General features: G+C 41.6%; 5 protein-coding genes and 1 long non-coding RNA gene across 10 annotated transcripts in view; 4 read left to right on the forward strand and 2 right to left on the reverse strand.

Moving 5' to 3' along the window:
- Nucleotides 1–21,078: 21,078 nt before the first annotated feature.
- Nucleotides 21,079–25,650, reverse strand: pcare1 (photoreceptor cilium actin regulator 1). Its single transcript, XM_054614352.1, has 2 exons — nt 22,283–25,650; nt 21,079–21,202 (listed from the first exon to the last, which is right to left on the reverse strand). The coding sequence occupies exons 1-2, from the start codon at nt 25,648–25,650 to the stop codon at nt 21,079–21,081; spliced, it is 3,492 nt and encodes a 1,163-aa protein (XP_054470327.1).
- Nucleotides 25,651–26,836: 1,186 nt separating this feature from the next.
- Nucleotides 26,837–33,294, forward strand: spdya (speedy/RINGO cell cycle regulator family member A). Of its 2 annotated transcripts, none has more exons than XM_054613755.1 (7): nt 26,837–27,056; nt 30,425–30,706; nt 30,796–30,854; nt 30,961–31,046; nt 31,176–31,347; nt 31,551–31,908; nt 32,851–33,294. In XM_054613755.1, the coding sequence occupies exons 2-7, from the start codon at nt 30,469–30,471 to the stop codon at nt 32,910–32,912; spliced, it is 975 nt and encodes a 324-aa protein (XP_054469730.1). In that variant the 5' UTR covers nt 26,837–27,056; nt 30,425–30,468; the 3' UTR covers nt 32,913–33,294. The 2 variants fall into 2 exon arrangements, with proteins under 2 accessions (XP_054469730.1, XP_054469731.1); XM_054613756.1 differs by having other exon boundaries at nt 26,837–26,974.
- A 78-nt stretch (nt 33,295–33,372) lies between these two features.
- On the reverse strand, nt 33,373–36,306 carry trmt61b (tRNA methyltransferase 61B). Of its 4 annotated transcripts, none has more exons than XM_054613754.1 (8): nt 36,206–36,306; nt 35,355–35,981; nt 35,118–35,220; nt 34,840–35,030; nt 34,661–34,752; nt 33,760–33,944; nt 33,584–33,667; nt 33,373–33,501 (listed from the first exon to the last, which is right to left on the reverse strand). In XM_054613754.1, the coding sequence occupies exons 2-8, from the start codon at nt 35,955–35,957 to the stop codon at nt 33,467–33,469; spliced, it is 1,293 nt and encodes a 430-aa protein (XP_054469729.1). In that variant the 5' UTR covers nt 35,958–35,981; nt 36,206–36,306; the 3' UTR covers nt 33,373–33,466. The 4 variants fall into 4 exon arrangements, with proteins under 4 accessions (XP_054469729.1, XP_054469728.1, XP_054469726.1 ...); XM_054613753.1 differs by having other exon boundaries at nt 35,355–35,995; XM_054613751.1 differs by having other exon boundaries at nt 35,355–36,041.
- A 2,108-nt stretch (nt 36,307–38,414) lies between these two features.
- wdr43 (WD repeat domain 43) lies at nt 38,415–53,990 on the forward strand. Its single transcript, XM_054614065.1, has 18 exons — nt 38,415–38,701; nt 39,579–39,713; nt 39,877–39,998; nt 43,555–43,675; nt 43,875–43,993; nt 44,094–44,196; nt 44,405–44,469; nt 44,817–44,976; nt 45,951–46,037; nt 46,209–46,334; nt 47,857–48,006; nt 48,153–48,239; nt 48,352–48,383; nt 48,518–48,581; nt 49,246–49,359; nt 50,719–50,788; nt 52,871–52,929; nt 53,049–53,990. The coding sequence occupies exons 1-18, from the start codon at nt 38,495–38,497 to the stop codon at nt 53,196–53,198; spliced, it is 1,971 nt and encodes a 656-aa protein (XP_054470040.1). The 5' UTR covers nt 38,415–38,494; the 3' UTR covers nt 53,199–53,990.
- An 8,596-nt stretch (nt 53,991–62,586) lies between these two features.
- On the forward strand, nt 62,587–77,632 carry LOC129103949 (uncharacterized). Its single transcript, XR_008531752.1, has 4 exons — nt 62,587–62,700; nt 63,496–63,665; nt 63,876–63,988; nt 77,537–77,632. It is a non-coding gene; the product is annotated as an uncharacterized LOC129103949 (long non-coding RNA).
- A 55,876-nt stretch (nt 77,633–133,508) lies between these two features.
- Nucleotides 133,509–144,179, forward strand: part of alk (ALK receptor tyrosine kinase) — a 367,814-nt gene continuing 357,143 nt past the window's right edge. The window contains 1 exon segment of the mRNA XM_054614353.1: nt 133,509–134,247. Within this exon segment, the coding sequence (XP_054470328.1) occupies nt 133,509–134,247 (739 nt within the window).

A 144,179-nucleotide genomic window follows, 5' to 3' on the forward strand; every position in this document is an offset into this window, starting at 1 on the left:
TATTTTAAAGATTAGCATTATTAACTTAAATACATTTCACTAAGTAGCTCTGTGCATATCAACTTATTTTTTTCTTCTCAAGAGAGCATCTATCTGTCTGCTTGATATAAAAATCTGACATCGTCACACCAAAATCTGAGGATAAGGGGGCACAGTTAGGGTAGAGGCCAAAATAGATCCATTAACGCAGCTTTAAAACTGTGATTATGCAAACTTCTTCCTCAAATTTCAATTGAACATGTACTGTTGAATTAAAGCAATACCTGCATGTTGCATTGAAGACATACTGTGTATCCGGGAAGGAAAAGCGGGACGTCTGCGCTGCAGCCACACAAACCTACAACCATCAAGCTAGCCTCCAGCTGCTAGCCTCCACCTGCTAGGCTACAACCATCAAGCTAGCCTCCAGCTGCTAGCCTCCACCTGCTAGGCTACAACCATCAAGCTAGCCTCCAGCTGCTAACCTCCAGCTGCGAGCCTCCAGCTGCTAGCCTCCAGCTGCTAGCCTCCAGCTGCTAACCTCCAGCTGCTAGCCCCAGCTGCTAACCTCCAGCTGCTAGCCTCCAGCTGCTAACCTCCAGCTGCTAGCCTCCAGCTGCTAGCATCTGACCTCCAACTGCTAGCCTACAACCACCTTGACTGCAGCTCTCCTGGGTAACCAGGGTTACTAGAGGTGCGCTGGATTTAGCTAAAACAGATAGGTAAGCTTGGCAACTTCATAGTTATCACTACAATATCATGAGTAAATCACAGAAGGCTGCAAGGCCTCATAGGCAGAAGCTGAAACAAGATACCCAGTCGCAGAAGATTACTGACTTTGTTAAACAGTCTCCAAATAAAAAGACATGCTCTGATGCTGAGAGTGGTGATGAATATCCATCAGATGATGCATTGGCAATTAGTGAGGGGGACAGTAAGGTGATAACATTACAGTCCATCAACAAGAAACTTGACAAACTGGATATGTTGAATGCTATGATGGAGGAGATAAAGGGCCTAAAAGAAAGCTTAGAGTTCAGTCAAGAACTCATTTCAGATTTGGTCAAGGACAATGTAGAACTGAAGGGTAAGATGGAACTTATGGAAGCCAGAGTTGATACCATTGAAACAGTAAACAAGAAGTTGAGGGAATCGCTTCTGGATGTACAGTGTCGCTCTATGAGAGACAACATTGTGTTTACTGGGATACCAGAGGCTGAGGGTAAGAACTGTGAAATAGTCATTAGGGAGTTTATGTCAGACCAGCTTAACATGCCTAGTGAAACTGTTCAGGGTGTCACATTCTCCCGTGTGCACAGAGTGGGAAGACCCTCAAAGGACAGACCCCGTGCAATTGTGGCTCGTTTCGAACACTATCAGCAGAAGGAGCTTGTCAAGGGGAGGGGCAGAGAGCTGAGGAACACCTCCTTCGGCATGAATGACCAATTCCCTCCGGAGATACATGACAGGCGTAAAGCACTTTTCCCTATCATGAGAGAACATCGGAGCCATAACAGCCGCGTTGCCCTGGTAGTCGACAAATTGTACATCAATAATCAACTGTTCAGAGACTCCAGCATCACTCCCTGGTTATTTTAATGTCACAATCCCAGTAGGCCTGTGTATTGGCATGCTGGACTTGTTTTATGGCTAGTTCAAGCATTGATGGGACTTTTTCCAAACCGGGTCTTCTTAAGGGCCTGGCACTAGCTCATTTAAACATCTGCAGCTTGAGGAATAAAACACATGAACTCTCAGCGAAATTGATGGACAATGGAATTCATGTAATGGCTATAACTGAAACACACTTGGATAGTACATTTGATGACTCATTGATATCAATTGAGGGTTTTTCCATGTTCAGAAAAGATAGAAATAGATTTGGCGGGGGCGTGGCAATCTACGTGAAACATCATATACCAGTAAAACTAAGACCTGATTTGATGAATGACAACATTGAGGCATTGTGGTTACAGGTTCATTTACCCCATACTAGCCCAATACTGATTGGTTGTTGCTATAGACCACCCAACTCTAGAATAGAATATCTCAATGGAATCTGTGATATGTTTGACAGAGTTGCAGATGAAAATAGAGAAATGTACTGTCTTGGTGATTTTAATGTGAACTGGTTTGAAGATGGCTGCTCTATGAAGAAAAGGTTGCTTGATATGACCAATACTTGTCATTTGAGTCAAATTGTTTCCATACCAACTAGGAATGCTCTGAACCGAGATGGAGCTCAATCATCCTCCTGTATAGATCATATTTATACAAATGTGCCTGACAGGTGTTCCAAGGTAATGTCATTGTTAGTTGGCTTCAGTGACCATGACCTGGTTGCTGTGTCCAGAAAGTCAAAGATTCCAAAAGCAAAGTCAAAGATAATCTGTGCTAGGTCATATAAGAATTTCAGCGACAATGCTTTCTTAGAAGATGTCAAGTATGCTCAATGGTCTAAAGTCTGTGTTGAACCTGATGCTGAAAAATCGTTAAATATTTTTATGGATTTGTTCGTACCCATTGTAAACAAACATGCACCACTTAGGAAATTCACTGTCAAGCCTAATGGAGCTCCCTGGATTGATGAGGAGTTAAAGAACTTAATGAAACAAAGAAATGAGCTAAAAAGATGCTTTATTGCCTCTGGTTCAGTCAATGATAAAAGTGCATATTGTAAAATACGGAATCTAGTTACGAAGGTGAACAGAGAAAAAAAAGAGAGAATTGTATCGGCAAAGGATTGATAGAGCCCTACATGACAGTAAGAAATTATGGAAAGTGATGAATGATATTATGGGTCGGAGTACTAATGCTTCTGCATCCTTCATTGAAACTGATAATGGTGTATTTATTTCTAAGCCTAAGGATATGTCAAATTACCTAAATAAGTATTTTGTGGAAAAAGTTGAAAATTTGAGGGGGGGCTTTTGTACAAATGTAAAGAACAAATCGTGTCTGCTCATTGATGATCTCATAATGAAAGGCAAACAGTGTACTTTTGAGTTCAATTCGGTTGAAATCAAGGAGGTTGAAAAATTGTTACGATCCATTTCTAAAGACAACTCTGCTGGTATAGATTGTATTGATGGTAAATTACTCAGAATAGCTGTTGATTATATAGCTCTTCCTGTATGTCACATATTTAATTCCTGTCTATCTAATGGAACCTGTCCTAAAATCTGGAAAGAAGGAAAAATTATTCCCATACCAAAAGATACCAAATTAACATTCAGTGGTCCTAACTGTAGACCTATAACAATCCTACCTGTTTTGAGTAAAATTTTAGAAAGGATTGTATATAACCAAATCCATGATTATATGTCTAAGAATGATTTGATAAGTAATGCACAACATGCCTACAGAGAGGGTCATTCCACCTGCACAGCCTTGGTAAAAATGACTGACGATTGGTTAAGGGGGATTGACAATTCATTGTTATCTGGTGCTGTCATGTTGGACTTCAGCGCTGCATTTGACCTAATTGACCATAAGTTGTTGATTGAAAAACTCACGCATTATGGTTTAGGACCTATGGCAATCTCTTGGTTTGAAAATTATTTATCTTTCAGAACTCAACAGGTTTTCTTGAATGGTACTCTGTCCAACAGCATTAACATAGACTGTGGTGTGCCGCAAGGAAGTTGTTTGGGTCCGCTCTTATTTTCAATTTTTACGAATGATCTCCCGCTTGTTATTCAAGAATCCACTTTGGTTTTATACGCTGACGATTCTACACTGTACTATTCTGCATCTTCATGCTGTAAACTTAAGTCCGTTCTGTCACAAGATCTGAAAGCAGTGGTCAATTGGGTTACTGCAAATAGACTTGTTTTAAATCTATCAAAAACTGTCAGCATTGTCTTTGGATCTCGGCATAATGTAGCCAGTCAGCCTATGCTTGATCTGCAGATTTCTAGTCAGCCAGTCAAGCAGGAGAGCAAGTTAAAGCTTCTGGGACTTTCTATTTGTAACACTCTGTCCTGGACTGATCATGTTAGGCAGATAGTTGCCAAGATGAGTAGGAGCATTGCTACGGTCCGGAAATGTGCCACCTACTTACCAGCTACTTTACGGAGACAGGTTGTTCAAACATTAGTATTATGCCATCTCGACTATTGTTCTGTTATTTGGGCCTCTGCCTCTAAGACTGACCTAAGCAAACTACAAACTGTACAAAACCGGGCTGCTAGACTTGCCCTTGCTAGATCTTACAGATCAAATGTAGATCAGATGCATTCTGATCTCAAGTGGCCTAAAGCTCTTGATAGGTTATCCATTAGGTCCTTGATATTTATTAAGAATGTAATTTCCACTCATGTTCCTAGAGCTCTTTTTAATGAAATTGTTTTTTGCTCTGATGCTCATTCATACGGTACTAGATCTGCAACAGCAGGGCTAGTTGTGCTCCCACACTGTAGGAGTAATGCAATGAGGAGGACATCCTTCTATAGGTCCATTTCTTTGTGGAATATACTCCCATCGCACATTCGTGTTATACCTGTGAAGAGGGAATTCAAGAGGCAAATTAAATCCTATTTTTATTTATGTTAAATATGAACTCGGGACTCTGACTTGGCTTGGCGTCAATGAATTATGTTTGTTTGTTTGACTGTTGCTATGTATTTGTAGTTTTGTCACTACTTTTACTGTATTTGAGTGATGATTAATTGTTTGTATGTTCTGATTTTAATTGGACCCCAGGAAGACTAGTCTGCCGCTTCTGCGACAACTAATGGGGATCCACAATAAACAATAAACAATAAACAATAAACTGACAAACAGCATGTCTTGTGTCCAGAATGACAGGATGGAGCCAAGGACACTGAAAGCCCCGTGGGCCTTGCAGGTATCCTCCTTCATATCACACAGAGGGAGACACATGACAATAAAATGCCGAGCCTCTCCCATACAGCTCTATATTAATTAGATGATAGCGGTGAGCCACATGGATGAAGCTGCCTCAGACTGAGGACAGGTCCATCGAAGATGACAATCTGAAGATGATTGCTTTCACAGCACCAGATAATTATTTCTGTCTAATTTCCTGTTCCTCTCTTTTTTTTATATTTTGAATATATTTCTCTTTTACCTATTCATCAGGGATTCGGTTTTGATTTCAGACATGATTCAAATGCAAACTGTGCTGAGCGAGTGCACAGAGAGCAGAGAGGAGAAGGGAAGCACCGGAACATTGTTTAAATAGTGACACTACAGGTGAGAGGAAACGGAGGAAGCACACAGGGTCGACAGCTACTGCAAGGCTGAGGAGGCAAGCTGAAGGAGGGATGGGGGGAGGGGGGAGGAAACGCTCTGCATGAATCACTGTTCCTTAATCCTTCACGTGTTAGCGGGTTCAGTCAAGGACTTTGGATGCTAGTGATGTTCTCTGTTTATCTTGGATCGAAAGCTGCCAATAGTCCTCATGTTTCAGGACACATACACTTTTTCAAGGATGCAGAGTCCCACCAGAACCGTATACAGTACTCTTTCTAGGAACGGAAAATGTTTATATCATAGTCCATTAAAGACCCTCCATTCAAACCCGAGATAATTAAATCCTCACGGCGGCAGCTCCTCAAGGACTCACTCTTTGGATTACATTACACTGAATAAAAAGTTAATGTCTAGGCCGAATTAAATTTTATTGCAGATTTTTAGAGCTTTCTGTCTGCCTAGCTGGGGAATTTCATGTTAATGGTGCATAACTATGACTGTCCAATATGCAATAAATTTTAGAAGGATTTTTTTTTTTTTTCAATGGAACCACTTCATCCTTGAGTTGGTTTTAAAAGTGTGTACTTATTGGTCGGTTTGTCAGTCCACCTCTTTGGCTGAGAAATATCCATCAGGTCAAAATGAATTCAATAGTACAATACTTCCCAAACTTTTATGTTAATGACTAAATACGTTAATGGTATCCCCATCAGCCTCATCTGTACTTTGGGTTTATTGCTGAAACACCTCAGGCAGAAACATTGTTTTTTCAAGCACTGGTCAATTTTGAGATTTTGGGCTATTTTCCTTTCATAACATGTGTTATTTCAGACTAGATGAAAGAAAACATCCAAATATATGTGCGTCTTTAGATTTCCCCCAAATTGACCAAAACTTAGCATTAGATAATGCCTAAAATGCATATTTAAACATAACATTTCAAAACATGTGCAATGCAAAACATAATAGCCTTGTAAGTAATCAACTGGGGAAGTTCCATGCTGATATTTATACATTCATTTTTGACCATATTCAGCTGAAGTGTCATAAATGTATGTCATTTCACAATACATATCTTTAGTTATGTTTCATTCTGAGCCAGAAATCTCAACTTCAGTAGAACTTACATAAACCAAACTTTCCTGCTTCATTCAATCTATATTCTCAAAGTTTTTTTTCAGAGGGGTTTGGTCATATATCATTAATAGCCTGATTTATACAACATTTTATTCCCAAACCATGGAGAAAATAGATTTTCTCTTTATGGCTTTTGACAGTATTTGCTTTTTATGGAGCAATGAAAAGAGATATCGAAAAAGTTCCCTCTGTAAAAAATCTTTGATCTGGAAATGTCTGCATATTGGCACATATCTAATAAGATAACAACTAATTAGCATGTTTAAACATAACATTTCGGAAAACTTGCAATTCAAAGAAATAATTGCCTTAATGCTTGTAATCCACTGGGGAAGTTTCATTATGATTTCTATTAGTTAAAGTGAGTTGAAGGGTGAACATGCTAAACATAATCACATCGACTCATTGTACTAGCAAACTAAAGTGCTGGTCCGCTGACAGTGCCCTATAAAAACCGGTCTGAACCACTCTAGCACTTCAGCGACCCCCTTTTACACGGCCCTCCACCAGCATTTGTGTTATCCCACCAGATAAGGTCTCCTGTCAGTCACGTCGATCCCTTGGACATTGTGACATTTGGCGAGTGGAACAATGTCACAGCTGCTTACCTGACCTTTCACAGAGGCTCTTTTGCAACATAGTGTCAGGAGAGACCCCCGAGTCGCTCTCTCTCCACCCCGGCCGCATTTGCCGCCGACGCAATCTACAACAAAAACTCTTTTATGTGCTGTTGAGTTAAGGTGGAATGATGTTGCACATGCCCGTTTCTCCCACCATTGTCCGCCCCGCGCTTTGTTTGCTTTTCGAGCCTCTCCTTGCAGCAGTAATGACTGAGCTTATTAGACTTTCCCTGGAAAACAAATCGGCAACATTGAAGATGTGTGTGACGCCATGACCAAGAATCCCTTTGCTAACACTGCCACCCGGTGCACGGGGAAATTGCTGCACTAGCTGTCCTACGAGGCGGCAGCACTTTTCAGTAACACAGTGGTACAATATAAAGACAATGCAGCTCCTGCTCAGTACCAAAGCCGAGTCACTTTATTCCTTCCAGTACAACAGGAGCAACTGCAGACATTATTCCAAAGAAAGAAGCGTTCAAGTAAACTGCATTAATCCAATCAAGCCCCTGCTCTTAGTTTTGCCTGTATTTGTAGTCTGAGCAAGAGTTGACAGACCCTGAATGCTAATGGCGTCATTGAGATGCAGAGCATGGCAGCACTGAGTCGGGACCCCCAGCCTTCACCCAGCGAGTGTGTACAAAGCCCACAGATGTATGCACATGCTCCCAACTAACAGCCCATACAACGTACACTCACAATTTGTCTTTGAGGATGTTAGGGCGTCTTAAAGCTTAGAGAGCTATCCCTTTATATGCTGATTCACCCTGCTCGGAATACCAATAAAGCTTTGCCCTTCCCCTCTCTCTCCCTCCCCTGCTATTTATTTTCATTATTGCTTGTTATCACCCAGGCGACTGATTGAACCTGTTCCCTGTTAATCACCGGGTTTTTCATCCAATCATCGTTTTTGACACTTAAGCAATCTAAAAAAAAAAATCTCAACTCTTGTGTCGTTGCAGATCTTTGATTGTTCTATCTATATGCAAATGACCTGTAAAATCCAACGATGACTGTCTATTTATATATAGGAGACTTTTGTTTGGGAGGACTGTACCAACAAACATGTTTAACTCAATATCTATAAAAAAAAATATTTTAAAAAAGGTCACAAATGATGTACGTTATAAAGAAGATTCCCGGTGGTTATATTTTTATTTATTTGCAGCAGACTCGAAGAACTGAAATGATAATATTCAGCCACAATCTTGTCAACGTGTGTGTGTGTGTGTGTGTGTGTGTGTGTGTGTGTGTGTGTGTGTGTGTGTGTGTGTGTGTGTGTGTGTGTGTGTGTGTGTGTGTGTGTGTGTGTGTGTGTGTGTGTGTGTGTGTGTGTGTGTGTGTGTGTGTGTGTGTGTGTGTGTGTTTACAGTTGCCTTGCTGCTGAATGTGCACTGCCTTGCTTTCTCCACCAGAAGCTTTATGATTCCAAATGCTATCTGAGTGCATATACAGTACGTATCACACAAGCAGCTGATAACAGTAACATATATATATAGAAATCAAATTGAAAGGCAATTTAATATTTCAGCTTTGAGTGTTCAACAGTTATAGGGTGTTGTATTATTATAACTGGAAATATGTTTTAGAATCACCCTCATATAATGGTCTCGATATTAAAATCTGCTTTAAACATTCTAACGTGTCTTCTGGCTTAAAGAAAACTTTCTTACATTGAATGTGAGAATGATTAAGGGACTGTACAGAAATAACTGGGGCGGGGTCAGGGGACAATATTAACTGTTACACTCCTGAACAGCATGCTGGGTACAGCTAGCCGTCCATCGCTTGCTACAATATTAACTCACCAATTTATTCTAATTTGTACTTTGAGACATGAACAAAATATTACATTACACAGTAGCTAAGGATACCGACACAGGGGGAACACCGGTTGAGTTTACCTTTGAGAGACAAAGGAGAGCCCAAAAGGGCCCTCAGACCTTTAAGCAAAAGAGAAAAAATACATTACAATATTCACTTCCCCTCCAACATGAATCATTTGTGTACGGTCCCTAACAACTCATAACCCCTCATCCTCTCTGCCTGTCTCTGATACCTGATGCTTGCAGGAAAATGATCTAATAACCAAGTCATTTACATAAATATCAACACATGGGGCAAAGAGGTTTGAATGTTCCAAAGCGAGCAATCAGCAAAAATGAGCATCCAGAGAATCAGTGTGAGCTCCCTTGTTAAGAGATGAAAGAGTGTCAGGGCCTGAGGGCAGGCAGATAACAAAACAAGAGCAGCTGATCTGCAGTAGATGAAAGACAGCAGTACATGAAAGTAGCATGAAGATTCCTCTCATGGATACTTCACATTTGGCATATTAATATAACCAAAGCACAGGGCAGACATGCACAGATTATTTAAGTTTTAGCACTTTAGTTGTTTGTGTTCAGTAATATTTTTTTATGAATCTTAAAAATGTGGGCGTAGTTCCCCTTTAAAAGCCTGTCATATGTATCTATCTTTATACAGCGAATATAATAAGATACATATTAGTTCACAATAAACAAAGACTCACTGTCTCCCCTTTCACTCATATTTGTGAATGGATCCCTGTTATGTTAACATATATTCCTGCCTACATCCAAGTCATTATTGCTCAGATAGAGGAAATAAACATTACTAGTGCCATTTATTTTGTCAGAATCCGAGTTTTAAATATTCTTATTCATAAAGGTCCTCCTCTGTTGTCCGCCCGGTCCACTCTCACGAACGCAATAACTAATGAACGCCTGGAAGGGAATTTCATCAAATTTGGCACAAACGTCCATCTGGGCTTAAGGACAAAGTGTGACCTCACATCCGTCCCATTCTCGTGACATTTCAGGAACGCATGGAGCAGATTTCTTTAAATTTGGCACAAACGTCAAGAATCGCTCAAGAATTCATATGCTAATTATCACAATTATACACAAACATATATACAACCGTGGTGCGATAATTCTAGTTCACAATTTTAAAAATACAAATATATTACAACAATTCTATACAAAAAGCAAATCAAAAAGAATATGGAATATAATGTACTATATTCATAAAGACAGATCCATAAGTATGGATATTAACAAACTTCAAGGTGCGCTCCAAACAGCTAGAGCCTGAGACACACAAACTCTTTTCCACCTGGAGAGAGGACAAGCTACAGAAACACATAAGTGGAGGAACAAGAGCACACAGAGAGAGAGACAAGCAGAGAGGCTGGATCTCCTGGAGGACGGAGATCCAGATTCAGCATGTGTCAACATATGATAGAGAGAGAGAGAGAGAGAGAGAGAGCAGAGCTTGTAAAACACAAACAACAGAGGGTTATTGGGAAGCAGTGGCTTTATGAAACTTAATATCATTCTCGTCAGCAGGACTGCTGGGCTTATATCATAAATTGACACTGGGGCCAACCCTCCTGCGGCATCATGAAAGAATCAGAAACTTATTCAAAGCTATATGACAAAAAAAAAAGATGAGTTTGGAGTTTGGATTTAAAGGCCTCAAGGTCAAATTTTTGTCAGGTTCTCAGGTCAGTTCTCATTGAATGAAAATACATTGTGATATTTCTTCAGTGAAACTGCAGAGGATGACCGTTGACGTTGATCCTTGAACTTTCTCATTCTTTCTCAACGTTACGTCACATACCGACACTTGGTAAGTGGCCCTTAGTACCAAATCATGTTGCTCTACGTACCCCTCTAGTGTCAGTTTTGAATTTCCCAGGGTCAGCTTACACTCTTCACATGCATGGTGTCTTTTCAAAATAAACTTCTGTCTTCACAGGAAGTTAGGTTTAGGCAACAAAACCACCTAGCAGGGTTTAGAAACAGAGCGCGGTTGATGTTAACTTGGCTGACTAATCACTCGCTTCACTACCGAGTGACAAACAAGTCACGTGACTGTAATGACAGAGATATACAAATGTCTCAACTTTAAGCCTACTTTTAGATTTGCACAGGACACGAACAGCGGCCTCCTAGATGAAAGTCCTGTATTTGTCTGTTTGTTTGTTTAGTGTTCGGTTGTACTTAGCTCCACCCACTAGTGTCACGTCTGGTAGCAACAAAACAGGATAAGGATGGTCAAAAAAACAAGATGGCGAAGGCTCTTTACAAGAGATATGTTGAGTGAAAGATCCTGTTTTGCTAATCAGGAGCTAAAGGCCACAATGTGGGATTTTGCAGATGCATGCAAGTCACTGACTGACTGTCATATTACTTTTCATTTCATTGGTTTAGTGTAGTTTCTGGTGAGAAAAAAAGCTTTTTTTTTTTGTTTACAAGATTAGCACAGTTTCTATAGAGCAAAAATAGATCTTTTACAGTTTGGGAGATCTCGATATGTTGACAGATAACCAGCTGAATCTATAAACTGCCAAACTCTTAATCACTGGTGACATGACGGCTTGTGCAGACATTCATCATGCTGTCTTGATACAATCTCTGCTTCCTGTAGACACTGCAGGTACTCCACTTGATATAAGAGACTTCCTCCCAATACGTGACCGTGTGTTAACATAAAGCTGTAACAGCATTTTTGCAGCATACGTAATAGCATCAATTTGTCTAAAAATGGAAAAAAGAATGCATTCATCACGCATAGAGTAGGACAAGAATGCTTTAATCTGATGTGAATCAGCGACGCAGGCCGGCAGATGAGTTGTCAGAGCGGGGCCCCTTTTTGCCAAAGAAAATCTCTGAATGCTCGCCATGCTCACCCCTCCCATCAGACCGTGTTTTCCTGCATCTGCATCAGTGCGGCCCATCTGGAGCTCACCTTCAGGTCAGGGCCATTTTGACACAGACGGTTATCAGATGGTATTATCAGGGAGCTGCCATGTTCGGGACCAGCACTGGGCACACACACTGGGGCCCGATAAGAGGCATCCATGGCAGCTGGCGGGTCATGTTTTGTCCTCAGCCCCGCTGGACCAGAGAGCTCAGTGTGTCTGTAAGCCAGCCGGAGGAATGGGGCTGTGTAAATGGGATAAAGAGAGACACTGTGGACTAAAGTGTTGGCTTTGGTCTCGGACTGTTGTGCGATACATGGAATCCGGGGCCAGCACAGCAAGATGCGGGGAGTTTTTAGATAGCGATACTTTGGGTATTGTGTCAGAGATCTCCTGCAGTGAGAACTCATTGGAGCATCAGCGCAGATTGTCTTTCAACTGCTAAATGCTACATTACAACCACATGGAAATTTAAGAACAAAAGACTGAAACAGCCAAAGTTGTTGGGGAATATCCAGGTAAATGGAAATGAAATTTGTAAGATGTAAAGCAAATGATGGAGGTCGGTGGAACCAATTTAAACCTAATGTTTACATTTCTTGGGGGGCAGAGATCAATCACCTTTTTATGGCGAATAACAATCGCTACTTTCTTTTGAACTAGCCAAATTACTGTTGCAAATGGTTCAATGTCCATTTTATTCTTATTCTATATCTATGGATACCCCACAAAACATCTGAGGGAGGAGGTTGGGGTGGATGGATTCAGTATACAAACTATGTTGCCAGATTGGGCAGTTTTTCACTACTTTTGCATTAATTTGAAGGGTTAAAATGACTTGGACGATTGGGCAGGTTCTGGGCTCTGATTGCGCTATTTTGTGTATGTCAAATCTGGCAACACCAGACGCCAATGTTTGCATCCTCTGTTTGCATCCTCTGTTTGCATCCTCTGTTTGTCTCCTACCAACAGTATGGGTTGTTTTTGGAAGGCACTGACAGAAATTGCTCTTATGGAAGTATTTCTACAAGGATTAGTAGTTATATTCTCGTTATTAATGTGGTTTCTGTGTGTTTAGTGACTTAGTGTCTACTGTGTTTGTTTTGCCAGCGTGGGTGCCGCCGTGCCAGTCAGATCCGGGCAACCACTGCAAATGTTTGGAACCGTGACATCCATTGAAGAGCTGGAGAGCGAGGCAAATGTTGATTTCACCTTCTGACAGGCTGCGCAAACATGCAATAACAACGTGGAGTAGGCAATTATGAGAGGAGCTCATTCAGTAAATATCCTTTTAGTGCCATCTCATTAACAGCGAAATAAACCAGAATAATGAACATCATTGTTTAACTCATTGTTTACCATCCACAAAAGCGCCTCATTCCATTCCACATTTTACATTGGAGGCCGTACAAAAGGTACAATGCTCTCGTTCTCATGATGTTAGAGCTCGGGGAGTCATGCTGAGGTTGAAAATGTCCTTTGATTGCTGTGATTAGAATGAGGGCTGTTTCCAATGAGCTAAATGCAGAGGGCGTGGACAATATTCCGTCCATCAGGAGGTGACAAAGTTTTTACTTCCCATACTGAATGGCTCTCACAGCAGGTTTGGTACTTTCCCTTCAGAATAGCAATCAAATTTCACGCCGGCCTCCAGCCTTCTAAGGGGACCACACATTGGACCAATCAGTGATAACTAGAACTTCCATCCACCTGTTCCAGTATGTTTAAATAAAGAGTTAATACTACCACAAATGCACCTCAATTGAATGCTACTCGTTGGGCATTGTACAATGGATTGGTTTGATTGCTCCAAGCTAATAAAATAACATTTTGAGGAAAATTGCTGTAATTCTTCTTAGCTCATGAGACTATTTCAGTCCAATAAAGAGGTGACGCTTTCAACTCAGATGTCAACCAACACGCATCATTAACCTAGTGGTTTTGTTGCCTAAACTTAACTTCTCTTGAAGACGGAAGTCTATTTGAAAAGATACAATGCGTGTAACGAGTGGAGTGCCTCAGTGTGAGAGGCTGCTTGAAAACGTCATAACATGTGTTAAACTGTGGACGTTTATTTTATTATTTTTACTCCCTGATATAAATGTATTTCACACTCTTACGTTACGAGATGAGAGGTAATTATCAATTAATCTATTTACTAGTTATTCTCAAAAACAGCTGAAATAACAAAAATGATATGTTCGATGATTAAGGCTGTGTGATATGTGATCTCTGCTTGCATTCCTCTGATTACATGGGTTTTTATGTTCCATCTTTAATCCTTAATTTTTCTCTGTAAATTAAGGGGATCAAAAAATGTCTGCAAGAAAGCCCTCAAAACCTCCACGATGTGACAGTGGGACAGCCCTGAAAAATTGCCACTTAAATCAATTTGAGTTCAGTTTCTTTGTGTACAATCAGGGGGAAAAATTCAACCCACCAGGGATGTTTGGATAGTGCCACAGGATTTTCTCCTTGTAAAAATTGTGCTGCATGTTGTAATTGTAAAAAGGTCACCAAGATCAAAATGAAAGAAAATAATTGCATGGGGCTCTTGTTATGTGGTCTTCTCCTTGTATGTAGGAAAAACAAGGAGACAAATTTAAAACAGATCAATGACCATTAAAGTGCTATCTGCCGTGCTGATCCTAAATCAGCTGTTGCAAGAACACAATGTAATCAATTTCACCAAGCTTTTCTTACTGTGACAAGTTAAAATGTCGGCCATGACAAAAGGCCTATCGACTTCTTGTATGTTGGATCAAGCCCCAGATGGTTGGCCAGGTGCCCCTGTAGAGTAAACCAGAAATAGGGCGGCTCATCATGCATGTCTCTTCTTGCACCCACGAAAGTCCAACGTGGACTGAAACATTTGCACTCTGGGACATTTTTTTCATCATCTTCAGAGCCCTGTATTGTGTCAAATAGAAATGTTTAAAATCCAGACCCCTGTCTGAATCTCTTTTTTTTTTTTCAGCATGCGAGTCATCCATTGCTGCACCAGAGAAGAAGACAAACCAAGGACAGGTTATTTAAAGTAATTAAGTTAATATAATTAAAACCGGTGGCCGTGACATTAGCTTGTGGTGGCTAATGTTAGCTTATGTTATCCAACTTAAGATAAACATAGCTGTATTGAATTGTTTAATTCCAGAGCCATTTTACTGAGTTTGACATTTCCCTACTCGTGCTATTGTTACACTACGTTTTAACATTTAAAATGTTTCCATAATTGGCACTCGTGGCCGTTATTTGGCAAAGGTAACGTGGTTGTTAGGTTTCGGTTTGTTCCTTTAATGTATTTTGTTGGCGTTTCTCCTTCCCCTCTTTCTTTCTGTTTCCCAGTTTCGGTGTGTCTGATCAGCAGCCAGCCACGCCCTCGCCACACACACACATGCCCCTGCAGGGCATGTGTGTGTGTGGCAGGAGGGCGTGGCTGGCTGCTGATCAGACACACCGGTTCTCAATCAAGTCATCAGCCTCAGACTACTTAAGCTTGGCTTCAACTCCACCTCAGTGCCAGATAAATCTGTTTCCGTTCGGTAGAGCCGACATCTAGATCGCATAGTGTTGCCGATTCTCATTTGTGCTTTTAGTGTTGGCAGGTTTTGATGAGCCTCTCTATATGCCCTTTTGTTTGCTCTGGTGCCTCCATGTGCTCGCTCCTCTGGACAGGTGTGTTTGTTCCGAGCCAGCCAGCCTCTTGCTTCCACTGCCCCCTTCGTGTTATTTTTTTGGTGACTTTGTTAATTAACTCTTTGTTGTATATATATACTCCGGTGTCCTGTCTCTGCTCTGGGGTCCAAACCGTACCAGGCCCTCAACACTTAACAGTTAGGTAAGAGTCCTTGTATGGTGAATGGCAAAAAATCTAGTTCTGAGACTAAATTAATGTGTTTTTTTTTTTAGTAACATTATCACACAACAAATCTGGGACCAGGTAATATTCTAGCGTGGATAAGCTGCACATGTTGCAAACGCAGTGGGAGGAATTTATTTTTGCCCTGAGGGGCAGAGCCAAGAGTGATCCTTTACTGCTGACTATGAAGCTGCAGGCGTGGGGGAAAAAATAATTCTGTTTGGTCAGTCAGTCAATCCAACACTTTAGTCCAGACTCCAATATCTTAGCACATATTACATGGATTGCCATGAAATACATGTTACAGAGCGTAATGATGAAAGAGACTATGAAACTAGACGTCCGTCCCACTCATGGGCTTTTCTGGTCTAGAAACACAGATTTTCTTGCAATCTTAGTGGTAGAAAACTATTCATTTAATATTGTTTGGCCCGTGAATATATATATTCTTTGTATATGGCCCACAATCAAAACGTGGCCACCCCTGGCATCTCATAATTATGACTTAACATCTCATAATCATGATAATTATGAGATAGTAAGTCATAATTATAAGAAAGTTTCTCATTATAATGACTTACAGGATCTTTATTTTTTTTTTCATCACAGTGGCGGAAATTGGCTTCCATAGCTTTGTAAATGCACAATCAAAACTTCCCACATTTCTTTTTTTTGTAGGCGATAAATGAAGGCCAGTGAGGAGCCTTCCATCAAATACCATTAAAAGCTTAGAAACTATAAATGCATGGACCGGACAACGTATTTACCCAAAGTCCAAAGATGATGCATGAAAATAATAAGTGTGCACTTTTCATGAATCCCTAATGTTGTATGGGAAAGTAATGTTCTTTGTCTGCACATCCATAATTTATATACAAGGCTTGTGGATGGATTGTTTTATTTCTACAAAAATAAAATCACACTCGACCAATTTAATGATTTCTATGATTGGAAACGTGGTTATATTGGCTCAAGAGGCAAGATTTTTGATGAAATTTGTTCGACCAGAATTTAATTTAAACTACCTCAGCTGTCACACATAAATAAAGTTATAAATAATAAATAACTGTCCGTCAAAATGCCACGCAACGTGAATCTAAAAGCCATATCTCTGACTCTCCGAGGGAATGCTGAAAAGGATCATTAACACATCTTTAAGTCAACATCCACTCATCAACATGATTATTTTATTAAGCGGTAACTCCTTCCACATTTGTGTTCCTGTCCCTCAGGAGAGGATTCAGATCCAGCGGCTGTGTTCAACCGTGTCATCCTTACATTATTCAGGATTTCAGAATTATGCTTCACAGGCAGCACAACATCTAATTCAGTGTCTAACACATTAGAGATGTATGGTATGTGTTTGCCTCCTCATCGAAGGATAACACAACAAAGTGAGACTACGCTGCATCACATTTGCGTTCCATCTGTGTCCGTGCATTCTGAACCAGGATTCATGAGACTGCAGAGGGGTGACGGGAGCAGGATTGTGGGGTGAGATAGTCCTCTGGTGGAGGACCGGTCTCACTGCAGGCATTGTTAATGAGTTAACCTGAGGACAGAGGGTCACTCATCCACCAATCCGACTACTGCAGCTCCTTCACTACAGGGTTGATGTTAAGAAAGCAAAATAAGTTTCCATGCCAGAGATCATTTCATATTAAGTGGATGGAAATTACATTGACAATACAGAGCTGACACTGGACTGATGTGTTACCCATTTTAACAGGTTTTTTTTTTTATAGTCTCCTTACTGCTGCAGTTACCAATCATTTCTTCTGTGTATTTTCATACAATTTAAATGTTTTAATAATGTATAACATATTTACTCTTACTGTACATTGAGAGGTTTCTTTAACCCTTGGTTAATGGGTAGGTTAGAAATGGCTGGGACAGCTTTGTTCCTGTTTTTATTTAACAACATGTATTCTTTAGAAGTGCTTTAATAAAGGTCCAGTGTGTGCGATTTGGCGGCATCTAGTGGTGAGGTTGCAGATTGCATCCAGCTGAAACTTCTCCCATATGCCAGGCATATATGAGAACTACGGTTGCCAACTCAAAACTATCTATCTAGAGCCAGTGTTTGAATTGTCCATTCTGGGCTACTGTAGAAACATGGCGGGGCAACATAGTGGACTCCAAAAAGAGGATCTGCTGCTCATTCTATGCATTAAAGAAAAGATTCATATTCCATTTCTGCCAATAGATCCCCATATATGATACACAATGGCCCTCTAATCCCTAATTGGGGAAATTGTTTTTGTGTGTGTGGTCAAAAAGGTCCCTAAAAATGTAATGTAGTAAAGTCAGCAGCACCACCCACATCACATAATTCAACACAAAATACATGCTGTCAATATATATATAAGTGTTATCAATATATTATAACTGTAAATCGATAGCTATTTAATAAAAAAAATACTTTAAAAAAAAAATATATATATATGCCTCCTGCTATGTTTTCTAATTAATTGCAAAGGATTACATTTTTCTGTGGAATTCAAATTATTATTTGATTCATTTATTAACATAAAACATTGATTCTAATGTAGGTCACCTGTGAAAGAATGTGTGCTCCAATGACACATGTATCTGTTGATAAATAAAGGTTCACTTTTTGTATGGATCCCACTGCATTTGTCTTTTAGTGCAATAAAACATGAGAGCAAAAGAAAAGGTATCGCTCCAGAGAGACGAGTGAAATGCATCTCCCCCGCTGCATAAGGACAGTGAGTGTCTTTGAAAAGGGAAACCCACCTTGGAACAGCTCGGCTGGCTGACGTGTGGAGGCACAGAAAGCATTGTGACGCCAGCGCCAGCCAGGGTCGAGTCAGTGCACACGGGCTGTGAGTTTGTATTCCTCTCCAGTACTCTTCAGCTGGCGGCTTTAGTTCCCACGATGAGAACTAAATCAGCAGGATTGTTTTGAGCTGATCATCTTTTGCAGCTTTCTTTGGAAATCTGCCAAGCACACAGAACAGTGCTTCAAATAGGAAATGAACGGGAAGTGTCTCGAAAGGACAAAATGAAAGGGAGGATATTATTGGCCCTTGAAAATATAAGTTATTAAAAGTTACGATGAAAAGAACTACAATATCCAATTCTACACAGTCATACACTTAAAAGTCTGACGATATAAATTACACCTTCTGTCAAGTGAATAGGAGAAGCATAGCAGTATAGTGGGCTAAAAGATCAAATATAATGCTATATAAATATCCTGAAAGAAAACATTTTTTTGCCATAAACTTGTTTTTTTCCTTTAATCCTCACGTCAAAGTGTTCCCGTTCCCCCAATCCCGTTCAGCTCAGTTTGTGGTTGCCAAAGGTATTCTTCTATATTATTTAATTATTGATTTAAATTGTTAGAAGGAAAACAGATGATTTATTCAATCCAGGTATCTTCAGTGCTAGCCTCATTACAATGCATGATTCTATCAAAGCGCCAAATACAGGAAATCTGCCCAGAACTGGGTCACAGGTGCTGGACAGGAAATAATTCCACTTTCAGCCTCTTGAACAGCCCGAAACAAGGCGCACAGGTTATTGTAATTCCACTTTCAATTATTTTATAAGACCCGCTTTGCGGGGCTCCGGTGCTTCTGGTTTAAAGGAGTTGATGACATTGTTGTCGTGGCTTGAGACGTAATCATGAAGTGCTCTCGAGTTAATGTAGAAAGTGGATCTGTTGGATGGAAATGTTGGATGCTAAACCACAAAAGCGCTCAGAAATCCTACGATATTATTATCATTATTTATAACAAATCTCGCATGCTTCAACCGCACAGCGTCTGCTTATACAGTTGGTGGTTTTTGCTCAGTGGGCTAAAGGTCTGTATCACAATAAACCGCTGCCCAGTGGACTCCTGGATGACAATAAGGCCTCTCCCTACACAGCAGTAATTTAACTGACTGTTAAATTAAAAAGGGAGCCGTGTCTCCTTGTGGATTTGTTCAGCTTGAAGGCCTCAGAAACTATAAGCTTTAGCTGACCACAATTGGGGATTTTGCAAATGCGGCTGACGAAAAACATAAACAAACTGAATGGACACGAGGCCAGCATTTACTACGGCATGAGTAAATAACAGACGAGCAAATCTCTTAATTAGAATTTATAAAAGGACAACTTTTTGTTTTTTTATAATTTCTTAATGCCATCTGCCTCTTGATAGTATATGTTAGAAAATAAATAATAATCATAGGAGTTTCCCAAGCTCTGGTCTTGTGTGGATAATATTATTATTGTAAACTGTAAATTAGTGCAAACTGTTTTGGAGTGGAATTAAAGGGTTACTAGGAAGGTTTCAGTGACAGATGCTGCTGGGTTGCATTGTGGGTATTGTAGGATTGAGAGTGTTTGGAGCTGGACCTACATGCATGGACTAAATATCACCCTCTACTGCCTCAATGTCGACTGTTATTTTACAAGAATCATTAATAGAATTGCAATGAAGCGATGCATTAAGCGATACACACCAGATATTAGTTAGATAATTGATGAATGATTAACTAAATCATCAATTAGTTAATAACTAATCAATTAAAATATATCAAATTATTCCCTTTAAAGTTACTTCTTAGTTACAAGGATGCACATAAAAAGAAAAGTTTTTCAAAAGAAACTCAAAACTCAGAATACTGCGCATAATTTATTAATAAAGGACAAAACTAATGTTAATAAAATATAAAATGCATGATGCAAAAGTATGAAGGATTGTATGAGTTTCTTTTATTATTAAACACATTGTAAAAATAAAACAGAAAAAACAACAAATGGTTAAAAAAAAAACTTCTTGAAAATACTGATTAAGGTTGGAATTTTTTTTTTTTTAGCTTGCAGCATATGACAACAGAGAGAAATAGTATCTCACTGAAAGAGCAAACCATAGTCAATAATAAATATTTCATTAATGATAATGAAATTATTGCTTGGATTAAAATTTACCAAAACCAAAGACATATCTCCGATAAGATTCAAATCCTGGAATTGTTAATGGCACTGGTGCACAGTTACTTTCAGCTCATTTAGTGATGGCTAATTTGTCAGTAATAGAGCAATTCTGCTTCATTATTTATTAACACACTTTTATATTTGTTGCGTTATTTATTTCTTTTTTACAGTTTTTTAAACTGACACTTCGGACCATTGAGCCAGCAAGACCAGCATTGTATTAGAATTGTAAAGATGAAAACTCCAAACTGAGTGAACTGAAAGTAAACTTACAGTCTGTAACCTTGTGAGAAGCATGATTAAACACCTGAATCTGCAGCCTTGTTACAAAACTAGGTAATGAGTTCCATATGTTGTAAAACGAAATTGTGTACACGATGAATGCAGATAGTGTGCAAGCTCAAGTATGCATGCTAATATGCACACCTTTTCCAGCACATTTTTATCATTAACATTGTGGAGGCGTGTTACCACAGCAAAGTGGATACAACTTGCTTTTCCTTTCTTTGCGCTGGCATAAACACCGTCTTCTCAAATCCTTGTTAAAGCCTGCTAATCCATAATCCTACTGGCCCGTCATTGGTCCCCTTTAGTCTCTGTGCAAGGACTGTCCTACAACACACAGGTCCGGGTGTGATGCAGAGCGTAGAGGAGCTCGGAGGTTTGATTGGCTCCCCCATAATTCTTCTTCCCTGGTCGGTTCATCATCCAGCCTATGAGAATGAATTGGAAATGTTGTCAATGGCAATTAGGGAAAGTGGGCCAGGTGGGTTTGTGTCATAAACAGGGAGGGTGCATGACTGAGATTAGCTTGTAAGGTGACTGTGTTCACTCAGTCACTCTGAAAGGAATCACATAAGGCCACTTCAGATTTAGAAAATTTGACTGTCACTTTCAACATTACATTTGTTTTTTGGGTGTAATTGGAGAATATTGTGACACGTAAACCTTAATATGCTTAACATTTCAAATGAATGCAGTATTCAACCCAGAAGCGGCAGGTTAAATTCATAATGAAAAGAGTTAAATGCAGAAAGATTAAAAAGACTGGCTTTATATATTTTATACTTCATGTGTTACTCTCTAGTTTATGCCATCTAGCTAGAGACATTTTTAAATCTTAATCATAAATTGTCATTGAAAGATAATCTAATAATGTGTATAACAGCATTGTCAAATCATCTAGATACTTAAACAATATACTGTATTTGAGGCATCTGCATTTGCTTATCGTTTACACAGTCATGTCTCAGTAGACATTGTCATGTTAGTAATTTAGTATATTGTGTACATTCAGAAGATGGGTAATGTTTGTAGTATGTTATTATATTATATTATATTAGTTGCTGTCACCCTAAAAGCTAACTGCACTAGAGTTTGATACTGATGTTTAGTAAGATTTAAATTTGTCTACCTTGGTAGTTCTTACATAAATACATATATGACAAGAAAACTAAAAAACATTTTTGAAGAAAGGAGCTGGATATTTCTTTGAAAGGGTTGCATATTTTGGTAATATATGGGGAATAGAGAAAATAGTCAGGTGGTACAGTTGTTAGCTAAAAGATCATAGTGTATATATATAATATAACTATATAACTTTTAATAAACTCAATCAATGAAGTTTGCGACATTCTCTATTTTCCTTATAATCAATACCAAGTGACATTGCCCTTTTAAATTGATAGGAACTTAAAGGTACCTGTAAAAAAAAAACACATTACAAAAGACTGAATGAGAAGCCATATTCAATGACTTAGAATTTGTAATATAGAAACATGGTTAACACTCACCCCTGTGAGCATAATGCTGGCTCACTCCCACAAGTCTCAGCCACTGATGCGCCGGGTGATCTTGGTGGCAGATTTAGACTTGGCCTTCGATCTGAATGGCTACGTCGGATGAAGGGTCGAGGTCCTTGAACAGACACAGGAAACCTCCCACGACTCCCCCAAGAACGTAAGAGAAAGGAGACCCCAGTAGAGGTCCATGCTTGAGGGGGTCGGGGAACTGGACAAGGCTGTGACTCAAACATGGATGGCGATGCAGGGCAGAAGACTGAACGTGCATTATTGATCATCCGAGCACTGGATGAGTCTTCAGTGATGTTCTCCCTTGACCATCTTTGTACTTTTGGCGAGGCTGGTGGAGACGGTGCTTTGAAAGGGTAGGAGAAGGATGAGTTCGAGTTTGAAATATTCTGCTTTGTGACAGGTGGGCTGGGGAGCCTCCCTTGAACTGCTGGTTGTGTGGGGAGTTTCCTGTTAACAGAGGGGCTAGCTGAAGAGGGTGGAGTGGGTTGCCTTTTGAAGTTATGGGGACTGGGAAGTCTTCGATGTAGACTGCTTGGTGTAGAAGGTGTAGAGGGTAACATTCGCCCCCTATTCCCAGGTGGGGTGGCAGGTGCTTGGCTCCTGACCATAGAAGCAGGAGGCACTGTAGACACTGTAGTGTTACATCCAGGCACTGAAAAGTTGCCACCATCTTGAATGTCTGTTGATTCTTCTTGACTTGCAGATGGATTTGTTGATACATAACTTTTTGCCGATCTCTGTAAGTCTGAAGAGTGTCTTAGGTGTATGATCTTTCTGTCTTGCTGGTACAAGGAATCCTTTTCCTTCCCCGAGTCTGCCTCAAGTTGGACGTCTGGTCGATTAACCTTCGACGGAGAAGATGTGTGTTGTTGATCCGCTCTCGGAAGGGAAATAACCTTGGAAGCCTGTGGCAGGCCTCCTTTACTTGGCAACACTGTCACTGACTGAACTGAGGCTCTCAGTCGTTGCGATACTGCGGCCCTTTTTAATGAAGGCGATTTTCCGGGTTTTGTTGCACCTTCATCTGCTACACCAGCTAAAAGATTCTGGGCACTTTCAAAGGAATTGTCCATTAATACTTCCAGCGGAGGCGGAGGAAGACTATCCAGATCTAAATAGTTTGTTTTCTCAGTGGTTTCAGGTCTACAGCTGGTTATCCCACTACTAAGCACGGCTTCCATATTCCCTAAACCAGGTAAGACAGGAACGCCATACTTCCGTACTCCTATGAGGGGCCCCAGAACTTTAGGACCTTCTGGATCCTCTATTCCTTGACTGAAGGTATCAATCAGTCTTCTGACTGAGTTCCTGCCTCTGTAAAGGCCCGAAGATGGCCGTGGGGATGAAGGAGGGCTAGGGGGTGGGGTGGCTTTTACCGGACCCTTGAATGTTTTCTTCTCCTTAGGTTTATCATCTTCCACATCACTGGCTACCTCCTGTTTTTTACTGTTGCTCCTTGTAAGGCCTGCTTTGTTATCAAGTGGTTGGGGATTGCAGTTCTTCTGTGGCGAGGGATGTTTGCGATGAATTGCTGGAGACTGTGCTGGTGAGGTTCCTTGATTTTGTTTCGATGGAGCAGGCTTTGTGTTCCCACCTGCCTTGCTTTTACTCATCCTTTGCAACCTCTGGTTTAAATCATTTTGGGTCCTTTCTAGTTCAAGCAGAGTAGGATCTTCACCTTTGCTCCGCAAGGATTCCGCTGACTGGGAACGTCGCTCTCTAGCCACTGCTGTCTTTTTTACCACTGCCTTTCGAATAGGTGCCGTTGTTTGAGGCCTCCTTGGAGGACGTTCCAACTCCTCCGTCCACTGGCGTCTACTGGTTTTTGGGCTGCCCCCTCCCTTTGTTTTGGCACTAGCATTCTGTGATGGAACGAACTGTATCCTACCACTTATAGCATTTTTCATTTTGAGAGTCATTTCGACATTTTGGGGGTTCTCTATACGCTTTGGGGGCAGGCGGCAAGGATGTTGTTGTTCCCGGTATACAGTTGAAGAATTTGATCCCTTTCTTATCCCTACATCTCCCATGTCTCTATTCATCTCCTCCTCATCATCGTCGTCTTCTTCCCCGTAATCTAAGGAGACTGAGCCTAGCAATGAGTCTCTTTGGTAATTGGCCATTATGGTACATGTGGAGCCTAATGAGTTAAGTGAGGTGAGGGAGACACTTGGACTTATTTGACTTGCAAGCTTTTTCCTTGATACTCCTTGCCTAATGTTCATGGAAGTGTAACCCATAGGACTGACAGGTGTTGTTCTATTTGTCCCAGTGGACGCACAGCTCTCTCGTCTATGGCGTCTTTCAGATCCAGCAAGGGATTCGCTCTCAGCCCCAATGCCACTATCCTCACTAAAGAGAGCAGAATCCTCTGGCCCGGGCTTGCGCAGAGAGGCCATTTCAATGCGAGATAAGAGTTGCATTAGCCTAGTCTCTACTGCACGTTTGACTTTCAGTTTCTCCTCTAAAAGCTCTGAGACAGAGGCAAAGTATTCCACTGCCTCCTCCAAAGCACACTCCCCAATTCCGGCAACAGTCTGGCTCACATTTCGCATTCTCTGTGTGGTGTACTGAAGCAGCTGCTGCAACAAATCCGGTGGGGGCTCAATATTAGCAGAGCCAGACTTCAAAGGTGGAGAAGATGACAGGTTTTTCATTTGACTTGGCCAAGCAAGATGTTCTCCATTTTCTTTTAAAACTTTTTCTCCCTCGTCTGCCATCTCTTCCAGTCCCTGAATCATTTCCTCATAGCGTAGAGCCATAAAAGCAACCATGGTCTGAGCAGAACCCTGTGTCTGTGTTGCTTCTTCCAAAAGTCCCAGTAAAACGTCATATTTGTTTATGCTAGGATTCAAAAAGGCATAAGCAGCTTGGTGAGCTTTAACCAAAGGTTCAGGGAAGTCCACTTTTTGTTCTGGTGGTTTGCCTTTGTCCTTGTCTTTCTTTTTAAGCCCCTTAATACCTCTGGTCATTTTCTTTTGTTTTCTGCCAGGCTTCTTTTCTGTCGCCTCCTGCATGTCAATGTTTTTTTCTTTTCTCTGTGAAGCTGTGTTGTTGTCCATTTCTTGACTCCCCAGTTTATCCATGCTTACTGCTTCAGGGGCTAGATCGGTCACATATCTCTTTTTCTGTGGTGTCAAATGAGCCTCTTTCTGAATTACCTGGGTTTGTCCGGCTGCCGTCCTCTCCTTTGCGTCCCCATCCGTTGAACCTGTTGAATTACGATTCCCTCCATCTTCAAAATGGGAATCTCTGGGGCTTCCTTGAGGTGCAGGGGGAAGCATCCTACCCTGCCTCATGGGACCCAGAGTCCCAAAATGGTTACCTTTTGATGGTGAACAACCCATTTTGGATGTTTTCAAGTACAAGCTGATTTCTTTTGTGTCTTCTTTGGCACGCAGCAGCGCAGTGAACGATGAAAAGAAGAGCCAAGGTCCTTAGCCACCTGCTGTATCTGTCATTTTCAGATGGCTGAGGTTGTCAAGTCTGAAGAGATCCCTCTCCACAAGGATGCTACCAAAACAAAACCTCGATACATCCATTATACAAATTGTTCTCACCTGTCATAGATAGGCAAAATAAATCCACCGATCAATACTCATGTTTATAAAAAGTGTCCTTGTAGCGTGCTCTGAAACACATCCCTCTCTACCTCACACAAGACAAGCAGCTGAAAGGATTAGTGGGGCTTTCAGTGGACTCCTCAGCATGCACATATGTCACGTTAAAGCATATAAAACTACCTGCTTGTAAGACTTTAAGCTCATTTACGTAAGGAGAGCTGGCTTCAGGTGGCTTTTTATAGCTGGCAAAACAATGTCTCCCTATTTAGCACTAGGGGCATTTCTTTTGCAAAAACAGAAAAAAATCTAAGAAATTCAAAAAGGTGAAAGTGTTTATTTTTTCAATTGCGTTATATGTAGTTGCAGTTGTATGCAGATAATAGTAACAGCTCTATACTATATGATAGTTGAAGTGATATATGATACAGAAAAATAATACAACTGCTGTTTTAATAAACATTAAAAATGTTTCAACATTAAAAATGTTTCCACTTATTATTTTAACTTCATATACATGTGTCTCTATCTAATTCTGTATTTATACGTGTTAAATATTGAGAAATACATGTTGCAGAGAGAGACGGGCTTAGCAATTAGTAGAAGAAGAAGAAGAAGAAGAAGAAGAAGAAGAAGAAGAAGGAGAAGAAGGAGAAAGAAGAAGGAGAAAGAAGGAGGAGAAGGAGAAGAAGGAGAAGGAGGAGAAGAAGAAGGAGAAGAAGAAGAAGGAGAAGAAGGAGAAGGAGAAGAAGAAGGAGAAGGAGAAGAAGAAGGAGAAGAAGGAGAAGGAGAAGAAGAAGAAGGAGGAGAAGAAGAAGGAGAGGAAGAAGGAGAAGAAGAAGGAGAAGGAGAAGAAGAGAGAAGGAGAAGAAGAAGAAGAAGAGAAGGAGAAGAAGAAGAAGAAGAAGAAGAAGAAGAAGAAGAAGAAGAAGGAGAAGGAGGAGAAGAAGAAGAAGAAGAAGAAGAAGAAGAAGAAGAAGAAGAAGGAGAAGAAGAAGAAGGAGAAGGAGAAGGAGAGCGCAGCGATTGGTCGTTGCGTCCCCGCGTGCAGGTGTGCTGCTGAGCGATTGGCGCGCATGCTGGAGCGCGCTCCCAAAGCTCCCCTTCTGTGGTCAGTGTTGTGTGCCGACTGAAGCCTGTTTAAATGTTTTAACTCACTCCTTCCACCGAGGCCCGCAGGAGGAACCACAGAGGTGAGGCCTCAGGTGACGCTGTTAGCGTTAAGGATATCTTTTTTTTTTTTTTAGCTGGAACTAGTTCAGAAATAACGTCAAAGTTAGCTTCATGCTAGCTGACAGCTAGCTCAGTGACGTCATCGTGATGACGTTGAGACGCATTTGGTGGAATGGATCCACACATACAGTACCAGTCAAAATATATATATATATATATACAGTACCAGTCAAAAGTCTGGACACACCTTCTCATTCAATGGGTTTTCTTTATTTATTTTTTCTACATTGCAGATTAATACTGAAGACATCCAAACTATGAAGGAACACATGTGGAATTATGTGGTAAACAAACAAATGCTCAACAAACCAGAATATGTTTTATATTTTAGATTCTTCAAGGTAGTTGAATGAGAAGGTGTGTCCAAACTTTTGACTGGTACTGTATGTATAATATGAATTACAAATATTGAGAGATAATACAATTAACAAAGTCAATAAACCAATATAAATAATTAACAATCAGAGACCTATTTGCTGTCCGATGACTGACGAGCTCTTCATTTTTCAGTCGGACATATTATGAGTTAAATCATTAGCTTTAGAAGAAGCATTATTGTTGAACAATCTTTCTATTATATTTGGGAATGAATGGCAAATAATAGCTTTCTAGAAATATCTGTATTCCATTATAATAAAAATAAATAGATTACACAAGAAATCCTTGAAATATGTTCAATAAATAAAACATGAATGTGTATATATAATATTTATTATATATATACAGTACCAGTCAAAAGTTTGGACACACCTTCTCATTCAATTTTTCTTTATTTTTATTTTTATATTTTTTTCTACGTTGTAGATTAATATTGAAGACATCCAAACTATGAAGGAACACATATGGAATTATGTGGTAAACAAACAAATGCTCAACAAACCAGAATATGTTTTATATTTTACATTCTTCAAAGTAGTTGAATGAAAAGATAGGTACTATATACAGTGGGTACGGAAAGTATTCAGACCCCTTTAAATTTTTCACTCTTTGTTTCATTGCAGCCATTTGCTAAAATCGAAAAAGTTCATTTTTTTTTCGCATTAATGTACACTCAGCAACCCATCTTGACAGAAAAAAACAGAAATGTAGAAATTTTTGCAAATTTATTAAAAAAGAAAAACTGAAATATCACATGGTCATAAGTATTCAGACCCTTTGCTGTGACACTCATATTTAACTCACATGCTGTCCATTTCTTCTGATCCTCCTTGAGATGGTTCTACTCCTTCATTGGAGTCCAGCTGTGTTTAATTAAACTGATTGGACTTGATTAGGAAAGGCACACACCTGTCTATATAAGACCTTACAGCTCACAGTGCATGTCAGAACAAATGAGAATCATGAGGTCGAAGGAACTGCCCAAGGAGCTCAGAGACAGAATTGTGGCAAGGCACAGATCTGGCCAAGGTTACAAAAGAATTTCTGCAGCACTCAAGGTTCCTAAGAGCACAGTGGCCTCCATAATCCTTAAATGGAAGAAGTATGGGATGACCAGAACTCTTCCTAGACCTGGCCGTCCAGCCAAACTGAGCAATCGTGGGAGAAGAGCCTTGGTGAGAGAGGTAAAGAAGAACCCAAAGATCACTGTGGCTGAGCTCCAGAGATGCAGTAGGGAGATGGGAGAAAGTTCCACAAAGTCAACTATCACTGCAGCCCTCCACCAGTCGGGGCTTTATGGCAGAGTGGCCCGACGGAAGCCTCTCCTCAGTGCAAGACATATGAAAGCCCGCATAGAGTTTGCCAAAAAACACATGGAGGACTCCCAAACTATGAGAAATAAGATTCTCTGGTCTGATGAGACCAAGATTGAACTTTTTGGCGTTAATTCTAAGCGGTATGTGTGGAGAAAACCAGGCACTGCTCATCACCTGCCCAATACAATCCCAACAGTGAAACATGGTGGTGGCAGCATCATGCTATGGGGGTGTTTTTCAGCTGCAGGGACAGGACGACTGGTTGCAATTGAAGGAAAGATGAATGCGGCCAAGTACAGAGATATCCTGGAAGAAAACCTCCTCCAGAGTGCTCAGGACCTCAGACTGGGCCGAAGGTTCACCTTCCAACAAGACAATGACCCGAAGCACACAGCTAAAATAACAAAGGAGTGGCTTCGGAACAAGTCTGTGACCATTCTTGACTGGCCCAGCCAGAGCCCTGACCTAAACCCAATTGAGCATCTCTGGAGAGACCTGAAAATGGCTGTCCACCAACGTTCACCATCCAACCTGACAGAACTGGAGAGGATCTGCAAGGAAGAATGGCAGAGGATCCCCAAATCCAGGTGTGAGAAACTTGTTGCATCATTCCCAAGAAGACTCATGGCTGTACTAGCTCAAAAGGGTGCTTCTACTCAATACTGAGCAAAGGGTCTGAATACTTATGACCATGTGATATTTCAGTTTTTCTTTTTTAATAAATTTGCAAAAATTTCTACATTTCTGTTTTTTTCTGTCAAGATGGGTTGCTGAGTGTACATTAATGCGAAAAAAAATGAACTTTTTCGATTTTAGCAAATGGCTGCAATGAAACAAAGGGTGAAAAATTTAAAGGGGTCTGAATACTTTCCGTACCCACTGTATATATATATATATATATATATATATATATATATATATATATATATATATATATATATGTGTATATATATATATATGTATATATATATATATATATATATCACAATATATTTTACATTCTTCAAAGTAGTTGTGTGAGAAGGTGTGTCCAAACTTTTGACTGGTACTGTATGTATAATATGAATTACAAATATTGAGAGATAATACAATTAACAAAGTCAATAAACCAATATAAATAATTAACAATCAGAGACTTATTTGCTGTCCGATGACTGACGAGCTCTTCATTTTTCAGTCGGACATATTATGAGTTAAATCATTAGCTTTAGAAGAAGCATTATTGTTGAACAATCTTTCTATTATATTTGGGAATGAATGGCAAATAATAGCTTTCTAGAAATATCTGTATTCCATTATGATAAAATAAATAGATTACACAAGAAATCCTTGAAATATGTTCAATAAATAAAACATGAATGTGTGTATATAATATTTATTATATATATACAGTACCAGTCAAAAGTTTGGACACCTTCTCATTCAATGTTTTTTATTTAATTTTTTTCTACATTGTAGATTAATATTGAAGACATCCAAACTATGAAGGAACACATATGGAATTATGTGGTAAACAAACAAATGCTCAACAAACCAGAATATGTTTTATATTTTAGATTCTTCAAAGTAGTTGAATGAGAAGGTGTGGAAAAAAAAAAATTCAACTTCATAACTCTCCGTCCATTTCCCCTCAGCACGGCCCCACAACTCTCCCCTACAGATGACCCGAGTCTGAAGCATGATGAAGCACACACGCAGCTGGTGCCAGGCTACTGGAGTGAGACCCAGCAGCTCACACTCCCTCCAAGTCAGGAGAGGTCTCCGGCTCAAACGAGCCAACGGACAGGACGCCCAGGGCCCGCCGGGGAAGAGCCAGCCGGGCCAGTGTTGGGACGAGATGTACCGTCCCAGCATGACCATGCCCCCAACCATCGTCATCCAGCGGCAGGAAATGGCATCGTTCTTCAGACTTTTCGGTATGTATGCCCGGGAGAATGCTTTCATACGGTGGCAATCAAAGTGATCGTTTGGCCATTTAATATTAATTGTCCGTGTTTGGTTACAGATGATGACCTGATCCACGACTTCCTGTGGATGGACTGTTGCTGTAAAATGACTGACAAGGTAAATAGTTAATAAGACGGTGATTTTGTGAAAGTGACAAAAAGATCTCTAAAGCTTTAAGCTGCTTACAGTCAACTGACTCCACCTTTTCTCCCTCACTCACCAGTACCTCCTGGCCATGACCTTTGTGTACTTCAAAAGGGCCCGCTTCACCATCGCTGAATACACCAGGAAGAATTTTTTCATTGCACTGTAAGTTTGAAAGAAAAAGAAAATCTCTTTTATTTGTATCTTGTTATTCTCGTTAAAAGAGACCCACTATATGCCAGCCCGGACAAGCCGTAACCCTTCTTTTTTTTAATCTATGCGCTCCATCTATAGGTATCTTGCCAACACCATGGAGGAGGACGAGGAGGAGAGCAAGTATGAGATTTTTCCATGGGCGCTCGGCAAGAGCTGGAGGAGGCAGTTTCCTCGCTTCCTCAAGCAGCGAGACAAGCTGTGGGCTCGTGTTGAGTACAGAGCTGCTGTCAGCAGGCGCTGCTGTGAAGAGGTACGCGCCAGCGTAATTGCCCAGGGGAATGATGAATGGCGCTTCTCTGGGACTCTTTTTAAGGGTCTTGTTTTTGCTGCACAGTGCAGTATTTTATGGCTCTGGGTTAACGTCAGAAGTTCCATCTCTCTTGTTTTTTCTCTGATGGAGCTGTAATTTTCTGTATTTTTTGGGTCTGTGTCTCCTTATCTTTGTCCCTCCAGGTGATGGCCATTGTGTCCTCCCACTTTGTGTGGCAGCGAGATCGGTCGGAGCACCACAGCGGCGCCCAGCGGCAGTACGGGGAGCGGGCGCGCACTCGCGTCCCTCGAGGGCCCTTGGCCTCCCCAGTCCCCTGTCCCCTCTGTAAACGTGGCTCTGCTTCCGATCGGGGCCCGGGCTCATCTTCTCCCTCAGGAGGCTCTCCAGTGCGGACCCCTAGACCCGCCTTTTCCCACCCGTTCACCTCAGCGCTGAGCTTGGAGGTCACACCACCCAGGGCCGTGGCCACTCGCAGGAAAGCGGTGGAGACTAAAATCCATACGCAGCACTCCTTCTGCTGCTGTGCTGAGGAGGTTCCCAGTAGGTATCAGGTCCCCAAAAGGCTGAGATTATCATAAAAACCCATCTCATCAGCTGATTTGAATATAGAAACGATCGCAGATAAACTAGTACCTCCCAGCCACTTGTACTGTAAATACCCCGCAGCAGGAGGAGCCACAAATGACATGTTTTTAATCTCTGAACTTCTCTTTTATTATCATTAGTGTTGTATATGCTGTTTGGCACACACTTGTATACAGTATAAGTGTTTAATAACATAAACGGTCTAATAGCTAAAAATATGACAGAAAGACATACACATCATTATGCATATTCATCAAATCCTCTATGCTGGATTTTTGGTTAAACACGAGTTTAAGAGTCTTAACGTCTGCCTCGAGCAGAAGCAGCTATATTAATATCAAAGCTCTCTTTGCTAAACGTACTTACTGAGTAAGTACGTTTAGCGTAACGTGATGTGATTCATCTGGATTATAACTGGGAGCCGTTGACAAAGCAGGATTAGAAAGTAAAAGATGGCGCTTTATGTCCTGTGATACCGACTTAAAAAGCTTGAATATTTAATTTAGGAGCTCATCCTCATTGCCCCTTTGCAATTTTTTATTTATTTATAAGCTGTTGTCAAATAACAACAAAGCTCATTATCATGCTAAATCTATTTCTTATTTAAGTGAATGAATCTGGAGTTTTTCCCCTTAACACAGTGTTTCCCAACATGGGGTCTTTCCTCCTCAGGGGGGCGCCGGGATAGGTCTTTAACTGAGGATGTCAAAGGCAGATTTGCACATGCATAACTAAATTCATAACAAGACACTTTTGGATAATTTATACAAAAGTCTGTATTTAAAACAAAATACGATTTATTTGATGTGTCCACAGTCAAACACAGTAGTCCACAATCTGTTTGAACCTGCTAGTTGTTTACAGTTTCAGACTAAACTCCCATTTGTCTATCCCCAGGGGATGAGTCCTCCTGTGGGTCCCCATACGACCCCTCCCTCGACTGGATCAGTGAGGAGTAAGAGCGCCATGACACCATCCGACAGAGCGAGCTGTTCTGCGTCTCTCCTCTTTCGTGCCACTCTTACTCTGAAGTAAAGGTCCGAAACTTTGCTCGTTTGTTGTTTACCTCTTTTATAAATCCCGACGTGGATCGGACTCAACAGAACTGCACCAAACAAAGTTAAGTAAAAGTCAGCGTCTGTGAGAAGCAGCTTGTGTCTTTCCGTACACATCATACTCGAGGATTGTTGTTTAACCTGCACTGAGTTCTTGGTATTTATTTATTTATATATTTATTTATGTACTAAAGCACTACTGGGAATTTTTTTTTCACTACTTATTTATTAAAAAGTGACAATTTGTGTTATTGCCGATGTGCCTGTTCAATGATTCAACACTGCCTCTGGAGTTTTGAATAAAGGCTTGAGCTTAAATGTGTCTGTCTGGTAGCCTATTCATTTTTGCGCATCACACACCACATTGAACATTTTCAGCATTTATTTGTCAAATAATTTACAATAGTAATAATAATAATAGTAATTTTTCCTCCCATGGTCCCTTATAGGCAGTATGGCTACCGCACACACTTCCTCAGTTTCACCAGGAACGCTGAAAAATGGAAAAGCAGACAATGAGTGTTCAGTTACAAACACACCGCCGTTGAATGGGACTAAAAATGACATATCCTGACCTGAGTGGCCCATCTGTTCGGGATGAGGTCTGGCGATGTAGGGAACACTCCCGAAGGCTTGGTGTTCCTCCGCGGTCGTCTCCTCTAAAATGTGACAGCAAAACCTCATAAAAAATATGCTCTAAAACATCACATCTGACCAAACGCGAGCGCTGGTCGTGTCGCTTTTAAATCACCTCTGTCGGCCTCCTCCCTCTGGTCTTGGTCCAGGACGGGCGCTATCCTGGAGCAGTACCTCCCGTCTTTCCGGAGGGCCGGAGCCACCACCCAGTCTCTGATGGAAACCTCTGCGATGCGTTCACACAGCAGAGGCAGCGCCATACATCGAACCCCTTCCAGCAGGTCGATGACCTGTGTGATGCTGTGTTAAGTAAAGGTCACAGTGACAGTCAGAATGTATCGGGTTGTGTTCAAGGTCCTTATAACCATGTTTGTGTTTCGTATTCTGATATTTAAATCAAGACACGTCCTACTTTAAAAGGAATATCTTGACATTTTTGGGACATACGCTTATTTGCCCTCTTGCTGAGAGATAGATGAGAAGATCAACACAGTGGCTGGCTAGCTTAGCTTAGCACAAAGACTGGAAACGGGTGGAAACAACTAGCCTGGCTCTATCTAAAGTTACAAAAGAATCACTAATTAACATGCATCTTGTTTCATTTGTACAAAGAAACCCAAACAGTTCTGTAGGGGTGCTTGTACTGGACTATTTCTAGACCGGGAGCAGCAACTTCCTGGAATCTTGTTTGCAACTTGTCACTTTTAGACTGAATGGTATAAACTACATGTCCCATGTTCATTAGTGAAGTTTAGAGGTGCACGGTTGGTGGATTTCTTCACCTAAGCTAACCGTCTGCCGGCCTTGGCCTCACATTAAGCGGACAGATACGTGAGTGGTATTGTCCTTCTCGGCCAACTCTCATGAAGACTGCGGTAAAGAATATTTCCAACATACGACGAACTACTTCACAGTGCCAGAAGCCACTGAACTTTTTTTTCAGGGGCTCAATGTGTGCCGCCTGGTTTGGCCCCTCCTATCGTGGGTCCGGGCTTCTGAACAGTGGAGGTACACACTTGGCGAGGTAGACGGCGCACACGGCCCCGGGGTGCAGATGCGGAATCACGGCGGGCAGAACCAGCTGAGGGTTGATCAGGTCTAGAGCCACCTACAAACAGACAGAGTCCATGTTTGAGAAAACCCATAATCAAGGTACGAAACTCGGCCTCTGCCCCCTTTCACACCGGACACTGACCGCGTGGAATCCCCGAGCGGCGAGGAGAGGCGAGGCCTTGCCGAGGTCTCCCATGTGGAACTGGACGTTGTCGGGCCACTCCTGGCCCCGCCGCAGGCTCCACGACGCCCTCCAGCGCTTGTAGTTGAGCACCGCCCTTTTGTGGTGGTCCTCCCTGACCTCCACACTCAGCACGCGGCCCCTACAGCCGACTGGGGGTCGGGGAGAGAGACGACAACAAATAGTGAGGATCAGTGAGGATCAGTGAGGATCAGCGGGACATCTGACGGGGTCCACACCTGCTCTGGACAGGAACAGAGACATGGCCCCGGACCCGGATCCGGACTCCAAAACGCAGTCCCCCTCTGTGACGTCCATCATCATGAGCATGGCACTTACATCCTGGGGGATCAAGAGAGACACACAACCAGACACACAACCATGACACACACACACACACACACACACACACACACACACACACACACACACACACACACACACACACACACACACACACACACACACACACACACCTTAGGGTAGGCGATGGCGGGGCCCCTCTTCATGTACAGCGCGTAATCGTCCAGGCTGGCCCGGCGCACGAGGATGCGCACGCCCCTGCTGGTCTTCAGGAAGCGGCCCGCGGGATGTCCGGCGACGTCGTCGTGCGGGATCACCCCCCAGCTGCTCTGCAGGCGCGCCCCCGGCTGAAGCTCGAACATCTTGCGGAACTCCACGCGCTCCTTCCTGCGGTACTCGGCCACCAGCAGCTCCCCGAACGCGACCGCGCTCTCCCCGGGGAGGGCGGGCGGCGCGCTCGGGGTCACGGGGTCAACCTCTCCATGCTCCTCCTCTGGGGTGACCGATACCTCAGGGTCCTGCTCCATCAACCGCGTCACCTCGGGGCTCAGGGCGTCCCGGGGCAGCAGGCTGCTGATCCTCTCCAGGGGGGACAGGGGTCGCCTCCTCCTGGGCAGCAGCAGCAGCCCGGCGGCGGCGCTGCTGTCCCCCTTGTCCTCGGTACACTTCACGGGGAAGGTGGACACGGTCCTCGTCCCCCCGCCGCCTCTGTGGAGCAGGTCCAGGCCGCGGAGACGTCTGTGGCCCGGTGTGCTCATCCTCAGCAGCCGGTGCATGAACAGGAGTCCGGAGAAGGGCGTCTGCACAGCCATGACTACAGATTAAACCACTGTTAACTCAGATAAAACTACAAGTCCACCCTGAGAGTGCAAAGCAGAAGAGAAAATGACAGCTGTAGTTGTTAAATATAACATGAATAGCTGTTAAATAATGATAATAATAATAATGATAATGAAGTGAATATGACAGTAAAACCTGACAAAGTGCACCCACTCCATGCACAGTGTCACAATTAACAACTCACCGGCTGTATTTACAGCCCACGGAGGTCACCATGCTGGAAAAACACACGTGAGCTACGTCATAAGTGAGCGACTGTTGTAGTGAGTTAAGTCCACCAGCAGAGGGCAACGTTACAGCTAGATTTGTTTTATTGTATTGAGGCATTGCACAGTGACATTCAACAGTCTTAACACTTTTTTTATTTAAAAAAAATAAAAAAAAATTATAAGGTGTAAATCAAACAGCACCGAATATTTAAATAGTAATTGTGTGTTTTCTTTTGAAGAAATACATTTTTTTCGACTTGATGAAATATGCAAATGTAACCTACTTAAATGATTAGATTGTTAATTGTTAGCCTAGATTACGTATAATGCATATTTTCCAGGTAAATGTGGCGTCAGAACCAGGTCTATGAAAGTACTTGTTCTAGGCAGGAGTTTACAGTAGAGAAGTTCATTTGTTGTTGATGCGTTCAAGTGCTTTTAAAAAGAATTGTCATAATCATGGCCAACAGGATATCCTACAAAGTAGAGTAATACAGAGATAAACACTTGTAAAGTGTATGATTTATCGTTACCACTTGAGTTACGGTGTCATTTGTTATGTTATTTTCCATTGAAAGCACTTAAATACATCGACTGGTTGTAAAGTGAGATATTTACAGCTGCTGTTGTGGCAGCCTCAGACAGCCACACTATTATAAATAGGAAAATAAAAGTACGTAGAAAATCGTTTGGGAACTCTCTCACTGAACTGGCACATAGCCTGTTTCTTTTAGAGTCTGAGAATTGCATACTGCTCAAGACAACATATGCAAATGATATTGACTCACTTATGTTGAATGTGATAACAGTTTAAATATACTATTATTAACACTTTATATCTTATCAGGGACATTTCCTTTTCTTTAAAGATTGATTTCTTAATTCCATCGAATCTTTTTAAACTTTTTTTAATAGAAATTGAATATTATTCTGAGTCTCTTAAATTTGTACAAAATAAATACTGAGAAATAAGAAATGGATGTCATTGAGTTAGTTTTTGACTTACTTTTCTGATTGAAGGACAGTTGTAGGATTGTGCAACACCAGGTTAAGATGTTTTCCAGTAAGGTTAGGAACAATATTCTAAATCCTACAAATCACAGCACAAAAAGTATCAAGATTAGGTGTATGTGTGTACAGAGAAGAAGAGGTGGGTGACCTTTTGGGTAGATCATTTTCATTGTTGATGGGAATGTGGGAACCCTGATTGCAAATGGGTAGAGATGACATATAGGCCTATAGGTGAGGAGTGTGATTAAAAAAGACCCAGGAGGGAATGAAGGCACCTTGAGTGCTGGAGATGAATTAGCTGCCATCCAATAAGGAAAAGTCTGCAGTTATTGGTGAATACTTTTGTTTCACTACACGGTTCCAATACTTTTTCAGAGGAGGCCGAATGAGGGAGAATCAAAAATAAACAAACTGGAAAGACTGAACCAATGAACGATTAAAAATGTCAAATCACGCTGTAACATTTTAAGTTAGGCGATAATGTTTCCGCTGCATGTCATACCCTCTCTCTTCCCCTTTCTAGTCTATCTGTATTATCTATCTCAGTGGTTCTCAAATGGGGGTACGTGTACCCCTGGGGGTACGTGATATTTTTAAAAAATATATTTAAAATTAGCATCCATTCAAAAATCCTTTAAAAATAGTTATTTAATAAATATTCAATAAAATATAAGTGTAAGTTCATAAACTGAATTCAATGCAACAATGCAATCTTCAGTGTTGACAGTTTAATAAATCAGACACTGATGGCACAGCGCTGCGTATTACATCTTTTTTTCATCCAAAAATGCTTTTCGCTGGTTAGGGGGTACTTGGCTGAAAAAATATTTCACAGGGGGTACATCACTGAAAAAAAGGTTGAGAACCACTGCTCTATCTGATAAAGGCAAAAATGCCCCAAAAATATCTCCAAGAAAGGTAGGTAGGTTGATCTGACTGTAAGAAATAATAACAATAAATATCCTAAAACATACGGGTATTATGTGCCCTTGTGTCATTTTTGTTGGTCGAAAAGGTAGTTTTAAAATCATACATGTATTTATTTATGTATTTGTTTGTTTATGTTCATTCACATTTTCGAATTGAAGAGTCTCCTCTGTTACGAGGGGACGTGAACGCAGCATTGAGTCAGCCCTGCTTGTTGTCTGTCGGGGGGCGGGGCTCCCCCCCGCTCCAGTGCGCATGTCCTCGGAAACCCACACGTGGTTGGTCCGGTGTAAACCACGCACGCAGACTCAAGCAGCGGCTCAGAAATGGCGGCCGACACGGGCAGCTCTTCGCTGCAGCTACCCTGCGTCTTTTCACCCAAACCCCGACAGTACCTGGCGCTGTGTGCCCAGGACGGCAGGCTGCGCGTCTGGAACACGGACAGTAAGACGCTCCACCGAGAGTACGTGCCTTCAGCCCACCTGAGCGCCACCTGCATCTGCATAGCCTGGGGACCATGCCGGACCGTCAAGGTACGTGAGGCTGCGAGAGCGAGGCCCGAGCCCGGCCGCCCCCCGGTGCTCGTGTCCCCTCCAGAAGCAGCGCCGCACAACACAACCGGACGAAGTGTGGCCGGTGTCGGAGGAGAAGCCCACGAGAAGCTTCCCCCGCACACGGGCCGCGCGGAGCTGCGGACGCGTTCACGTGTCGGAGCTGGTTAGCCGCGTTAGCAGCTAGCTAGCTAGCTTCCAACAGCTGCGCAGGACGCACATGTTGGTCCCACATGGTGGTTAAGAGAGAAGAACGCGGTCTTCACGGCGCGTATGAGTGTGACTCAACTCTAAGTAACACTTGTTTGAGCCGCGTTGATCTGAAACGTGAGCCCCCGCTGTGTGTAGCCCGGCAGCACTGTGATTAAAGTCTTTATTCAAGTTAGCATTAGCACAGCACAGCTTCAGGAGCGCGTGCCACCATGACACCTCTGAGAGGGGAGGCTGGGGGAAAGTTTTCACCCTCTAATGGAGACTTACAGACCGTGTCACACACATCTGTGGTGTTTGGTTTAAGATGGAGATGTGCAGATTGAGTAGTCATGATGCCTATTTAACACCGTGTAGAATGGGTTTATTGGGTCCTGGGTGTTTTTTTACAGAGTAAAGAGTGGGTGGTTGAGCAAGCTCACTTTTCAAAATGTCAATTAGTAAAGATTCAAAGACAGCATTTGTCGTTTTAAGCAGCTGTCAATGTGCTGGTGTAGGAATGTCAATGGTGTAATGAAGTGAGATTTGAATACAAGCAGAGGTAACATCCTCCAGGTGAACAAAGCACGGCCTCATCATTGTGTCATTTAGTGGGGATGTTTAGGCAGGTTGTACATTGAAATGTGGCTGTGTTTTTGTTTTTTTCCAGGAGGGCCCTCAGAGGAAGAAGAGGAAATCGGAGGCCGGGCAGGTGGAGGAGAAGGCAGACCTGTTGGCGATGGGCACAGCCGCGGGCAGTGTGCTCATTTACAGTACAGCCAAGGGAGCACTGCACTGTACCCTGGTGGGTCCAAACTCAACGCACTTACATCATAACTTGTAGCTGAAGAATTTCCCCCCCCTCTTATTTTTTTCGGACTGGAAAAGTTTATTGCATGAACTAGCTGTTGTCGAGGTCTTTTCTTTCAGTTTACCAACGCTAACGGTACGTTTTCTCTCTCTGCCAGGATGGAGGCCACAGTGGAGGAGTGAATTGTGTCCAGTGGCATCCTCAAGACAGTTTATTATACAGCGGCTCAGATGATACGAACATCATAGAGTGGGACCTGCAGACGGGCAAGGCGAGAAGGTCCGTATCTAGTTTATAATGTTGCGTTCAAACACAAAAGTCAAAAGAGGCCCAAATCTGTTTTTTAGTTGTGACTCAGTTCTGTTGACGGTTTGAACAGCATAGATCACATTGAACCTGATCTTTCTTCAATTCAGATTTGGGCCCCTTTCATATGTGACCCTAAATTAGATACAGGTCTGTATTGCAATGCTACCCCAATCTTCACAGTCACAGCGGGATTCATGCAACTTTTACGTAACTCTAGATCAAAATTTGTCACAATTCTGCTCTGGCGGGAGTCGCTCCATTCACGTCACGATCCCACCTCCTGTGGTTCTGACTTTGCATTACCCGCACACCTACTTACATTTCTCTTCTAGTAGTTTTCCAATTTTTTCTATTCCATATTTATGTTCCTAACTTTCTTATACTTTTGAACCAAAAGATATTTCCTATGTTGATAATAGTAATAATAATAATAATTAAGCCTTTATTAGTCCCACAATGGGGAAATTATTTCTCTGCATTTAACCCATCCCAGAGGAGCAGTGGGCTGCAATGAAGCGCCCAGGGAGCAACTTGGGGTTAGGTGTCTTGCTCAAGGACACCTCGGCATGTTGCCGGTAGAGGGGTTTGCACCACTAACCTTGTGGTTACAGGACAAGCGCTCTACCTCATGTGCCAAGCGTATTGTGAAGTTTTAAATCTAAACGGGATGCTGTAATAGTGTTTTAATGTTTTAAACCGCTCGGCCTGTCTAGAGTCGTGTTTCCTGATGTTATTGAGAAGAACATCTAAACCCTCTTAAATGTTCTCATGTAATTTCCTCTGGGGCAAAGTCTCTAAACTACCAAACACAGTCTGATCAGATTTGTGCGATGGCGTTAGTGAGCGTGTGTTTTCAATCTCACATGATCTTTAACAAGCACAGACAGGGACTTGCAGAGAACACACGTTTTCCTTTTGGCTGTTTATAGAATTAACGTCAATTAGCGACAGATGACATGACCTGCTGCTGGTGACATTTGTCATTGTAATCCTTGGATGGCCAAACTACAGCCCGCTGCTCGTTTTGACATGGCCAGCTGTGATTTATTTTTAATATTTTTTAAATAAAATAGAATATGACATGAGCACATTTTTTATAAATTGTACTGTGTGTGTATAATGCCCATTCTAGTTAACACTCCAGATGTCGACTAGATTTAGTGAAATTCTTTGCACAGAAACAATATTTTACCATTTCCTCCTGTTCTGTTTGTTGCAGCTCAACATTAGGCTTACAGATTTAAATCTCAAGCTTAACTTATTTCCATATTCGCACATATCATCATTATGTTTTTAGTGGGCGCTTAAGCCATGCACTGTAATGCATAAGTTTGAGCCGGCGAAAGAAAAAGTCTGGGCCATTACTCCGTTGCCAACATAAAACCATTTATTTTCCTACTCGATTGTGATTGACTGAGATTTGTGTTTGCATGAACTTCTCCGTCATGCAATAACTTACCTAACATTGTGACATGCTGCTCTAAAGCCCGAAACACAGGATGTGGGAGATCTATCAGACCAGATTCCAATGGATCTGGTCTGGTGATCCCTGTAGGTACTGGTCTGCTCACTAGCTAAAACTTATGGCCCTTTTTTTTTTTTTTTTTTTTTTTTTACCCTACTTGTTTTCCTCAAAACTAATACATTTTATAATCTTTATAATCTTTTGAGGACATAAATGGAGGCGCTCTTAATATAAGGCAAGCTCCCCCAACTCAATTTTAAGTTGCAGTTTTCAATCAATAGCAGGGCTTCTGAGGAAACAGAAACTTAAAAGGCTTTTTTTCATCCAAAGCATCTCTGCTGACTTCCCTTCTTGTCAGTGTGAACATTAATTGAAACTACCGGCTGTGTTTCATTCAGTCCTTCTTCTCTGCTGTTGACTCTTTGGTAACATTCAGGTTCCAGTTTTTTATTGTGAAGGTTTTGGGGAAAAAAGCAGTTGTCTTTTAAAGTCATATAATAAAACAAAGAACTTTCTGTATTCTATTGATCCCCAGGGAAATTAAAGCATCCAAACTACAAAAACAAATACACTGAACACACAGGAACAATCAATAAAAACCTAATGAAATAAAAAATAAATAAAAAACGAACACAGCAGTGAAGTGATTGTCTAGTCCACAGAAGTACTACCGAGTAGAGCTGATAGAATCTGATTCCATAATTACTTTGTCAAATAGAAATGGCCTTTGTTCAAGCACAGCCAGGTAAAAACCCTTTCTGCCTTTAAAGATCAACCTGGAACAGTCTCATCAAGTTTATTTATTCATAAATAAACAACCTGTAGAGCATTCAACACCTCCTGTCCTTTGACCCTCATTTACAGACACGCCTATTTATCACTGTATGGGGAAAAAACATCTTTTTCTATTAAAACCATCCAATTTCATCTGCTCAAATATTCCCTTTCACTGGCGATACAGTACAGAAGTTGATGGTTTCTCACTTCTGTTTCACTGGGACTTTAAAGGCTGCAACACATAATTGATTTCTGAAAACAGTGGGGAGCCAATTTGATTCCTAAGCTCTGTATATGTGATGCGTGTCATGCGCTGTGGCAACGTCTACAAACAGACGGAATATTCTAATCGATTATCAAAGTATTTGTCGGTTACAGCCCTACATTTAAGCAAAGCCTGTTGTGTAGAGGTTCAGTGTGCGGGAGAAATACATCCCAGGATTTAAGTTCTGTAAGGGACAAAGAGGGAAAATAAGAGACAGAATAGAGTGCCATAAGTTATTGATTAGGTAACTTATTCTTTCTCACGGGGATATGTGGTTTGATAAAAGTGTAAAAACATAAGAATGTCTTTTATGGATATGAATAACTACCAACTGTTCCACTGGTACTCTCATCTGTTTTAGCTTTTTTCACTCTGTCAACCCGTCACCATTGCTCCTAGATGGCTCGAAAAGTGACGGATGTTTTAAGAGCACCGCTCTCAATAATGCTAGTGTTTAAATGGCAGATTATTTCTTTATTGTCCCAGCCTCTACTCAAGTAGAAACGTCACTGGTAGTTTGAAAGACGTCACAACCCGACACTTCACTTGCAAACGATGAAACGCACCAACAAACCGTTATATCGTAAGCTCTACCATCATGCATTTAGCGTCGGCGTATTTCTACATAAACACCATTTACTCCGGTGATTCAGCGGCAGCACCATCGGCGGCGACAATCAAGTGCCGTAACGTCACAATGAACCCTTGAAGCCCGTTTTGTGGTCCACAGAAATGGTTCGCAGAGTGGCAAGTGTTTTTCACATCTCTTACTGCTATCAGTTGGAGTGTCGTAGTAAACTGCATGCTGTTGAATGTAGCTGCAAAGTCTCTGGCACTTAAATCTAAAAGGGGGAAAAAGCTGTTATGGAAATGTCCAATAGACAAAGTGCTACTTGGATCCAACAAAGGAGAACCAAGCAGCTGCTCTTGATCCTGGTGATCCGATGTTAACTAAAGAAGAAATGGAATCCCATAAAAAGCAGTTAGAAAATCCATTGTGTCTTTATTTGCTTCTGCAGTAAGTGGAAGGCGGACCGTGCAGCGGTGACCAGTTTGTGTGTGAGCCCTGACGGCAAACTGCTGCTCTCAGCCGGTCAGATAATCAAGATGTGGGACCTGGACACCAAGGAGGTTTACAGGGTGAGTGTCAGCTGATTTCCAATCGTATTTGTGGGTTTATTAGACCCGGGGTAAACTATTCTGGGTCTTCATATAAGTACGGCGGTATCAAGCGCCACTGCTAGTGAAAGTCTCCGCTCTCAGTTTTGTTGAAGAGCAACACTGGGTCTGATGATTTCAGCCGTATTGATTGCTGTTTTGTCCTGGTCCCCTTCCGCAGAAGTTCACAGGCCACTCCACCGCCGTGACGACCCTGCGCTTTGCCACCACACGACCCCCCGACAGCAACGGCCTTTACTTCCTGTCCGGCGCCGCACACGACCGGCTGCTCAGCGTCTGGTGAGTGCTCGCTTCTTACCCGCAGCCCGTCTCCTGTTCGCTTTGAAACGTACCGCCGCTCATTTTTCACGGAACTGACACCACGTCGTCTAACCCACAGGCAAGTACGAGAAGACGGAAAGGACAAGAATTCTGTGGTGTCCTTCACGCTGACGGACGAGCCGCAGCACATCGACCTGGTTGCGGCCAACAGCAAGGAAGAGGTCAGTGAGGACAAAATGTCCTCGCATTATTCCTTAGACTGAAGTCTTGATGTATACTGGGAGTCTTAAGGATGGGGATTTAAGCACTTGCTCAAAGTTCTGCTGAAGTGTTTATCCCTGTGGTGTCGTTGTGTCAGAGCTATACAGAGACATTGGTTGTTTTATGAAACCTATTTACCTCATGCAAATGTTTATTTGTTTCACACAGGCGGTGAGGCTGGCGGTGGTGTGTAAGGATGGACAGCTGCATCTCTTTGAGCACTTTTTAAATGGGTAAGCCCTTAAAACACTGCACACTGTACGGGGCAACATATGGCAGTGTAAGGTGCCTTTATAAGACCTTTGGAAAAAGAAATGGCTTTCTCTTTTTTTTTTTTTTTTCTTTTTTTTTTGGTTCGTTTTGTATTCCACTCATATGGTAATAAAGGTCACAAAACCAAAGATGGCAGAACGCCTCCGTGGAGGCTGAAAGTCATTTTCATATTGTTCAGTGTCTACTCCCAAATGGCTGATAGGGGGCATTGCACTGCCAACAGATGACACTGATCACCTCTTCTCTGCAGTGATTCTTAACCTTTGATCCAACACATCTGATTCCATGTCCTCATCTGTCCCCACAGGCCCTGTAAGAAGCCGTTGTCTCCCTCGTGTACGGTCCAGATGTCGGACACGAAGGACTCCCCGGTGCCGATCCCACTGCTGGCCGCCGCCCTCTGCGCCGGTACGCGGACTGTGCTGCTGGGCTACGGCAACCACCTGCAGCCTGTGATGGAGAAAGTGGTGAGTGCGCAGGAGGCTGCAGAGATGCATATATGTTTAATCTGTAAGAGCAGACCACTGTGAAGGTTTGCATGGACAGCCATGTCAGGGTTGGTTAACCATGGCCACCAAATCCCCCCTCTAGGTAAACAAAGGAGCTAACAGTATTGGGAGAAGATAAATTATAAAGATATTTTGATGTTTTCAAATGTAAATTTGTAAAATGTAGTTTTTGGCAAGAAACTTGGCAACTTTACAGACTTCATGTCAACACAAAATGGATATTAGAGTGCAAATTATAACCTGTTAAACTTATTAACATCAGCTCTTAGCCACTTATAATACACCAGTGAACTGAAGCCAAGATTATTATTTTTTTATTCAAAGCAAATATTGAAATGAAAATGTAATGATTCATTCCACATCACTTGAGTTGTGTTTCTATTTGAAAACTAAAGACGGTATATTTTATATTATGTGCACAGAGACCGTGAGAGATGAAGGAACTTGGACGTTTTCAATTTAGATAATAAAATACATATTTTCATAGTTAATCTCGCTGTTAATGAAGCCGGAGTAAAGTTGCCTTTTCTGTATAGTGGGGCCACTGCTTTAAACTATTAGCGTCCATCCTTGAGTGTTCTCTACAGCTTATAAAATGGTGCTTCTGCTCCATGTCTCCTTTATACGAGAGTTGAGTATTCTGGTGGGTGTTCTTGAACCGTACAAGCAACAGGACAAATAAAGATCACCCTACACTATCCAGGAAGTCAGACGTATACGGTTGTGACTTGTATTCCACAGTAATACTCAATGCTTGATGGAATACATTATGATAAGTCTCGGCTGACAGAACACTCCTTATTCTTGCTCAGTGAATTATGAATATGAAGATGTTCATCACGTTTGGTAGCTTCACAGCAATAATGAGATTATCAGCCTTGTTCTCCAAACTGTTGATTTACCCACAATGCTCCTCCCTCCTATCTGTGTAGGAGATCAACACAGCAGAGAGACATGTGTGTTTGACCCGGGATGTTCAGACCAGCTTGTCTCTTTCCATGGAGACCGCCGTCTCCAAGGTAACAATCACATCTTACTCTCCTTGACATGGATCAAGAAGACCGCTGTAACCGGAGCACATTCTCCAGCCTTTACATGGTGTCATGTACCATTCCACGGAGCTGTAGATACATTTATACTGTAACTGTGACTGGATATGAAATCCTGAGATTTTGTTTTTTTTGTTCCAGGTGAAAACCCCTGTTGTGAACACCAAGAGCAAAGTATTGGTCCCAGGGCTTCCCGGTCACCAAGCCCCCATCAAGGGAAGCTCACAGGGATCAGAGAAGAGGAAAAAAGACACAGACACCAAAGAGGTGGGTTTCATTGTCGATGACGACCCAGCACACAGCAGCTCACTGCGTCTGAGACGGCCGCTTGGCTCAGACTCCAAACAGACCTAATGGAGACTAAATGTCTTGCACCACAGTGTTGGTGCTCCGATTAGTCACAATCACAATAGGCCAGCACACGTTTTTTCTTTGTGATCAAATTTTTATAAATATTCAGGAGGTGCATTGAAAATAATAACAAAAGGACATTAATAATAAACAGAACATTAACCCTCTGAACAACGAGCAGCTTCTGGGCGTTTTTTTTTTGCCGATGTTTCACATTTTCTTTCTGTGACCTTGTTTTTCGCTGCAAGTCCTGTACTTCTATGGAAACGACACAATCACGAGTAGAAGTAGAGAGTTGTCTTTTGTGCAGTAAAACAGATACAATGCAATAAGACTCCAAAGTAAAATTTCTTCTTACAAAAATTTAGCAATGGAATCTAGATATCCAACATTTATCCAGGTGTCCACAAGTGTTACCAATGCTTGTGTTTGGGAGTAAAATGTGAGGCTCAACATGCTATTTACATTGAAATATTTACATTTTTTACAACATCTCCTGGCCTTTCCTCAATGCACTCTGTTCAGCAGTTCAAAGTGTCACCAAATGTTGGTCTTTTTACAGGAAGCAAAATGTTTATTTGGGGGAAAAGTTAAAAAAGAAATGTAGAATAAAATGTCTTTGATGGAATATCACAAGTTTAAGCTGTACTTTAGTTTCCCTTTCTGAAGGAAGCGTTGGTCACAGATGTGTTGAAGGACGGTCGGATTATTGGTGCAATTATGGCAAAAGAAAACATGCTTTTCAATTCCCCTGGTAGGTTTTGGGGTGCAGAGGGTTAAGAGCGAAATTAAGAATAAAAAAATTATTATAATTTATTATCATTCATTAGAGAAGAAAAAGACTATCAATTACTACTTATCCCTCCTACTCGGGTCTTTGTCGGGTCAGAATGGAGGGCGGTCGTGCAGGCATTACCTTTTCCCTATTGACACTGTTGTAATAACCTTATTGATCTTCTACAACAGTTATTCTATATAACACTACCCAGTGTACTATATGGAGATTTATTTGTGGGTGGTTGTTGCAATTTAACCTTTTCGGGGGGTTTTTGCGTTGTTTTTGTGTTCATTTATTTTATTTCTTATTTATTCATATGGGCCAGTAGATGTTCTTAATAGATGAGTAATCCGAAGCACACTGCAACATGTCGGCATCAGTTCACTCTTTTCCTTTTGCAGTAGTTTTAGACCTTGACTTTTCAAATCAATCAGGTTTACATTGACCACATGCACCAGTTGATATCTGTCATCTTTTGTTATTGTTGATGAGAGACTGTGATATACTGGAGAGAACCTCAAATCATCTCCTATGGCTTTACATGCCTTTATATTGTCTGTGGTGTGGTAGTGGTGTTAAACCTGGGTAAAATGGATTAATTTAGTGTGAACGCATATCAGCCAATCCCTGGTGACTTTATAGATCTGTATTCTCCTGTAGATGTCCATAGCGGAGCGGCTAGGTGAAATCGATCTGTCCACAGTCTCCACCGACAAGGGGGCTCTTAAAGGGGCGGCCTCTTTACAGACGGACAACTTTGCTGTGCTGCTGGTGCAGGGCCTGGAGAGCAGCGACGCCAACATCCTCAATGTGAGTGTTCTCCCCGACAGTCTGCGCTGTGAAACGGAAGCTTTCACAAAAAGTGAATTTCCTTTGTTTAGCCTCGCTTGTCATTCATCTTTAACAATTAAGGAAGTTAAATAACTTCTATTGTCCCCCTCCTTTCTCTCCCACAGAAAGTTTTCCAGACTCGTAAAGATATGGTGATAAAGAAAACGGTTGCTAGGTTACCCCTCCCTGCTGTTTTACCTTTGGTGGAAGAGGTGAGTAAACTTTCTTTGCAATGTACAAACCGCTGCATATCCCTCTGTGTATTCCTCAATGAAATTGTTTTAACTGCATTTTTTTTTTTCTTTTGTCTAATCAACCCTTTAGATCACAAAGAGGCTCCAAGGGCATCCTTTCACGTAAGTCTAAGCTTGCCAGATCAACTGTACGCATTGGATTGGTTTCAGTTGACTGTTTTTATGTTTAACTTTGAATCATAAAAGCATTCGTGTGATGAATACGGTCAGTCATATGTATTTGTTCCTTCCTCCAGGGCCGTTTTAATGGTGCGGTGGCTCAAGGCTGTGCTCATGCACCACACATCATACCTGGCATCGGTGAGTCTGCAACACCAACATAACATTCTGTCCGCACCACTGATGATGAAGCCTGCAGCTTGTCCACGCTCGTTTTGCATTGCCTTCTGTTGGGATGCTCTCCACGGGGCATAACTGGATCGCCCCGGGCACTGCACATGGCAGTTTTAAATAACACTAAAACAAACGCACGGCATCCTTCTGTGGGCATCGACGTTCACGTTTAATCTCCTTTAGATCTGCAGCCATTGGCGCCGCCACACAGCAGAGATTGAGCGGTTGCCTCTAATGTTTGTGTGACTGTCCATTGAAATATCTTCATAACCAGCGGCTGGATATCCCTTTAGTGTGAACATTGGTGCTAGAAAGATGAGGAAACCTTGTAACCTTTACCACAGCACCATCAGGCTGACACTTCCCCTGACCTGTACCGTCACACAGAGGGAACACATGCTGTTCAGGTTGATGTTAACGACAGAACGCCTTTACTGTTTGCTTTGCCCTTAACCTTCTGTAAACTTCTTTCTTTCTATTATAATAAAGCATTAGTTAATAGGGAGGCAATACCTCGGCAGACGTCTGCTCATCATCCAGTTCAGTTTTTTGGGGGGTTTTTCTGCTGCTGAAATGTTTTTTGGTTTTTGGTTTTTTTAACTCCAACTGATCCATCTGTCTGTCCCAACAGCTGCCAGACCTGGTTACCCAGCTGGGAGTGCTTTATCACATGATTGAGAGCCGAGTGAAGATGTTCCACAAGCTAACGAAGCTGCATGGGAAACTGTATCTGCTAATGACACAGGTAGGTGGAAATAAGCTCTGAAGTGTTTTTAAATGTTAAAGGTAGCCTATAGCACCCTCAAAAGTGTAAAAAAAGTTCCAATAAGTCACCTGTTTGCTAAGAGGATCTATGCATTTGAGTTAAGGCTGCACGATTATGGGGGAAAATCCTTGTGATTGAGTGGTAACTGACTTTAATGATCATCATACATTTAAAAAGAAAATGTCATACTTTTCATTTTCAAGTGAAAGCTAGGGTTGGTAATCTTGAGGAACTAGCAAGAGTACGCTGGCTTTTAAAAATGATGTAACCTAAAAAACAGCCCAGTGTTGACGAATCCCTTCCAATGAAAGCAGCTAGCAGTACTCGCTCAAAAAGTTGCTAATCCGAGCAAGAGAGGTGCCAAGCTTTCCAAAGCCACGCCCCCAAAATCATCATGATGGGCAAACGCAACAAACATGGCTGTTAGTTCCCACAGCTGTCAATCAGGCAGAATGTAATGATTGGAGCATTTGATTGGTTGATGGCTGTCCGAACGCAATGAGGAAATACTGAAGATCAGCAACCCTGCCTTAAAATGCAAGTTAATCAAGAACTCGTTGGTTGTATGGATATGAACAGTACAAAGGTCACGCCCACAGAGCGTGGTAGATGAGACGGTGTCACAAACTGGTCGGCTTTAGTTACAGTTTACACAACGTCTCTGAACTAGCTGCTCAGGGTTCATTTTAACCCAACCCTGTTTTAAATTCATTCAGTTTTTAGGTGCTATTTTATTTTTTGACCTTGAGTTTAGACCATCCAACCCGGTCCTGATGCACATCTGTCCCACAGCCACATTTGTCCGTTCCAAAATAAAGCCAGTTTTAGCCCTGTCCCTGACATCGGCATCACAAATTCAGACAGATGTGTCTGCAGATCGGACAAGGAGCCACGGAGGCCATTATCAGTTCCCCAAATGCAAAATTGACAGCGCATGACCTTGTTGAGTAGGTAGTGAGCAGGCCCCCTGCTTGGGAACAGATGTGCTTCTTGTAGAATAGGACAGACTGTGCGCTCCACATTCTCCACACAATGATTTCAGGCACAGATGAATATTGTCCATACGCAATATCAGAAATCCAGTGACGGTGTCGCGAAAACGCAGAGCGCCTAATTTGGTCGGACGTGCAGCAGCAGCAGGACAGAAGAGAACAGACGAGCGGGCAGTTTTTATCTCGTCGCCGAGCTTAAAAAGTAGAAGTGCAACATTAAAAGTGAAAACATGGTCAAGTGGAGAGCAGCATTTAATTACATAGTGAATTCTTTCAAAAAATGAAAGAAACAAACTCCTGGTCTGCACATTGATCTCTAAAACCTATTCTCCCTTTTCACCACTAGGTGGCGACAGGTGACAGCAGCAACACCGTTACAGTTGTTGACCACACAGCAAAGCTGGTGTATGAAGAAGGTGAGTGTTTGTGTCCCTCTTCGTGTTCTCTTTTTCCCTTATCTGTTTCCCAGATGCCTTTGCTCTATAAAACCTCCCTCCTCCTTTGCATCACAGTTCTTTAGGCCCCTCAAAACCTCACGTAGAATCACGACCCATCAGTCCCAGTGATGAGCCGTCTGAGTCTGCAGCAGCTGGCTGAAATGAAACTCTGATCATGTTTCGGCCTCCTAACTCATCAGTTGACCATTTCAGATTGACTGGAGTGATTCTCGAAGCTGTAACCGGCCACGGCGACGTTATCTGATTATTTTTGACTGGCGTTCATTAACTCGTCCGGCTCACCGTTAAGTCATCCTGGACTCTCCTCGCCAAGACCGTACTGAATCACTTCAGGTTTGATGAAGCCAGCGTTGCCCGTCACGCAGCCACTCTTGGCGATGCACCGCACGCAAACATGACTCCTGTTGCCTGGCAACCTGACCGGCAGCGTTCAGATCCTCCCCTGTTTCTTTTTTCTTTTTTTTTTCATTTGAGCCGAACAATGCCCCGCTCTGTTCGCTCTCGTTTCTCATTACCTGTACCTGTAAGAGTTTTATTGAACCACGTAGAAAATTTGCTTTCATGAAATAATTAGGCGCTGCTTTGGAGTTCAAATTTCACCCCCGTCTCCTTCCCCTTCCCCCGTAAGCGGTCCGGGAGGTGGGGGTTCATTTGAGAAGATATAAGTTCATGAAGGTAGCTGATGAGCAGGAGGCTGTTACCGTCCCGTGTGGATGCCGCTGTGCTCTGGGCTTATTATGGGTCCAACATGGGGAGCTTCAGAGTTTAGCTCCAGGGCTGTGATGCTCGGTAATAATGAGTCAGTTGGAAACAGTTGTGCTCTCCAGTTGATCTGTTGGGGTAACTAACTATGCAGTGATTAACCGTCCTGTAGCAAGAGCTGGTACAAGGTGGAGACGCTGCTGCCACGTCTGTCAGAATACAGGATTAGGTTTAGTCCTCTAGAAAATGTCACCAAGGGGGGGGTGGAGATAAGACGGCTGCCACAAAGAAAATTGTCTGTCATTATGGAAAAGCTGCTATTTCACAACATGTGGCAACACTTTACTTTTCTGGTAACAGGCTCTCTGTTTGACCCGTTTCATTCTCAACTATGTATTTCTGCCCACTTCTCACTGATCCCCTACTTAAGTTTATACATGTACTAGCCAACAAGCATTTATGTTAATTTGCCTTAATCATGTAATGATGAGATGAAACGGAACACAAAGCTCACGGTTGAGCTCGGATCGGCAGAAAAACTGGAGCAAATAAAGCTTTAACAGATGCCCCATCACGTTTTTCATCTGCTGCTCATCGTCAATAAGCCACATCTGACCAGACCTTTTTGTTGTTTTGTAATAGCTGTTGGTACACAAGGCTCCAGATGAAATATTTCCACCACTCTCCTGATAAATCATCACACTTCTCTGAAGTTGGTGTAAACCATCAAAAATTCTCAATTTGTCATCCATACTGGTTGTATGGATAAAACGGTTAAAAATATTACTAAATAAAGATATTTTTAGTGACTCAAAGTGAAAACATTCCTGGCCTTGGTAGTGTTAATGAAGTATTATAAACAGATGAGAGTTTGTGTAAGGGAAGTTCAACAGGTCACAATCTGTTTCATATCGCTGTGAGACATCTGAACCGAACGGATCAGCTACGTCACAACAACCACACAGTTTTTCTTTTCTAAAGCTTCCCTCTCAATCATATTTGCAGTTATGCCATGTAGTAGTAGAATATTTAGCAATATCTGTCTAATAGTCCTCCGGTCACCGTCCTCCGCAGACGATGCGGATCACGTTGACTCTCCTCCCTCAGTCAGTATTGTTGTCATAACCTGATGGCACCGCTACGCCATTGAAATGCAAATATCCGCCGTCTCTCCCACCGTGTTTATACACAAATGAAAGCATGAAAGGCCTTTTTTTTTTTTTCCTTCACCGTCTTTCCATGTGTGGGAGGGGTCGTACCAGAGTGATGGAGTGGAAACAGTTTAGCAGCATGCACGCTGATGGATTTATTTATTTATTTTTCATGTGCCCTTTATAGAATCATCTGATGAAGACGAGGCCTCTGGTGATGAAGGTCTCCATGACGACGACTCTGATGTAAGTCATGAGAGACTGGCCAGTCGGACAGATCTCACAAGCGTCTGCTCAAACTAACAGTTGGATGAAGTGGCCAACCAGTATCACTAACATGTTTATGTTGATGTGGTCCTTCTCAGAACTGGGAGGAGGAGGAGGAGGACGCGGCGATGGAGGAGGACAAGGAGGAAAAGGCGGACGAGGAAGAGGACGATCCAGACAGCAGAACAGACTCCAAAGCGAACGGAGAGGAAGACATGGAGCGTGGGAACGAGAGCGAAGAGGAGTAAGGATGAGCGGGGGTGGAATGCTAGTCGCACGTAAAAATGGACCTGAAAGAGTTATATATACTTTCATTTTATTTTCACTCTTTTTGATTTTATTATCAGAACAAAGTATGGTTTTACAAAAAAAGAATAAAAAAAATCAAGGGCCTCGTGGTGATGAAATCTGGGCAGCTGCCTCGCCACTACAAGGTTCAGTCACAAGGAGGTGATGTCGTCTTCCCCCCCCATCAGAGGAACGGATGCAGCATTTTGCGAAGTCGCGTAGAAACATTCTGCTCTCTTCTTCTTCTTCTCCTTCTTCTTCTGCTGTCAGTTCAGTCTGCATCCCAGCTCTACAGCCTGACCAGTTAGTGTTGAAAGATGACTGAAAAGAATGATTTGGTGGCGTTCCAGTTTGCCGACACTGCTGTGTGCATTCCAAATTTTTTTATGTTATGTATTAATAAATAGTATTAGAGTATATTGTCTAAGCCTAACTGTAGATGAGACAGCACTCTGTCTGCGCTCAGTTTATTCTAAGACGACTCCGTAGGCCATCTGGAACCAGCCTCGTCGCTCTATGGAGGCAAACACAAACAGGTGTGGAGTTGGGATGCAGCCCCCCCTCACAACCCCAGGTGTTTTGTTGTACAGAATACTGCTCGATCCAGAGGCGAGACCATACATACATACATACATACATCATGTCCCTCAAACAATGTAAATCTGTATGTACAGTGAAGTGTTTGAATGAGCTCTTCCCTCTACAGCTATTCCCCCACAAATGCTTGGGATTAAATGAACTCCTGTAAAGTCTTTTGAATGCTGTTTTTTTTTTTATTTTAATTTCTTTCTTTTTTTTCTTTTTTTTAATCCTTTCCAGTTTTGTTGCAGCCCCTTTCGTTTAAACAGTCTTTCCTCTTTGTGCGTTCAATTTCCGGACATGCCCCGATGTCCACTGCCTTGAACCCGTTATTCACATGGGGAGACTGAGAGAAAATGAAAATGTGAACTTTGCTCTAATAGGGGAATAAATGGGTTTTCAAAATGGCTTGCCGTGTCTGATGGGGGTGAGAAGCAACAGTCCTCGCTGAATAAATAAAACTGTCTTGAGTGGCCGATACACCGAGGCCACACAGGATGCTGCTTTTTTTAATCTGCCTGTAGGCATAGCAATAGCCGAAGGGAAATTGAGGTCATACATATTTTAAGTGTTGAGATGCAGCAGGCGATATGGAAACAATTTTCTAAGGTTTATGTAATTTCATTGTGATATTGATATAATTGTGGGATGGTATATTTCCTAAAAAGTCAATAGAGAAAGTACCAGAAGTGTTGTGCTAATCCAGTAAATGAAATACTCGACAAAGGTACTTAATCGCATTTATGTGAAAATCCAATATTGCCATAAAAGTAGTTCTGTTTGTTGGTCTGCTACACTACGCCTAAAGGCCTGATGTAACCAGGTATATAAACGGTTTGGATCGTGTGTGTGATACTAATACTTTTTCACACTTTATATTATAAGCTTGCTTAACACCCAGGAGTAACTGTACATACTGAGCTGTTATTATGCAGTGAATAGGGACTTTGGACAACTCATCCAATATCTTCTCTCACAAAACCAAAAATACAATTTGGGAACCCCGTTACTTCTGATGCCCAAATTAATTTAGTGTGGAATGCCCACTTTCTCTTCTCCATGTAAATCTTGACCTTATTACCAACTTGTTTGCCATCTAGTGGCCTTTCCTATTCTGTTTTTTTTGTTTTTGTTTTTTTATATATATACTTACATATTGAAACAATTTATAATTTTTCGTTTGCCCAAAAACACATTTGCAGAAAAGTAATTTTTTAGATTTTCTAATCTTGACTATTACTGTTATCTTAATTGGTCACTTGCGGCCCCTACCGGCCAGTTATGAGAAATGAGAAATCATTCATTGGAATAGGTTTTTAAAAAAGTGCGAAACACTGCAAACATGAGAGGTCCTTATGCATTAATCCATAAATGAGCACCAAAAAATATATGTCTAATAGGCCGTGGACAGACAGACGCACACGTGACCGAGCGCATGATCTCCCCAAAGATTTAAACCCGGCAGGGATTACTGCACAATAAAGAAGAGCAGGCATTGGGCACGTGTTTGTTGAGACTGAGATGTCTACATGACGGTTGCCTTCACAAAGTGTCGTGTTTGTATTGTCATACCTATTTTTAACTCCTCAAATCTTGTGCCCCCAATAGTATACTAAAAAAAAAAATATTGAAATTAATGAAAACTTAAAATGAACATTTTTAAAGAATTGGAACGAGCAGAGAACCCATCCTGGGAACCAAAATGGCATTTAAAACCAAAATGAAAATCAAAACTAATGAAAAATACGGAACTATAATATCTCTGGTGCATCGCCCGGGGCAGGGGCAATAATGAGTCAGACTCAAATTATGAAGTCTGGGGACTCCAGTGCAGACATCATTTTGTTGGCTCTGTCTCGCAGCTCTTGCTTGGTTTCCTCATCCAAAGTCTCGTCTCATCAAGTCCCAGCCAAGGTTGTACGTCTCACAGTAAACATAAGAATGTAAATTATGAAACTGAACTTCCTCTGAGGTCTTTACTGATTGAAATATACCGTTGAGTGCATTATACATACATTGATCTTAACTCTTGTCAGCTGTCATAAGGTGTCCCCCGTTGATACAAACTGTTTGCTTTATCCAGGGGAATGCAGTTTAAGGCATACGAACGATAAAATGGGAATGCAGTTCCCAAAGATATTGGATAATATCCAGAGCGGAAACTAATTACCAATTGGGAAAGTGATTAAAAATAATTAAACATGTTTTTCCCAGAACTGATGAAGGACGTTTAAGGAGTGAGCTATCTTCCTTCTCATCTCACCAGATTAATGTACTTTTGTCATTTTTAGATTAAAAATGACAATTAAAGTTGGTCTTTGTTGTTATTTGATAACCACTTATTTATAAAAGTAATTGTTTAGGGGCAGGTAAAGTTGGACTTAGATTTTTCACCAAATGGAAAGTGAAAAAAAAAGTTATGTTGAACCATTAAATTAGCATTTAAACATTTGTTTTGTTGTATATGATGGCATCCCCTATGTGTCTCAATGAGGACAGGACAAGGCAAGAGAGTAAAAACACTGCTGTATTTGTTATATTTAAGTTCAAAATGATTCTATAAATGTTACTTCAACTGCCGCCTAACAGGATTACAGGCTTACTGTGGTTTGTGATTCATTCATTCATTCATGAATTAAAATGTTCCTATTACGCAATATGCAGACGATGGTGACGTATGTCAGGTAAAATTTAAGAAAGCCAAACCACTTCTGGTCCAGCAGGTCAAACTCATTATGCAGAACGGCCCATTTCAAAATAATGTATGTTATATTTCTAGGTTATTATTGATGGATTACTTTCTATATCACATTAATATTGCAGCTGGTTTCAGTGGGGCTAATTTGAAATAATTAACTGCTGGGCAGCTTAATGTACAATCATATTTCATAGTTTATTAGTTGATCAGTAAAAGCACATTCTTTTCCATTAGGAGTTCATACCACCACATGCTGGATGCTTTGTTAAATTCTCATCTTATTTCAAGCACTTGCAAAATACCAGCTGATGCATGACAATTAGCAAATATTTACATAAATATGTATATATAACAATTGCTGTCATCACAAACAGAGCAGAGTTAGATTTACTGTAGCCTACTACAACAAACATAAGCTTTTAGGATTTAAATGGTAATTTTTAAAAACAAAGACAAATTATGGAAGACATTATTTTTCCAGTGATATTAAAAAAAAGTCTAGGAAAAAAATGCACAAATAAATAGAAAAACAAACAAGACACATTTTAACCAAATAACTACATTTCATACACACTAAATAATTTGTAGAGAGACTTAATAGACTGTTATACCAGGACAGAGCCTGTGAGTTTACAGTAACAACCAGTATTACATACAGAGGTTTGACAGGGAATAAAAGTATGTGGTCTTGTGACTTAAAAGTAAGTGTTTCAGGGTGACTTAAAAGATTCAGAGGCAGACAAATATTAATGGGGGTTAATAAATGAACCTGGAAATTAATCTTCTGTTGTTCCTTCTAGCTTTTATGTTTTGCTTATAGTGTTCATGTTTGCTCCTGAACCTTGCCTCATTATTTTTTGTAAGGGTACCTGTCTGCCAGCAATCATATACAATATCAGAATTTCATTTGGAAAATGGAGTGAATTTATGAATCGGAGGTGAAAAGAGGATGCTGATCAGTGCTGGAGGCACCACTCTGTGAATTAAGGATAACAAGACAGGTGGTAGGCTCCGAGTGCCAAGCGAAGTGTGTCCTGGTCATTTTATACAGAACAGGACGACCATCCATCAGGCATTCACCTGGTGATCTTTGTTCTTCTCTGAAGGAGCCTGGGGCTGCATACCAACCATCTCATGTCCTGAGTGCAACAGAGAATATGAGGAAGTGCAGTCTAATGGCATCTACGCTCTCAGTGCACATAGTAACAGCTGAGCGAGAGAGTCTGCCATGATGGAGGTGATGGAGCATGAGTTCTTGCTCCCCTGTTGGGACTCCACAGCTATGAGAAGACAGAGTGTGTTTTTTCTAGTTAATGATGGTCTCCTTGCTTCTGACAAGCAAACACAGAGAGGGCAAGGGATACTTCAGTAAGTCCGGGTTATTGTCAAGAAATGCTGTTTCATAAAAGAGCTTAAAGCAAGTTTGAACTCAAGTTAACATGGTTATCCTTCCATGAAAAGGCCTATGAGCCTGTTATGCAGCTGTTGAAGTAACATTTATAGAACAATTGTGAATTTAAATAAAACAATTACAGAACTGAACTTAACTGAATATATATATTGTTTTAATTATTCATCATGTGGCAATAGTTTCACTCGTGTGCCAAACCACTTTTTTCAAACTTGAACAAACCCTGAACTAGCCCCACGTTTTAATGATATGCTTCTTTTTGTGTATAAACGAGGAAAAAACTTGAAGGACCTTCTGGTTCATGCAGATTCTGTACATTACAAGCCCCATCTACTTGCACAACAGAGACTGCTAAGCCCCCTACCCAATGGCAACTACCGTTGTGGTAGCTGTGCACAGTGCAATAATACATACAAAACCTACAGTTTTCATCACCCTCACACCAACAAAGTGTTTCACATAAAGAGTGTTATCACTTGTGCCTCCACACATGTTGTGTACATGCTATATTGTCCATGTGGACTTGTGTATGTAGGCAAAACTACCAGAAAGCTCAAGCTGCGTATTAGTGAACACAAAAGTTCTATACGCAGAAATGACAGAGACTATCCTGTAGCGGTACACTTTAATGATGAAAGACACGACATATCCACATTAAGGTTTTGTGGCATTGAAAAAGTCAGACTACCACCTAGAGGTGGCGACTTTGACTTGTTTTTAAAACAACGTGAGGCGTTCTGGATATTCACCCTACAAACCTTGTCTCCCAAAGGTTTGAATGATGAATTATTATTAAACATAATGTTGTGAAATAATCTTTCCGTTTTTTCTGATGCTCTATTCGATTTCATTTCATTTTATTTGTACGTATAACATTCGTTCTTTATAATATGACATATTTTGTCCTTTCTTTTCTTTTCTAGGGACAGACTTTAGAAGATAACCTATTCAAACTCCTAAAAATCCTGTCTTACAAAAGAAATAGGAAAGTATTGATCTTGGCATTATAGCCTTTCTATAATTTCTATATTTATCTTTATGTGGTTTTTGATTGAAGACATACCTCATATGTATTATGTGTATGTTTTCATGTTTGTAGGCTTTTAGTGCCACATATGATTTAAATTGATTGTTTATTTGTCGATGGTTTTGATTTGTGGATGTCATGTGATTGGGGCAATCGGATTGGTCTAACAACCCATTTACGAACCCCAAATGTTATTTAAATGCATGCATCCTCACTTCCATGTAAAATAACCTGATGAAGGTCTATGCACCAAAACGTCGTGACTAAAATACATTTATATGCAAGTGAAGAAGCCAGTGTGCGGGAGTTTTTGTTCTATATTGTCTACTTAAGGTATTCTCCTACGCACCTGTCGTCCTACTGGAGTGCAAAAGTTTTGCTCTTAAAATGCAATAGCACGAAATGCTGTCAGAGTAAACTTAAAAAAGTAAATAGGGCTTCAAGAAATAGTCTCCTTTGATGGCGGGCTTCTGTCTTTTTTTTCTACTTTCCTGTGAAGGGATCGTCAGCGGTCCATTGCCTCTCTTCAACCCACATCTCTGCGGACCTCTTCAGACTAACCCCGGTCCTGGTTCTTAGGCTGGGCTTTACCTTAGGCTGAACCAGCACTAGAGTCAATCAACAGAGCGTTTCCTCCCCGACAGCTCTTCATTGAACTGTGAACACGAGTCAGGTTTACTGCATGTCACATTCATCGCATTTTTAACATGGGCTGCACTTACTGTGCCCTTCAAGCTTATGATGTCTAAGCAGTAGTCCACTCAACATTATATGCTTTTGAAAGCAACACCATTCAAAATCAAATAAATTATCAATTTTGATCCGCGGCTGTAACATCTTCACCATTTATTTCCGTCTTTATGAATGCCACTCAAAAAGAGTTAAAGAAATAAACCAAGTAGTTAAATCCCAAAAAGATGAAGCACTTAATTCAATTCAATTCAATTCAGTTTATTTTGTATAGCCCAGAATCACAAATTACGAATTTGCCTCAGAGGGCTTTACAATCTGTGCACATGCGACATCCTCTGTCCTTCCCTCACATCGGCACAGGAAAAACTCCCCTAAAAAACCCCTTTAACAGGGAGAAAAAAGGAAGAAACCTATGGGAGAACGACAGAGGAGGGATCCTTCTCCCAGGATGGACAGATGAATGCAATAGATGTCATGTGTACAGAATGAGCAGCATAACAGTTCTTAGATACAACACATTCAATGTATATGACATAAATGATTCATATAATAAGACTACATATAATAACAGCAGCAATTATTACAGTAGAATTATAGCCATGAAAATAGGGATAGTAATGTGACTAATAATAATAAGAAAGTAGCAGTGGGTGTCAGTTGGCTCACAGCAGGAGGCACGATTACGGTCCAGGTACCACAACGATTCATGGAAACCTGCAGAGCGAGAAAGCAAAAGGGCTTCAGGGTGGAAGTAAAGCTAAAATGCTTAATGGTACAGGTAATAGTAATAGTAATGTGACTAGTAATAATAATAATGGTGGTAGCAGTCGGTGTCAGCAGGGCCGTAGCAGGATGCACATCCACGGTCCAGGTACAGTTTTTGATTTATAGAAGCCCCAAATGAAAGCACAAAGACTCCAGGGTAGAAGCAAGTCAATAAGCGTAATAGTACAGGCAATAATAATAGTAATGTGACTAATAATGATAGTGGTAGTAGTAGTGGGTGTCAGCAGGGCCTCAGTTTGGCACGATGACAGTCCAAATATAACCCCGACTCCTGGGAACCTGCGAGGTGCAAGAAAGCACAAGAACTCCGGGGAAGAAGCAAAATCAGTAATGTGCATAAATAGGAGATTAATACATAAAGAAGGAGGGAGAGAAGAGGAGAGAGGAGCTCAGCGTATCCTAGGTAGTCCCCCGGCTGTCTAGGCATATAGCAGCATATCTAGGGGCTGGACCAAGGCGAACCTGAACCAGCCCTAACTATAAGCGCTATCAAAAAGGAAGGTCTTAAGCCTGCTCTTGAAAGTGGTGAGTGTGTCTGCCCCCGGACTGAAACTGGAACCTGGTTCCACAGAAGAGGAGCCTGATAACTGAAGGCTCTGGCTCCCATCCTACTTTTATATACTCTAGGAACCACAAGTAACCCTGCATTGATTGAGCGCAGCTCTCTGGGCTTTTGGGTAATATGGAACTATAAGTTCCTTAAGATAAGACGGTGCCTGACCAGTTAGAGCTTTGTAGGTAAGTAAAATAATTTTAAATTCTATTCTTGATTTAACAGGGAGCCAGTGCAGAGAAGCTAATACTGGAGTAATATGATCTCTTTTCTTAGTTTTTGTTAGAACACGTGCTGCAGCATTCTGGATCAACTGTAAAGATCTAAGAGACCATTAGAGCATGATAATAAGGAGTTACAGTAATCTAGTCTAGAGGTAACAAATGCATGAACTAGTTTTTCTGCATCACTTTGAGACAGGATTTGCCTGATTTAAACCAATGTTAAATCCCAAAAAGATGAAGCACTTAAGTGTCTTTTCTTGCTATGAAAATAAATAACTTAGCAGGGGGTCCTATTGGATATATTCTTCTGTAAAGTCATGTTTAGGGTTGGAATATTTCTGGTAAATTTTCGTGAGATGTTAAGCTCTTGAATTTATGAATACATTTTTGCACTGCAAATTAAAATGTGCCTTTTTAAAGTCCCAGTGAAACGGAGGTTAGAGCGTATTTTAACCTCCATATTGTGAGTATTCCCAAGTGAAACAGAATATTTGAGTGTGTACGGTTACACGAGGCATTTAAATCAAATCCTTTGCATTTGATTGGACTCTCTTTAGCCTCTCACTAAAGATTGCAGATTGATTGATGTTTGCTGTAATATTATTGGCTTGAATTGGTTGGTACTAGCTTATGTAAGTACATTAAGAGAAGATTAATGGATTTTGACATAAAAAATACGAGCAAAAAAATGTTGTTGTTTTTTTTGCATATATTGTTTATTGATGGACAATGTGACCGTGGATGATATCCAAAAAGGTTTAAAAATCACCTTTAATAGTGAACTTATTCGAAAGGGAAATATTATATTTTATTGCATGTTTTGGTTAAATGCCCATTTAATTGAATTGCACACTTCAATTACGTATGCAGCCCTCTACTGTCAACTATACTTTCATGTAAGTTTCAATTACATACAGAAGTAGCTATATTTTATGTATCTTTTTAAAAAATATATATTTCAGTTAACACACAGAAAGTAGCCTAAAGGAAACAAGGGCACACTTTAGAACGTGTTAGCACTTCTGCTAGCTGTTGCTAGCTAGCTGTTATCTTGTGGGGCTGAGCTTGATTGAGCATGCTAATTTGAGTTTTGATTAATCTATTTCCATTCATTTCTTTATGAATTAGCTGTTCACTTTAAAACCTAACTTTGTACAGTGTCACATCCCCTGTCTCCTGTTTAAGCTGATATTTTCTTATTTCCTGTTTTATTTTGCTAGTCTCTCGTCTCAGATACTTCACTTCCTGCCCTTGTGTGTTTTTTCCCACCTGTGTGATTACCTGCCCCCCCTGATTAGCTTCACCTGTGCCTCGTTACCCTTCCTCCCCTGTGTGTTCAGTCAGTGTGCTCCACTTGTCTGTTGCCAGTCTGTCACAGCTCTTCATAGTCAATGCTCCAGCTCTTTTGTTCCTCTTCAAACTTAGCCCAGCGTCCAGGATACCTCTGCCTGTTTGTGGACTGAACTTCCGTGTACCGTACCCTGTTATCCAGTTAAGACCTTCCATTCTATTTGAATCTATTCAGAGTCTAATGAACCCATTGTCTGTCTCCACCAGAGTGAAACACAGCCAGAACTGTCAGCTCAACTTTTCAAAGTAGCTTTCCACAAAAATGAACCTGCTTTAGAGATCTAACTAGCCTCATAGACCATTTATCACTGTATGTTATGTATTTGACAAATTCATGGATTTATTTGGCAAAAAAACATACTATCTCTGCTTTATAAAGTTAAGTTTCAATCTGCATTAATACAGCCTAAGTAGGTAACCCCTATGTTTTCATTTTATTCCTTTTAAGTCCCATAAACTCCCATCAATGACCATGAGAAGTTACAACCTTGAATATTGCCAGGTTTTTGCAACCCTAGTCCTGTTATAAATCCTGGACATTCATTTTTAGAACTTCCAAAGACCATAAACACCATCAATATAGGGCTTGAGCTAAAAAAGAGTGGGGTGGAGCTTTTCTCTACTGGTGTCACTGCTGGTCTCTCTTGCTTTGTTTTTGTGCAAAAATTACTTTTTTTCTCCAGAATATGTTTGCTGTGATCTGAAAACCCTTAGAAAGCCCACTTTGTGCAAGGTGGCGATCAGTTCATCTTGGTTGTAGAATCCCCTCAGGACTCGTCCGTTGTCAGATTTACAGGGTGGCGGACGCATTTTCTTTGACCTTGGATTTGCCCCAGAGGGCCTCTAAGATGGGGGAGAGCTGTCCAAAGTATTGATTCAAGCCCCCAGGGGAGACGTCTTCCTGTCATGCTATTGATCGACTCTTGCGCCCATAAGTCTGCAGATGATGGAGGGAGGAGATGTTCGCTCATTAACCGAGCTCGAGGTTGAACCAGGATCAGACGAATTCATCCGAGGGAAGAGAAAGAAAGAAATGATTGCTGATGACATGCTACCCGGAGCCACCGGTATCGGTGGTTAACTATTGATGCACTCTTACATAAAGTGTTAGTGTTCCCTACTAAAGTTATAATTGCGTGAAAGAAAAAACTCCATGCTTTTTTTGCACATTGAATAATTAATTTATGAGTGTGCATGAATAATGAACGGCATGCATAATGCAAAGCTACAGCTACAATAGTTCAAACTTTTATAACTGTACAACATTTTTAAAGCATGGCTGTGTTTTGTAATTGCATTGTCCCTCTCTGTCACAGGGCTGACCTCCCCCACGGACCTCTTGAACATGATGCCGGTGTTACGCAGAAAATCCAGTCGGTCCAAACACCATGGTGCATCTGAATGAGATACATCCACCAACAGCTGAAAGGTTAGTCAAACACTGAGGGGACATTTCAGAATATTAAATGAAAATGAACATCCTGAATGGACAAATGAAAATATATTTTTTTTAAATACGAGAAAACCTGGTAAAAATAGGCAATAGACTCCTTTCCAACTGCAGCAAGCCATGCCGTTGCACTGGCCTTTCTGCTTTTTTTGCCCCTGTTGTGTCACATTCCATCCGGAAGCAGGTTAGTAAAGATGATTATGTTATAGCCTAATATACATTTTTTTTTTGTTCTTTATTAAGCCTCTCTTTCAAACTTTCAAACCACATTTGATAATTGGAACAGTGGAAGGTCTAACAAAGGCTGTATTGATTTTTTTATTTTTATTTTGCTTGAATCAAATGTGTGCTTAGCAATCATTAGCGATGTAAAATTACTATTTTCGTTAATGGAGTCTGGTAGATTTGAGGAACACGTACTGCTTTTTTCCCCCGGCTTTAGCTACCTGATTAAATGGTTGGTGATTTGTTGTGATTAACAGGACAGTGGAAAGACTAACTGATTAAGTCTCATTGGATGCATTAATGAAGTGTGTTTTATGAAAAATCAGCAAGGTAAAATCACTGTTCTCTTGCTGGAGTCCGGCGGCTTTGAAGAGAACATATAAATATAAAAAAAAATCAGTCACATAAAGCCGCAGTGGCAAAAGTGAGCGTGTCTACCCGGTTGTCATGTTTGCTTTTGTGTGGGGCTAAAGAGACTAATGTATTTAAAAAGTTGATTTTTGTTTTTTTGTTTCGGTGAGAAAATGTGTACCCTGTATCCTTCAGACAGGACATTTCTGTTGTGTAAATAAGCCATTTAGAAAAAGAAATTCTCTTCACATTTGTGGATCTGTTCATAATAAATTGCCAAGCGATCATATTGGTTGTTGTTGCTGTAAAATGTCTCGTAGGACCATCCAGGCAGGGCACCATTTAGTGCAGGAAAGTTAAATCCATCAAAATTCAGATTCACTGTAGCCATGTCCAGATGTACCTGCTAGGAGGCCTCGGGCCAAAATAAGCTGCTGTGCTCCTATTAAATCCTGTTGTCACCTTCTCTATGCAATGTTCACAGTTTTTCACTCCATCCAGTCTTTTCTTTATAAAAGCGCGTTCTATGTCTTAGTTTTTAGTTCCACTCTTTAGTCGTAAAGCACAGTTTGTTGGTGTTCTTGTCTTTAACAAGGAGCATTAGATCCTTTTGAACGCTTGCTCACCACTTTAAAAAAAAATTCTAAGAAATCTCTTCCAGTTTGGGGTTCCTTTTGGGTGCTCAGAACTGTAAGGATTCTGCTGGGCCTTTTACCTTCCCCCATGGTGAGGTTGCTGGTGTTATACCGACTGATGCAGCCGATGGTATTTCAATCCGGAGAGACAAGTCAGCTGAGGAAAAGATAATTGTTTACTATTAACAGATGATATGTGATAAAGTCTTGAGAGTCTCTTGCTTCATCAAATGCATGTTTTAATGGCGAAAGGTGTTTTTTCTTTTGTCACCACGACGCGCCACAGCGACGTTGCATGAAAACGCTTAATAACCTTTTTCTAATTTTCACTTCATATAGTTTGTCAAAGTCAAAATAGTCCGTAGCAATACTTTTGAACTGAAGTGTCAATACATTTTTTTATTTCGAACTTGTCATTATGTAGTAAATGTTGATTGTACAATGTAATGGCTGTAAAATAATGACGCCATCTGTGTTTTGATTGGTTCCCATAAAGCCACGCCCTTCATTATGCAATTCTATCTTAAACCGGGGAAACACAAAATGAAGGCTTGATTTAAGGCACACGGAAAGTGCGTCAACTATTGCGCAACTAAAAACACGTGTCCTATGTTGTAGGTCGATACTAGGCTCTGAGGAAAACGGAAAGCAATCCAGGGTTTCTTTTGGAAAGCGGCATCAATAATAATACCACTACAGGTGGAAAAGTTGTCTGTTTCCGTTTGAAGATGCTAAATCCCAAATTCTGAGCAATCTATGATTGATAGATTGCCTCCACAAAGCTCGTAGTACATGGAGAAGGCTGAGCTGACAGCTAGAAGCTAACAGTGCAAAATACAGCAAAAGTGCTGACAGAGCTAACAGTATTTACATGAGGGGGGGGGAACCGGAGGGTGGGTGCTACGCTTCCACCAGGTAACGAGGCGAGCGACGGCTATCGGCTAGCCAGTGGGGCACAAATACTGGGACTTGCATACGTAATCACGCAAGGGCGGCTAGCAACTTTCCTGAGCAAATAGTTGTTTCTCTGCTATATTAATGCTTTGAATTTTACAATTTAGCAGCTTTTGCTGAATACCAGTAATGACCCAGGGAGAACTGCAACATTACAGGCAGTAGAAATGCCTTAATTAGGTGAACTAGGTGTGTTGTTATATATCAACTAAGCAGGGTGGATGTGAAAATGGATATAACACAATAAAACAGCACTAATAATAGACACCAAAATCATGCCATGGGAAAACCTTCATCCTATTCAATAAAAAAGCCCATAGAAGCAAAAGTTCTAACCAGCCTGCAGGCTTCCAACGGTATTATCTTCATGCTTCCATTGCCTGTGTAAATGTATGTAATAAGGTGATCCAACAGTCTCCGGAGGTGCTCGCACTCCCACAATACCGTGGCCCATCCGTCAGAAAAACCTCTAGATGTGTCTCCGCCGGAGTTCCCCCAGTGAATTTCTATAAGCCCCCGCAAGCTTTGTCCCACTTCAGCTGAGCAAACCACAGGAGATGAAGGGGTCAAAGGGCAGCGCTGGATGTGCTGCAACTGCCAATAGGAAATGTCAGTCTCTCTCACAGACAGAGGAATAACAAATAGGCCCTTGAGTGTCTTGACAAGCGGTGGCGTCAGCAGCACACTTGGTTCACCCGCCGTCCGCGGAGAATTATGCATGAGAAAGAACAGCCTCCCGCTACCTGGGAAATTTATCTCATCCAGTGCTTGAAGACATTTTGACAAGAATATCTTTAATATTTCATTGTGTGTCTCTGGTAATGCAGAGCAGCATCAACATCGAGTCATAAATAGGAAAGGTTTGACATTTTTTACCTTCAGTCTGAAAGCTGAACATCGGCTCAATATTTATGTCGCAGCACATCAGCAGAGGTGAATTTTTCGTATTTAATTCAACACGTTGGTCTCTACACATTCCTGAACTCTGTTTCCCTCGAAGCTGTCCAATGCCATGCTCAATTTATTTCTTGTTTTCCACGGCTGCTAAAATGTAATTTCCTGCAATGGCAGACACTTTCAGAAACTTTCAAAAGTGTTTATTGGCACGACGCACACACAGCAGGTTTGTCAATGTTAAAGGGGAAATCTTAAGTGATGGCCCTTGACGTTTGAAACCGACAATCTTGCTGACAGAAAAATTACATTGATTTTACACTCCAACCCGTACTGTGACCACACTCTCCCTTTCAATGTTTGTCAACAACACCACCAACGCCACTTCTGCCTTGAAGCACTGAGAGAAGTTTCATTGAAAAACATAGAAATATAAATGTTATCTGAGATCCACAACTCCATGCTGTTGAATTCAATGTATCGTAGAATCTAAAATGTGACCACTACCTCTATCAATCACTTTTGAATGAGGGGTCAAGACCTTCTCACACCAGGGCAGAAGCTAAAAAGAGATGTGCTCGAGATGGGCTCGTTATTCCAAGTTTGCAAGACCCATGTTATCGTAACGAGTGAACTTGCTGAGCTTCATGCACTGATTTTCATCATGCATGACTGGGCTGAACAGAGCTCAAATGTGTTGATCATTTACCGCACGTGCTTATTGAGTTTTATACATGGCCATTAATACAGTAACGGTCAGTTCCATAATATACGTTAGGGTCAGCCTCCTGGAATTCTCAAGGTAATTCAGTGAGCTTGTATGCTTCCATAGCTGATAATATTAATAATAATTGATGTAGCACTACGGCTTATCCTATGGTCGGGTTTTATAATGTACATTTCACAACAGCTACATGTAATTTCAGACACTTATAATGTCCATATATAGCAAAACATCAGCTAATGCACAACATATGTTGCACATATGTTACCTTGACAACAAAGTAGACCTTATGGTTGTCCCTCTTTTGTTGGCCAATCACAAGCTCCTTCAACCGCTACACAACTACCAATGTTTGTCTTTATGTAAGTTGTCTTCATAATCGTCATTTATTTTGTTCTTCAAAGAGGACACTATTATTCAAGACCATATGGATAAATATCTATGTTGTTGCGCGACAGAATTAGGACATTGATGTCCAATAAATTTTGTATTGATCAAAATGCATTATTTTATTGGTTGGCTTGTTTTTATTAGCATCCAAAATTTGAAATCAAAACGGGTGCGTAAAAAGAAAAAAGAAAAATACTCTAAACTGCAAAAAAACAAAAGTTCAAGATAGGTGGAAAGAGATGGATATGTTAGAATTTTTAAATTCATGTTCGATTTATACACACAAATTATTAGGGTTTGGTCTGAAAAAATGACAAAATACATTTGATTAGCCATGGCCTCATTTAAAAAGTGGTTTAACCCATAAAAACAGAATCCATTACACTATGACCTGTATCTTCATATATTTTACACCGATAATTATGCCAACTGTAATCAAAGTGTCGATGATTTAAATTTGTCCACTTTTAGCTATGCTAGCCGCATAGCATGGATGACAATTGTTGGTCTCTCGTGCCCGTTCGAGCTAATTAGAAATGATTAGCATTATAACATGCTAAACTAAGATAATGAACACGGTAAACAATATGCCTGCTTGAAAATAAATTGTTAGCATTGTTATTGTGAGCATGTTAGCTTACTGACATTTGCAGCTCAAAGCACCATTGTTCGCTTATATCACCTCACAGAGCCACTAGCATTACACTTAGTGTTGGTGCCACGACTTTAACAAGAGTAATGATATTGATTGATATTAGTTTGGTTTTATAAATTCAACATGGAATACAGTTCATTACATTACAGGCTACACTATTCACTTCATACTGATCACATTTTCCAGTTAAAGGCTGTAATGTAATTTATTGCTTTTCTTTTTTAATACATACAAACTTAAATTCTAATAAAATTTGAATATATCCGATTTAATTAAGCAAAATTGGACTAGATCTCAGCAGTGTTCAGGTTTTAAATGCCGAACATTTTGCTTGAATATGTAACGTTTAACAATTAGAGTTTTGTGCAACATAATATGACGGTCAAACCACAATAACCCAGGGCCATTTCCTCCAAATAAATCCAGCTGCCACAATGCAGAAGGTCAAGTTACACAGTGGCCAGAATGAAAAGACGTCGCCCGAGGACAGCTAACATGTCCCTCTGAAGTGAATGTGTTGTGTGGGGGGTTCAATAACCTTGCAAACTCTTGCTGTGGCTCTCTGTTGGTCCCTGCTCATCTCCCAGAGACGAGGTCTATGGTTATAGCTGCATGAATTTGAATCTGAGCATCAGTGCCTCGCAGTAATGCTGATTGAAACCACTTTAACAAGCCTGAATTGCCTCAATCTTTAGCATAAACTGCTGAAGCGTGATCGAAATTTACAAGCTAAGCAAGAAAGCAGTCCTCGGCAACATCTCATTTAACTGTTACCATCACAGATAACATTATGCTAAGCAGAGGATAATATTTATACAGGGATAGCTGTGGGCTGACGGGGTGCACCAAAGGAGAGGTCACAGCTGCTGCTTGTTGGGACCATGAATGTGGGCAGAATTTTGATCTTTTAAAATGACGAGGTCAGGGATGAATGCATATGAATGTTTGAAAAAGTACACTCATTCGGCCAGATGATGGTTGCTGGATGAAAGGTCCAAAGGTCACCAAAATGGACGCATTCACTGTATATCCAGCCCAGTATCATTGCAGGTCAGGAAATAGTCACAGAAGTAATCTATTGGTTTTGTGAACACTTATTTTTTGTGGTGGACAAACAAATTTAATGCATCCACGTGACGATGCCACGGTCAGAGCAAGTGACATAGCATTAAATATAGACAAAGAACACTCATAGTGGGAGCGAGGGGAGCTGGATGGGTCCAACAAAAACAGGACTCTTGGACTTTTCGAACACCAGGCTAGTGTTCGACATTGCCTGTCCCAGAGTGGTGTTGTCGTTGCCTTAACGCAACGTTTGTGACGGTTTTCCTGAGCCTCACTACGTCACTAACTAAGCGCTTAGCTTGGAGCGGCCGCTGTCATTGCATGCACTGCTGTTTGCTGGGTTTCCAGGGTCAACCTGTGCTCCTTGTTGGGGTAGATAATAAGAGATTTCTGTTCCCTCACTGTGACAGACCAACGAAATAAATAATTTTGGCTGTAACATGAGCGCGCAGGGTTGAATTGACTTAACATCTGGATTCTTCTGGATTTTTCTATTTCATTTATTTATTCATCTTTTAATTCCATAATATCTACATTTAGCCCTGGTGTATTTTCAGTGTGGTTTCACACATTTACAAGACGGACCAACTGACCATTCATTAATACCCCCCTGATTGTTCAATCATAGCTTAGCAACAGTAACTAGGCACAGCAGGGCAAAGATATGTGAATGAGGATCCAGAGCGTTCGTTTGACCAGTTAATTCTAGTTGTAACCTAGCATTACTTCAAAGTCCAAAAAGCACATCATGCACTTGCATTATTTTGCGGAGTTACAGGTAATGTAAAAGCAGTTTTGACTACTAGCACATCCACTGTGTATTCTTAGAGCGATTTGCTTAGCATTAGCATCTTTGTGCTCTTTATGGAATTGACCCGAGTTAACCTTACCATTGCACAACACATTGGTTAGCCCTTATTTTTTCGTTTTTCTCTTTAAATGTTATAAATACAGCATGGCCACACCAACAACGTTATGTTGTGAAATATTTCCTGTTTTCTGCAGCTGCTAAAATGTTGACAAAAATAATTTCCTGCGTCTGCAAACTCTTTAAGAAACTTTCAAAAGTGTTTCTAGGCAGACATATACACACAAACACACCCACACGCACATTCCTGTATATGCCCTGTGAGGTCCAGAAAGTGAGGTCCAGAAAAGTTCACATGGGGAGTGAGGACCACCCTTTCTGCTATACTTAAAAACAAAAATGGATGCTGCATTTCAGCACTAGGTGGCTCCCTGATTCCAGTTCCCACCTCAGATTCTTTAAAAGAAACTAAGGAAAAATATAATTTTTTAAAGCAGTTTACCATAAGAGTGAGGACCGTTTCATAGGGGGCGCTGTTGGGTTTGTTTCATAATAGAATAGTTTTCCTACCTTCTCTCTTTAGCCTGCAGTTTTTTATGTAATTATGTAATAATTAATGGGCCTGGATGTGTTTTAAAAAGAGTGACTATGTTGTGACCATCGATTAGACTGCTGCATAAAGATACAGATGTTTTTTCTATGATATAATCATTGCTATACAAAAGTAAACCATATTTAACATTATCGTACACCTTCCAACAAAGACGCAATGAATACCGTCCCCTGCATACATTGTTTTATTTAAATGTGTATCTGAAACAACTTCAGATCCTTATTAGTATTAGTGAAAATAGTTGTAACAATTACTACTACAAAACAATAGGTTGCATAAACAATGGAAATACTCAATTAAGGTTCAGTTCAGTACTTAAGCATATGTATGTAACTAAATTCCACCAATGTAAACCAAACTGCATTAGCAACAGATAACTTAACCACAATTTAAGATATTGTAGTAGTACAAATAGTACTAACAAATTGAACACAATAAGTTGCACAAAAAAGGAAATGCTCAAAGTACAAACATGCCAACTGGCTCTTCAGTATTGCAGTTTGCGGGACGCCTCTCTCCGATTTAGAGTAGCTATTGTGTTATACACAAAGTTTTTTACGTCCTTCCAGGACCTTTTACCCAATGATTTCTCTTGTTTTATGCATTTGAGGCAGCTGGAACTCTTCGCTCTTTGAAAAACTTCCATAACTGCTTTTTTTTACTGCTTTTTCATCTGCACTTTGGGTACCCCTACAGATAGCAAAGAAGACAATGTAACATGAAATACATAGACCACAATGTAGATATCTTGACCAGGCTCATGTAGACGGAAAGCAATTTTAAATAACTTACCGGTACTGGTAGTACAAATAGTACTAACAAATTGAACACAATAAGTTGCACAAAAAAGGAAATGCTCAAAGTACAAACATGCCAACTGGCTCTTCAGTATTGCAGTTTGCGGGACGCCTCTCTCCGATTTAGAGTAGCTATTTGAAAAACTTATAACTGCTTTTACTGCTTTTTCATCTGCACTTTTTTACAATGTAACATGAAATACATAGACCACAATGTAGATATCTTGACCAGGCTCATGTAGACGGAAAGCAATTTTAAATAACTTACCCATTTCTTTCACCACCTTTTTTCCTCTTTTCTTCTGTGGGAGGTTTTTTTCCTGAGCTCTGATCTACAACAGCAACAGATAAACATTAGTTCCTGTTAGTTCATGAGACTTCAAATTTAATAGATATGAAGGTTTAAATGTATCAGTGGTGGCATGTAGAAAAATCTTCAAGTAGAGTACTTGTACTTTAGTAAGGTATTTCCATTTTCATGTCGTATACTACATCTCAGAGGTTAAGTATTGTAGTTTTCACTCCACTACATCGCAGAGGTTAATATGACCAAGTGAACTCCAATCTTACTAAACTGCTCCCGCTTGTTGGTCCTAACTCCCATCCTCATGGGGTTCAGAACAATCATCTGCAAAAGAAGAGTGACAATCTTATTCCATGCAGTGTAGGAAAGGATACAGAAAACTGCATTTACAAACCATTTGCATACACACACAAACCGCACACACACACATCAGGTTTGTCTTTGTTAAAGTGAAATCTTCAGTGATGGACCTCTTAAATCTACCGCATTCTCCTTTTTCATTTTTTCCTTTTCACGCTTTAATAGTAGGACTAACTGTCTCTGCTGTGCAACACAAGAACAATGCTGCTTCTTTATTTCCATGTCTTTTACCCACGAGTCAACGTTGGCTTAATTAGCTTGCTGGCTACTTAAAATGAATTAAAAAAATCTGTTTCATTTCAGCCAGGCAAATCAACTGCTGCCAGACAGAACAGCCCGCTTTTGTCTGCCTCTGGCGTCTGAAATCAAGGACCCATTGTCTAAACACTTTCAAGTAAATTCATCACAATTATTATTCTAAATTGCATATGTGCGGTGCGACAATGGGACCGCTTGATAGGCGTAGCAACAGTAACTAAGGGGGACAGAGAAGTTTTTTTTTTTTAGCCACAGCTGAGAAGGACAACTCTCTGTGAAGGCAGCATGTCTGTGATCGAATGGATTTGTGTCAAATACATGAAAACAAACCGGGCAGTAATATGAAAGTAGTCTGATAATTTCTGAAAGAATAAGGAACCAGGAGCCTCATCCAGGTGTTTGTCTGGCATGTGACAGCTCAGTCTGGTCTGCTTGATGTTCCCTTCGCTCTCCCACAGGAGGCGAGGCAGACGGGGGAGGAGACGCGGGGCGAGGCGGAGTGTAAATAAATCACACAGACTTTAGATTATTTAGATACGTGCGTGGACCGGGGAGTTTTGTTTGCTGAACTTGAGTTATGAAACACCATTTAGAAACGTCATCTCAGTTCTCTCACAGGCAGACGGAACGGACATGTCGCCATTCAGGATAAACGGAGAATTGGATTTTTACTTGCGCAAACATTTGTCAGAGGCAGAGCTGTCGGGTGTCAGGAATTGGTTCAGTTAAACCTCGGTGGGCAGAGAACCCGTTTTTTAAGTCTTCCAGTTAGGATGTCAAAGAAACACTACATGTGACGTTTTTTTTTTTTTCATGCAGAGCCTCCCACAGTCTCAATCAGGAGGCCAGCTCTGTGGTTCCACACCTATTCAGTGAGATGTACACACACAGCCCCATTATGTGAGCCCTTCAACATCTGCGACAGAATGGGTTTTGAAGGCCTGGCCAGTTGCCATACGCTCTATATACAGGGGCCTCTGTTCCTCCCCGTAGGGCGAGAGGGCAACGTTTACATCCCCAAGAAGCGGAGAGGTCCCACGTGGGGATCCTCCCACACCGACAAGCCTCGGTGCACAGTTCTCAGTGAGTGTATCCACCTTGTGTTGTTTAACCTTTGACCGTAGGCTGGCACGCCGGGCCAATCAGCTGGCACGCCGGGCCAATCAGCAGAATTTTCCCGCTCCTACAGATGGCCAAGTCCGGCTCTAGTCATGCTAGCCGCCCTTATTTGCTTTTTTCGCGTTAACACAATATGTGGATTTCATTTTTCTGCTAAATAATGATTCCTTTATTTATCTTTTTTTAAATAGCTGCACCACTTTACAACCTTGTTGGCTACCCCATAGACACATACATACATACCAGCCCCCCCTGTCTTGAGCCCGTTCACATCGGCCTGAATTGCCATTTCATTTTACCTCTCTGTCGGATCGCTGAACAAATCTGACATGTGGGCTCCTGCGATGTCTGAACCCAGGGCTAAGCTAACAGCCATTAAAAATGTGGACTTAGGTTTCCTAATTTGTATAAGTGACTTAAATAAGCAATTTCCTTGTTCATCAAAAATAATACTTTAAGCTGAAATGGTACGTCCGTTTTAATATTTATTGATAGAGGAGGACCAGCTAACGAATTAGTCTGAGTGCCATCCCTGCAGTCCCAGACATGACTAAGAACCAATAACAGATACACCAGAACAACAACAGCATGAGCTGGAGGCAGCCGGATACGAGAGCGGCTGATTAGGTGTATTATAATAAAGAACACACGGCTCAGTTATTGCATCCCAGTGCATCAGAGAGAGGTGAGGCTTATTGGCTGGATGATTCAACCCAATATGGATTTGACTGATTGGATAAATAGACCAGGAAGTAAGAAAAGGAAGAGCTTGAGGCAAAAGCAATTAGCAGTAAAAAAAAAAGTAGAAAAAGGTGAGGAGGTAAATTGAACTTTAACTAGGCTCCATTAGAGAACTTATCATGGCAACGGTGTTTTTCTATTCCTGTATCGAGACAGACACAGGCTTCACACGGAGCTGAGTGTTGGGGACTTGGCTAATGGATCAGACATTCTCTTCTTGATGGGGTTGTGCCGATTGAGTTTGCAACACAGCTGGTAGAGGTTCAAGGAAGCTGCAAAATATGATTTCTTTTTTTTTTTTTTTTTTTTTTTTTTTTTAAAGCTGTGGGAGGTCTCTGAACTTTCAGAAAAATGTGATTTTTTTTTTTTTCTTCAAAGCTACAAATACGCATTCATTTATGCACTGGTTTGAGCGAAGTCCCCCCCCCCCCCTCACATTCACACCTCGACACTTGTCACTTGTCTTGATGAGCCGTCTGCATCTGAATGGCCTCCCGCCTCAGGCTGCTATCCAGAAACCATAAAGTCAAAAACAGAGATGAAGAAACAGCTGGCGATGTGCTATAAAAAAAACAACAATGATGGTGTACGGTGTATTTTGGGTGGATGCTATCCTCGACTCATTTGGCCACTTTCCCTTTATTGCCGTTGCCTTGACGTCCTCATACGACTCAGCTCAGCACTAAAAGAACGCCCACGTCAAATGCTTTATATCCTGGAACTTTCCAGCTAAGTACATACCGGAGGCATATGTATATGCTTTAAAAATCTATCTGCAACTCTAGTCTGGAGCAAAAGTTTCAAACAGAGTTATTCCTAATAACTGAGGTTGTTTGCCTGTAAGAATTGGAAGCCATCAGTGAACTTTTTTTCTTCCACAGCCAGTAAAACGTCTGCTGCAAACACTTGTGAACGGATTGCGGTTAGATGCTTTTAGACCTTCCGGGCAAGGTGGATTTTTTTCTTCAAATATTGTAGCTGTGTCCCAATCCAGCGGCTGCAGCCTTCAGAGGAGTCAGCCTTCGCGCTCTACGTCATAAGTTAACCGATCATTTTAACATAAGTGTGATCTGATCAGGTCCCTTGATTTTAGTTTTAACACTTGTATCTGTAAATATTCACATGAGTTAAAACCGGCACGCAATGAATCAATCTTGGGATATGATGGGCCGTGAAGGATCCATCAGTTGTATCCTCCAAATCTGGGGAAAGAAGGCTGCATTTGTCGGCCGCATTAGGAGTCTTCGAAATGGGACGGCCTCGTCACGGCCGCTGTGACGCAATCCGTCTAAAAATGCAGCCCCGAAGGATGCAGCCGCTGGATTGGGACACAGCTTGTGGCTCTGCTCTAGTTAAATGACGCCTCCATCATTGTAATCTTATCTTTTTTTTTTTTTTTTTTTTTTTTTTCATTACGACTTTATTCTGGACTTCTCAGAGAACACAGGTTTGTGGGGAATGTGAAGAAAGTTTTGAGCGTGAGCAGAAATATTGCTAAAACACACGCGCTATTAAAGCCCAGGGGTTTGTTAATGAATTAAAAATGAATTAATGGATCCCTGACATGAATAGATGTCACTGCTTCTTCCCCAAACAAAGGATGCAAATAACACGAAGAGTAATGCCTACATGTGCGGTGACTCAGCCGAGTAAATACTGAAAGCCATTTAAAATGCCAGAGAGCCTTAATGCATTTTGGCCCATTATATTTGAATATTTTGAATCATCACATGGTGCCTTAATGTGTGTTTTTCTTTGCTTAAACAGAGACATTTCCATCATAAATTGATGCAGAAATTGCAGAAATGGTTGTTACTAGAAAACTGCCTCATGACATACAACTAACAATAATAATACTTTAATTTTATATAGCACTTTTCTAGATACCCAACTCTCAATGTTTGTGCCCATTTGTTATAGTAACTCAAAAAGTATATAAAGGGATGTGAATCATCATGCAGGCTAAACAAGCACCTTCTTTTTTTCAGTTTTTTTCTTTTTCCTTTGCATTAACCAACATAATGACATACCATAAATACTGTTCTTGAACTCTTTTGATACATTTGTCCTACTTTGGTCTCTTCTGAAACCTCACATTCCCTCGTTTTAGAATGAGAAAGCTTTGTCCATCTGGTGTATTGCCGCCATTTTTTTTCTGCCCTTTGTTCAGAAAAATTCACCAGAATGCAGGAAATGAGTATTAAAAATTGTCCCTACCAATGTTAAAAGCCAAACCTACACCCTTGCATTCACACAGCATACCTACAGAACCAAGAAGATCCCCGACAGAAACGGAGCCTAACAATCAAAACACTCATTTCATTCAATCCCCTACAGTTTCTCTCACACAGGCCCAGAACATATGCTCAAATCTAATACAATTAGAATAGAACCAGCTCTCCAAATAAGTCCCGTCGCAACGTGCCTTTCATATCACATTAACGGCGGTGCAACCGGGCGAAACGGCGGCGTAACTGCTGATTAAAATGGTGTCTTTCCACATGAGTGCGACGGGGAAGCGCACGTTGGCAGTTTTCTAATCGCTCTGTGCACCGTCGCGTGGGATTACGGGGATGAACTATATGCTCCGGATGAAAATTGAGGTAAATCAATTTTCCATTTTTTTCTTTTTAGGACTTCACTTCCATCCGGTGTTCGAGCTAATGACTGCACAAGCCACTGGGACAGGAGTCGTCCATCAAAGGCGTCTTTAAAAGCAGACGCCAATGCCGGCTCCCCCATCTCTCCGCTCATTAGTTCAAACGAAATTACTTCTGAGGAGAGCCGCTTGCAGCTATCATGCTCTGCTTGTACGAGGGGGTGGGGGAAATTATGAATGTATAAAGACAGTAGTCCGTCTGTAGGTTTTGACATAACATCTCTTGTTTATAATTGGCTCAAAGCAACAAGAAAGTGTACAAGGTGACTGATGAAGGACGGGAGGGATCGAAAGCTGAATGGATACTTATTGGAGATATGAATACTGAAAACACAGGTTCATTCTAGTGTGTGAGGTAAAGTGCATCACGTGTTAGCAAATTAAAAGACTTTCAACACAAATAAAAAAACATGGGACATTTGGCTTCATGTTTTAGACAGCGTGCAAAGTTTGACACCCTTGGATAGTCCCTACCTAGGGGCATTAAAGCTGTTGTTGAGGCTCATAGTGAACCAGCACATGGTGTTGGTTTTCCCTTTCATTTGTCACACATATGTCTGAATTCTGGACTTCAATTCTCCATTGGTAAAAAAATAATAAAAAAATCCTAATACTTTTTACAACCTTTCAAGGAAACCATTTGCTATATCTCCAAAAAAAGCATTGTCATGAAATGTAAACGTGCACAATTTGACAATCAGTGCATAAGCATAGCATCAGTCAACTACTTTCTGTGTAAAGATATTGTGGAGTGATGTCTACCTTAGCAGAGCATGAAGTCACTCTCTCTCTCTGTGTGTCAGAGCTTCTCATTTCTTTGCAGACATAGAACGTGCATGGTCTGTCATAAGTTTACCCGTTGTTTGCACCGTTAGCATTGTTAGCTGCAAGCTGCCGGCTCAGCCGTCTGCACGTTGAGAGCAGTGTGGAGGCCAGTCTTTTGTTTAGCACCTCTAAAAGAGATACTCCTGAAACTTAGCATTACATGTATGCACAAAAGAAAAAATGAAGACAGAATGATGCAAAGTTTGCAGCATAGACCAAGATATTTTATATTATTAGTTCATGACGCTAGTGCTGTAACTAACACAAACATTAGTTGTTTTCTGCTTTTTCGGATTGCTGTGTTTTTCAACCTGTGTACCTGTACTTTCCCCATAGTCACACCTCCCCTGAATCAGCCTTGTTAGTTCTTCCCAGCCAATCAGCTCCCTTCCCATTCTCCTGCCTAATTACCTCATTACCCTCACCTGAGCTCCTCCGCCAGTCTCTCCACCAGCACTTCACCATTGGTTAATCATTTCATATCTAATTTGGAAAACCCTCATAAATTTGAAGCTGGAATTAGAGAATGTTTGGCATTTTTCAACAAAATTATAATTTTTCATTTCTTTTGTCTTTCTGACAACTGATTAATCGACCATTCGCTCCACTGATTCACACCATGGGTCCAACTTCAAAATGTACCACAATGCAAGGCAAGGTTACTTGATTACATTTCACACACAGAGGCAAACACATTAAACGGGACACAGTCCAGAGAGGTGGAGAGGGCTCATGTGGTAAAAGGCATTCATAGATATGTTTTGGTCCCAAGACATTGGGAGATTTATGGACAAGCTGCAGTAATCTAAGCTTTGGTCGATGAAACAGTCGGTGAACTTGGACAATGTCAGCAGCATTCTGAATAAACTTAAGATGCCCTGAGGTTTTCTGTAGGAGACTTGAGAAAAGACTGTACCAGTAGTCTGCCTTGACATGCATTCTCTGTTTATAGCCATGTTTTTAAGATGGTCTTTGGCAGACTCTGTTACTAATTTAAAGCAACTCATTTAGAACCCTTTGAATGCACAGAACTTTCAAACTACCCCAGGCTGTATAAATATATTTATTATTTGCTTTTCCTATTACAGTTTTAGAATGATTTTCATAATCATTTAAAGGTATAACATTTGTGTACTAGGAATGTCACAAATTTTTCCAACAATGCTCAAACCCAGAAAAATCTGTAATATCAATAAGGGTTACAGTACATTTTAATTTGTCACCTGTCAAAGGCGTCTAATCTAAATCTAAAACACGTGTCAGCATTGTGGTTGTCCATTCAATGTGTCTTGAAAACGCTTTCAGACTTTTCGTGTGTAGTTTTACGCCACATTGATAAGTCAAACGGCCTCAAGCTTCAATTAGATTTAGGAAAACCATCATGGTTGGGCTCAAACTAGGACGTAAACTAAATAAAACACAAACGAAGTAATATAAGTATGGTAAACAATATCTACGAACACGGGGGAACAAGGGAATGCATTGCAGTCAGTACAGACGGCATGACAAAATAATAAAAAGCAACAATGTTTTGCACGCTTAAAGACTTACAAATTGTAATGTCACTCGTACGCCATTGAGAGCGGACAGGGTTGTCCGCTAGTCACAAATTGACTTGTCATCCAGTCTTCAGCCACATTTATAAAACGTGTAGCTCAAACCAAGCAATGTGATTGGTTCACAGCCGTGATATAATGTAATAAGATGTAATATCGGAGAACCGGAGAAAGTTGAGCGCTCTGTCCGCAAAACAGTGATTTTTAACATGAAACTGCTTAATTCAAGGTTTTTACTGGTTTCAATCAGCGGGTCTGTTTATTTTGGAGAGTACGAGACATCTGCTGTCAAACCTCCTGAATGCTGAACACTGAAGGAAATCTAACCGGAAGAAGCTGACTGTAATGTTTTTTTTATTGAGACCGGCAGTTTAATTCATGTTTAGCATCTAAAAAGTCTAGATTTTAGAATCTTTTCTTGGGAAATGACTCAACTAATTCATTAATTATCAAAATAGCTGCTGATTGATTTTTTTTTTCTCGCAATTTGCCAATCCGAATTAACCCTGATGACATCATCGGGGTTACAAAATCCGGTGGAGTTCCCCTTTTAAAACAAGGCTGTTTTTCTTAGTTTAGGAACGGCTGACATTTTGGAAAATACAATCTTTTCGTAGAACAACCAATGTATGTTCCATAACGATGAGTCTCCATCACATTCAACAGCAGGTCCAAGATAAAAAGCTATCATTTGGCTGAGCCATCCAATCATTTAATCACAGTTGAATTCATTTGGGTTGCCTGTGTGATGGAGTATGAGAGCAGAGAGCGGACTGAGACATGGGATACTCTTGTTTTTAAACAAGAGTTTAAACATGTTGAAAATGAATCCCAGTGGCATGGACCTCTGGGTCAGAATGAAGTCATATTAACGAACGGCTCGGCGCTGCCATGTTTGATTTAAGTTCAGGCGAAGTGAGCCCATTTAATAAAACTCAGTTTAAGGATGAAAAAGAGCTCTCATTTAACCACAATGCGTTGATGGGTTTCGGCACAGAGTCTGGAGGTGAATTATACATTCATGAACGGTTTTTGCAGCTGCTTTATTAGCTTTAGGCGAGACTCCAGCTCCGAGCCTGTAAACTGAGTTTGACAAGCCCCCATGTAGAGCAGCAGGAGCAGAAAAAATAAGCCTCTCGCTGTGCATCCCTCCTTTACTGCCTGGAACCTTCTGGATCACAACAACAGCAAGTACAACATGAAGGAGCTGATATGGAGATCAGCTCCCAGGGAGGTTAAGCGCCGGGTTAACCGCATCCACCGCCGAGTTCGGTATAAAACGTGTTTTACTTTGAAAGGGGAAAAATCCTCATGGAAGCCAAATGGCAGGACACTATTTCTAATATCTATATATAAGGTCTTTTTATTTGTTGTCAGACATGAAGGGGTCTCTCAGGACGCTGTGATGCAGACGGCAGCGTCAGGAGACAAAAGCTGTACTGACAGTGACTGGGAGGCAGACGGTGTTTGCTCAGGAAATGAACTGTTTGAGGATTTACACTCCAGCGAGCTTTGTTTATTATCAGTAATCACGATACTAGAAGTTCAGGGTCGTTCTTTAACTCTGGAAATTGACGAGGGCTTGCTTTAGTGCTCCGAGATAAACAGCATATGTAAGTACTTAGCACATTAAATTAAGCCATTTGTGCGATCTGGTCCAAGGGACACACTTGTTATAGGAACTCCAAAAGTCTAAGAAGGGATGTGAATAGAGTTCTGCAGGGATGACATATTTTTGTTGTCTTACCTGCAAGTTAGCATCATCAATGGAATTGTTTTGGAATATGTCAGAAAATAGGCTATGTGGCAAACAAACATTAGATAATATTAGTGTTGTTAAGCAAGATCGTCTTCATACATGAACACCATGAACTTTGAACTGCATACGCAATCGCTGGAAGTGAAAAGCTATCGCTGAAAGTGCACTAAAACCGCCAAGCCTCAACAAGCACTTATTCTTTCCTACAACAAATGACGTGAATAAAAGGGTCAATGTACTGGAGCTCTTTTGATAACCATGTTATAATTTGAATCTCTTCTGAAACAACCATTGGGGATTTCTATTAAAGGCACATGAGTATGATTTGTGACGACATTCAAAGCCGGCCCCCTACCCTGGCTCAACGAGGGTTATGATGCTTGCCAGCGGGCGACATAGCGACCCCAGTTCCCTTCTTGTTTTGGAAACGAGCACTGACCGATTGCCGTTTTGTCTCATTTTATATTTGAGCCTTTTCGCCGCTGTGTCCACCGTTTTGGTAGCTTCCTCTTGAAAATGACAACAAAACATTTAAATGGCTAACTGGGCTGAAAATTTGACTTAAGGCAACATTAAATGCATCACATGCACACAGCTACAATGACACACTGAACCAGAAAATGCGTGGGATAGTGAGTGCTGGCAGCTCTACATATTAAAAGGCCTTTACACATTTGGGGCATTTTGTTTGCACATCAATATATCTTTTTGGAACTGTTGTTTTTGGAACTGTTGTTTTTGGAACTGTTGTTTTTGTCACGAAAAATCCAAAACAGGACATAGCTCCCCAGGAAAAAAAACCCCATAGGCCTTAAACATGAGCAAATACACCAAGAAATCCCCACTTTCATGACTCTTGTCATAGATTTAATGGGCGGTTATACTCAATGTTTTGGCTTTTTAGTGGGCATAAAGGGTAATCTCGCTTCCCTCAATGTGCATTGCTGCGTTGCAAACAGGTGCTCTTGAATATGCATGATGCCGTCAAATTTGTCCAAACTAAACTGAAGCTCAACAGCAGAACGCTTCTTTACCGCCTGACGTGTCCGTTAGTGACAGGTGCAGTCACCACCACTATGTTCCTAAATGCAAAATCAGGAACAGTGTGTGCACAAATGGAACACGGGTATTTTTAGCTGACCTTAAGGCTATGGAATTCAGTATGAAATGATCACAAATCCATTTGAAGTGCTGGGAAGGTTCTATTCAGAGGGATCAGCAGCAGGACCCATAGCGGCTGCTTCTGCAAAATGACTCCTGTGCATTAAGATAAAAATTATTCTCAATTCCCGACACTCTTTGGAGCATTTTTTTACCTCGTCCATAATGGAAAGAATCCACAACATATGACGCAATTTGTGCGTGTTCAATCCGTATAATGAGGAGTTCCCTGATACTTTACATAGCTACAGTGTGTGTATATATATATATATATATATATATATCACCTCAGGATCTATACGCTCTCACAGTCTGAACCAGTTTTAGTCTCTGAATTATCTAGTGGGCTTTATATCTGTGGCAGCGTCTCCAAGTTGCACTAAACAGGTACCTATTTTGTCGCTTCAAAATGGACAGTGAGTCACAGTGCAGCAGAGCCACTGAGGGTCAAGTTTTAAGGCCCATTTATTCCCCGACACGGTACCACCGGTCCATCTTGAGCTGAGCACATCCAGAAGTGCCTGTCTGAGTTAAACGAACGCCCTCCTTAATGATCAACAAATCATCCGTCGCAGGTCCAGGCGGGCGGACAAAGAGCCTCTTCAGTCTGCGGTGAGAGTGGCTCACACAGCTTGGGGGACTGTAACTGGGAGGATTGATGAAGTCACGTAAAGGGAGAGACAGCAGCTGTGCAGAGGAAGCACAGCGGTCAGAGATCTCCACAGGAGTCTGGCTAAATACTAGTCAGCCATCGGTGCGTCACACAGAGGCCTCTGACACACTTCTGCAGTCAGCAATGCTGTCATTTAGTCAGTTAAATACTGCATCAACATGTCACGTATGGTCGCCATCGGGCAGAAAACTTACAAATCCCATGGTCAGATACCTGCATGTGTCATTCGGTTGTTAATATTGGGGCAAAATCAAGCTCAAATCGAGTAACAAGATTTTTTTTCACCAGCAAATGTCAAGATATTTGTTTAACCGGCCGCCTAGCTATGCTAGTCTCATTAAACACTTCCATGTATAGTTATAATGTAAACATCAGAGCTAAAATTGATAACAAAGGTCATCTGTATAGTTTTAGTTGAGAGGTGAGGTCCAGTTGAAGGGCGCCTTAAACACTCTTTATTTAGTCTTTATCTTGACTTTGCAGCTTCTTATTCTTTACCAGTTTGCCTAAGGAGTATGTTTTTTTTTTTCATGTTAAAATCACAGTTGACCACTGACATTGGCATCACATCACTTTACACTTTAATTATATTACATACATACACAGAGGCCCACTCCCTTATTAGCAGTCATTTGAATCATATTTCCAATTAGTTTAATCAGAGGAATGTTATCACAGTGGGTTTCACAATTAAATGTGTACCTAATCTTAGTCTGTAATTTGTAACTTGCATAATGAACACAATTATATTCTTGACTCAATTCCATGGTGACTTTAATGTGTTATTTAAGGCCCATATATTCGTAGATTGCAGTTGGCAGTATAATGTAGCTGTAAGCACATGTGAAGGTCCAGTGTCTAGGATATAAGGGGATATATTAGCAGAAATGGAATGTAAAATTCACATTTGTGTTTTCATTAGTGTATAATCACCTGGAATTTAGAATCATTGTGTATTCGTTAGCTCAGGATGAGCCCTTCATATTTACACAGGGAGTCTGTCACGTTGCTACCTTAGCCCAGAACGGACAAATCTAACACTGGCCCCAGACGAGGCCCTTCACCTTTTTGTGTAGACCACCGTAGTTCTCCTACACACTTGGCACACAGGAAATGTTTCAGTTGGTTGCAATCTGCAACCTCACCACTAGATGCCACAAAATCCTCCACACTATCCCTTAATATATGTCACTTAATCCTAAATAAAGGCTTTGTTTAAATAAAAGGGAAGACTTGAACGTGCCTTTCATCCATGGCTTAATCACGCACAGCATACAGCAAACAGAAACATCACCACGGTTACGGCACAGTACAGTAAATGTGTCAGCCTCTAACAAAACAATGCATTCAGGTGTAAGGACTGGAATAGATAACCCACAGTTGTCGTCCCCTTAACGCTTTCATGTGGAACTGTTTGTGTAACACGATGTAGACGTTTCTAAACGCCTAACGAAGCCCCCGGGTCGTGAGTTATGCATAGTAGAAATAAACTGTGATGAATCATTGATCTCTTGATGGCCCTTGTTGGGAAGAATCTAATGGTACCTTGTAGTCCAACACTAAAGCCCGTTTTATTCAGTAGAGCTCTCTTGTGGCTGAGACAAAATGTCACGATGCTGGTAGCGCTGGTTGAGCCAAACTCCCAGGAGCTCTGTGACCTATATAGAAAAGCGGCTAATTTAGATGTTAAAACTGTGTTGGTGGTAGGTCACAACAATCGTGTACAGAAGAGTATACAGTTTCAGAGTCAGAAAACCACCACATTATTACACATGGATTAAAGCCAGCCATCTCTAACTAAAGTCGTTTGACATTTTATTTCCTTTAATCACGATTACAAAGACCTGGGTGGCTGTGACACATGAGGTAGAGCGCTTGTCCAGTAACCACAAGGTTGGTGGTTCAAACCCCTCTACCGGCAACATGCCGAGGTGTCCTTGAGCAAGACACCTAACCCCAAGTTGCTCCCCGGGCGCTTCATTGCAGCCCACTGCTCCTCCGGGATGGGTTAAATGCAGAGAAATAATTTCCCCATTGTGGGACTAATAAAGGCTTAATTATTAATTATTAATAAACTACACATTCTTTTGGCAGCTTTATCTCTTCTTTAAAATAATCAAAAATGGACATTCACTTTCACTTTCCCTGTTGTTCATTGCACTCTTGTTCAAAGTGTCCCTTTACATCATATCTCAATTATATAACATATCATCATGCTCTTGCCATTGTCAGTGGATGAATCACATTGTACTCAAAGGTGGGACTAGGTGGATTCGCAAGTTTGGTCTAAATAAAAATACACGGACGTGCTCATGAATATTAATGATGGCGTGGGGACTTAACAGCTTGAGATCACATGTGGGTTTAGAGGAAAAGATCAGGCCCAGCAGTCAGTGATGCGTGCAATTACGCATGTTGACACGGTGACATGGTGACAAATGTCGCATGAGCTGGTATTTTTACAGTTCTCGCCTGCGGCTGTTCTACTCACCCGAGACTGGAAACATGAGGAACCGATGGAGCAGGAAAAAACAGTATCACTGGCCAATGTTTGCTTATAATGTCAGCCAAACAGATACAAGAAATATCAGTGCAGATGCTAAAGATATGTGTCACCGTTTCAGATGCAATATGTCTTTTTCATAACCTAATTTAAAGATGCATTTATAGATATTTTTTTTGATAGTTTGGGGTTGCTCAACAAGCTGTAAAACTGAAGTGTATTATATATTATCATCAAATGTGTTAGCAACAGTTGTTTATTGGCACATGCACAAGACGCAAAGCCCTGTCAGCAGTCATTTGGAGTCTTGCAAATTAATGAAAATATGCACTGTCCTTTTAGCTCAATTTTGGTCTCCACCAACTCCTGAGGGAAATGTGTGTCTCAAACTGCTTCACTACGTTCACCAGCTGGCTGCAAAATCTGTGTGTCTACTGTTTAACCCTGTCTTTTACGTGATGAAGTTCGCATACAACTAAACTGCATTCTCAGTTACGTTAGGAGGATAACCCATTTCCTACCGGATTACGATGGCAGTTCTAAACACGTGAATAACCTTGTATATTGAAACAAAACCAAAATGTAACAAAACTTCCTAGTTGCGTTCAGGCAAAAAAACTAAATGGTTAGGTGTAGTAAAACATCATGGAATTGTAAATTGACCCACCCACCACCTCCACTGGGGACTATCATTAGAAACTTATTCGCGATACGTCAATTATCCCTAAAAACGTCATTGACCATGTAGTTTTGTTATATTGGTACATTAAATTGAGGAGCCCAGCCTGACCATTTGGTGCTGATTCGGGGTACACTGACTCTATCTGACCTTTTTGGCTGAAAACAGCTGCCTGGAAATCAACGTGGATGAGAGGGGTGAAAGTGAATAAACAGTCTGACATTAAACAGAATCATTTGACCCATTGCACATGTCAAATTATCGATAAGCGCAGCTTTAAAGTGCCCATCTCCTAAATGTTTTGAAAGATATTTGTCTGTAAAATGTAATCAACAGACCTGGACAAATAAATCCATAATATCTACCTGGCTAATAGCACTAGAAAATATGTTCCTTTTTAAAAAACGTGAACGTGTTTACGTAACGTGTGATTCTACGGGCCATTATCTTCTATTGATTTCTCTTGTATCAATTTGAAAGGAGACGTAGTTAACTAAAAGAATCGGTGAGTAACAGAAGGCTATTTAAACTTTTAGACGATTGAGATGAGGATTACACAAAAGATATCAACCCTGACTTCAGTGCCATTGAATTTATTTGTTTTTCATGTTTTACTTCAAAGCATACAGACAAGAGACTTCACTTCCAAGGCAGCGTTCTCTTGCTGTCCACGTCTTTGTTTCTGGAGTACACAGCGCATGAAAAGAGAAAAAACTATTTTTTTCCCCCGAGAGACAAAGGCCAATCTTTCATAACGGCTATGATGGCCATGCAGGGAAAAAGATACGTAATCAGTCTCTCCCAGGATATTTCAAAGATTCTTTGTTTGTGATTACTTGCCAGCTCAGTTCTCTGCTCTAATAGCACGCTTTTTTTGCCGGCTATTTGTACCCAAATACCCTGAAATCACCATGTTCTACTGATGTAATATCAACACGGCTCCCACACACATGCATATGCACTGTGGACTTATGCCTCAGCATGACTCAAACTCACTATTTTAAGAAGCTGGCTAGGATAAAAAAAAATAGAAGGTTTATAACATCCTTGGAAAAGAAGCCCACACAATGAAGACTTCACCCTGGTCTTCACACTACGCCTCTCCCTCCCTCCCTCCCTCCCTCCCTCTCCCACCATGACTCAGTTTTTATGTTCCTTATCTTGTTGTCTGATGCAGTCTTCTTGCCTTTAAATCAATTTCCTCCACAGGGATTAATAAAGTTGAATTGAATTGAACACGAGCTGAAGCAGATACGAAGATGCAAAGGCAGTGTGGCATCTCTTTTCACGTATTGAAATGAAATATAATATGCTTATCCTAAATGGCTCTGACAGGATTAACCGCGACGATTTAAGGTTTTTTCCCCCCCCTAGGGGGGAGGTTAGTATGAAACCCACTCCCCCCAACTCCTCTCACTTAAACACACACACACACCCCACGATTGGACCACTATTGCCTTGGTTAAGGGCGGTGAAAGCCGGAGAACACACAGCAGCAGCAGCAACTCACTGATTCACAAGTGTTATTTATGAGTCTGCCCGCTAGCTCCGGGCCAAAACGCTACTGTCTCTGTCAGCATTGTGCGTTGGCCCCGAACGAAAAATGTAATAACACGCTCTGTGTTGCTGTTGTTCTTTTTTTTTTTCCAGACGACTAACACCATTCGGTGCCGAGGACAAATACGTCCTGGGGCGGTGCTGTCAGTGCCGACAGTAAATATGAAGTCTGCCCGCAAAGTGGTTTTCCTCTCGGAGCTGTCTGGTTTATATATCTGACGGAGGATCCTGCGATAAAGTGACAAGGAAACTCGGAGAGTAATGGTTAAAAATAAAGGCGTAATAACAGTCGTGTGTTGCTAGGTAAATTTCTCATTATGCCGACTCAAAGTAATGACTGGCGGCGAGAATGGCAGACAGCCCTGCAGCATCAGACAGCATGCATTGACACTGGCAGTTACAGTCTTCCTGGTGTGCATTTACAGACATCCTTTCAAATACATACACACAAAAGAGGCGTATTCCTCTCCTGAAAAGGGGCAAAAACGGCCCGGCAACAAAAGACCGTGCTGTCGTAATCGCCGGACGACACGACTCGCATCAAAGCGCTCTCTCGAGGTTGACTCTTTCGGTCCACAGCCGTGCGTTTGGGGGGGGGGGGGGGGGGGTTTGAGCAGCGGCCAGGTCTTGATCACAGAGATGTGGTGGATGCTGTGATGTGGCTAAACTGCTGACACAAGTGCTCTTGGGCAGATGGCACTTTTTGATTCTGGGCCAAAAATGTTTCCTTGATTGGTAAAGTAGCTCAATGCTGTTGCTATTCATGGGAAAAACTGTCCTTCACTAAAATGGGTTTAGAGGAAACCATTGTTATAGTAATAAGATATCACAGCCTCCTGCGCTACATTCTCTACAAGCTCTTAAACTCTTCTGCAATTCATCCCCTACAGCAGCGTAACCTAAGCTGTGATCCCAATTTACATTTTAAATAACAATCCTTAATGCTAACTAAATAGGCTACTGTATTCCAGTAGGGAATTCCCTTTGGTGCTGCACACAAAAAGAAGGCAAACAATCAAAGGGAAGAGAGCAGTTTGCACAATCTTGCTCTTTATTTAACATCTTAGGTCACACTGCCTAGTTAACAATGATATATCTACAAAAAGTCCCCCTCTGCCCAACGCAACAAGTGTTTTCTCATTATATAATGAGAAATTACCATCTGCCAAAATTATGTCACAATTATGTTTATAAATTGGGTTTTGGAAAAGACCGTCCTTGTTGTCCCGGTATGATTTGGATTGACGCCGCTGTGTAAGCAGATGGAGTTTTAGTTACAAACAGCTTTCAGGGGCAGATTTGTCATTGGTTAAATCACAACTAGTTTGCCAGGTCGGATGTTCCTACTTCCAAGCTCCCTTGCTCAGACCACATCCTTGTTTGACCTTGGCACTGATTTTGATCTCAACTATGCACCAGTGAACTTTCCTGACTACATCTTGCTAAATCTTTCTGCAAAAACATAGAACACCTGACAAGGTACTCAAAACCCCTTCTGTGGTAGTTTCTGTTACAGTAAGTGACCCCATATTTTGCCATGATGACACAGACTCACAAGGTGAAAACGATACCAGCGTCGCTGTTGCGGTTGGTAACAAATATGTTTTATGTTGTTGCCATGCTTTGTCTGTATGTGGATGCCATGGCTAGTTGGTTACAACTGAAGTAAGCCTTTTTGGTTTGATGCCACTTGTAATGTTGCTCTTGAACAAAGTTGCAGAAATGTTTACTTGTCCAAGTAAAAGGGGCATTGAAGTGAGCTACCTTAAGCTTTGTTTGCTTTAGGTATAGATCCACTGAGTGTGGTGTGACATAAAGCTCACCCATAGGCTGTATATAAGAAGTGGACGTAGTCATCGTGATGTCGACTATTGGTTTGTGGGCTGCTCGGCCATTTTGGCCGTCGCCATCTTGCCTTTTTGTAACCGGTCAATGGAAGTTACCGTATTTGGACTGCAGAGGAGTGACATAACAGCTCTGGTAGCGAATTATCAATCACAGTAAGCCCGCCATAAAGTCTACTTCCTTTTATGGTCTATTTGACTCTAAATGGACCATAATTTAGTTAATGAACATCGTGCTGTATTGAAGAAGACTTGAAACTACTGATTGAGCCCATACACTCATGTTTACAATGTTTACAGAGGTAGTAGGTTCATTTTCTCATAGACTTCCATACGTCTGACTTCTTTTAGCAACCAGAGATGTAGCCTCCTGCTGGTCAGTAGAGAGAATGCAAGTTGTGAGACACTTCCGCATCGGCCCCACGCTCGGCAGAACCAGAGGTTGGAAGCAATGACTTGCTACTCTTATCTGACGAAACAAAGTGAGTGTCAAAACACTTAACACCTTTTTATGTAACATGCCACATACTGGTGGTATCTTGGCACCAGAGCCGCTCCTTGCAAAGGCACATCTCTGCTGCTGTGCCTTGAGTACTTGTACGTCTGCATGGTGGTCCTGTGTGTCAGTGTGCATTGCACTAAAACTTGGAGATTAACTGGCAGAAAGAAAAGGTGGCAAGAAATATACCCCCTGGCCCCCCTACGGGAGTTTATGAACTGTTTCCATCCTACTTTAGTTTTCAGGCTTAATACCACAACCAGTTTGGATCCGATTGGATCAGATGACAAAAGCAGCTAAAAATACCTCTAAAACGTTTAATCGATGAAAACCTATGACAATGATCTCAATGTACAGTCAATAAGATTATAACAACTGGAGTCACTCAATACTTTATGTCCCTTCAAAAACAGTGTAGAGTACAACAGCTGTACGCATGAATGGACACACACACACACACACACACACACACACACACACACACACACACACACACACACACACACACACACACACACACACACACACACACACACACACACTTACTTTTGGCCTCGGGGGATCAACCTTAGAGTGATAAATGTCTTTGCCATCTATTAAAGAGAGATTTTCATCAACCCCAGCACAAACACACACACACAAATGTGCACACATTGCATACAGTTGGCCGATACTCCACCACTTTTTCTCAAGACTCATACTAGACGGTGGCAAACGTTGCCAAATCATGACATTGGGTAATTAAAAAATGTTTTTGGCTTAGAGTTGGCATTATCCATGAAGAAGATAGTACATACTGTTATTTTCAGCCAGGGTTAAAATCATGCAAAATAAAGAGTGGTAAAAATGAAGACCAGGGGCCAGAAACAGTTTTCTCTCTATATTTAAACCTGTCTCAAGGGATACTTTGGCCAGCGTTGGGGACAGCACAACGAGCTGTAACACGCTGATGTATTATCACCTTTGAAAGTTGCTATGGCCGACATGTTAGCAATCAGCGGCTAATTTACACATCCAGCAGGCCCTGGAGCCATGGAGCAAACCTTATTAGCGTATATCTGAAGCTGTGTTTATATTTATTATTTACCTGACAAATGTAAAATAAAAAAAATGATCCAGACGAGCGAAATCAAAAAGAATGAATTGTGCATCACAACCGCTATCTGCCCCGTCTCAAGGTCCTGATGAACAAAATATGCTGCGATATATGATATTACTTCCTGTAAGTCGCTTTGGATAAAAGCGTCTGCTAAATGACTGTAATGTAATGTAATGTAATGTAATTACAGCACAGACACGTTCATAAAGCGTTGCAGCTTTGCCCCTTTTTTTGCATCTGATCGCAATTATTCATGCGACAAGGTGTCAGGGTTTCTTGTGCGGCATGAGCACAGTCGGCAGAACGACGTCAAGGATTTAAAACATGACAGAGAGATGGGTTTTAATATCCCAATCCGTCAGGCACACTTTCAGAGATGGCATTATATGACGTGGAGGGAAAAGAAAATATATTTTTCAATGCTGCCATGATCACTTTTCTTTTACTACATTTGAGAAACTCTGCGACCATGGCCCCAGAAAAGCAGAACGAAATGGATGAATGGATGCATTGGAGAGGTGCAATCACCGAGAACAAGTACCTTTTATATGTAGTCATTTGATCCATTGTAGTATTGAATACAGCAGGTTTAAAGCAAACGTTAACATTTTGGCAAACATGATTATTTGATTTCATGCTGAAAGTTATGAGAAGATACCACTTCCTTTTCTGCAATATGAAGCTGGAGCCAGCAGCTGGTTAGCTTAGCGTGTAAAAACCCCAAGTGTCCTTTTTCGCTTAACGGTATTCACGTTTTCACATTTTCTGTTCATTCATGTCACTTGCGCTGGACATGCCAGAGAAGAGGGGGCTAAGAAAAAATTGCAACCCGCGAAAAAACACGACATGAATTCTGCGTGTTGGCGTCATTTGCGTCCATTTGCATCGACTTCGTATGATATTATGCAGTGCGAAGTTATACGTTATACGAAGTTATACGTTTGGTATGAACACATGATTATGATTTGGTATATTTATATTAATTACGTTTCTGTTAGTGTAGACTACATTGGTCTTGGTCCTGAAAACCCAACGCCTGCTGCAGCTGCTATGAAAGCTGTTAGAGTGAATCAAAACAGTCAATTTCTGCTAAAAAGCAGAACCGCTAAACAACCCACTAAAATACACTTAAAAGCCAAAGGGAAGCTGTAGATTCAAGTGATGATTGTAGAATCATCACTTTCGATTATGGCTGCTTTAAAGACAGATTTCTTTTGTTACGTGTTAAAAATGTAAAGGGAATACCGTTTTTCACATTTGGAATACTTTATCAGTTTGATATGTACTGATGACTTCTGCCCAGAGCAAGAAACAAAAGTGACAAATGTATGATTGGACAGTAATGTGCGTCAATTGTTGTCTGGTAAACACTACCCACTATCTGATTTAAGGCCAAATAGAAAAGCATCAGCGCGTTTTGCACTTTTTTTTCCTGCACCTTCTACAAACAAGCCCCAGACGGCCCTAAGGCACAGGACTACATTAAGACTTTCATTATGCGATTGATTAACCACTGAAAGCAGTGTTTGTAGTATATGCTTCAGAGCTAATGAGGAGAGTCGGGCAAATTTGGAGGCTTTGAAGTGAGGAGCTGAGACCCAAGTGGTCGGCTTTCACACCCAACCGGCTGATTTAAGCGCATTATGTGCCATGATTGGTCCAACTCTGCTCCCCCGGTCCTATTCTTAGAGAGAGAGAGAGAGAGAGATAGAGAGAGAATGCTGAAAGCAGAGACTTGATGAAGGATGGGGAATCGGAACAAACGGCACCGCGGAGACGGCGACAGGACAGTTAGTTAGTTGCCCTCCTCACATACTGCATTACGGACTCGTGTCAACGATGAGGCAGTTTGGACTGACACTGTGTCACCCCCAGCCAAGGGTGCCATGTTGACAGTTCGTGTAGGAGGAGATCTTTTCTCTACGAAAGGTATGAAAACCTTTGGGTTTCACATATACAAATTGCCTTTATACTTACTTTTTTTTTTCCTTCCTCAACTTTCTACGCAACTCAACTCAGCGCTCCCTTCACGAAAGGAAGGATTAAATTTATTTTTTCCCGATTTGAGTCATCGCCATGTTAATATCCTGCCACGGTTGCCTCGAGTGTCGTAAAACAACACCGTGGCGATGATTGGAAAATCATTAAGGAGCTAATGAACACGACGTGACAATGAATCCTGGGTTTGGGTTCCATTCACGTCTCCCGTGGCCACGGAGACGGAAAGCATAAGGCAAACAAATGGCGTAAGGAGCCAACACAGAGAATGCAATTAGAGACACCAAACGATGAAGTGAGCAGCATTTGTAATCGTCTGGGCCTAATTGTGCTGAAGGTAATTAGACGGGCGCGGAATACGTCACCGTGTTCAAGGCAACAGAGGAAATTACGCCACATTTGCAATTTTTCCTACGAGCCCTGACTCGTCGGAATCATTACTGCGCCCAGGGTTCCAATGAGAACTGCATTTCCTGTCACGCTAGTTCCGAAAAGTGATTGATATTTGGATTTGATTGAACAGGCAAACGCAATATGAGTTCTTGATTCAAGCAGGAACCACAACTGCTGAATAACATGAAAATGCCCTTCAGCTGCAGTCCCCTCTAATGATCACTAGGTGCTGGATCCACACTATATTGAATTTGATAAACAAAGTCAATCAAATTTCCCACAAATATAGTCTGAAGCTAAGTTCACTTGGCCGGCTGTGTTGTGAAATGATGGTTTTAGTGAGGCTTGTCTCAGTTCAGCTCTACACTGGCTCTATCCGGTAACACGTTATAATTACCATAAAATGATGGAAAATTGATAGTTCAATAAGTTGGTGCTTATTTACAATCTGCTATCTTACAATTTATGAAGTTATGATTTCATATTACACAAGCAATTGTAAAATAACATAAAAGCATTACTAATAATGAGTAAAGATTATAAAATATTATTTTATTGTTTAACAGTAAAATAACTTAACTAATTGTTTAATTACTTATCAAAAGTTGTTACCTAAACATTTTTATGAGAATGCACTTCTCAAAGTTATGCATACAAAGATATGTCAAGTGTGCAGTATCATTACGACCACACTTACCCATAAATATACATTTTTGATACAATGTGATAACCATCAGTGGAGGATCTACCATAACTGCGTAATGTTTGCACATAAATGTTGTTATTCAGGCTGAACCGTGTATGTCCTAAACTTCAACCTCTTCATGTCTCCTGTTTGGTGTTGGTCCTGAAAGCAGCTTATAGGCTCACCCCTTCCAACAAGCCTGGGGGATTATCTTGTAAAACTTGTGAAAATAGAAGCAAAGTATTGAACCTTTGGGGGGAAAAAATTTAGCTTTTTGTTATGCCTCGGTGCTGGAAACGGGGTCTTTTCAAGGGTTTATCGTCCATTCGGTCCATTCTCTCGGGCGGCATATCTCCAGAACACCTGGTGATAAAACCTTAAATTTTGACAATTTCCCCCAAATGTCTAAGAGGATAGAATTATGAAGTAATGGCATTTGGGACAGACGTGGCTGTCAACGTCAACTTGACTGGTTGGCGGAGGCACACGACTGCGAAATGGTAACTGTAGTTTTATTGGCAGTGACATCATTTTAGAGCTGGTTGTCCATTTATTTGTGTTTGTGGTTCAATCTCCGGCTCATTCTGTTTGTATGTGCGTGTGTGTGTGTGTGTATATGTATATATATATATATATATATATATATATATATATACTGTGTGTATATATATGTATATGAGCAAGACACACAGTGAACACCTCAGCGGTCCTAAAGTATGAAGCAAAAAAACCAACTTTGGATAAAGGCCTAGCTACTGCATAACTTCCTGATGCTACAAATTGATAGCCTATTGATTTCTTGCCTGCTACCTGCAGAAATGCACTGACAGTGCAAAGTGCATACTGTGTACAACCACAGCAGTATGTGAAGCTTTAAAGCCGCCACAGAAGCAGCATCCACGCTGTTCTGAAGACAGGACTGATGATGTCGGAGCCTAACAGACAATATACTGAGCTTGATAGCATATTAGAATTAATAGACATCTCCTCAGGCTACACTTAAACAGTCCTCCGCACTTAGTGAGATACTGAAAAATCCACTTCCATCAGCAGTATATTTATTCAGCATTACATTGCTCTTTTTTTTATTTTTTATAAATGTCACACATGTTGACTTGGTTTATGGCTGCACTTATTGTGCAAAATTGTCATTCTGGATACGAGTGTCTGTTAAGAGCTCAACTCGTACGAAACACAGCAGAGTTAATGATTCACGGTTTATAATAGAGGAGAGTCTTCTGACAGTGTGAGCGCTCACTCACTCACAAGCTGGCTCTCCTTCCTTACACACACACTACACTTACACACACCTGCACACACGCACACACACACACACACACACACACACACACACCTACACTACACGCACACACACACACACACTTACACACACACACACACACCTACACTTACACACACACACACACACACACACACACCTACACACACACACACACACACACACACACACCTACACTTACACACACACGCACACACACACACACACACACACCTACACTTACACACACACACCACACACACACACACCTACACACACACACACACACACACACACACACACACACACACACACACACACACACACACACACACACACACACACACACACACACACACACACACACACACACAAACAGAGTCACACTCTGAACACCTTGGGAAACAGTTGGCCGTTAACACACACCGGAGTGGCTCTCATCACACATTTACATCCCCGAGAGAGGATTGGCGACGGCGAGATTTCCCCGACGTGACCCCGATAGTGTCGTTCCTGATGACGGGCGGGACGGCTTTGTATGACACATTGATTCAGACTCCTTTGTCGCCACGGGATTAAAGCTTCACGGAGCAACTTTTCAGTCAAAAAGAAAGGCAGGCATTTACATTCATTACAGCAAGCCGTGAAGAAGTGCAGAGATGAGATGCTATAAATATAGATATGAAAATGCATACTGCAGCAGTGATGATTCAGCACACAGACACTTGGCAAACATTGTCAACATGGAAAAAGGAGACTGGTAATACATTCACGAAGGTCAGCACACTCACCCCTGTGGAAAATGTTAGAACTGTCCTTTTGCTAACATTCACACTGACCCATAAAGGGCGCGGTGAAAAAAAAGAATATTTGCATATAGATCACAGCCCAGAATATGTCACGGCTGTGTGATAATGTGATTGTCTAACGCTTCATTAATCAGAAAAAAATTCTCTGATCTGATGCCATGTCTTATTTGCCAGACTTTCCAAATGTGTCAAATCGACTGAATATTGTTTCTATTTTAACATCTCTCTCTATCTATCTCTCTCTCTTTCTCTTTCTTTCATTCTTTCTTTCTTTCTTTCTCTCCTTCGATTTCACTCTCCTGCACCAATTATTGAGGTATCTGGGTCATGCAGTCAATAGAACAGCATCCCTCTGTCAGGACGAGCATTATTAGCAAAAATAAAAGAATAAAAGATGATCAGCACACAGCGAGGTCTTCATTGATTTGCCCATAGAGAGGAGCACTCGGCGTGATAAATGAAGAGGTATTATGCCAATGAACTGCAATACAGCCTGAGCAAACAGCCGTTTTTAGAGGCATGATATAACCATTCCGAGTTTTTATTTTTGGACTAAACTACGTTGTAAAAATAAATAAAAAGAATTGCCAGCAGTAACTGCTCAGTAAATCTCCGAATACAAAGACGTAGCCGTCATCTATTTCATTCACCAGAGAGCCAGAAGTGGGCCGGGAAAACATAAGGTGGCGTCTCCTGCCACATTCATCACTAATGGAGGCTCCTGGTCACGTTGGCTGGTGTCATTGCTGAGCATTGCTGGAGATTTGCAAATAATATCTAAGTATGTGACAAGTGGGCCAAAAGGAGGAGCGAGGTGGCTGAATAAAGAATCTTGTGTTGTGCCTCCGGGCCCATTCAGGACAAAATGGAAGAGCAGATGAGGTGCAACGGTTTGCATTTTAAGTCAGTAGAAACAGGAAAGTGTGTTATCTTTGGCCCCTCTGGTGCTGTCCTTACTCCGAAACACTACAAGCTGCAGTCACCCAAGTTTAAGAGCTGCACCAGTTAGATTTGACTCATTTCTGTTCACGATTGTTGCCCTTGGAAAGTCTGATCCAACAGTCGGGCAAATTCACAAAGCTGATACCACCACGAATTGCGCATCCTTTCGCAGCCGCTGTCTGCTTCTCAAGGTCGGATTCATCAAAGATATTGCGCTAATGACATTGAAAAAGCAAACACGCACATAAAGTTTTGAGTGACAATGTTCCCTTTTTTTTTTTTTTGCATCTAACTGTAATTATCAATGCGGCCAAGTATAAATACACTTGCGATGAATTTCAGCCTGATCCAGAAGCCCCCCAACGCGCTGAGTCGATTCGGGTCAATTGAGGTTGGATTCGGGCGGCTGGGTGAAATAATAACATTTTTTTTTTGTAAATTGTTAATTACATCCTCTTTTTTTAGAGTTTCAAGACATTTTTTTGAGTTTATTAGATCGCAGCAGAAACAATAAGTTTGTCTCCCCATCAAGACAGACTATATGCACATTTACACACAAAATACAGCAACGCAACTTCATTGAATATATGAATCTCGTTTTTGTCTATTTGTCTATTTTTCAAATATGTCATATAGGGAAGCTTTATAAATGTTTCTTTCATTACACAACTCTCACTGCATCCCAAAATAAGTGAGTTTAAGCAGACACCTCTGAATGCACTTCAGCTACTACCAACTCTCTGAAGACGCTAATAATGATCTTTATGAATTGGACTGATTTTTACAATCGGGCTCATTTGCATAAATGTGTGCATATAACCTAATTTAGATATCTGCATATAGCACATCAGCACCAAGACGCTATATGCTATGCAGCGCCGTCAGGGGAGAGTCTAACCCATGGTGGGTGATTCGAGGATTCCACCATCTCTTATTTTCACAGGTTTATGTTTGCAGAAGCTACACGATCCTCGAGTGAATTGGCCTCTCAGACTCTGTGTGCTTTGCTGCAGGTTTCCCTCCTGTGAGTCTCAAACTCCCACTGTTTGCAGAAACACATTTAATTCAGTTTACGTGGGCAAACTGCCGCATAGTCAAATGATATGCCATTTGCAACACTAGCCTCTCTCGGTGATCATCTGTTTCATGTGGCTATTCTTTTATCATCTGTAATAATAATGCAAAGGACTGCTTAACAGCGATGCTGGGAAAGGGAAAAAGAGAGAACAATCCATAGGTTCAGTGTATTGTATGCAGCTGTTGTACTCTACATAAAGAGTTGGAGTTCATAAATCTTTTTGCAAAAGGACAATAGACGGTGCCTGCATATTTTATCAGGGCTTGTATGAAACACAATAAAGTAGTACACACTGGTTTGGGGATTTATCATAACACGTCTGGATGTGCTGCTCTGGTTCTGTTTCAGAATTTAAAATCCATCAGGGGTGAGAGATTACCTGAGTTTTTTTAAAATTCTTTTTATTCATTATGTTAAGGCTCCTTCTCACACTGATGCGAAGGTGTTTTAAATAGAACGTTGCTTTACAAAGCACTGTTTGTTTAAGCATTAATCAGGATTGCCTCATTATCTTATGACTAAACTGTCTCCACAGATGATAACCTCATTTAGCTTAATAAGAAATGATGCCAAAGTACATTACTAGTTTATCATTCAGGAGCAACGCATGTGTATGCATTGTTATGAGTCAAAGGTGATGTGACAATGTGACAATATTATCTATAATTAACTATATATATATATATATATATATATATATATATATATATTTACCTAAAGTAAATCCATTGCACGGGGATTCACATACATTCATCCGGATGTGAATGTTTAGCCATAAGTTGTGGCAAGACATCCAATAAATGTTTACACATTTCACTCAAAATCATAAATGGGTCAACCTCATGGTGGCGTTAGAGGAAAACTCAGGGACTCACCAAAGTGATTAGGATTCATCCTCAGGGGACCATTGATTTCAGTATAAACATCTTATGGCAATTTGTTGAAAAGTTGAGATATCTTAGTGGGAACCAAAGTGGAGGACCTGGTTGCGGAGATTGCCATTTCTGCAGCCGCATCACTCCCATGGCTAGTTATGTGTGTGAATATACTGTAATGTAATCCTTATGTACCACGGCTGAGCTAAAGAATTGCAAGAACTGCAAAGACTCATTTCTGCCAATTGCTACCAGAAACCTAGTCAACTAGCTGCTGTAGTTTCATCTAACAAGCTCCAGTCATTAGTAAAGTAAGGCAACGCAGCAAGATTAAACACTATCCCGAGCTTTGCTATTCAGGAGTTCAAACTGCTACTCTCCATTACATTTAAAAACCTAACGACGATAATGAAAACTCAAGCTACAGTTGACAAATAACAGCACAGTGTCAAATTATGTCAAGCAGGATGAGCAGTGTAGCCATGCAGCGAACTAGTATGCCTTCTGCTACTGCTGGAAATCACCAGCAAGAACAAGCAAGAACCAACTGACCTTAGCAAGCACATGTGTGTGTTAAAGCTTATATGATACACCTCGATGCAAGAATTCTCCATGGAGCACTATTCACTCTGGTCTAATAGATCAAACTTTTGGTTGTTAACTTCTTGGGTGTCTCTAAGGGAGTCAACTTGATTTTTCTCCAGGACCCCCTCCAGCTCATGTGGAGGTGGAGGTGTGAGAACAAATTTTCCAACCACCTGCTCTGCTTGACTTCTATACATTTGACGCAGGGGACAGTTTCAGTAATTCAAGTTTGAGTTAAATTATTTATAAAGCTCATTGTCCTGAATAAGTGAGAGAAAAAGAAAAAAAAGAAAGTAGCTGAACAAAGCTAAAATGAGATCCTACAAATCAATCATGACCCCCAGAAGTACTGGCCTTGGGCCTACAGAATAATATATTGCGACAAAATAGTAATCAGTGACACAACTTTGATACACTGTGCTTAACCCCTTGTAGACTATTGTCGCAAATTCGCTTCAAACCGCTTCCGGTCGTGTTTAATTACTATTATGCCCAATTATGCCTAATGTCGCTAATTTGCCTCATACCAAAATGTATATCTGTTGTATGTGCTATATTGAAATGAACAATCTCCACTTAATTTAGCATCTGCATGACAGCAAAAACCACGAATGATATTTTTTTTATATAATTGTAAATAAGGATCGTTTGGATTTTTTTAAGAAGGTTAGGAGGTTCTTATCCAGTCAGTATATAACCTACAGAGGATGGCAGTCAGTTTAGTTTAGAGAAACAGACCATAGCCACATAAAAGAAAGACCAACATAGAAAAACACTGATTTAAATGTACGCCATATTTGGAATATTTTTACCACTTTACCTTCCTGTCAGATATTCATTCTGATGGTAAACTGAAGCTGTTATCTATGCCCTCTTCAAAGCCAGCAGATTTCATTGACGAAAAGAGTAATTCACTGGCAGCATTCATATCAACTGCTAAGTAGGAGGCAACACAACACACACACACACACACACACACACACACACACACACACACACACACAGGCGGGTGACTGTGGTGATCACGACTCTCACGCCGACACAGATAGCAGACGTTGGATCAGTGTGATCTCACAGCAAACAGAGAACGAGTTTGCATCAGGGTCCCAACTGCAGATTTCTATATCAGTGCAGGGAAAGCGAGGAGACCAAAATGTTCCCATGCTATATGGTGATACAATTGAGAGGCTTTTGAGTGTTGATTTGAAGACTTCGAAAGAGTTTGCTTTGCGGAGCAGAAGGAAGAGACGATTCCAAAGTTCTTTCTCTTGATTCAGGGCAAGGTTGTTACAACGCAGCGCCCTGTTATCTCAGCGCATGAGGAGGAACATTCTGAATGTCGAGGTTAAATAAAGAACGCTTTCTAAGTCAACAGAAGACCTTAACAGTGACTGGGACTTTTGCTTTAGATCAGCCAAATGTGGCATCAAGTGGCTATTACTGTTTTTTACCAAATCGAATTCCCCTTCATTCTTCACTTTAAAGCTGCACTGATCAAACCTTAGTAATATCTTGGTGCCACAGTAACTGTGGTCTCTTATTGTAAATAATACTCTTGACTTAATTCATGGACTAAATAATCGTTCCGCCAATTCAATTGTTGAGTTGTGATGAATCATACGCCACGCCATGGAGCACGTTATATTCTGTAGTCGCCCCCAACCCATTCATCAAAATGAATCTTAATTAGGACCAGTAGTTTCTACATGTATGTGTTAATTTCGTCCAAATAAAAGAGTCAGAAAATACAACACAAGCAATTCCGTGACTTCATAAGAGTTAACCATGAAGGTCGGGGGAGTTTACCTCCTTTGACACTCGTGGAAAAATTGTCTCATGCCGACAAACCAATGTTAAAAACAATTTCTAGAGTGTATGAAGCTTTCATGTCGACTTTATTAATACCTGATCTGGATAGGTCCTGAATTAGATGGGAGAATGACCTGGGAATAACTTTGGATGGGGAACTATGGGGTGAATTGTGCAGAAATGGTGCTACATCTATTTTAAATTCGACATATAGACAGATACAATTTAACTTTCTTCATCAGCTCTATATCACTCCTTATAAATAACACAAATACAACCCCCATATTTTCCCCATATGCAGTCTACAAGAGGGAACTTTTTTACATTCCACTTGGCAGTGCCCTAAACTAAAGAGATAGAAACAGAAATTGACTAACATGGTATTATAACAATGCAAAATTCCACAATGAAAATCTTTTAAAACTTCAGTAATTGCCCAACATGGCCCTCAAAACAAATAAAGTTCATAAATTACCATTGACTATAACATATATGGAGGGATGATCGATAGATAAAGAGAGGGAGAGAATCTGCTACTATAGTTTTTGAATGGGAAGTTTTCCTGCCACCATGTATTCTTACTGGCCTCAGCATCCATATCTATTAAAGAAAAAGGCAGGTTGGGAAGTGGGAGCAGTGTGTGAGAGTGAGAGTTCAACACTTATCTTTGAATGAACACCAATGCGCCACCTCCTCCTGGTGGAATGTGTGGTAGGCTGCACAAAAGCATAGCAAGGCCAGACACAAGGGTGAGCCGAGTGCCATCAAACACAACTTCACCTACAATGCTCACAATCCAGTGGCTTCTATTCAGAAACCTCTGTAATGTAATCCAATACAAGACTCCCTACAAAAACCAATCCAATATTGGAACCACCATCAAAATAAATCATTCCTACACAACCACAAAGTCCAGCCTCAGAAATGACTTTAATCCACTCCTCTCTTGCTAAGAATGGATTATTACCTCTTTAATATTAGGATTTATTGCACACTGTTAAGGTAGATTTTATATAAAAAATAAATAAACTGAATAGTCTGGAGCGACTGGCTCAGTGGTAGAGCAGGGTCGTCCTTCAATCAGAGGATCGGCAGTTCAATCCCTGGCTAGTCCATGTCGATATGGCCTTGGGCAAGACACTTAACCCCAAATGACTCCCAATTGAATGGGTAGAATTGGTTAGTTAGAGTCCTGATGGACAGGTGAATGAGTAAATGACGAGAGTGTTAACGCTTGGAGAGGTCGGAAGACTAGAAAAACGCTATACAAGTAAAAGTCCATTTACCACTGTAGAAGGGGTTGCTCTTCATTTGTGGGTAAGGTCAATCAGGACCATACCGCACTCCTGCATGGCTTGGTTCAGTGTTTAGTATACACAGATGGTAATATGTGCACAAAGGTGCTTATGCACAAATAGGAAAGGCTAATTGCTTTAAATGGCTCTGAAGGGAGTTGCTTTTGTCTCATTGATATGCTTTCATTGCAAAAAGAGAGTTTCTTTAACGACCAATCATCACACCTATCAGGGCCACTTCTACTCAAGTGCATTATAAATATTTTAGCTGAGAATCAGGGTTCAGGTATTTAGAGAAGCGAGCAAGTTTGACAATTTTATGAGCAACAGTGAGGACACTGTGCTTTGCTGGGATTCTTTTCATGTTTCCTCATTTCATCAACAACGACGCATATTGTTTTGTAGCAATATGGGGGAAAGCTTTCTTTTTCCCATCGCTACTGGACTGTGTGATTGGCATGGCATTCGGTCAGGCCAAGAAATTGCGGCAGGTGATGAAATGCTTGGTGGTCTCATGATGTCAAGGCTCAGAGTGGCAGTGGAGGAAGAGGAGGATGGCATTTGTAGAGGGATATCACCGGGCCAATTTGTTTCTCCAGCCAAGAGACAGGAAATAAGTAGTAGAAATTGTTTGACTTATGTAATGCTGCAAATAATCAGATCTGTCATCAGCATACTTATTTACAAAAGGTATAATAATAATAAAAAAAACTCAAGAAATCTTAACCTCCATAGATTTATAGCAACTAATTAATATCCTATCTGGAAGACTTAACAATCTGATTGGGCGGGAGAACCTCAAGGTCCTCTCCATGATATTCCTACACATGCTTTAGGTCATTTCATACTTTTCACACCTCAGCTAAGAAATCTCTGCAGCAACTGGTCCATCTTTTCCCAGGCTGGGAAATTTCCTCCCGTTCTACTTCCCTCCCAAAGCTGTTGAAATCATTTCAGACAAGGAATAAAAATGGTGAAAAGCAAGTATTGACAGCTACAGAACTTGTACTAGCACAAGGGATAGTATTCCAATAGTCTCTCCTGACAAACAGAACACAGCTTTTTACTTGAATGTGAAATTAGCAGTACTTGACTGACAGTTAAGGTTGGCAACAGCTTCTCCAATATCTTATGTCTGATCTACTGGGGGGAAAAAAAGTCTGGAAACAGACTGCCAGCACTTGAGTGAGCTTGAAGTGGCTGTGGTTTTTCAGCAAGAGTAGGGCATATATTCCTGTGCAGCCTCCTTGAACACAAAATCTGTTTGTTTGCTCTCAAACCTGAGTGTCCACAGACATATGAGTGGCCCAGACTGGACTGAGTGCTCTGGGTAATGAGTGATGTGATGGTGCTTTGGCCTCAGGATGATCAGGAAGAAGTTTCTTGTTAAAATACAAGTAGTACTCTGTCATAACCTTTAAGTCGGCGATCCGTCCAGAAGAAATGGCAGCTGCACAAATTAACCCACCATCTGTCAAAGCTGCAAGACAAGTTAACACACATCATTATCATCTGGGTTTCCTGGGAGCAATCTCAGGAAACACCAGTTCTGTGCAGTCTGTCACTCCCAGGAGATTCCCCACATGGCTTGTCCCATGTCACTGCCAACGTACTTGAATTGATTCATCCTTCCATGCAGTTTTAGTCATTTAGATTGTTTATCAACTGTGACCAGATGTTTGATGTATAAAGCCACATCATAGGACATAATACCTTCAAAGAGATCATCCACAAAGCGTGGAGGCAAGCCAAGCTGACACACATGGCAGTGAGACAGCTCATTGATTCAAATATTCAAATTTGACCCCTTTGCTCTGGCGCACCTCATCGTCCTGGACAGTGCCTTTGATTGACTCTTAATGCTCAGTTCTCTGTTTGAAAGCCGTACAGCTGCAGATTTGTGTCCGTCAATTTCACAGAATCTCCAAAAGGTCCTTGACCAGATAGATGTCCCATTGCCTAGTCTTGAACAAAGCACTGAAAATCTTGCTCTCTGCAAAGAAGAACAAGCTGCATTTGGTCAACTGTTGATAGATCTATCAAGTTAAAATATCTCCTTAAGTGAAGTACACTGCCAGCGCTTTGTTTTTTTTCTTCTCCAAACCAAATTAGTCCTCACCAATAATCAAGGCTTAAACAAAGCATTTTTCTGCTTTACTTTGCCATCCAAAATATCCTAATTGTGTCTGTCATGGACTTCCAAATAGGTGCATTAGCAGTCCTCCCTCATAGACACTGGAATAAATGAATCAGACAAAACACTCCTTTCCTGCTCCAGTGTTCCCTAGACAGATGGGAACTGTCTCAATGTAGCTGAAGCTTTGTTTGAACAGTTCACTTTGATCCATTTTCAATATACAATTTTTGCAACTCCCAAAAATACCATCTGTTTTAAGTTTTTCTCACACTGTTATATGTCTGCCTCAGGAACTCAGTCATTTTGTTTACCGAGTAAATTTGACTGTAGGATGTCATACATTTCCTGTAATCCTTCAATGACAACTTGAACAACAAATGAAGGAAGCAACAACCTTGCCTGTAACTTGAGCTAAAACAGGGCCAGATCTACTTCTTCTTCTTCAGTTTTTATCTGCATTTTGAGGGAACATGTGTGTATACTCATTTCACTTGAGGCAGCAGCCTCGCACCAGAACACGCTAGAAGGAGGCACTCAGTGGAGTAAAGATTGCCACGTCCCTGCAATGAGCAATTCTGTTATGGTTGATCTGTGAATTCAACTCTGGGTTCTGAAGTCAGCAAACTCAAAAGAAGCGGAGATGTACACAGGTTATCGGCTCGAAAGTGTACACTTTATACAATCTTGCAAAACCAAAATTAAACTTGCATAGCTGCCTGTTCGCTTAGCAGCAGTGTGTGCACTGGTAGTTCCATTAGCCGTTAGCGGGTAGCCAAACACACGAGAGAGGTACTCAGCGGTGTAGCGGCTGGGGGTTGGCGATGCACTCAGCTGTATGAAACGGGCAGTAAAACGTGTTTTGAAAGAGTGTGCGCAGTTGTTCCCAAGTCAAATTAGCACTGCCAAGTTGTGGCAAAGTTACAGATTGTCTCTTTTTCCGATACGGGCATGAGTGGGACTTAAATATTATTGTCCCCAGAATGCTTTGTTGCTCACAAAAATCCACTGTACTTTGAGAAGCGGCCAGCTCACTGAATCATGATGTAATTTCTGACAGCAACTCATTCCATTATTCACACTTTTAAAAACGGAGCTGCATTCATTCAGTTCGCAGTGAGCTGTACTGCTTCGGTATCAACTCGCCCTATAGGCTCACCTTGCTGGTTGCCTGGAGTTATTGAATTTTTCATATCCTGTGTATGGTTCCACAGTGGAGTGGCGGAATCCGGACACCTGGTCACTCGTGGGTGGGCAGGTCTGTCTGTGGAGAAGGCGGAATCGATAAATGGAAGTAGGAAGCGCAAACAATTACATATCAGGTAGCGCAGACGAGGCAGCGCTGAACCCTGAATGCTGCTGCACGAGGACGAGTGACGGATCGGTGATTCACTGCAATTCCAGGTAGCAGCCTCGGGAAGTTATGCATGGGGGGGGTCCTCTGGATCATTGGCCCCCTCCGCTTATTGACAAGAATATATCTCAGCTAAAATACTTGAGCTTATTTAAATGAAAGACATACATTATGGGAGCCAGTCTTAGAGTGGCCCTATTATGCGTTTCCAATTTCCCCCTCTCCTTTAGTGTGTTATATATATTATTTTACATGTAAAAGGCCGTAGAGTGGAAAACCTGAAGTCCACGCCTAAAAGGAGTTACCCTCCCCCTCAGAAGCTCCTGAGCTGCCTGAAACGGCTCCATTGAATTCTCTCCTTCACTTCCGTAACTTTATGAGGTCATAATGTTACAGAAGTGATGTAAAACTCCTTCCGGCTAGTTTGGCCCTCAAACAACAAAAGAGAGAGAAGGAACTGAAGCTCTGGAGGAAGAGTTTTTTTAAATGTGAAACGATGACCAATCACAACAGAGCGGGCTAGCTGACCAATCAGGGCAGACTTTGCTTTCTGGAGGGAGGAGCAAGCGCTACAACGGAGCATTTCAGAGAGAGGGTGAGAAGAGGTGCTGCAGGACAGCCAGGATGAGAAAAACAAGGAGGATTATGAGCATTAACGCATGTAAACATGTTGGAACTGTAACTTGAGATAAAAATATGCACCCGGAAAATAGCATAATCGGGCCTGTTTAAGGCATGTCATACCTATGCAGCATCTTTGTGTATTTCCTCTTTTGTGGTTTAAAGCAGTAGATGGATTATGGATGGATGGTGTCGGATAATGACTTTAACACAAACTTCTCTTAAACTCATTGTGTTTTGCTGGTGCCCACATCAGCCGCCTGTGTACACCTCCATTTATGGAGGGCTTGGTATTGAGACTGTCTGTCTCTCTCTTCTACCCGTTCCTCTTGACAAGCAGAGAGATATAGAAACATGGGCTGAGGCACCTGTGGGTAGAAAACCTTGAGAGGCAACGTTCAGCTGCTCCTATATCTCTTTCCTGCCACTCTTATCGTGTAGAGGTAAGGATGGAGAGATGAGCAGCAACAGCCGAGTATAACACGGAAACTAGTAGCCATTGTGAATGGGTTTTATTTTATTGGTTTATTTGGTAGGGACAGTGCACATTAATATAACATTTCTGTAAATGCGCAAGAGTTAGCCAAGAGGCTATTTTTCATCTGTAGTCCCAAAACAGTTTTTTACAAAGTCACCCTAAAAACAGAATATTAATCTTTCTTAATTAAGAAAATCTGATCACGAAACTGGATTGTTTTGTTTCATTCAGCTGGCCAATACATATACCAGCGTTTTGGCTTGTTTTGGCCTATCAACTGCAAATTGAATAAACTTTACATTCATGCTGATCTTTAGCATAGTTGAAAACTACGTAGAATTAGAATTTATTTGAAATACTTATGTTTTATAATGGTCCAACCCAAACATTTGCAAGATGTTTAAAACAATGCCACTTTTAATACACCCATATAATTACTATTAAGACATATTGAGTCGCTACTGAAATGCAACAATATTTTATTAAATTAATACAAAATAAAGAAATACAAATGCTTTTAGATATTTTACCAATTCGCTAAACTGTCAGTATCAACCCATGTAATTACATGTGTGTGCTGTACCATCCTGGAGATAATGCAGCGACTCAATGGAAACTGGAGCAAACAGCTGCCGACTATCCTGTTGTTACTCTGTTGGGAAAACAGTGGTTCCTAAAATTACTCAACGGAATCACAGAATACATACTAACATGAAAACAAACTCACCCAACAATACTGTTTCTTCCCCTTTTTGAAAGTCTAAGCTGAAGCAGCTCTGTGCAGGCACAGCTCTCGCCTCTCTGCAGTGTATTGTGGTGAGGCCCAATGTTCTCAGCTCATGTCAAACATCAATGGGAGGAAATAATGAAGGGGTCCGTTTGTTTGACTCAATATTCAATTATTTTGAATTTTACAACGCATGTCATTGTAAAACTGTTAACAATCAAAATGTTTTTTAGTTTCCCAACAACCAACCAAATAATCTGAATAAAACGTTTCATAAAATGATAAACATAAATAAGTAAAAATTAGGTAGTGTCTGCCTGGATGTTAAACCTATACTTTAGAATGTCTTTTCGATTTAAATACTCAAGTTTAAGTAATAATTAATTCAAATAAATATTACTTCAATACCTATTGCCAAATGAGGTAACACACGCTAAATGAGCCTGTCGCCCACTGAAGGAAGAGTTGCAATGTTTATATATTTGCAGTATTTTAAATTGAATGTCTTTGGCATCATTGAAAAGACTAAAAGGGACGAACATTTCTTACTTCTGCAGCTTCACATAAGTTTTCTTTTATTATAAAGTAGTCACAGGAAATGCACTGGGTTTGTCAGTGCAAACTTTAAATAGAAGTCAGACTTTTTTCAAGCACTCCTTGAGCAACAGTGATCTGATTTTCTTTTTTTTTTCTGCACCAGACACGTATCAGGGAACAGCAGAGTGAGTACAAATGGAAAGTACAAATGAAACTTGAAAGGCGCACTCAGTGGAGTAGTATCTTCACAGGGTATGTCTGCAACAACCACTGCTGTATTGTTTGAGTGAATGATTATAACCCACTATTGGCTAATGCTCCCGTCTAGACCGCAAGTGTATTGGACAGTTTTTTTTCTCTCTTCATATCTGTTGTCTTACACAACAGATACGCTCTCATTTTGATCTATGGAGATGTGTGCAGCAGCTCCTGGGCGAAACCCAGACCTGTAGCGATAGTTAAGTCTTTCCTTTTTTTTTTTTTTTTTTTTTTTGATACGCATGTAAAAGTGTGGTTTATGCTTCAAATAAAAGGTACGAATAACTGTCTCTGACCGATAAGTGGCTCCTATGCACTAGAACAGCAGGCAATTAATGGCAGTATCAAACAGGCAATAAAAGGTGTTTTAAGAAAGTGGGAGTCACTGCAACCAAACACCAAAAATATTATGCAATTTGGTACAGCAGTATGCAAGATTAGCCGCGGACAGACATGGAGATGCACACACGCATCTGTCTGGAAGGCTGATCTCATTTTCTCCTGGTGGAAATAATAACAATATATTTAAACTTCAGGCGTGCTATTAACAAAGCTAATAGTCACAGTCAAAACCGAGAGTCACTTCACCACAACCTAAAAGAAAACCACCCATAACAATACAAATGTATAAATAAAAATCCTAACCACACAGTCTCCTACCATACATCAACCGGTGAACTCCAGCAGCTGTGGCACTACACAAGTAGGGAAACAGATCTGAGTTAAATAGCTGTCATTTAGCCGTTCTTGCAATAAACAGTCAATGTAAATGCTAATCAGTGCTCTGTCTGTCAACCAACACGGAGCAGCTGCTGTTTTACAGAGCTAGCATGATGCTGCATATTGTCAGACCTCGTCCCACAGACGCTGGTATGTGTCTCCCACTGAGACAGGTGGAGATAATCAGTGCTGTACATAGCAGACGGGTTAATTACTGCACAAAGGACCTACAATGATCAAATGAGAATGTAGGGCCACAATGAGCCTCCAGAACAGCTTCAAAACAGCTTCCCACAGATTCTACAAACATCTGGAACTCTACTGGGGAGATGAACACCGTTTCATCATTCATTTTTTTGATGATGATCATCAGAGTGTCAGAGTGCTGCAGGAGGAGTAAAGGTGATTTATTTGGCCTGACAGGTAAATGTGACTGTCGTCATGCAGGCTTTTCTTATACACCGTGTGTAGCTCTACCTACTGAAAGTAATGCACAGTAATTTGTATCTATATCCCATGAAATTGATTGGGTTTTAATCCACGTATTAAATTGTAATCCGCGTTACCTTGAATCAGGAAGTGTAAAGAGATTCTGTGTAGGGTTTGAGTAGATGGACCCAAAGAACACCAGACTTTCACCAAGGAGACCGCTCTTTGTGTCCTGTGTGAAACAAGAAGTCAACGTTGATATATTTGTCACGTAACTTCAATACCGCCACTTCTTATTTAATCCAAACCACAATCGTTTGCTAAAACAAACAAAGTGGCTTTGTTGCTTAAACCTAACAAAGTTGTTTCCTGTGAAGACCAATAACTTTGCATAAGATATCATACAAACCGTTGCATGGGGATAGGTTGCAGCCTACTTCATCAGTGCTATACATGAAGTCTCCCATATGTCCTCAGCTGGGTTGAGATCTTGTGTTAAGGCCATACCATATGATTCACTTAATTTTCATACCCATCTAATCATATATCAACCCTTTCTCTTGCCATCTTGATGGAATATGGGGGTCAAGTGAGTCTGCTCAGCCTCTTTATGCATGTCTCAGAGCATAAAAGGATATTAGATGTTCAATTGTCTCTTGCCTTGCACCTGAAAGCCTACAGTTATCTTTCTACAGTTATTTACTCAAGTTATTCACCCTGTATGTAAAGAATGAATTGTGAGTCCACGTCCAAGTATGAGAGAGCCAGGGGTATTGGTATAAACCAGCAGCATTTGCAGTGTACGTACTCCCAGTTTCAAAACATCAATCAGAAAAACAAGGACATTATGTACAAATTGGGACTACTAGCAGATTAGAATTCTTACATACATTTAAAAATTAAGAAAGATATACTACCATGCACATGTACACAGATTAAAATAGTTTACAACACGAGTAGCACACAATGGCTTTCAACGCTAGTGAACAAAATTTCTTTCATTGGGTTTCATTTTGTATGTAACACAAAAAAGGGGAAAGACATCACACACAGTAGAGGGCAAGTTATCGCACACAGTTCATCGGTATAGTAACAAAAGCTACTTAAGTCAAGGGCTTTGTTCATTTATTAAAATGGATTCATGTATTGTTAACGTGATGTACATTAAGAGGTTACTTCCCTTTACGAAAGACAGAAAAGAGGATATTTGACAGAATCATGCCTACGTGTGTGCTGACTCAGCAGAGATAACATTAAATGAGCAAAAGTTGATCTAGAGGAGAATAACTGATTATATTCCATCATATATTTATATTTTGGATCGTCACCTGCCTCCTTTTAACAAATAAAAACATTTCCATCATACATTGATGCAGTAAAGGCAAAAATTAGTGCATTAAAATGAAGTTTTATTGTTCCAAATGTTCCTGGTGTCCCCACCAATGTTGAAACGAATCGTACGCCCTTGAATAAAACTGAATTGAATATGAAACCAAATAAGCTTTTGTCCCAATTTGTATGTGGCAATGATTTGTTGATATTCAAGCATAGCACATTTGAAAGGATGTCAGCAATATTTCAAAGAAAAATAAGATAAATAACTCAATGGTGTGGTTGAAAACAGAAAGAGACTGCATATGTGCCAAAAAGGCTCTCTGGACTTCTTGAGGAAGCTTTTAGGGGGTCTCACACTTTATAAATACAAGATTTAGAGGAAGTAATGGAGAGTAAGTTGATGTAGCTCAGGCAGAGTGGTCTGAATTGGGAACGTGTCTCTGTGTGAATTCCAATACCTAAACAACAAAACCATTTAGTATGCCAGAAAAAGATTCTGTATGTCCTAATACATAGTATGTCTCTATGTTACCTCAGCTCTATGTTCCTTTAGCTCTATGTTCCCTCAGCCCTATGTTCCCTCATATGTTCCCTCAGCCCTATGTTCCCTCAGCCCTATGTTCCCTCAGCTCTATGTTCCCTCAGCCCTATGTTCCCTCAGCTCTATGTTCCCTCAGCCCTATGTTCCCTCAGCCCTATGTTCCCTCAGCCCTATGTTCCCTCAGCTCCATGTTCCCTCAGCTCTATGTTCCGACAGCACTATGTTCCGTCAGCTCCATGTTCCCTCAGCTCTATGTTCCCTCAGCTCTATGTTCCCTCGGCCCTATGTTTAGTCAGCGCTATGTTCCCTCAGTCCTATGTTCCCTCAGATCAGTACCTCCTCCGCCATGAGGTAATGATTTCCCCCGTTTGTTTGTTCTCTTCGTCTGCCTATCATGGTATTTTGTTAGGCCATCTCAAAAACATACAGACAGATGTTGACATGGGCCATGGATGATGCTGAGGGAACATAGGTCTTACTCCGTCAGTTGGAAGTGAAAGGATTTTTTGTGAGTGAGAGAGAAACTGAGATTACATGGATCAAGTCAAAGCACGACCAGTCTTATCGCAATCGAAATTCTTGAGAGGGTACACTTTGTGTAAGAAGAACCTGTTTCTGAGGCTGATTTGAAAGAATTCTGGTGTGGCCATGGACTTTTTTCATTTTTTCCCCTACATTTCTCTACACATATTCCGTGGGAATAGGACGACTTGACACTTTTTTCGACGCAGACTCTTCTGCAAACATGCAATAGACTGTCTTCAAAACAGGGATGTTAAGTAAATTGGATCAAACAAGTCTGCTGTTTTCCGTTGCATCTTCAAACCGCAGGAGGCATGCCTTCATTGCCTCCGTGTAGATTCCATGCGTGTCAACCCCGCGCATTAAGAAAAGCCTCTCATCTGTGCACAAAAAGGCTGCTTCTGAAGGCATGCTGGTGGTGCTGTACTTCCCGGGTCTCTGCTGTTTTTCCTTTTTTTTTTTTTTTTTTTTTTTCTTCCCAGCGGAGAACGCCGTCTGTCAGAAGGCTGGCTTCCTTTCTGTTAGGAAGCGCGTGTCGGGTAGAGTGACGCCCAAGGCTTGTTTACAGTCAACCCGTTGGGGTGGGATGTGATGTGAAATAAGAGCTAGGCTGAGGCGGGGATCACGCTTGAATGTGACTGCGCTATAGTTTAAACCCCTTAAATCTCGGGGGAGCAGTGCAGAGTCAGCGCCGCAGCCTTGTAAAGTCTGCAGGTCTTGCTCTTGCAAATGCAAACGGCCTGCTTGTAGGAACATGGGGCGGCGTAATGCAACCCTGGTAAAAAGCTTAAGCGGGGGCTCCTGAGGGGACTACTAAAGGTTTACAGCCAAGTGAGTTACTGTATCCAGTGAAAACAGCCCGCCTGTGACCTGACTTCATTGTGCATTAATGACATTGCTGCTGTCGTCCTCCATCAGCATCGGTTAACATGAAAAGATCTCCTTTATGTCCAGCCATAAAACCTCTTTAGCTCTGAGAGGAAGCCAGGGGACAGCAGGAAGGAGTAGGGGTCAAATTAAGTCTAGACAACCCATTCATCCTTTCTTTATGAAATGGACCTCCCGATGCAGACATACAAACTGAGGACATGCATTTTCATGACAACCGCATAATGTCTGTCCTGCACGTGAATAACACAATTGCACTGTAAAATGAAGCACTTGCAGAGAAGACGTGGAGTGGAAGATCAGAATGTTTTATTCCTTGTCTTGGTCTGTTTTTTTCTGTGAAAGCTGTACGATGATGTATTATTATGCAACGATTGCAACGCCTTTGTGAAGAGCTTTTTAAAGGAAGTGGCCACGAGATATAAATGCAATCGCATAAAGAAAACAATTTTGACAGCCATGCTGCATGCCTCAGGGACTATCCAGAACATGTAGAAGTATAATGGTTACAACGTACGAGTCAATGGAATGTCCTTGTGAGGTCACCATGACCTCACCATTTCACACAAAAGCTTTTATACCTCTTATAACCACTCAGGTAAATTGCGGCGTTGCAGTTTTGTCCGTTGATTTAACTTGTAACCTTGTCTTTTTGATTGCAATATTTGACATTCCTATGTTGTTTAAGGACTGATTCATGTTCTGGATGTATGACTCCTAGTTTCAACAGGGGAAATGATATATGACATGAATTCTGGAGCTGCGTGCAGAAAGGCACTCAGGATGTGCAGCTCCACTGGCGTGGGAGCTGCTGCTTTCATTCTATTTAAGCAATTAATCAAACCAACAAATGGCATTCTGTAATGGCGGTTGTTAGAAACATTGCTCCCCCTAAATATTAAACCCATTTACATTAGCTGGGCTTCTGGTAATTGCTTTAGAAATTGCATAAATGCAGCCACATTATCCCTGCTTTCTCATTACACAAGAGAACACAGGCAGGTATTTGTGAACAGAATCATTACTTATGACAGGAAAGCTGGCCGATCCATGTTTTGCACCTGGACATAAAATAAAAGCCAATATTTAGTACTGTAATATAAAAGTACTGTTTTTAAACACAGCATGGTCTCAATCTCTAGTTTCAAATCGTCTTCAATACAGCTTGATGTTCATTTAGTAAATTACGGTCCCATTTCAGCACAATGCATGTGACTATATTTTTAAGGCAAGCTTACTATCGTATTGTAGCTTTCCCTAAAAAAAGTTGTTCCGTGCGACACCAGAGATATTTTATATTCCTGTCACTGTACAAGAAACCAATAGATTGCATTATGCACTATTTCACTAACTGCCATGAGACTGTGTTGCCCATTTAGATTCAAATAGACCATAACACAGGGTATGCTCCTTTAGGGCGTGGCTACCTTGTTAGTGACAGGTATCTACCTCTGCGTTGCATGGTCTGGAAGTTGTCAATGTTTTTGACTTAGAACTTTAACCTTTTTACATTGTGTTTCAGATGTGGACATTTTTTGGTTGCTTAAAAATGTCTCATTCAGTGTTTGGTTGGAGTTGGCTCCATCCTCTTGTGTTGCTTCCAGTTCCAAAAACAAGATGGGGAGAGCCAACAACCAATATGGCGATGGCCAAAATGTCAGACTTTTCAAAGTCTTCAAAACTGTAGTCCAGGACTTATGGGTGGCGTCACGGTGACTTAGACCATTGCTTATGTCCAGTCTATGCTACATAGGCAGCGTAATGGCTCGTGTTTTACTCTCACTATATAAGCTTGAACTATGCCTACAGTGTACAGCCTTTTGCTCTATTAGCTGCAAATGCTAACATCATCATGTTGACATGTTTCATATTCATAATGTTGATGACATGGTGATGTATAGTGATAATTTATATGTTTACCAACTTAGTTTAAAGTGTTAGCCTAATAAAATGTTGCTATTTAGCAAGGGCTGACGGGCCTGCCATTAGTTTTGCAGGTCATAAACCAAAGAATTGGACAAAATAACATTTTGAACCACAGTCAGGGGATCACAAGTTGTGGCAAATCAGCCAGTGGGGAACATACATTTCTAACCTATATGTCATAGCAATACATATAGTTGTTGAGACCTTTCACTTCGATCCAACAAACTTTGACCTCAGCGGCACTGGAGGAAAAGGCTCATTCTCCAGGGATTTTAAATATTGGACCAAAGTTTGTCACAACCAAATTGATGTCATGATAAATTGGCTGTCCAGCCAACATTGTCAACCCTAAAGCCATGCCCTAGTATTCAAAATCAATACAGCAGAGGTTATCATGGATTTCAGTTTGTCAATCCCCAAAAGCACTTGACACTATAAAATTCCCATAATGCACCTCAAAAGCATAATTTGTCCCAAAAATGCCCCACGATATTTTCTCAGACTTGACCTCTTGAGCCACAGAGGACATTTTACAGGCTGAGTAGTTCTCCTCGAGAAAAGTAAACTCATGTGTAAAGTTTGTGGGGTGCCACTTTGATTCTAAATCTAAAGTCTAAATACGTCTCGCGCCACTGCAAATTACAATCCGTGTTAGAGCCTCAACGCTCCATTAAGCACAGTCCACTTGACCCGGGTGAACTCCTAACTACTGCTGGATAACCCCACCCCATGGGTGCACTCAGGCCTAATACACAAGACAGTTCTTAAGGAAGAGGTGAAAATATTTATTAGCAAGCCATTAATAATTCACTGGAATTTAACGTGCATCCAAGGACATGCTCTAAGTCACTTTCAGAGATTTAAAGCCCCTAATAAATCCACAACATACGGCTAGAGGCACGCAGTGTCCGCCGCCCAGCCTGCTCCTGCTACTATGTGTAATATTCACTCCAATTACTAAGCGAACCACGCGGCAGCACTGAGCGGCCGGGCGACTCTGCTGGCGATGGCAGCTCTCCACGTTTGCTATTCATCACGAACGACACAGGCGGGATGACTGCCAGACGCTCTGCCGTAGCTTCGCAAAGTAGCATGTAAATATACTGTAATTAAATGATGACATAACCACATTTTCTAAGAGCCCCTAATGGAGTCCGTAACCTCTTCTCAGGTCTCCACATGAACATTGTTGTGGCGGACAACTTTGGGAGAAAGTGGACCACGACTGATTGGCAAGATTAATGGGGAGGGAGCAGGAATAATGGCAATATTATAAGGAACTCTGACCCTCCCTCACTGGGTTTAAGTGCGTATTAAAGGGAACAAAAACCCGATTGTAATAATGAGCTGATTTTCCATGCTGGGGCTGGACAAAGTGAGCATGACAGTGGTGGGACAGCCGCACAGAGAGAGGCAGACGGAGAGTAACGCGGGGACAAATACGACCATGAGTCACATTAGTGGGAGAAAGATGGGGTGCTGAGCGGGGAACACAAGTAAACAGGATTATGAAACAAACCCTGAGGCAAATGAATGTCGTTGAGAGGTATATCACTGCCAACAAAGATGAATCAACCCCCTCTGGGTGAAAAACTTGTCCCACAACCAAGAGAAACAAGACACAAAATGTCCTTACTTACTTTTTTTTTAGTGTCCATCATATTCTCTGCAGTTTTTCTTGTGCTTCAAATGTAAAATAAACTTCTTCCTCCAATGTATATTTTACCACATGCTCCCTTGGGGATGCTTTATCTAAACTGGAACCCAGCATGGTGCAACACAGTGCGGCGTGCCCTCCAGGATCTTTAATCATTGCTCCACCATTCTTAATGGAGTGATTATTAGCACGGAGATTAATCGGCTCATTTAAATCTCACGTTGGCCCTCTTGGAATTTACTTCTGTTGGCGACTTCCAAGCGCACAAAGGAGAGGCGACAGCGGGGGAGGGTTAAGGAGGGTTGGCGTGTCCCCCATTTACTCGTCTCCTGCTGAGTGAGCGTGTGCTTCGCAGGAGCTAACAAGGAGCGCAAGACACTTCAACCACTTTATCACAACCACTGGATAGCTTCATTAGCTCGGCAAGGTGAGCTAAGGACAGGAAGAAGGGCATAATAAAAGAAAGGGCAAGAGGAAGAAGGCAATTAGTAAACCCAGCCAGGGTGCTTCTTCTTTAGTAAAGCTCACAAACAATTCAGAAAGAGAGCTTGGTGTTGCTGTGCTGCAACACAAATTCCTGCAGTAGTATTTGTGCCGCAGTTTTGCTGTGCTGCGTGTTGAGGCAGTTTTATGAGGCTATTTCTTTTCTCAGGATGCGTGTGGGTGTGAGGGTGGGTGGGGTAGTGGGATGGGAGCATTGTGTCCTGGGCAGATATATACGCCGTGTAAGCACAATGCCCTTGAATCTGGCCTTGGACCTCCGTTGCATTTCATCCCTCTCGCTTCTCTATCAAGAGATCAAGTAACTGCCAAACTCATTTTAAAAAGTGGAGTGGCAAATAGTCCACACTCTTGTTCTTCTCTCAGATAGGAGGGAGGATGCAGTGCTGCCGGAGTCACTGCTTCTTGTTCTGTTGCTCTTCAGTATGCTGCATGTACTACAGAGATACTGACATGAATTGTTTCATTGTCTTTAATACATCATCTGGTGTCAGCCCTGTCTCCTGCAACATAACTTTCCCATACAACTAAACTCTCAAATGCAGTTCGAGGAAATATATTTTCTATCGGATTACGGTTGCAATTTGAAACAGTTTGAAACATGCGGGCAGCTACTAAACTCATTGGTCAGGTTTAGTTTCTTGGATATGTTAAGGCATCAGAAGTACTTGGTTAGGTTTATGCAACAAAAGGATTTGGTTAAGTTTAGACAACATACGTTCTTGGTTAGGTTTGGGCAACAAAAGTAGTTGGTTAGGTTAAGACAAAAAAAGTACGTGGTTATATTTAGGCAACAGTAGTACTTGGTTTGGTTCATGCAACAAAACTACTTGGTTTTGTTGAGGCAACAAATGTGCTAGGTTAGGTTTTGGTTATATTTAGGCCACAAAAGTTATTGGTTATGTTAAGGCATCAAAGGTATTTGGTTCTCAGAGGACACAAACAGCAGTCTCCTGGGTGAAAGCCCTGTTTTTGCACCAACCCACCACAGAGATCTCTTTACTATGTGGACATTTGCGGACTCATTTGAAAGTTATTTGTGCTACTTCAAAAGCGAAATTAGAAATACAAAGTAGCATAAAAGTAATGTTTTCTAAGTAAAGTACCTGTGCTCAGTTAAATGTTTATGGTGACTTTCCATCACTGGAGCCATAGTGTTACACACTCTGAATGAGGACAACTTCTATTAAGGTGCAAGCAAAATAACAGTCTTAGATAAATACAGCCTTCCATGACAGTTCTACTGCTAAAAGCACAGTATGACAAACAACGTGTGCAGAATTTGATGTAATGAATGGTTGTCTTTCTATAAGTGAGGACCGTGTTAATGGCTAGTGACCAGTGTATGTCAGCCTCCACAGGATAGTGGAAAAAGGAAGGATGAATTGATGTTTTTGATACTACAAAGGTTTCTTTAAGAGAACCTTGACCACCAGCCATTACCAAAGAAGCTTTGTAATAAAATATGTTTTACAATCTATAGTATGAAATTGTATACATTTCCTGTCTCCTAAGTGGGCACAGTCTAATGTATTATTTCCCTATGCTAACATAAGATATTTACACAGCTAACAGCCATATTCATCATTACAAAAATGAGTTATGCTGGGCGTTTGTGAACGTTAGTTGGCGTTAGATTCTAATGTTGACACAGTTTGGCTAACATTAACGCTAGACTAGTGCCACATCTTGCGAGAGTGTCTTGCTGGGACAGAGACATGTCTTGGACAAAGTTAATCCTCTCCTGATTTGTCTGTCTGTAAAAAAATGCCATTTTAGTGTCAGAATATTGGCATCTGAAAAATGGGTCCAAAATTAGCATCGGTGACTGTAGGGCAAAAGAATCGGTCATAATCTGGGCTGACGTTCACTTCTCCCAGTGGAGTTAATAGAATCAGGACCTGCCGCTAGGCTTCTAAAGGGGCGGGTAAGCAGCAAAACCCATGTGACGCAGATACAGAAAATTGACACTCGCCAAGGTATCCGTTGGACTTGGCCCTATTGCGGCTGAATGTTGGCTGTGTCCTGGTTCCATGCCAAATGTGAGCCAACTTTGGCCCATTTAGTTTTTGCCAAATCTGGCCCAGATTTAGCTGTTAAAGACACGTGCCTCTTCTGGCTGAAAAACAGGAGCAGGATTAAACAGTAGCAAGCAAAGAAACAGGTTCTGTATCGTTGATTGTGTCCATAACCGGGCCCGATCGGGGGCTATAGAAACGGACCTAAACTGGCATAGACATGGCACCACGGGTGAATTGGAATCGAGCCCTGAAACAGCTTCTGGCCCGGATATGGCATCCATCAACAGTCCAGAACCTGTTTCTATAATGACCGGGCATGGTGGACACTGCAGTATGGCATCTCCTTTCTGAACCATCTCTGTTCTTACTTCTGTCCAGTTATTTCATTGTAGAGGTTTAATGTCTCCATTCTGATACAAGGCCTCCAACCTAAACAAAAGTATATTGTCTGCTTCATTTTGCATGGATACAATGAAATTTGTTTCTTACAGGCCTGACAGCAGGAACAAAACATTCTTGCTATCTGCTGGAAGAGCCAGATATGGGCTGCTTTCGTGGTTGGATATTATTTATTCAGACCAAATGAAAGCAAGATAACATGTTGTCTAAAAAGCATGAAGCGCAGGCAGAACATGTTGAAGTAGTTGGAGTCAGGAGTGATGAAAAAAAAAACAAAAACAGTTGCCAGAAAAAGATTTGGCATTGTACGTTTCTGTAAACCACGGGAAGCGCTGCATGTCAATGGTTCTGAACCAAAAAACATTTTTCACAAAATACTTTTGTACAGCTGGAAGGGACTGCAAAGTAAAGTGGCTATTCCCTGCGGGTTCATCTCTACAGGAGACATACAAGTTGCACACGATCCATTGTTAATATTCTAAAAAATGACTATACCAACTCAAGGTCAAAGTCAAAAAGTCGGTCAAACACTTTATTGAACATCCACCCAGACCTCCCTCCTGAGTCTTTTTGCCGCGTGATAACAATGTCACTATTTCCACCTTTGCTCTTGACGGAGAAGAGTACTTTTAAAAGACACTGCATCAGTACAAAATAGCATGTGTAGTATTTACAACGCATTACCACAAAAAATGCATAGGACATTGTTGCAAGGACACACACACACCCACACACACACACGTATATGCTCACAAGTGAAAGGACTGACAAGTCATGCTAAATGCCAGACAGGTGGCCAGCTTCAGGCGAAGCTGTGGAAAAGGTTTCCCCTGTCAGAGCAATCCCTCGCCCTGACTTCAGGCAGAAGCACATTTTAATGGCTTTCAATTAGAATTCCTGCAGCTGTGCGATGACGGCAACTGTTTATTCTCAGATGAGAATCTATGGAGAGCTGTTTTGCATCATGTGACTTGTTTAAGAGTACTGAAACTCTTTTAGTGAACAGATATCTTAGCAGGCAGTTTCACATTGAATGGGAAACCTGCTATATACGATATTCAGAGCATTAATATAGCAGCAAACAACTATTGTCTATGTAAAGATATAATGCTATAGCAGAGCTGTAGCATGTTAGCGTTCCCAACTGGCTAGTTCACGGCTGCCGCTCTGCACTCCTCAAATATGGCGGTTCCGGCTTATAACGCCATCAGTCAAACAGCGTTGTCACGGAAGCGTAGCCCCCAGCCTCGGGTACCTCGCCAGGTGAACACTGTGAGCTCTGTCAGCACTTTCCCTGTAGTTTTGCACTCTTAGAGCCGTTTGCCGCGTTAGCTTCTAGCCGCCGGCTCAGCTGTTGCCAGAGTTGTAGAAATGCTCCCAATGTCGTATTTAGCACATTAAATATAGCAAACTAACCTTGTGTGGAAAATGTATAAAAACATAGCATGAAACTGAAATGGATACATTATTTTGTTCAGGACATACAGTAAATCTATTTTTGGTATTTACCAGGCGGCAACCTACGGTTCTGCCAAGTGAAGCCAATGTGGAAGTGTCTTAAAACTTGCATTCTCTCTATTGACCAGCAGTGGTCGACTCCTCCGGATTCAAAAGTCTGATTGAATAGAAGTCTATGAGAAAATGACTCTACTTCTCACTTGATTTATTACCTCAGTAAACATTGTAAACATGAGTTTATGTCTCAATCTCTAGTTTCAAGTCTTCTTCAATACAGCATGATGTTTATTGAGTAAATGATGGTATATTTAGAGTCAAATAGACCATAAAGTGGATATATATTCCAAGATGGCGACTGCGAAATTCACGGAACTCGTAATGGCAGTCCACAAACGAATGGGTTACGTCTCCATAATGACGTTCACTGCTTAACAACAGTCTATGTAATTTATTAAAAGACTTCCATATATATGATGGGAAAAAATATGCGTGCTCATTTTGACAAAGCTGTCGCATGTAGGTCAGAGTTCAGGCAGTAAGCTAAAAACATACTCCACAGAACAGGATGAGGACACACACTCAGACACCGCTCTAGTGAGAAAAGCAGGGAGGTGGATTATTGGTGATGGAAACAAACAAACCTATAAGAAAGTGAAAGATTGGGACACAAAGTCGGTTGATTTGGGGGGCCTCATCTGCTTTTACTAGTAGCAATTTGGAGAGAACAAGATACTGAAATGAGGGCAATTTCTTTTTCTGCCAGCACTCGATGGTCAGCTCACGCTTTAACTCCCCTCACTGGCCCCCCTGTCCTGTTTTTTTTCTGCCTGAGATTAACTGTAACTGCATTTGCAATACACCAGTTATTGGCGATACATTGGTGCAGCTGTGCTTCTGCAGTTGTTGTATTTTTTTCTGGGTTGAGGGAAGTAATGAAAATTCTCAGATATGAATACTAAACAAACACTGTGATTTATATTCCTGTGGATGAACGGGGTGCATCACACACACACACACACACACACACACACACACACACACACACACACACACACACACACACACACACACACACACACACACACACAACACACACACAAGCGCACGTCTGTAACCAGGAAACGGGGTGAGACGAAAGAAGGGAAGAGAGGGAAAAGCTTCTCCCAAGAAGAGAAAGAAGACTGTGCATTGAAGATACACAGTCAAGTAGCATTGCTGCAGTCTATTTTTAGAACCCCCCCCACGCTGCACAACAAATGCCACCCTGTTCTGAGACTTCCTTTATTTACAACTTGAGTCATTGATATAAGGTTTTGCTTCTTCCAAAGGCACAACAAATGCGCAGGCTCTGACCTTCTCGGTGTTCAACCTGCACCCGATAATTCACTTTTAAATCACCTTTAACATCTCCCCCTGTGATGTATGTCACAGAGTCAAATGCCGGGTGTTCCCTTCCTCATGCTCCGTTCAGCCACTATGTCATTTTCCACCCTGGCGTCAGAACATATCGGCAAAGGGGTTGGTGAAAAATAGCCGCCCGCTGTCCCCGATGGCGCCCATCCTCTTCCTGAGAAGCTTGATCCCTGAAGGAGATTGAATGGGCGCTCCTCATCAGGCCGCCCGATATCATCCTGTCTCAAAATTCCGGAGCGGGGTATTCATCAGATGTGGCGCTGAAGCCGCCCGCCGACGGATGGCCCATTAGGCCTTCCTGGCGGGTCGATGGTTAACTAATTGAGGAGAGCTCCAGCAGCGACTTCCTTGCCCGTCCATCCAATCCATAACTGGGATTGAATGATCAGTCAAAATCCCAGTCTACTAGAGCTACCTTGATTGGCCCCCCGGACGACGGATGCATCGACCGAACCCTGACGGCGATGTAATGAATCACCGGGATGCGTCCTTTTTTTTTTTTTACTCCTGCATATTCATTTATGCAGGATAAGGTTGAGTAAAGGAAACACTTGTCATGTGAAGGCTCAGAGGGATCTCAGGTGAGCTGCAGACGTGCTCTGCCTCAGATCAGCAGTGTGTTTCCTACACGGGTGATGAATGATCCTTGGTCCAAACACATTCTGCCGTACAGACGCAGGACTGTACTAACTGATATAGGAAGTATAAGAAGCGCCAGCAAGCCTTTCAAAAAAAAATTGTTTTTATAGATGGAGGGATACGCCTTGAAATGAAGAAAGCTGCATTTGGAAGTTTTAAGTATATAAAAAAACGTAGAGATCTAATCCTATGCGTGATGATAAGCACCCTAGGTAGTGTGTGTGTGTGTGTGTGTGTGTGTGTGTGTGTGTGTGTGTGTGTGTGTGTGTGTGTGTGTGTGTGTGTGTGTGTGTGTGTGTGTGTGTGTGTGTGTGTGTGTGTGTGTGTGTGTGTGTGTGTGTGTGTGTGTGTGTGTGTGTTCGCTTTTGTAAGAACCCCTCAAACGCCCGGACTGCTTCCCATTTTAACCTACGTCCTTTTCATTATTTTGGAGGCCGGTAGTTTTCGAAAAATTCATTTTCAGGGACGGACGGATTTCTATGGAGGTGGTCAGCCTGTCAATTTTTAAACATATTTCGATAAAGCCCCGAAAGTAGTGGAACGAACGAAGGCAATGAATTCATTATGAGTTGCCCAGCCGACAGGATGTAGCGATAAGGCAAACATAAACGTATTCCAGCCTCTCACCCTCCCTCCGAGCCTTGAGGGGAGGCGATAGTTTGTGTGAAGAAATGGGGAATGAAGCTGGAAATGGGGAAGAGCACCACCATATCGTTCCCTATCAATTTGGTGAATAACCTCGTAATTTGCAATGATGGAGATTGATGAAATTGTGTTGCAGCGGAAGTATAGCTACTGCACCAAACTTATGATTACAAATGTCTGATGTTTAAATTAAATTATCCCTCTTGAGAAGCGTAAAGACATTTGATTAAATCACATTTCTGTGAGCACGAGCCACTCCACAGCATTAGATGGAGCATCATGATACTGTACGCCTTTAAGGATTGCGCTTCTTTTAAACTGGGGGACTTGCAAGTGATAGAAAAAGAAAATGTTTAAATTGATGCAACAGAAGCTCAGAGTTCCCAACTCACTGTTTGGGTCCACAATACTGAATCCTACACCTCCCATAATGCAACTGCATAGTTCTTATTTGACCCTGCTGAGTTTACCTGACATGAACCCTGCACCTAACCTGACCCGCAAAATGGTTTGTTACACAGAAGCATCATTGAAGCTGTCAGTGGAAACTTTTGAGAACTGGAAAAGCGCAGGCACTTTAAACAAATTATTGGCAGGTGATTGGAAGAACCATGTCAATCAAACCCTTACAGAAAGGGTGAAAACATATTTTCCATCGAAAAAGTCAAACATTTAAAATAACATATATTTAATATTGCATTTATATTCTTATTTTGATCGCTGACACTTTCTGTAAATTGTATTTCCCAACATCACGGTCTAAGAGCAGTTTTGCCACACTGCCAGGTCTATTCTTGGGGGAAAATGCTGAAAAAAAAAAAGCTGCACTGATGGATCAAATGACTCTCATCAACCTCTCTTCCAACTACAGCAGGCAGCTCAAACCAACTGCGAACTACCGGCACAGCACGGAATGCCAAACGGACACAGTTGGAATAGCTGGTGGACATAGTGGAGCATTAAGCTGCTGAGCTGGTGGAAACCAAAAACAGAGCTAAAAGAGAGGATATTATAAGAATTAACATTGCTAATGCTAATGTTTCTTCGCATCTGCTGGATGTGCAAACAATTTACTTTTTTTCTAACACATTTCCCATTACAACTTTATAAGGAGATAATATCTAAATGCAGTGTTAACAGCTTGTTGCTTTTGTTAAAGTAGTTAAATGTATTTATATTGAGACTAAAAGTACTGCAATCATCTTATAGCCAGTTTTCATTGTAGAATTTAAAATATTCCCATGTTGAAAAACATAACATTAAAACAACAGCAAACTAATGTTTATAAGCATTACGAATGATGATGATGGTCTCGATTAGTTATGTAGGTCATATAGAGGCATTGGTATTAAACTGAGACTGTTTCATAACCAGTTCAACTTTCTTCATACATTGTGATAACAAAAGAGATGAAACCTAATCCTCTTAGACCATTTCCCAAATATGTTCAGATGCATCAATAAAACATCTTTAATCATAAAAATGTGAAGCTACAAGGACATGGACAAATTCCTCCATTTAGCCATGACAAGAAATATTCCATTATTAAGTGTGATGCCCGAACAACTGAATAATACAGAGGCTCAAGATGAAAAACCAACATTTTTTTTTTTTAGATGATGAAATGTCAAGCATGCTTTATATTATGATTTATTTTTTTTATATATATATAACTGGAGTGGACAAAACAATGGAAACACCTGTCACTATGAGAAAAATACTATTTTCTGTTTTTCCATTTCAATGAGCCGTACTGAGAAACAACCAGGGGACCCAGCAGTTATACATTGACATATGGTTAGAGGCAGACAAGAGGAGCATGTCTTATGTGTGTTTTTAAAGATGAGGTTTGGTTTGGCAAACAAAAGCAAAGGGAATTTTTCAAACAGCCGAGTTGTGTTCCGAAAAGTCTTGGGGCAGGACTTGTTAGGTCAAAAGAGTCCCGATAAAAAGCACATTTTCGCCCACCCTGCTCCACATCCACTCCTGCAATCTTTTTATGGATTATCCACTTTGCACGAATCTCTTTAAAAATTCACGGCTCCTTTTTTCCACACCTTGCTGAGGAGAAGCTGTCGAATAGGAGCTCAACCTTTATAAAGACTAATGTGTGCCATTAGTCCAACTAACTGTTGCCACTGTCTGAATGAAATTTCTGGGTTGTGTAGGGAATCTTTGGGAGTTATTATCTGAAATTTGGCAGGTCAAACTGTTCACACTGTTGGGCTTAAAACATGGCTGGCTGGATGCTTGTCATATGTTCCATTCATTGAATTGGATAGGAGTATAGCGGACATTGAGCTGTTTGCCGTGGCCATGTGACTTATACAAAAGAAAATGGCGATTGGTTGTCACGCCGACGACACATCTGAGGGGCCGTTAATTGCGTTGCTCCGCCGCTTAGTCGGCAGGGGGTATCGTCAACAGCCTAATCGATGTCTCCTGAGGCAAATTCATACAGCCGACATAGCGGAACAATACACACACACACACACACACACACACACACACACACACACACACACACACACACACACACACACACACACACACACACATACACATACACATACACATACACACACACACACACACAGCATGGACACCCACGCTGTGGTTTTAAATGTCACGCTGGCAAAAGTCAGTCTGTTACTTACCACAAGTCAGCTATACGGAAGTTAGCCTGCTACAACGGTTGCAATAGAAATGGAACGGAAATTTTATGGCCATTATACTCCTATTTCTATGGTTCCATTACTCCAAACAACACTGTTGTCCTGAACTTTTTTTTTCTTTTTTTACTGAATTAAATTAAAAGTGGAGCTACAACGATTCCTATTCATTTTCTATGCAAAACAAGAGGATATCAGGCCAGAAAGGCAGAACGGAAAAAAACAACATGGCAAGTTGAATGATGATTCGCCATATTTAAATTTACATCATCATGACCTCAACTTTATGCAATCCATCGCAAAGGCAGCAGGCCAGTGCAATCTCTGCTCAAACAGTAAAACTAGGCAGCGCCGATCAAAAATGCATCAATATTCTGTTACTGCATGGCTTTCATCTCACCTCGATTGTTTCTAGAGACATATATTAGTGAACTGTTCAGCTGTACAATGAGAGTTTTTGAGTTGGCCGCCGTGTTGAAAACGGCCGTGCCAAAACCAAGCCTCGCCAACCTACCGAGCAATCTGGGCTGTTTTGGGTTCCATTGCATATTTCAGTTTGCTGGCCGAAACACAGATTTGTTCCCTCCACCGCAGGCGTCATACCTCACCGGCAGCGTTTTCCCTGCACGACTTGCAGATTTTGTCGATTTTTATGGTGTTCATTGGTGTAATTTCTTACTTTGTTGTCCTGTAGCTGACAGACGAAGTGAATACCGCTTAAATTTTGATTATGAACAAGATGGATCAAAGATTTGTGGATGTAGTGCTGCGCTATGATCGGGAGAGGGATGCAATGGCGGTTTATTTAGAAATTTGACCAGATGCTCTACAAGTTTCACTTCCTGCCTTGCTGAATCTGCTCTGTGCAACGACTCACGGCTCCATAGGAAATAGACTAGCCGCATATTTTGTTGCGGAACTAGCTTGGTTGCGTCTGGCTGAATCACAAGCATCGGCTAGAGTGGAAGCGATCGCTTCGGAGGCTAACGGGGCGCCTGGTTGAATCCAGGCATAAGAGTTATGCTTTTTAGGAAGCACTTCTATAAATCAGCATTGCTGGTGACATGCTAACTCCCCGGCTAATGTCAGGCTGAAGTCACACAGTGCAATGATTAATGTGAGCGCTGGTCATGCAGAGGGCTCAGTGGACCGGAACTAAAAGGGTGACATTTCTCAAGTTCACCACCCCGGGAATTGCCACTTATCACAAAAGCCCCCCCCCGCAAAAGTGAGTGTTCACCTCACAGAGACGACTCCCCCAAACTCTTATTACAGCAGTCAACAGTAAGCTCTCCAAATCTTGAACACTCTCTAGGCAAAAGCTTCTTTTTTTTTTTTCTTCGCCCCCATTTTCTTCATGAGTCTTATTTATTTTCTTCCACTCGGCAGCTCTGGGGGGAGGATGGTTTGATTTATCGAATGAAGAGGAAAAAAATGTCACGAGGTAGGAATGCTAAAGGAAGCTGGAGTGTTGCCTTGGCGTTGCAAAAATGCACGGCTCGGGTGCGAGAGACTGCAGCTCCTTCCTCAATCATTGCAGACAACAGATACACAATTGCTGTGAAGCTGAGAGAAAGGAAGAAGAGAGGAGGATTGACAACTCTGGAGGAACGCTTTGGGATTTTTTTTGGTTGTGACAAAACCATCCGTCTCTGTCTCTGCAGCGAGGACGCCGAGGAGACATGCAGGTGGACGGAGCAGGCCGTGAAGTACGACGACGACTGGCTGACTGAAAGGGTCGCTGGTTGTGGGGACTCGAACTGCTGATTTATGAGGTTCCCCACGAAAGCTCCTTTCAAGGAAGGCGGGTCTTTGTAAGAACTTATCTGTCTGTAATTTATCACACTGCCCCCCGCGCACTGACCTGTGAGCTGGATACTAAACATGGTTCAGATGAAATGGACACTATAGCTGGAGGCTATGTGCATTGTGGGTAACAGATATCCAAGCTTCGGTTCATTTTTACTGCACAGGGACTGAAAAGTGTGAATGAGTGATCCATCAGAAAGTAATTAAGTTTGCCTTGGCGGTCTGGCAAATGGCTTATTAAAGTGCACGCTTATTACCAAGAATACAGCAGTGGCTGTTAACAAAGCGCCCATACATACATCAGCCATCTCCTTCGCTTTCGCTTTCATCTGGGTCACAATTATGCACATAAATATCGGTTCATCAAAATCAATTTAGTGTGAAAAATTGGAACTGGGGCTGCAACGCTTTACGTTGGCTTTTGCCAGTTAAAAATCAATTTGGCCCGACATTACCAATGGGCTTAATCTGTTATTAATAACTCCAGATATTGTCTTGTTTCAGTGGATGGTCCTACCACTTCCACAGTCCATTGGCATCTGTGGCCAAATAATCAAACCTGCATTCAGCCACACGAGGCAGCTGGAGAGCCTGTAGTCGTGCCGGGCTCAGCTCCACCCGAGCAAAAACCTGAGCAGAATCTCCAGCATTGATGCACAACAAAATCGTGCATAGAAGAAAAGAGCAGGGCCGACGTTGTGAATAACACAAGTCGTCCTGAATAACGTGCTCAGATGTTGGGTAGAATGCATGATGAATAAAGAAGAAAAAAAACCCATTTACAAACAAAGATGTTCAGCATTACGGCAGCATAAAACAGACATGAGCCTGCGTTTCCCCAACCCAATCACAAATAAACCAATACTGCCTTGTCCGAACATGGCGATAGAGTGCAAATTAAAGAAGCAAGTTAAAAAAAAAAAAAAAAAGCCAAAGGAGAATAGAGACAAAGAACAGCCTCTGAGAAGGACAGTTCCATTATTGGGAAGTAATTATGCAGGCACAAGGCAGTGATCAATCAATGAAAAATATATTAATAATTCCCCCTACTACCGCTGCATCTCAATTAACCCTATAACAGAACAAGATGTTTCCCAATCCGGAAAGAAAAAAACTAGTTGATGTTCCATTTGTAATATAGAAAAGTGCACCAGGTATGGCTCCTTCTTTCCTGCCAAACAAAGAAGTATTTAATCTCACTAAAATATAACAGAAAAAAGGGATTTATTAATCTCGTATCATGCCTAACTTTGATGGATCATAACATATCGGTTATAGAATTAATCTGAAGATTCTCCGGTTCAAAATGAGACCAAACTTTTTCATTGATCGTCAGTTTTTGAGCCATGACAACGTGAAGCTTGTTTTTTCGCCCGGCTGATTGCTGGAAATGCGTTTTGCTGCCGAGCAGTTGTTGATAACTTATGTCCTCTAAGCGATAGTGGTATAAAATTGTCAATAAGAAGTCATTTTTAAAAAAGTGCAAATCACCGTAAAACATGAGAGAACCTGGAGCATACAGTCATAGATGAGCACAGAAAATCTTAGGCTGATGGGTCCAGTAGTTTGTGAGATTAGCCGTGTGACAGACAGACACACACAAGCACACATAACTGAGCGCATGATCTCCCCCAGGCGTAATAAAAACAGCCGTAAATTGTGCCTGATTAGTGAGAAAGAATGAGCTACAACAGCTAAGTTAATAATTAATGACCATCACCTATATACATCTTATGGCTTAGACACAAACTGTGCAGTCAGCAGGCCCTGGATGCTGTAAGCAGTTAAAATAGCCATGATAATAAACATTGGATTACGTCACACAATAGGACTGTGCAGTGTACCTACATTAGTGTAGTTCTTTGTGTTGGATGAATGGAGGAAGAACTGTGTGGTCAGCATGGGCAGTGACTGCCACCACGGTTAAATACTTTTTTGTCTTCTTTTTTCAACTTCCTATTATTATGTTTATTTGATCATCGCCTACATATTCCAATTTAGTAAAACATTCTCCAACCACACCTTAGCTCGGTCATACAGATGGCTGCAAGGTGGCCTTCTGGTTATTACCATTCAAGTGAATGAAGGTCATTGTGTTTTTAGATGTAAATTTGACCTAAAAGCACAGAGAGCAAATATATTCAAACAAAGATATATGCTTTTATGTATATAGTGCTGCTGTGATCCAATTTTATATATTTATTTTCTCATGGTCTCTGCTGAGTGCAGGTCCTTTTCCTGAAATGTCAACTCTGGAACCCTCATTAGTGTGAAATTCAATTTTATTTCAGATAACACGAGGGCCAAGGATAGCTGCGGCGCTTAAAATAAAAAAAAGTCCACCGACCGCAATGACTAAAGAAATGTAACTTATTACTGCCATGGTCCTGAGGGTTTGTTTGTTTATTTCCTTCTCGCCCCCAAAGCCCCGATTAGTCTCAGCCGCCTGTCGTTAGCCCTGCTGCTCACCTGTTCCCACGTCCCCATCAGTTGCTCAGTGTTCATACTGGAGCACATCTCCTTTGCATTGAACTGCACCAGTCTGCCTGTCCTCATGAGGACACAGAGTTCCATTTTAAGGGTGAAGATGGAGATTTTAAGAGGGGACGTTTGTTAGTTAACGTAGATTGGTCAAGGCAATCTGCAACCATCTTTAAATAAGCATATATATACTGGAGCGGAAGAACCACGTATCAGAAATACAAGTTGATCAAATCACTGGGCATTATCCTGCCAAGGTTACCCCCCCCCCATAAAACAGAAAATGGTATGGCCTTATCTCACTTTTTTTTTGCTGCCCCCAAAAGAGAAAATACAGAAAATCTGATTATATTCTCTGTCAATTTGACGTTATCCTTCTGGACCCTTTACCTCTACTCGGATGGAATTGTGCAACCACATTACCCTCCTCTCTAGATAAGGCTCTAATGAGAGAGAGGGAGTGGAAAGCAATTACGAGGCATCAATGGATTCGTCAGCGAAAACTGATGAGTGTGAATTACCATAGGCATGTGCCAACGCCATCTAGCGGGGGCCCTGAGAGAGGGGGGGGGTGAAGGAGCATTTTCTGGCATATTGCCCCCTCCTGCCCCTAAACACTGACCCCCTTGATTCCCAATTAAGGAAGTAGTTCTGTTGCGTGGCAAATGTGCCGGCGCGTCGACACGTGGGCGCTCGTTGGCGTTTTAAGGACACATTGGACTCTTGCGCACGAGATGTAACAAAAAAAACCCAACTATTTCATTTTGCGCACACGCACACGCACACACAGCGCGCATGCAGATACCGGGAGAGTGTGCGACTCTAAAATCCAATCCAATTTCCGGACACACACTTAACGGGGGCTCCGGTGATTCATTGAGAAATCAAGCGGGCATAAAACAGCTGGAGCTGTGCGCTGGCTGCTGTGTGCCCGTTAAGAGACACGGGCACCATCACCATCACCATCACCGCCGCGTCCCGAACGGCCGCGGAGGGACAGAGGACGGCTCGCGTTGACGTCAAATGAACAGACTTTTTTTTTTTTTTTTTTTTTACCCCGCATGTGCTGGCATGACAGAGGCGAGCGGAGGTGCCTGTGTGTGACCAGCATGGACGCAGGAATCATCAGCATCCGCCGGGCTTAACAATTAGCCAACGACGCAAGACGCGCTGCTGTCTTTCAAACTTTAATCGATGCTCTGCAGCTGAAAAGCAAAAAGTCGCTGTGAATTCGCAATTTAGTTGCGAGAGAGAGAGCGAGAGAGAGAGAGAGAGGGGTGGGGGGGTGTGAGGGCGACGCAGCATCCCGCTGTTGACAGAGAGACCACTTGTGTGCCGCCGTCACAACTGTGCCAAAGAGACGGAGAGTCTTTTTTTTTTTTTTTTTTTTTTTTTTTTTTTGGAAGCCACCGGAGCGGACCCGACCGGCATATCAATCAGCGTCCCGGGGAGCACCGGCGGGTGAAAGGCATTATCTAAAAGGTGTGTGTCTGTGTGTGTGTGTGTGTGTGTGTGTGTGTGTGTGTGTGTGTGTGTGTGTGTGTGTGTGTGTGTTGGGGGGTCGGGGGACAGAGAGCGGGAGATGGCACTTTTCCCGTTTGAAGCAGGGTGGACGGTAACAGTCAGCGGCAAACAAATGTAAAAAAAAAAACCCCAAAACCCCCCAACAGTTCCCTCCGTCTTGCCACGGGTGCGCACCGGCGAGGAGGCGCGAGACCCGCAGGATCATCGATTCGCACTTTGAGGTCTTGCGCTGCTGCAGACGGAGAGGAGACGGAGAGGAGACGGCGTAACGGTGGGATTTACCGGGTGCTGCTTCTCCCGTAGAACACGGGAAAGATCAGTTTTCATTTTGTATTTTTGGTTTGGTTTGGTAATCATGGACGCCAGGATATTGCTTTTGCTCGTTTGTTCTGCGGCGTTTTTCGCCGGGCTGCAGTGCGCCTCGACGAGGACCACGGCGGGGATGGAGCTCCCCGACGCCGGATTCGGCAACGTTAACGGCGGCGGCGGCGGCAGCAGCGGGGAAACCGGGAGCAAACGGGACTCGAACCAGACCCTGAACTCCAGGCTGAAGAGGAAAACCCTGGCGGTGGACTTCGCGGTGCCCTCTCTGTTGCGCTATTACCTGGCGGAGTTCATCAAGAGACCCCTGAACGGCGACTGCCAGACTTTCAGCGGGTGCTACACGGTGCGCGCAAACTTGAAGATGCGCTGCACCCCCCTGCAGAAGACCGTCGCCACTTTCGCGGACTCCGCGCCGGGGAACGCGTCCGCAGAGGGACGGCTGCCCTTCTCACACTCGCGGCCGCTGTCCAAAGTTCTGAAACTGGGCTTGACGAAGGCGAGCAGGAAGTCGAACCAAGTTGTGGTGGAAATAGGAGAGGATCTAGTGCGGACGGGGTGCGGGGGCTTGTCCGTGCACGACGAGGCCCCTGCGCTTGATCTGGAAATGGACCTCGCAACTATTCTGGAGTGGTGGCTCGGCGCGGAGGGGGGCCGGCTCCGGGTCCGGCTCATGCCCGAGAAAAAGGCGCAGGTGCCCGGCATGGAGGATCGCTACACCGCGGCCATACGCGCTGCGGACCCGCGCCTCTTCCTCCAGATATCCTCCAGGGGTGAGTTCATTTTTCATCATTTGACCCCCCCCCCCTCTCTCTCCCCTCTCTCTCTTTTCTCTCTCCCCCATTTTCCCCCATGCACACATGTGCACGCGCAGCCCGCCCCCTCCTTCCCCGAGTTCAAGTTGCTTCCGTCACGGTTGTGATTTTTGGTTCTGCTGTGATTTTTTTTTTTTTTTTTTTTGATGTTGAATCCAGTGTGTCTAAAGATGCGCGTGCTGCTTTCGTGACGAAAACGGGCGGGGTGAAGAAATGTCAGCACATGGTGTGTGTGTGTGTGTGTGTGTGTGTGTGTGTGTGTGTGTGTGTGTGTGTGTGTGTGTGTGTGTTGATTTCGTCCCCCAACTCTTTTGATTATTATTATTTTCCATGTGGGAGCCACACTGGGCTCCTCTGTGGCGTGTCAGTGTGTCTGACGTGCTAATTATTATTTCATTTGTACGGAGCGAATGAGAGAGGCCTTATAATAAACACGCCTGCGCATCGCACGAGGTCTGTATGTGTGCAATGACACTGGAGCCCATTGGCTTCTCCTCACCTTCTCAAAGAGGGAAGGCTGGACGTCTTTAAAAGAACCAGGCTGTGTGTGTGTGTGTGTGTGTGTGTGTGTGTGTGTGTGTGTGTGTGTGTGTGTGTGTGTGTGTGTGTGTGTGGTTTTCGATGGGCACGTTATCTCGCGGAGAGCTTCGGAGCCGTCCGTCCCTGGTTCTTCTGAGCATCGGCACAATCAGTGTCATTACTCGATCACTTTGATGAGGGGAAAAACACACAACAAAAACCCATCCCAAGCTGAAACAGCAGCCCAGAATGCCTGTTATTACATCGTGTGTTGGTGATGATTCAGATTTTTTTATTTTTTTGGGGTGGTGGATGGTGAAACAGAAGCCCTGCAGCTCCCAACAGGCATTCCAATGACACAGCTTAGCAGGTGGGAAGCCAGCTGGGGATGATGATGATGATGATGATGGCATTGTTTGTACAGCAGCTGTGTTTCATTCATTTATTGATTTTAGGACACCCATTTCTCCTCATCACATCAAGGGCGCTCTTCAGCAAAGCGCTGAGCAGCTCCCCTGGAAGCTACAACGGTTCCTGTGGAGCTGCTCAGCGGAGAGTGACTGGCAGCGTCCACCTCTGGATGCAAAGGAACAACATAGGCGTTTACTTTGCTGCTTTTGTAGCTTTCTCCTTAACTCACCAAAAGTTTGTGTTTTTTTTTATTCTCCACTTCAGTAGCACTAACATTCACCAAACCTTCCCGTTTCGTTCATATCTTTGTTTGGTACGTTATAACTGAGGGGTTTCTTCGTATATCATTCATAGCCTGATTTATAGGAAATGTTATCCCTTAAAACATGGCGAAAATTGACATTTTTATGGCTGTTAGTATTTTCTGAGCGATACAAAGAGACATTGAAGGTTACCTCAAAAAACTTTGACTACAATATGTCAACAAAATGAACCATTTTTAAAAAAATCAGGCTTCATCCAATGTTCACATTTCTGTTCTGGAAATATGTATGCAAATTATCGCAGATTTCATAAGCCTAACTTGCATTTGTCATATATTTTTTTTGTCCTGATGGAAGTAAACATCTGGGGAAGTTTCATGTGTATGTATATATATATATATATATATATATATATATATATATATATATATAAAGTTAAAATCTTGACCTGGGGTGTCTCCCCATGAAGCTGAAACTTCACGTGTTGTGTTGTCTCCTCTGTCAATTCAGCAAAACATCTAAACCTAAACATAGCAACGTTTTTTTTGGGTGCCCGAACCTGACCAAAATGAGAGGAAAATATCAATCTGCACACTATTTTCTAGTTTTTCTTCTTTTATTCTCGAGGGACATAAATATATCCACTGCAGCTGCAAGCAGGCATTCCAATTAACACAGCTGATGTTGGTGGGAAGCCAGCTTAGTGGTAGTGGTTGTGGCAGTTATACAGAACGTCATTTTGAAGTTTAATTTGAAGCACTTGTTGTAGCAGTACTGAAATGCGACTGCATATACGGGGAGAGTGCTGTGTTTTACTCATAGGCTGTATATAAGAAGTGGACGTAGTCACAGTGGCGTCACCCATTGGTCTGTGGACTGGTGTTACTTCAGCCTAGAGTTCGGCCTTCTAGCCGTCGCCATTTTTGTTGTTTAGGCCGCCGCCATGTTGTTTTTTTGCAATTGGAAGTGACACAAGAGGATGGAGATGAGTACAACCGATGGTGGATAAGACACTTATAGGCCTCCACAATGTTGCAGTTAACGTTCATGAGCTGTAAACACACTGTCAAGACAAGACAAAGTCAATGACAAGGTAGCCCCGCCCTAAAGCATACCCTGCTTTATGGTCTATTTGACTCTAAATGGAACATCATTTACTAAATGAACATCATGCTGTATTGAAGAAGACTTGAAACTACAGATTGAGACCATAAACTCATATTCACAGTGTTTACTGAGGGAATAAATCAAGTGAGAAGTAGAGCCATTTTCTCATAGACTTCTATACAATCTGGCTTCTTTTTGCGACCAGAGGAGTCGCCCCCTGCTGGAGGTTGCTGCAGGAGTTTTGGGGAAGTGGTAAGAGATGGGAACTGCGAGTCATTCGGTATGTTGTGCTAAGAAACTTAAGAAAACTCTAGACATTTTCAAAGGCAGCCCTATATGATCCAACCTTGAAACATTGGATCTAATATGTTTTAAAGTAAGCTTCATCCCCGATCATTTCTCTCACTTCACATCTCCTTCATCCTCACATAACCCAGAAACTGATCAAGTCTTTAATCATCACAGGCGCCTGCTGCTCAGAGGACCAAGGAGGGTCCCTGAAGGCAGCTTCTTAAAAGAAGTACTGTATAAGGGCCTCCGTTTATTTGAAATCTGCTCTGATGGAGGGTAGCGTGGAAACCGCTACGACTTCTGCCAAACTACTGCAAGGACGGGACAAAACGGCATTATTTGTACCACACGGAAGAAGAAAAAAAAAACAATGGAGAAAGCACTGTCTCTGTATCTTCTGATTCATTAAAAGCCCATCGCCTCCTACTGCTCGAATCACGACCCGTCTCATGGATATGCGGATGATATCTGTGCACGGGGGAGATGTGTTTATTAATAATAAATGTGAAGATCACATCACAAAGATCATCTTTGTTTTTTATAGACTACATCAAGCTAATCCTTAGTTAAACAGTCAAGTGCTTTTTAGTTGTATGATGAAAACTAAAGCGAGCGGTGGACGGGAGCAACAGAAATAACCTGTTTAAGCCACCTTAAAAAAGATCCACCTTAAACAAAAACAAAAAATACAATTGTTAGTTAAAGTCTATGCTATATTAAGACTTTTTTCAACACTTCTCCTTGCTTTTAGACAGCCCTTTCTAACCGGAAACTGAATGCGTTATATCGCTCTCTTCAAAGCCACTAGACTCCTTTGACAAAAACATAAGTCTTTACCCCGCAGTGACGGGGGTTTCTACTGCTGCATCGATGGGTTGGTTTGTTTTGTGTTACTGTGACTTTCGGCTCCAAACTAACGCCGCGTCCACAGCAGTGAATTGTTAGCTTCTGTTATTGCAGGTAACACCCACTGACTGTGGACATGTAGGTAGTCCTCATAATGCAGCAATGATGGGAAAACCTTTACTAGAAGGGTGAGGCTTAAACATACGTACTTCAACCAAAATTGATATGTTTGGATTTTAATACGTGGATACAGAATGATTTTGAAAGCAAAAAAATAAATAATTGACCCCCCTTTTAAAATTTTCAGTATTTATTAATACATATTCCAAGTTTGGGACTAAAGTGACATTTGTGGTGAGAAACAAACGCCGAGACGTAAGTCTCCCCAACGCTCACTCTGTATTCCCACTGCTTCCTGCTCGTTATCATAAGCTGTTATTCCATCAGGACTTTTCTACGAGGCACAACTGTGTTTACACGCACAGACCTCCCTCTCACACACACACTCATTCATTCATTGTCCCTCCACTATTTCCCCTCCATCCTGCAACACATACCCCTTAAATGAATCAACTCAAGGCTCCAAAGTGTGTTGTCTCGCTCCATCGGCTCCGTTACACCCCAGTGATTGGCCGCTCTTTGGCATATTCCTGTGTAACATGCACGCTATACACTTGTTTTTTTCTTTTCTTCCCCAGCCTCCGGTAAGACGTCGACTATTAGCGCGAAGTAAATACCAGCCGCCACAACCCCGGAATAATTTGACGATCAAGCGAAAGGCGCCTGCGGGAATCGATGCATTAAAACTCTGCACAGTACATTTACACTCACACTTGCCCTATGGGGCCCTTAGCTAATGAGGAACACGGCGATGAGTTATGGTGTTGGGTGTGTGGGGGGGGCAAAAAGTGGCGGGCAGGTGTGATAAAGAGTTGACCTCCACTTTATTAACCTCTGTTATGTTCGCCAAAGCGCCATAAATAGGCTGCGTGAGAATCGTTAAAACGATCTCATCATCAGAGGGGCGGGAGAAAGCGGGGGACCCCTGGGGACCCCCCCGGGGACCCCTCCCCGCTTAATTAGCTTGTGCACGCCCGCCGCCATTCGTGTTCCTTTCTATTAGCAAAGAGAGTCTCAGTAGCCTAACAGGAAGACCCCTGAAGTAGCGTCATGCCTGGGAGGAGGAGGAGCATACGTCAGGGCCCCTCTTACCAATGTTTGGCCCCCACACCCTCACAACCCCCCCCCCAGTCTGCTGGTTCCATTGAAAAGCTTACAAAACAGAATGTTTTCAGCCATCAGGCAATTATTGCAATATGAAGTTAGATTACACGCCCGATACTTTTGTTTACCCTGCGTTGCTTGTGCCCCAACCCCCCCCATTTATTTTTTGGAAGCGGTTTCTCCTTGAAAGATTAATACGCTTTCTATGTTAAATGCATTTGTTCTCCAAAAATGTTTTTCTCCTGACAGAGGCAGGCATGATGGCCGCATGAGCAGCTGCAGCAGCGTCGGCGTGAAAGAGCGAGGGGTCGCCTCGCTCTTTTAAACCAAATTATTGCGTAATCGTTGACTTTGTTTTTTTTTTTTTGTATCGAGTTATTTTTATGGGAAAAAAAAACACAGGGATGGACTTTTTAATTTATTTAATCATTATTCATCATTACTTTTATCTGAAAGGGAGTCAGACCCAATCATAATTAGAACGAGAATCATTTGTCAATTAATCACTTAGCGAAAAAAGGGACATTGATGAACAATAATTTCCAGCTTCTAAAATGTGACTTATTGTAGCTTTCCTTTCTAACACAGTCATATGAGTAAGAGTATCTTTTGGGTTTGTCAGTATTGATAATAACCTTTGGTTGCAGACCCAGTTAGATGTTTTAGGTTGCCTTAGATCCTATCAATAGTGGCATCATTGACGTCCAGAGCTTTAATGACATTGTGCTGCTTAAAAGCCATCTAAAGGCCACGGCAATACAGGACCCTATTTCAGTGACTATAATTCAGAGGTGACCTATAAAATGCTCTAATTAGAGTGTAGGGTGCTGACTAACGATCATTTCCATTCTGTTGATTATTTAATGGAATTATTGAGCTAATCGTTGAGTATAAATGTCAAAGAATATCTATGAAAAGCTCCCAAAGCTCGAGGTGATCTTTGACATCTTGAAAAAAAAAAAAAAATCTTCTGACCAAAAGTGCAAAAGTCAAGTATACTGAATTTGGAATGACATAAAAAAGCAAAACAAATCCATATATTGAAGTGCTGAAACACGCACATTTTTGCAGCATAAGTGACATTCGTGGGTTTAGATTTTCCCACTTCTTGGACCGAAGAGGGAAGAGTTCAGGCTTTTTGTGTGGTGAAGTTGGAGTGGTATCATGAGGGCGTGTGTTTGTGTGTAAACGCTTTGTTGGGAACACAGCTTTAGTGACGTGGTGCACCTGTTGACCTTTAATTCAGCTCATCCAGGTGGAAGGCTGCAGAGCCACCTGGGGGGGAAAAAAACCTCCAAACAAAAAGATGACACGACATTGCAAATGAGAGCGTGGACTCGTGGTAATCAATGACACCCCTGACATTTAAACCTTGTATCAATCAGCCGCTAATGGGGAAATCAATAGGAAGTCAGAATGACACGCCACTTTATTATTTATGCATTTCGATGATCAATTAGCTCCAAGAGGTAGCATGCCGCGACACCCCCTCCCGTGGCAGACCGGGAGCTGACGATCGATACCGGAGGTCGCAGCGGGCGCGATCAAGTGTGCTTCTCCCAGCTAACCGGGGCCCGAGGGGGAGACCACGCTCCCCCTTCTTGGTCAGGGTCTGTGTCTGAGCACGATGCAGCAGGGCTGAGAACATCTCTCATTGATTGACTCCTCTTTTCTTTCTTGTTTTTTTATGTGAATGATGAGACTTTCGCTGCATCTGCAATACAAAAAACAAGCAGAAATCTGCGTCAATCGACCGGGCTAACCGAGCGCGGTTGCGGTGATCTCATTACCGCCCTGCAACGGCCACCAGCGCGCTTTGGGGTTCAGGAAACAGCAGTTATTCGCCGTTGAAAAAAAATAAAAAATGATGAGATGACCCCTGAACCCGCTGGGGTCCAATTGGGACGGTCACATTCAACAGGGCTGCTGTCGGCCTAACGAGACGGCTGAATCTTCTGGATTTAAAGGAAATGAGGGTAATCATTTATTTGGCTGGAGAAAATGTACGGCCCCCGCACACCCGGCCCTCACATTAGTTGGCTCCGTCTCAAGTGCTCGAAGAGGAGGAGGGGAAGGGCGCTGTGTGTGGGGGGAACGCAACTGTTGCCCTAAAAAGACAAGCTGTTAGCATTCTGTAGCCATCCGCACTTAAAATAAAATATGAAAACGCCTCGCTTGCCAAATTGGGAGCTCTGCGGATAAACAGTTTGACAATGTAAACAGCAGCTGATGCCTCCTGCGGTATTAATCACCCTCATTGTAGTTAATGTTTGTGTCGCTGTTTGGTGAATTTGCAGGAGTTAAGGTGACTTTCGCTCTGATTTTCCCCCTTTTTTTTTTTTTTTTTTTTTTTCTTATTCCCAACTTCTTATTCAGCACTCTCTTTTCTCTCCCCTGATGTGTGTTATCATTTATGTCACTTTTTTTTGTAATACTTTCGAAAGAAAGAAAAAAACCCATGCCCTGCCTGTTTGATTAATGGCGCCGCTTATGTGAGGCCTCGGCGCCGGAGTTCAGCTCTGAGCCGGGCGGGGAGACTATAGAGGAGCCGAGTGTGAAGCTCGCACACCACCACGAGATGCTCTACTTCTATAATGAGAGAAATAAATAAACGAAGGGGTCGTACTTTTCATGCAGTGTGGGGACGTCTATTTTTGTATGCGTTTGCCAATTTAAATGCCACAACGCCACACAGGCCCAATTTAGCTCCTTTTCTACCTTTTCTGTGAGCATGCTGTGTCATCCTTTGTTAAATAGACGAGTACACTAGGTGTTCTTCCTAGCTCTATTGATGTATGTAAGGGGACCATACATTTTGTAACACTTGCAGTTAGTTCAACACAGTGTGTCGAACACTTATCAATCAATCAATTAAATTCTCAAATTCCTCATTTAATTTTTTCTCTGCTGAGTCAGCACACTTGTAGGCATGATTGACTCTTTTCTGTCTTTTCTCCAGGGAAAGTAACCTCTTTTTAATGCGCATGTGGCACCTATTCACCTCAAATCAATCTATTTAATTGATAAACCCCTTGACTGTAATAGCTGTAATGTGTGTTTCAGCAAAAATGTCTGCTCCTTTTCAAAACTGTCTTCACATTCCAAACATATCCCACTTACCAGTACTTTCTGAGAAGTCGAGAATACATTCCTAATAGTTTCAAGGGAAAAGACGTATTATTGCGTGAATAAAGTTGTGATTTAACAAAAATTAAGTATGTATAGTTCAAAAATCTTAAATTTCTACCTGCCGTTATTGCTCTGCTATGGTACTATTCGCTTATTAATTCTCTAAATCTCAGATTATTATTATTATTATTTAACAGTCTCCTTTATTCTCTTCTTGGTTGACGTCCTAGTTGACATACTAGAATTCAACCTTCCTTGTATGGGTTTGCATTAAACAGAAGCTGTTAAGGTCATCCTCACGTGTACCCTAATACATCATTTGCAAATCCAATTATTGCACAATGAATTCAAAATGACGCATGTTTATTTGCTCAAAGCTCGTTATTGTTTTACCTCACGGTCCCAATTGGAGCAGCGTATAAATAACCAAACTAATAACTATATTTGGTTATTGAAATGATGTTCCCCGTCCTTATGCGAGTCATCTTCCGACTTCCAATGTTCTTTTATATCTGCGTTTATTCCAAAGACATGTCGGAGGGTCTTCTCTAAATGAGGTCTCTCTGCAGCCAGCTGTGCTTCCTGCTGCCTGTGTCCTCTCTTCCCTCACTTGTTTCCTGTCAGTGATTTTCTTGGAGGGAATGAGGAAAAGGAGGGAGGGGAAGTGAATGAAAGCCTTTGGTCTTGAAATGTCTCATCATCTGGATTTGGATCTGAATTTAAATTGGCATAACACAAGGCACAGAAAATGTAGCTGCCAAGTAAACAGAGATATGTGAAGCTATGTCTAATAGAGGCTATAAATCTCTTTGACTTTAAAACCTGTACATAGATTGTCTGGTTGGTTTTTCAGATATAGAGCTTAAAAATCAGCAGTTTTGAGCAATATTTCTTTGGATGTTAAAGCTGCAGTAATGGAACCCTAACCCTAACCCTCGTGGGGAGCAGAACTAGCTAAAAACCTGTTAGGAAGGTACATGCAAACATTTGCTGTTTCAAATCCTGCAGGCGTGAAGCATTAGCATTAGTTTAGAATAGTGTTTTTCCGTCATGCAACCAACATGAAACCAATATTCACTGTCTTTTAGCTCTGTTTTGGTCTCCACACACCCCTGAGGGGAAATGTTTGGCTCTTTAGCTGCTAAAAGCTCCACAAACTAGTTGCTAAAGTGTTTTTGAACAACCCAGTGCTGCAGATATGTATGTGTGAAATAAATCAACATAGGTTTTTTGGTAAGCTGCCTAGATCAGAAAACATGGGATTCAACAAGCCATTAAGATTTGGCTCCACTTCCTATGTCACATACAGGTATGTTAAAATATATCCACCCCCTATCTGAGTATCTCCTCCCTTGACCTGAAAACTATCTTTTTTTTGGATAGGGGTCTTAAAGAGACGGGCACTAAAACGGAGTGTTTCAGACAGAGGGTGAGCACAGGTATGTACAGACAGACAGTACGAGGAAAATAAAGAGTTTTTTTTTTTTTACGTAAACATGTCTTAGTGGAAACACAAAATACTATTATGAACCTGACAATGATCCATATATGTCCCTTTAAGCTAAGTTTGTGGGGTAGAACAGAAAAACAATGTTCCAGAATTAAAAGCTCTGTACAGCTTAAAGAGACTGTCGCTAAAACGGAGCATTTCAGACATAGGTCAAATACAGGTATGTTCAGACAGACAGCATGAGTAGTATAAAGTGTTTTTTGCAAACAAGTTCTAGTAGAAAATGCAAAATAAGAGTATGAACCTGACAATGAGCACGATATGTCTCCTTTAAGCAAGTGTTGTGGGGTAGAAAACCCAAACAGTGTTCCAGGATTAAAGCGTACGTGGAGCCAGTGAGAAACTGCAGTTAGGTCCAACACTTTCCGAGTTCATCACTATAAGTGATCCCTTTCACAATTTAATTAAGTATAATGTAGAAATAATGATTAGTGCAGCTTTAATGAGCGCAATAGATAGGAGTGTTTCCTGAGTTCCTAGAGGAAGACTTCCAAGCTTTTTTCTTTTAATTCCTTACAATTTTCAAACAAGACGGCAGCATAAAGGGGAAAGGAGGATGTTTAAAAAAAAAAATGAAAGGACAGAAGGGA

This window comes from Anoplopoma fimbria, chromosome 15, assembly GCF_027596085.1.
Source record: "Anoplopoma fimbria isolate UVic2021 breed Golden Eagle Sablefish chromosome 15, Afim_UVic_2022, whole genome shotgun sequence".
NCBI classification, from domain to species: domain Eukaryota; kingdom Metazoa; phylum Chordata; class Actinopteri; order Perciformes; family Anoplopomatidae; genus Anoplopoma; species Anoplopoma fimbria.

Bases quoted from the DNA above. Each gene is read 5' to 3' on its own strand.
- pcare1 (XM_054614352.1), bottom strand. From the start codon at position 25,650: ATGGGTTGTTCACCATCAAAAGGTAACCATTTTGGGACTCTGGGTCCC. The intron at 21,203-22,282 runs GTGAGTGTTAAC...TCATTCTCATAG, and splicing joins CCAGCATTATGCTCACAGGG to GCTGGATGATGAACCGACCA.
- spdya (XM_054613755.1), top strand. From the start codon at position 30,469: ATGATGAAGCACACACGCAGCTGGTGCCAGGCTACTGGAGTGAGACCC. The intron at 30,707-30,795 runs GTATGTATGCCC...GTTTGGTTACAG, and splicing joins ATCGTTCTTCAGACTTTTCG to ATGATGACCTGATCCACGAC. The intron at 31,348-31,550 runs GTACGCGCCAGC...TTGTCCCTCCAG, and splicing joins GCAGGCGCTGCTGTGAAGAG to GTGATGGCCATTGTGTCCTC.
- trmt61b (XM_054613753.1), bottom strand. From the start codon at position 35,993: ATGGCTGTGCAGACGCCCTTCTCCGGACTCCTGTTCATGCACCGGCTG. The intron at 33,945-34,660 runs GTGTGTACCTCC...TACTTAACACAG, and splicing joins TGCGCCGTCTACCTCGCCAA to CATCACACAGGTCATCGACC. The intron at 33,668-33,759 runs GTGATTTAAAAG...GTCACATTTTAG, and splicing joins GAGGGAGGAGGCCGACAGAG to AGGAGACGACCGCGGAGGAA.
- wdr43 (XM_054614065.1), top strand. From the start codon at position 38,495: ATGGCGGCCGACACGGGCAGCTCTTCGCTGCAGCTACCCTGCGTCTTT. The intron at 44,470-44,816 runs GTAAGCCCTTAA...CTGTCCCCACAG, and splicing joins TTTGAGCACTTTTTAAATGG to GCCCTGTAAGAAGCCGTTGT. The intron at 46,335-47,856 runs GTGGGTTTCATT...ATTCTCCTGTAG, and splicing joins AAGACACAGACACCAAAGAG to ATGTCCATAGCGGAGCGGCT.